A 144179-nucleotide genomic window follows, 5' to 3' on the forward strand; every position below is an offset into this window, starting at 1 on the left:
ACTTTATCACAGCATGTGTATGTAACGTTAGTTTTAGTTTTAGTGTGTGTTGCTCCTCCATACTTGCAAAGAGGACGCGATTACAACTCTGTAAGTACATAAATGTATCAAATAACCATACCGAGACGTACTGGTCCATTCTCATTTGTGTTTATTCTGCCGGAGTCTCTTTGTGTTATTTATATATTCCGATTCAAACGTACGCTGAATGACAGACAAAATAGCGCGTCTCTCACTCTCCCCTTCTGCTTAGACCGACTGCAATAGCCATAGGTTTCAAGTTACGCCCTCATCCAAAGGCAGGGCGGGGATATGCAGCTCATTTGCATTAAAGTGGCATGCCTCAAAACAGCTCATTTTCAAACAGGCCCCAAAATGCCATTTTCAAATGGTTATAATAAATTAACTGTGGGGTATTTTGAGCTGAAACTTCACAAATACATTCTGGGGACATCAGAGACCAATATTACATCTTGTAAAAAGGGGCATAATAGAGCATCACAGTCCCGCCCACAGCCCGAGAGAGCGCTGGTGCTGGAAGTAAATTTCCCATTCATTTCTCCCATTGACATTTTGTAAAATCCATATCTAAAGAGTATTAGAGCATGTCTGAGGATAATCAGCTACGGTTGAACTCATAAGCATACAACACATCATTTCGAGTGAAAAAACGAAGAGAAAACACAAAAAAAGTCGAGGGTACAAGCCTGTGTACATGTTTTCATTTCTAAGCAAAGGAACTACTCCTCCCATAAACCACCGCGCCTCACTGAAGTCGTCTGAAAACCACCATGAAAGAGCCTTTTGAGCGACTTCCAAATCTGACGACGGGCACGTGAACTTTTTCCTCCAGTAAATTTTATATAGTGAATGTACAGGGAAACCCCTTATCCTCGAATTACTGAAGCAAACGCATTTGCAGCTCGACATGCAAAAACATTGAGTTTCTGGCTCGCTCATCAGCTAAGCTGTGGCAACTGCACATCCAATGGCGCGCGGGCGTCTCAGAAGTGCGACCAATGAACTTAGCCCTACGTCATCACGCGATCTTCAGTCTTCACGTACCTTCGCGGGGTTTCAGACACGTGACACGACTTCCACCAATCAGATGCATCACTGTTGGATTGTGGGATTGTTCAGGATTTTGGGTAATGAAGTACTTATGCAATACATCGCGAATAAAAGGGATTTATCTTAAAACAAGGTAAGTGCCCCATGAACTTTTGGCGTTTATATGAGCATATACAATCGCTTAGTACAGCCGTAGCTGGTTTTAAGTCTACCATGTATGGTTACGTTTTTATGGCTTATATCTCAAATGTCAATGGAGAAATTGTATTGAATTTTTACTTCCGGCACCGGCTGTGGGCGGGACTGTGATGCTCTATAGGTGCCCTTTAAGATTTTACATTCAGGAATGTCATGCATTATTTTATTTTTTAGGGGACACCAGTTAAGGGGGTGTTAATTTTCTTTAGGCTGTGAGTCGTACACTCTTAGAAGAAATGGTTCCATCCCCCGCTTCATATATGGAACTCTTTTTTTTTGGTAAAAGGTTCTATTGGCCAAGTATGGAACCCCAGTGTTCTATATAGAACCCAGAGGAACCCTTTTTTTAAGAGTGTATAGAACCTTTTGGGTTCCAAATATGTAGCGCTGATAGAACCTTTTAAGGTTCTATATAGAACCTTTTCTTCTAAGAGTGTAGTCAAGTGGTGTACTTTATAGTATGCATGCATGGATCTGTGTTCAAATCCTGATATAGTATTAATGATTATAAACCGAGGAAAATTGCAACTGATCTCAACTGTCAGCGATCGTCCTCTAAAAGCGGAAATTGACCTTTTGTTAACTCCTTTTGCATTTCTTGCCCTACCACAAATAAAAAAAATTACAATTAAAAAAATAATTGGGCTTTTTAGTATTTGAAGTGCTTTAAATGGCTCTGCACGTTCCCAGCTGAGGAACAGTGTCTTATATAGCGAGATTTTACTTTTTAAACAATTGTTTGTCTTGTGCTGGTTGGTGACGTGCCAGGCATTAGGCATCACCTAGGAAACAACACATTTTTTTTTATAATAATAATGAATTAAAACGATTTCGAAGTTGAGAAATTGAGATAGAATTTTTCGCCCTTCCCTGCAATTGTTGAACCGGAGACAAATACACAGACAAATAACTTAGATGATGCGACGTGTGACGTTTCCAGCGTGAAGATGTAATGCCTGGCGCAACAATTGTGGTTAAAATGTATATACATTTTTTTTAAGATAAGACCCTATTCCTCAGTTTGGAACATGCAGAGCCATTTGAAGCACATATTGTATAATATAATATAACACATCAATTTTTTTTTTGTCTTTTGGAAGTTATCCGAGAGAACAAGTGCCTCCTCACTGGGATAATCACTGACAGATTCAAAAAAACAAAGGGCATTTGTTTGAATGTTTTTTTTTTTAATAGCAATAAAGAAAAGCTTGCATATGAATGTGTAGAAAACAAAATTGTAAATCAAGGTCACAGGCACATTAAGGACATGTTTACACAACATCGATGTACTAAAAACAAAGTTTTTCTTTCACGTTTTTCAAAAACATGCACTTTGAAACCCCCTAAAGGTCCCTCGTCTCATTTATGTAAATAAACGGCCAAAACGTATAAACAGTATTTCGTTTTTAGTTTAAAAACTGTTTCGTGTAAACAGCCCCTTAGAGAACTCTTTGGGCTACTCAATACCAATACCATGCAGTGTGCATCTATTTAATAGAAGTGTAGTGTACTACTAAGAGGTTATGTTACCCTACTGTCTGCTTTAGCTCAAACAGTAGAGCATGGCAAGATCAGGGGTTGATTTCCACGAGATGGATGAACTTATAAAACATAAATCGCTTTAAGCATCTGTCAAATGTGTAGTTTCACAGATATATATTTTCAAAATTATAATTTCTTTTTTTTTTTTAAATGATACTTTCATAAAGACACCAACACAGGCTTGGATAGAATTCGCAAAGGATGCTTGCTTTGCGTGTAAAAGTATGGCAATAACCTTTCTGCAAAGACCTGTTTGAAAGTGTAAATAATTTCCTGACATGAAGGCTTTGAAAAAATCACCTCCCCTCGGTCCCAGTTCAGCTGAACCAAGACCCTCTGCAGTTTGTCCTCCACTTTTAGAGATGTTGGTGGTGATGCCATAGCCCTGTACTGCCCATCACGAAGGCAGATGGTCCAGAAGCCATTCTCTGGTCTCGCAGGTACTTCCTGATCTCTCTTCACATGCTCGCTGGCCAAGCCCAGGATCCAGTCCTCGTTGTCCCCAACCTCGACCTCCCAGCTGTGGCTTGCTGAGTTAAAGCCAGTGCAACCCAGCACCTCTGCACTGATGTGAAAACGCTCAGGGTTATTGGGGAGCCCTTGGTTTGGGGTGCTATAGTGGAGACTGGTGAGGTCATCGGAGAGCGTCAAGCAAGGGTGGGCTGTGTTTGGGTCCAGAATTATTGGGCCTGACGAAAGAAAACAGAAGTTGAAAACATACATTGAGCATGTTTACATATACACTGATATGCTTATAACTCCCCAAAATTTCCTTGATTGAATTAACTAATTGTCCAGGCAATGCAACTAAAGTGCGTTTACAAAAACCCAATCATTCATGTATGACTCAGAGTATTCCATTTGTTATGTGAAAATTGATGTTAATTGATCTTCACACACACACACGCACAATTTGATTTTGCACAGGTTTTACACCGGATGTTCTTCTTGACACAACCCAGACAAATACACGTTCACACTCAGTGTCACACACTTCCATGACAGTTTGGCATATCCAAACCATTTTGTTTTAGCATTTTCAAAACCATGATTTGGATTTGGTAAAATTGCCATTGTGAAACTTGACTGGATTTTATTCGGCAGAATAATTTACCCTACTAATACATCAACACTTGGCTTTTAATTTGTCATTTACAGGTTCTTTAGTGTTTTTTGTGTGTGTGTCATTATATACTTTTCAATGATGAACCGATTCGTGAACACACATAAACTCTACATTTGGTTCTGTTCAAATCATGTAGGCTAAATAACATATATTGGCTTTAAAACAGAGTAATTCAATAAAAGGGGAGACTATATTTTGCACATTTTTCCTTTACAAACTTTACTAGTTTGGATTTTAATACTTTGATTGAACGTTTTGAGTCCAAGTTTATTTTTTTATATTGTTTTATCATGATTCAAACCATTCTTTCTTTGACTAATTGCATTGTAATTTGATTAAAATATAGCTAATATGACATCACAAAATTCCAATATGCAGTATGTGGTCCTATCAGCCATGATATGATTAACCTATAGCTTTAAATACTTAGAACTACGCAGCAAAATAAATTAACTACATTAACCCTTCAAAATGAACCAACACATGGCCTTTACTTTAAAGAGGTACTTACTGTAAGGGGCAACTGCCTGCATGTTCTCCCAGACCTTGTACTTAAGATTCCCAAGATACTTAGATTCATCCAACAAAGATCCAGACATGCATTCTGGATCCTGCAATGTGCTCCATGTTCTGCAAAAAATGCTAATATCGTACATTTACTGTGTATATACTTTAAAGAGTACTGGACTCTTGCTTTGACAATAGAAGATCTTGACCAAAAATTGATGGACCTCTTGATGAAAGTAGCCTCACAACATTTATTTTCCTCAAGATGTTCATCAATTTTTAGCCAAGATCTTGTATTGTCAATGCAAGAGTCCAGTACTGTAAAGCAGGGGTCTCCAACCAAGCTACTTTTTAAAAATGAAAGTGGCCGAGAGCTACTCATGTGTAATACAATACTTAAATCTCTTAAATAATGTCTCATAACTCTCATATTAACAGCTATCCTAATTGTTTTAGACCTAAAAGAGTTTTTGCAAGCCTACATATGTCGCCCTTAAATGACAGAGATGTATTTTTTATAGAAAATTGTACTTTGCATATTATACTGTAATTATAGTCAATTATTAAATCAATTATAAAACCAATTATAGTTGATTTTATAGTACATAATAACTAGAGATCATAATGATCACGGTTATCACAGAATCTAATTCAAAAAGTACTACTACTACACAAAAAAATAAAGGTTTTATGTCCAAAACCAGCAAATAACAAATAAAATTAGCATCATTATGTACTTTTTGTTTACATAAACATTAAAATAATAGTATTAAAAATGATGGCCAGATTTTAAAGGAGTGTCTTGCAACATGTTATCTACCAACATGTACACGTTAAAATTGAATTTTGACCAAAAAAAGGTTTTATAGTAGCCTGACACATTTCAGCCTCTAAATCATTTTTATAAAAAGAATAATACAAAAAAAGATATTTTACTGACATTTTACAATGCACATTAGCTTATCTTTTATTATTAATAGTAAAAGTCGGTCCGATTTTGCCGTGGCGTCTGTCGTTGCTATGCAACCATGCACTATTCTTTCACAATCTGAGCCTGATGAATCTTGACATTGTCATTCTGAAACATGGGCATGATGCATCATCATAAACGTGGTTGTTTAAGAAATTAAAAGCTACACACTCCATCAATTAGGGTTAGAAGAACTGATTTCAAACATCACATGCTAGAAACATAATAATCTCAGCAATAATGATCTAATCATAAACTCTTAGGCCTGTATTGCTTAGCAACTTTAGCGACCAGTCTAATAGGTCAAGAACAACACATAGAACATATTTTGTACTGTACATGGTTCCCCCGTAAACATTTTTAGGCTGCGACCCACATGTTTCGCAGAGCCACTGAATTAGAAACAATAGTACACAAAAAAGGAGAAAGCAAAGGAAAAAAGTAACAAAAAGAAAGTCATCGTTATACTTACCCCTCTATTGTAGCTTTGAAGTTCTGTAAAAGATAAAGGTGAATGAGTGAATGAACGAGAATGAGTGCCCTTTCGCGCTGCGTCGAGAATCGACACATTGGGGAATGCCTTCGGCCTGAAGCGTCTGAAGTCAACTATTGCAGACTGATCTCATGAAGTAGCGTGTGTATGACACGCCAATTCGTATTTCCATTTTTGGCGTGCTATCAATCGCTTTTCAGCGTGTTTATGAACGCCGTTGACTTAACGTTATTACTGCATATATAAATATATGACTTACCTCAACCCCGTCCCTAAACCTAACCGTCACTGGGGTTAATGGCGTTTATGACCGTTCCCTTGCCATCCTAGGAAAAAAAATATCGCTCCCCAGATGTAGATCTACATTTTGCTTCGTTTCGCGCGGACATTTGACGACGTGTACAGACACGCGGAATCACTCGGACGTTAATGGCGTACACACACACACATACACGCGGATAGCTCAAAATGCGTCGAGATAAAACGCCATTTGACTCGAAAGTGGCGTGTATGTTTACGCAAAAGTCATGATGTCATGTTGACTATTCAATCTCGATTGGCATAGCCTAATCATTATCACGTCACTCATGACGTCCCATGTAACGGCGATCATAACAGCGTTAGCTTCTGGTCTTCAGCAAGCTTTATCAACCTGTTAGTCTTTGGTGTTGTCAGTCACTCATGGCGAACATTAAGGAGAAACTATTCAGTGTGCCTCCCCTTTGTTAGGCCTCGGGCTGGTAGGAGTTAGATCTATCTAGATATGTATCAAGGGCAAGGAGTTATCGCCCTTGTTTCAATTAGACAGTTGGTTATCTACGGAAACCTCATAACTGATGTACGAGGTTCACTCTTGCCTTCACCTCTCATCTAACATTTCTTTTCGCGCTCCTGAGAACGACGTGCTTTGACCAGTCAGAAGCTGACGCTGTTATGATCCGGCGTCCTTTTGTAGCTTCCGTATCACCGTCACATGCGACGTCACGAGTGATGTGATTAGGCTACGCCAATCGAGATTGAATAGTTGACTTCGGACGCTTCATGCCCGAAGGCATTCCCCAATGTTTCGATTCTCGACGCAGCGTTTCGGTTACAGTCGTAAAACAACCCGGTCTCATCCCAAGACGTCATATAACTGACGTTTTGGGACGTCTTTTTACCATACGTCAATATTCGCCTTTTTAGGGCCCCCTTAAACGTCGGTAGATGAGGTTATGGGATCCTAACTCTACCCCATACCTAAACCTAACCCTAAACCTAACCCGTCACCTTACTGACGTTAAAGGTAAAGCGTCAGTTGTATGACGGCCCGGGATCGCCATCTACCGACGTTTAAGGGGGCCCTAAAAAGGCGGATATTGACGTATGGTCAAAAGACGTCCCAAAACGTCAGTTATATGACTTTTTGGGATGAGACTGTGTTGCGTGAAATGAGACGAACATGTTATTCAAAAAGATGTAAAAATTCTCACCTGCAGTAATGTTAAATCTTCAGCGTTCATGGTTTGCTCCATTGTCCTGACCATGTCTGTAAGAGACGCTATCCTCATTCCATTATCGTCGTCTCTGTTCTTCATTGCCGCGACCCGCCGCTCTTCCTCCTCCTTCAGTTCTGATAACCTGCGCTCTTCCTCCTCATACAGAAACTGATGAAGCTTGAGAAACTCATCCTTCATCTGTCTCTCAACCCGCTGAGCCTGATTCTAAGACAAATAAGTGACATTGAAGGAATATACCGACTGACCTCCTGACAAAAATCTGCTCAAACAAAATATTTACCTTAATGTGCTCCAAAGTAAAGGCTGAAGATTGTCTTGCTTTATTGAATAATTCCAGCTTATGTTGCAGTATCTTCATGGCAGCACACATTTCGTCCTGCAATGGATAATATTTTTTTTAAAGTAAAATAAGGATATATTTCTCAATGTAATGTGCGCAAAACAGTGCTTCAGGAACAAGATTTTGCTCTGGGCATCAAAATTAAAAGTTAATATGTTTGTTTATTTCGCTGCCATGCCTTACTATTGCCCAGTTTCACAGACAAGGCAGGGTTAGTTCACCCAAAAATGAAAACGATCTCATAATTTACTCATCCTCAAGACTTTCAGCCAAACACATTCAGAGTTATATTAACATGCGTCAGGTCAGAGGTCACTCTTCTTCCTGAACTAGACTTGTATATGGACTGTAAAAAAATATTGATGGTTTAACTTAAAAAAGTAAGTAACCTGGTTGCCTTCAAATTTTAAGTTCATTGAACTGGAAAAAGTGAGTTAATACAATGAGTGAGAAAGATTTAATCATCAGAAACTCAAAATGATATGTTATCTGAACTAAATAAATTATTTAAGTTGATTTGACAAAAGAAAAAATGTTGTGATTACTACACTGTAAAAAAATAGTGTTGGTTTAACTTAAAAAAGTAAGTAACCTGGGTTGCCTTCAAATTTTAAGTTGATTGAACTGGAAAAAGTGAGTTAACACAATGAAGGAGATTAATTTAATCAGAAACTCAAAATAATACGTTATCTCAACTAAATAAATTATTATAAAGTTGATTTGACAAAAGAAAATATGTTGTGATAACAAATCTTGAAAATATTTTTTTACAGTGAAGAAACCAGTGATTATAGTTAATAAAGTTTTGAATATAGATAATCATATAGATGAATATAGATTACTTTTATGATGGATGGATGCACTTTTTAGGTCAAAATATCAGGCTTCATTTTACTCCATTATACAGATTTATTTTTTTTTCTTTTAAATATAGTCATATACGCCTTGAATGGCTTGAGAGAGAGTAAATAATGGGATAATTTACATTTTTGGGTGAACTGACCATTCTAGTCCCAGGTTAAAATGGATGTTGGAGCTGAAAGTTAACAGTTAACTAAAAGTGAATTGCAATGGAATATTTTATTGAGTCAGTTTGTTTTGTCTCATGATGCACACCAGTAATGTTTTTTTTTCTAAAGCAAGTTTATAAAAGCTACTTAAATGTCATAATTTAAGTTAACTAAGGCCTAATTCTGACTCCATCTAAGCCCTGTCTGTGAAACTAGGCCTATATGCATTTAGCATTGTGTATTTTTTCAGAACAGACCTACAACTCACTAGATGAGAACAACCAGTGCAGAAAAACGATATGAACAACTCATTCCAGTACACTTTGAAAGATTTATGTCACATTTTGGATAGAGTTGATCCCATTTTCCCAGAATACAATGGGGCGCATATGCCACAATGGGAGCTCGAACAAGGGGAATGAAGAAGGTGTTGTTTGAAAGCCTGCCATGATCTTTTTGGCCGAACACTGTGATAATGTCAAAGCAAACTTGATAAACAGCATTCTTATGCCCTGCTGCTGCAAATCTTGAGAAGAGCAACACAATGTTACACAGTGTGTCGAAACAATGTGTCTCTGTCAAACTCTACCTTGCAGTCCAGAGCCGCCTCTTCCGTGGGAGAGCAGTCGTGACCTTTGTGCATTTTTGAGGCTTGGCACACCACGCAGATGGGCTCCTGGTCCACCAGACAGAAGAGTTTGAGCTTTTCCCCATGTCTCCAGCACAGGGTGTTTGATCCAGGCACACCGCCCTGGCCTTTCCCCAGCTGAAAAGCTTCACACAGGTTTTTGAGGGCCCGGTTTGAAAGAGGGCTTTTCTTGGAGGCTTTTCTCCTGCAGACGGGGCAGCTGCGAACGACTGCGCTCTCCCAGAAGTGCTCCAGACAGCTCCGGCAGAAACTGTGGCTACATGGCAAAAGCACCGGATCCTTGAAGATGTCGCAGCACACGGGACAGGAGAGGTCCTCTTCGGGAAGGTTTGCAGACATGTCCTGTAGCAGGTACTGCTTTCTTCGGGGTTTAAGAGGAGGGCTTGTTGTCTGCGTTAGACATCTACAGGTGTTCTGGTTTCATGGCGCACAGTGCTGATAATGTGTCTGTCTTGACATGCAACAGTAGAGAGGGAGGGGTCTGAGCACACTGAACTAGTAAAACTAGAAGTGATTGTTGAAGGATAGAGAGATGGTGGTTGTTGATCCCCTTCAAATAGTAGGTGTGGTTTCACCATTTAAGTTCTGCTACCCATACATCGCAATAAATCCATTATTAATATATACACAATAAGTTTCCAAAAGGAGGTTTTCACGGCGATGCCACGGAAGTACCCCAAAAAAAAAACTTTTATTGAAAAGAATTGTTGGTGTAAAAAGTCCTTCACTATGTAATACAACTTTTTTCGATTATAAGAATATTTTGTGGAAAGGTTGTTAAAGGCTCTTCATGGAACTTTTATTTGATTATTGTGTATCCACAAGTTTCCGAGGGGCGCTCCTGTAAAAAATACAGTGGGTGAAACTTCCGGTGACGCGGCGGAAGTAGCATTCCAATGGTATTTTGTGTGTTAGTTAGCGAAGAGGCTAGCTGTTTTTCGGAGAATTATTTTACTATTTAAAGACGCAAATCTTTATGAGAGATGTCGTTACGGAGCTCAGGGACAACATGTGCTGTTCGCGGTTGTATGTATAACCGGACTAAACTAATTTAGTGGCTTAAACGGGATTGTTTTGAACATAAGCTGAAAACGAAATCACAGTGATCCTGCCAACGACTGTAGTTTCCATCAACCTCCCAAAAGACGACGAATCTTCCTGTGTACATTTGTTTAAATTCTTAATATTCTATAAACTCTATCAGCATGTGTTTGGCTGTTCTCTACTGATGTTACACCTAAACTCAGGATCAAAGCCTGTGTTGACAGAATACCAAATGTGCCAGTTAATGTATTCAAGCAGCACATTCATTTATAATTTTGAATAAACTCCAAAGCACAATGACTAAGTGTGTATTTTTTATTTTAATTGTTTGTCAGCTCGCACAACTGTCTGTCACCATGCCTTGATGAGTATTGATTATTAATAATGTTATTATAATACTCCCAATCAACTACTGCGGAGGGTAGAAGTACTGTTATTTCACCCTTTTGAATTTCGTTGAGGTTGTGTTCCCACATCGTTAGCTAGTTTGGATCGCTATAACTTGAATGACTGTCAACTGTTGAATGAACGAGTGTCAAGCATGTCAAATCGCGCTTTGTTTACTTCCAACCGGAAGTCGCGCCCACTTTTGACGCAAGGCCTCATGGGGCGTAGAAACTTGTGGATATGAATATAAGTTTATATTTATGCATTGTGACACGCATGCAAATCTCATTAATCCAAAGTAATACAAAACAACAATTCTAATTATTTAAATGTAATTGTATAATTTATACATCAAATTATGCAATTGCTTTACAATTTTGGAAAAATCTGGAAAAAATGGCACTCAAACCAAACAATTAATCTTAACTTGAGTTTTCTGAGTAAGCAAGGGATAGTATGTGAATAGTACAGATTATTAGATTTTTATAATTAGGTTTAGACTAAGTTAAATAGTAATAGAAGACTGTTTGTTTGTTTGTTTGTTTGTTTAGGTGTTAGTATTCTAGAAAAGCTAAATTAATCTGTGGGGTTCCTCGGGGGTCCATTCTTGGACCCTCATTATTTCTGATTTGTAGCCTATATAAATGATTTGTCAAATGTTTTATTATTCTTACTCCAATAGGCTACCTTAAGACATAACCTTAGTAGGCTATCTCTCCCTCAAAATTTTTATTTATTGATTAAGAATGTAAATTATGGCCTAATCACATCTGCTATGGAATGCCAAAGCTGACTTGATTAAAAATAAATAAATAAATACTTAAATAAATAAATATACAAATAAATGTAAAAAAAAGCAAAAATATATAAATAAATAAATATACAAAAAAAAAGAAAAAAAAGTATTTTTAAAATTAGTATTTATACTTTCATTTCCTTATTTGTGTATAATTGTGTATAATTCACGCCATGCATTGGAGCACAGAAGCATCATCATGCCCATTTAAACAGCACCGGTCGTGCCCACGGTCGAGCTGATATTTCAACCTATAAATTGATTTCATACCTACCCAAACCTTATTAAATAGGTAGCCTATAGCCTACATATGTCAAGTTCTTAATATGAATCGATAAACTGCTGTTATTATAAGGCAATGCTGTTAACAGTAAAATACAATTATCAAAACCCATAGTGCCTTATAATTATAATAACTGAGTAGTTTATCGATTAATATAAACTAGTGGTTAGTATAATATAATATGGGGTGTTAAATTCATATTTAGTGGTTTATCGGATGTGTTTTCGCTTATAATATATTTAAGTAAAGGTATCATTGCAGAGAAGTTAATTCGCAGGTTAACGTAAATTAACATGTTCTGTAACTTAAGATGCCATTCTCTATTTCCCCTTTCCTATATTTTTCAGACGTCTTTTATAGTTAGTGGTCCTTACAGGGAGTCGCCTCTCCTCTCAGCATCCTACCCGGAGTCTCCACGAGTTTAAGCTCCTCCTCCTCCTCCTCTCTCCTCCAGCCTCTGTTGCCACAGCGATGACGTTATCTTGCACCACACGTTCAGCCCAGTAACGGAGTCCAGAGGCGGGCGTTATTAGAGAACGAGCAGAAAAAAAGCAGCTCAATCCGTGAGTGTGCAGAAGACAGCTAACCCCTCGGTTCCGTCTCGACCCTCCTGCTGCATCATGCGCGAGATTGTGCACCTGCAAGCCGGCCAGTGCGGCAACCAGATTGGAGCCAAGGTAAAAAGACAAATATCTTGTTAGAGAACGGACGGCTCAGATTGGAAAAATGCACGCGATGCTCTCCGAGGCGACTCATCCGCCCTTAAAGAATCTACCAGAATCATTCGGCCGCATTCATCAGCTGCATGCAGGATTTAAAGACGCATTTGCCCAATCTGAACACATTGCGAAGAGACTGGGAGAGGAAACAACTCATTCATTGTCGCTACGATTGGGAGTCGAACATTCCTTCTGTTTCCCCTTTTTATAATAGCGATAATCGATTATTACAGTTAACTACCCTTCAGGGTATTTGATGAACAATGAGGTTGAATTGTTGCATTGGTTCCTCTTATCGACAATAATGTCGCTTTAATAGCATATGGGAATAAAATATTCTACTTTAGTATTTAATATTTCGCAAATATAGGCTATTACATATTCATATAATATAGTTACATAAGCATTCGAAACCTACATCGCTGAAAGAAAATAACATCACATTGTTATAGCAACTATTTATTTTTCGGATTTATTTTTTTCCAAACGTTCGAAACACAAATTGGAGATACTCCTTTAAAAATACACACACAATAGGCCCATATATGCATTCTTGGTTTTATATTTCTAACCAGATAAATATGATGCTTTACTCAGTTTCTCTATCTTCCTCTGCCTCTCGCTCTCTGGCCTCCGCCCTGTTGTTTGTCCCCCCCCCCCCCCCCCCCTCTCTCTCTCTCTCTCTCTCTCTCTCAGTTCTGGGAGGTTATCAGTGATGAGCATGGCATTGATCCAACAGGAACATATCATGGAGACAGTGACCTGCAGCTAGACAGGATCAGTGTTTACTACAATGAGGCCTCAGGTATTTATTTTATTTTTGTTAATATCTTAAAGATTACATTCTGCACCTTTCTGAAATATTTAAATAAATATTGTGATATTTTTATGACAGCATAAATAAAGTGAGATCCAAAAGCCTGAGACAGCATTGAATATATTATTGTTGTCGTTAAATATCTTTTAAAACCAAATTGTTAAATGAAACGATAAATATCTGATGAAAAAACCTTAAACTAAATAAAATGTAAATAAATGCTGCATACTGTAGCTTGTCAACTGGTGAAGGACTAAAATTACTGAAATAAAATTAAACTAAAACTGAAATAAAACCTGAAATAATAAATTAAAAATTTAGAAATATCAATCCAAATATAAAAATACAGGCTAATTCAAAATATTAATATTAAATAAGTGTTCCTTAGTATACAGTTATATTTAAAAAATACTATGTAAACATGGAAATAAAGTGTTCAGTTTTAAATTTGTATGAAATTAAATTAAACAAGAGACAATTTTTCACTATTTTTAACTCCTTTGCATTAAAGAATGACAAAAACCAAGCTGATGCTCTTTGGATTGTTCTCAAATCACAGTGTGTAACATGAGGGGCTTTCACACCATATTAACGTTTCCATAGTTTCTGTAGCTATTTGGTGTCTATGTACCGCAGGAACTGGGAAAGATTTTAGTTATACGAACACCTTTTGTGAGAACCAATTTAGCTCCTACTTCAGAGTGTGGGGACAAACCCAGCATAATAGGAACTACCAGTGACGTAAGTGTACGCTGATTGGCTAAATGCATGCGAAACAACAGCACCCGCCATTTTTACACAGTTTACATTTACGTGCTCCATGAACATGGAAAACAGCAATAAGGCATAAACATACATAAAGATAATGTTAACATCATGTACCTGTCTTCTTTGTCAGCGGTGTTCTTTCCTCAGCCTCAATGATATGCAGCACTCTTAAAGGGTTAGTTCACCCAAAAATGAAAATTAAGTCATTAATTACTCACCCCCATGCTGTTCCAACCCCGTAAGACCTTCGTTCATCTTCGGAACACAAATAAAGATATTTTTGATTGAATCTGAGAGCTGGATCAGTCCTACATAGACTGCCAAAGGGACTGGCTCTTGACGGCCCATAAAGTCATTAAAGAAAAGGTTTAAATATTCCATGTGCCTACAGCGGCTCAATTATAAGTTTATCAAGCGACGAGACTACTTTTTGTGCGAAAAAAACATAAATAACGACTTTATTCCACTATTCCATTACTTCCTTATGGGCGCATGCGCGAGAACTGAGACGAGGACGTTCTCATTCGTCTACTTTTTGTTACCGGCTGCTCGCCGCTTAGGAGTTTTACCGCCACCTACCGTATAAAATGATGATCCATATATAAGGCGCTCCGGATTATAAGGAACACTGTCGTTTTTTGAGAAGATTAAAGGCTTTTAAGTGCACAGCGTGCATCTTCCTCTGCTTGTAAACAGAAAGTTTTGCGCTTCCAGCTATATCAGCACATCATCTTATACGGTAGGTGGCGGTAAAACTCCTAAGCGGTGAGCAGCCGGTAACAAGAAGTAGACGAATGAGAACGTCCTCGTCTCAGTTCTCGCGCATGCGCCCATAAGGAAGTAATGGAATAGTGGAATAAAGTCGTTATTTATGTTTTTTTCGCACAAAAAGTAGTCTCGTCGCTTGATAAACTTATAATTGAGCCGCTGTAGGCACATGGAATATTTAAACCTTTTCTTTAATGACTTTATGGGCCGTCAAGAGCCAGTCCCTTAGGCCGTCTATGTAGGACTGATCTAGCTCTCAGATTCAATCAAAAATATCTTTATTTGTGTTCCGAAGATGAACGAAGGTCTTACGGGGTTGGAACAGCATGGGGGTGAGTAATTAATGACTTAATTTTCATTTTTGGGTGAACTAACCCTTTAAGTTGTCACAGGAAATTTTGTCTCTCAGCCCTCCTTTTTGCTCTTTCAATCGCATATCTATATGTCTGTTCCATATTAGTTATCACAAAACCCATGACACACAACAAAAACACAGCTCCGATCATGGCGTCCTCTATTCTCCAGTTGTTGATATTGTTAAATACCATGCTATGACATCGTTGTCGGCCAGCTTACGTCACTTCCTACTGGCGGCGCGAATGCAATGCCCCAGGGGAACATTGTGTTCTCAGGGAACCACCCTAGTGGCTAGTTCCTATAACTGAGTTCCTATACCCGGTGCGAAAGCCTCTATGATCATGAGGCTTTACACTTGAGCTTGAGTTCTGCTATCATTCTGAAGGCCTGAATCATTGCAGAAAAAGGAAGATAGAAAGACCAGTTGACCAAGTTTTCAATTGTCTGGTCCGTCTGACCTACTCTTTCTGTCTCTCTGTTTAGGTGGGAAGTATGTTCCCCGGGCCATCTTGGTGGACCTGGAGCCTGGCACGATGGATTCGGTTCGTTCGGGACCCTTTGGTCAGATATTTAGACCTGACAACTTTGTGTTTGGTAAGCATTTATCAAATACCAGCACAATGATGGATATAACAAAAGTAGGGTATGAACTCACATTGTAATGAGTGCAATTAGTAGGTATGAATCCACACCGACAAAAATGAAGTTTTTCTTTTAGATGCTAGTAGGAGTTCAGATTTGACTTGATGAATGCCTGAAAAATTTGTGTCAGAATGAACACCCCAAAGACTATAGATATACCAGGACAAGGACAGTGCACTTGTATTACTACGAATGGTAGAAGTGCAATGTGGAATATGGCAGAATAAGCCCCGCCTTCTAAATAAAAGAACCAATAGAGAGCCATAGAAGCTTCAGTTCCCTTAGAAACCTGGCATGGGGCATGAGTATGGACATCAGCAGGTTAAGGGATTTCACGATTCCCCCATTCAAGGAGAAAGGACACGGTCTAGGATACCCAAAATAGCTGCCAAGAGTCCTGATTTTTCAGAGTTAGACGAATTCCTGGGTCAAGACATTCCGTCTGAAAATTTTATCCCGGCCATATCCCTAAACCTAATCCTATACCCATTTTTTATCCCTTAAACCAGAGGAAAATGATATGTGAATCACACTGATGTTGAAGCACCTAACCCAGGCTATGAGCCTAAACCTGGTTGGTTGATTGGTTCCAGGATCAACAATGATTGATGCACTTGGTAATCAGGTTCTACCCAGGAAGCATTGCAAATATGGCCAAAGAGTAAACTGACTTTCCTCGAAAGGGATTGTCAATGCTCAATTTGTATTTTAATAATTGTAGGTCAGAGTGGTGCTGGAAACAACTGGGCCAAAGGTCACTACACAGAAGGAGCAGAGCTGGTGGACTCAGTACTGGATGTTGTCCGTAAGGAAGCAGAAAGCTGCGACTGCCTGCAAGGCTTCCAGCTCACTCACTCTCTCGGCGGAGGCACCGGCTCCGGCATGGGAACTCTCCTTATCAGCAAGATCCGCGAGGAGTATCCCGACCGCATCATGAACACCTTCAGCGTGGTGCCCTCACCCAAGGTGTCCGACACCGTGGTGGAGCCCTACAACGCCACGCTGTCCGTCCACCAGCTGGTGGAGAACACTGACGAGACCTACTGCATCGACAACGAGGCTCTTTATGACATCTGCTTCCGCACGCTCAAGCTCACCACACCAACCTACGGTGACCTCAACCATCTCGTCTCCGCCACCATGAGCGGCGTGACAACCTGCCTCCGCTTCCCCGGCCAGCTCAACGCAGACCTTCGCAAACTGGCAGTCAACATGGTGCCCTTCCCGCGTCTCCACTTCTTCATGCCAGGCTTCGCTCCACTCACCAGCCGAGGCAGCCAGCAGTACCGCTCTCTCTCAGTTCCCGAGCTCACACAGCAGATGTTCGACGCCAAGAACATGATGGCCGCCTGTGACCCGCGTCACGGCCGCTACCTGACCGTGGCCGCCGTCTTCCGCGGACGCATGTCCATGAAGGAGGTGGACGAGCAGATGCTGAACGTCCAAAACAAGAACAGCAGCTACTTCGTCGAGTGGATTCCCAACAATGTCAAGACCGCTGTTTGCGACATCCCACCACGCGGGCTCAAAATGGCAGCCACTTTCATCGGCAACAGCACGGCCATCCAGGAGCTCTTCAAACGCATTTCTGAGCAGTTCACCGCTATGTTCCGCCGCAAAGCTTTCTTGCACTGGTACACCGGCGAGGGCATGGACGAGATGGAGTTCACCGAGGCAGAGAGCAACATGAACGACCTGGTGTCTGAGTACCAGCAGTACCAGGACGCCACCGCCGAAGAGGGTGAGTTCGAGGAGGGCGAGGAGGAGATTGCCTAAATCGCAACCACCAGACGAAATAGTGTTCTACTCCATCGCCATCATTTCATCCTTATCACCACAAACCGATGCTCTCCATAACTATGAATGGGTTTTTACATTCACTATCCATGAACTACAGCCCTACCGGTGACATTGAGGAATTGTGTAGTTTGGTTTTGTGTTTCTGAGTGTTTGTGAATCCAACAACGCAAGCGATTTTTACTGTGAAGCCTTCAGATTCCATAACGATGAAAATATTGTCCATGTCGATCTGAATAAAGGCAAATTCTGAATCTGAACTGCTTTTGTTGTTGTTGTTTATTTCTAACGTCACAGAGGTTTACATTACATGAACGTCTAATTTACATCAGTGGTCCTCAACTAGGGGGCCTGGATCAAAAATAAAACAAAATAAGCTTTAAAATCAGATTAAAACAGCTAAAAATCATGTTTTTTTTTTGTTTTAATTCGTTCCTTCAACAACTGTCATTTTTATGGTTCCCATGGTCAGCGCACTTGGATCGGCGTTCGTAGATCGACTGGTAGAGACTATTTTTCAAAGATGGCTTCTTCCTGTATTCGCGAAGTTGACTGTGTGTATAAAAACATCTTCTTATTAAACTGTATGGACACTGACAAAGTTATCAATGCTTCGGTTTGAATGTAGGGACACTTATTATGCTACCGTGTTAGTGTGGGGCTATTTTGAGCCTTGTTAGTGGTAATAACAAGCGATTTTATTTGCCATTACTCTATGCCCTATATACAAGCGTTATACTAGCGTTATAGGCTAAACTGTTTTTAGAGATAAAACTATTTACATTCGGCAATCATGAAAACAAATCTCAGATAACGGTTGACTAGGTAACAATGTGTAATTAGACCAAAGGTTCATTTTGCACCGGAGTTCTCCTTTAATACAACAGCTTCGAATGGTTATCAGGCCTTGAGTGCAGAGATGCTTTGCGTGAATGGTATTTCACGACAGTAACGTTAACAGTACTCCACAGCAACTCTAGGGGTCACTGTTTGACAAAATCAGAATTCCTGCATATTGTGACTTTAAAAGTGTACAGCCTTGAAGTTTAAAAGGTTGAGGACCACTGAGAGTTTCCCTATATTATCATTCAAATATATATATATGATTTTTTTTTTTTTTTTTGCCATTTTACTAGAGCAAATGAAATCAAAAGCAAAAGACTGAAAATCTTAGCAACCACTAGAGAGCAGTGTTCCTGAAAACAACCTACTGAACAGGTCTTTCTTACATCTAGTCCACATAATAAATCTTGCTTTGTTCTTGGCAAGCAAATCTGAAGCATTGCTGTCTAATTGCAATACGTTTCCTAGACAGACACTCCTCCATGCACACACAGATATTATTGGACATGTGTCAGCAATCATATGACATTATGTAATGTTATAAAACCTCAAAGTAGCTACACCTTTCCAGCTATTAATTCAGAGACCTTTACTATATCTTTAAGTACATCTTGTTATCCTATCCACCTTATTTATTTATTTTTTAATTATGAATTAATTGGAATTAAAGCTGCAGTATAGGTAATTTGTAAAAAAAAAAATATATATATATATTTTACATATTCGTTAAAACTGCCGTTATGTCCTGACAGTAGACTATGAGATAGATGATCTGCGAAATAAATCAAGCTCCTTCCCAGTGGTCATATTGCCATTTGCAGAAATACACCGCTCCCGTCAGAAACAACCAGCCAGGAGGAGTGTCTTAGCAGTGTCAATCATGCTTGTGTACACGTGGATAACAAGAGAGCGCTCGCCTCTTACACACAGCGCGCCTTCATTCAAACCAAACTCGGTGATTGCTGTGCTAATGGCGGAGAAACAACCTAAACTGCCAATTTCTCGAGTGGAACCTGCTCATAAAACAAAGAAGCGTAAAAGGAAGAAAATGATGACGATAAACAAGCGAAAAAGAAAGAAGTAGACAGAGCCCATTGACTCAGTGTCAAAGCTTTAGCCGCATTACATGTAGATAAAATGTCACGCACTGTGGAACAAAGGAACAATTGAAACCTGTTAATTCACTGGCTTGTCATGTTGCTGAAATAATATTGTGGCGATATATTGAGGCCGAGGGACAGGGACAAGAGAGTGGCGCAAGGCCGGTGGAGTGAGTGATAATGAACGACACCTGTGAGACGCACCGGTCTGTCACGTCGGGGTCACGCATCTCTCACGGAGGAGCGAAAGCAAAGGAGGCGCGACGACAGCGGAGAGAGGAACAGGTCTGATTTTATGTTGTGATTTTTATGTTCTGTTTTGTGTGTTGTCCGTTAGGGGCTGCTGGCTTATACTTTAATTTTGTATTTTATTAAACTTGTTGAACGTTTGCCGGTTCCCGGCTTCTTTTTCCAAAAACAACTGAACTCGTTACAAATGTAGGCCTACTAGCAAACCTTATCTAGCATTAGGCGTAGCCTACATCACTAGAATAATTACTTGAATTATATTACATAAGTTACGTTATCGTTATATTATCTTACTAGCTATTTATAACTTATAGAAATGGTGCAACCTTATAAATTTCCATTACATGTAGCAGCTATTGCAAATACGTAATGATTTGAGGACCAAGTTTGTAGTCAAAGTATGGGCAGGCCTTTGTCAATGTAAAGCATATTGTTGATGTTGTGCCATGTAACATATCCGCAAGGGGGTAAGTTATTTCCTGTGAATTTTAATCTGATGCTTATGATTTATTAGCCACTATAGGTAATTATCAGGAGGAATAACAGGCAAACAGTAAAACTGTGTACACTACACCAACCAATGTTTATGATAACGAGAACCAATTAAAATATTATGATGATCACAAACACCAGTTTGCAGTGTAATGGACTATGTACAGCTCAAACAGGCTGACACTGGAAACATTGCACATTCAAGTTAAAATTGGCTGTTGATAAAACATATAATTCCGGTTCTGTCTTCTGATGCGGCAATACAGCATTGCGCGGAAACAGCCACAACATTATATCATGGCACAACTCCCATAAAGAATCAGGACTACATATTCAGCACAAGAATAACACTTAAATTAATAAGCTCAATCAACATGTTTTATTGAAAATGTGTGAAGTGTCCTCAATATTTTAATGTGGAGCAACAGCAAAGCCACCCAAGGACATTTTGAATTGTAAATATAGTAACTCTGCTGAGCGTTGTGCCTTACAACACCCTTAGCCATGATTATAGTATAACCTCTTATGCCTTTTTGCTTAAATATAAACTGCACAACTTAGCAAATTCTAAAAATCTGAAATTTGAAAAGGCATTCAAGTTAAATAGAACACATGAAATATTTGAGTGTAAACATTCATGCTGTCATAAAAAGAATCAAAAACGATTCCAAGCAGAATTCATTGTTGCGCTGATCAAATTTCTGGACACTTAGTATTAGTTAAAATAGAGTATAACTATAATATAGTTATAGAAATGTAACTGAGGTAAATCAAGACAAATGAAATAATTTCTGAAATGATCAAAGGGGTTTTAACCAACCAGATATGAAAGTAAAAATATCCAATTTGTGGGCAAATGGATCTCAGTATATATTTAAAGGTGTAGTGTGCAAAATCTAGTGTCAGGAAACAGGCGCACACCCCCAGCTTCTATTATTCAGTCTCACAGAAGTCCTGCCTCCAAACTCACACCATTGGTTGAGCTGATACTGTTAAGTTAACCAAAGACTTTAGATTTATAAAGACGGTCCACTCATATTTCTATGAATAGGAGAGAGTGAAACGCACAATATGGCGGAGTAAGTCCCGCCTTCCTAATAAATGAGCCAATTGGTAAAAAAACAGTCAGTGTTTCTTTACCAAGAGGTGCGTTTATGACTACTCATGTGCATTGGCGGGTCGGCCAGGTTTTTTTTTTTTTTTTTTTCATGATTTGAGTGTTTCTAAACAATTTATAAGATCAGATTTCATTGGTAATTTGAAAAATGTTATATGAATATTAATCGTAAGCTTGTTGAACAGCTTTTGGAGAGTTTGATGTTTCCCCATTCAATGATATTGCATGAAATAGTTGCCCAAGAGAACTTTCAAAGATGGCCGCCGAGTGACATGACTAGCCTTAAAGGGACTTAAAGGGTCTGGTCCTTTTCTGAATGCAAAAACAAACAGATTGCACTTTTGTTTTGTGCCACTAAGAGTGGAAAAATTGCAAACTTCACCTTTAAACATATCTTAACATTACATACAAAAATCTGCATTTGAATGTGTAAAGGAACAATTAAAACACAAAATGAAATGACCAGTCTAAACTAAGAATACGAATGCTAGAGAACAGCACAAGCAGATCTATACTGTGAAATGTTTTTCCTTTTGGAGAGAGTAGCTTTCCTTCAAGTTTCTTCCAAGTAGTCAGACTCGCTTTGTTTAGCCAAAACATATGGCCAGTGCTCAGAAACAGTGCCTAGTTAATGTTTATCCATTTAACCAGTTTGGAATTGATTCACCATCATCATGTGCAGCTGGTTAGTTATAAACCGGTGTGTCAAATCAGTCTCTCCTCCTTGGGTAGTTTGAGGGCGTCAGGCGTCTCTACGCTACGGGTTCCTGTTTGCTCCTCTGAGCTGGGGCGATACGTCCCCTCCGTCTGTCTCTTTTTCTTAACCACACAGAACAGGAACACCAGAATCGCTGTTAAAATAGCCACCAGTCCCAGGACCACAGTTGGTACAACAATGGCCACGATATTAGGGCCCTGGACAAAGAAAAGTAGGAATGTTAATCATCTGAACGGAAGAAGTACTACAGGACTGCATTAAGCACTGACTTATTAAGATATTGTGGCATTAACTACGTATACATGCACCCTTATAATGTAATATGATGACCAGATTTAAATTTTCAAAAAGCTTTTATGGCCCACAGAATATTTAGTCATATGAAATATTCGGTAACATAATTAAGGGATACTTCAGGATTTAGCATTAAGTTTTGTATTAGTAGAAAACTCTGTGTACACATGACATGCAGACAAAAATATATTTGTGGTCACAAAATTAAAAATTCATTTTTTTTTTTTCATTTTACTAAATTGTGCGCACTATAAAATAATTTTTTCCCTCGATTTAGTAAATCGTGGCCACGTTGTACTTATTTTCTCCCTCATTTTGATTAACTACAATTAAAAATGTAACAGATTATAATATCGTACGCACAATTTATTTAAAACAAGGAAACGAAATATGCTGACATATTCATAAATCGTGGGAACAATTAGTTAATTTGTGGCCACGATATACATTTTTTTTCCTGCATTTCATGTGCGAGGCTCCATACAAAGGGAGCCAATTCTGAATTTTGGGCAATTCTGATTCTCATTGAGCAAATGATGAGGACATTCTCCAAGTTAGTCAGATACTATAAGAGAAATTATTTTGACAGTTAAGAAACACCTCAAAGAATTTCTACTTACTGGACTGGGAGTTGTACTGGGCGTTGTACTGGGCATTGTGCCGTTTTCCGCTGCAAATAGAAAACATTACAATGAGATGACATTTAATTGTACATATATGAATTTCGGTCTGCAGACTCCGGTGTGACTTTAGCACTCATCCTAGCTAAGGGTGGCTCACAAATCACAAAATGGTTTCTCAGTGACAGTGTTGCAGCTCAAAGTGTTTTCTTTGCGTTTATATATATATACAGTATTTGATCTGAGGTGTGTTTCAGGATCATTTCACAGTCACAGTGCTCGCCACTAACACTAATTTGTTAACAATTAGGAAAAAGCAAAGATATGAGGATGAGAACTAAACATTAATAAAAAAGGGAACACTTGAGAGTGTTTTTTTTTCATGTCAAATGGTGTGAACTGTGATACGTGCGCTCTGTGATGGCGTAATCTCACAATTTAAATGATTTATAGCAACATTATGAAACACAGCACCCATCATTTAGCACAGAGAGCTGGACATCTGGACCTAAACACAAAATTAAAAATTTGAAATAAAAAATATATAGCTAAAGTTGAGAGGTGCTGATTTATAGCTCATTGTGTGTGATTATACTGTATATTGATGCACATCTGAGCATAGCGGCCACTGCTATGTTTCACTTGAAACATGGCTCGCAACAGAAAGGGACCTTGGCTTGAGCTCGAAAAAAGCCCCGTCCCCCGCTATTACGCAATGCACACACACAACAGGGTCAGAAATGAACGAGGACTTGGGGCAAAAATGTCACCATAACATTTAGAATTTTCAACATGTATATCTGTTATTTGGCAATTAGTTTTTTTAAGTACTGTCTAATATGGTGATCCATACAATGGTAGTTGCTGTTAGTAAGTTAAATTGATTTGTGTGAATTATAATTCAAATTCAGTTATTATTTTTTCCATCATGTAATGTTTAGAAAAGTCTATGTCATTTTTCATTGGTGAACGTTCAGTATAAAATTTATGCCACTAAACACTGCAGTTTATAAATATGCACTTTTATATTGTTGTACATGAGACACTTTTTTTTTTTTTGTTGCCATTATCAATCCCTATAATGGTAAGCTCTATCACAGCCTCAGAATTTGTATATATTACCTCATACTTTATCATAGTTGTCTCCTTGTTTAAAATTAAAGAAAGACCAGCAAAGTATCAACTGGTGCGTTGGTGCCCCATAATTCACCTCAATTCTCTAAGCAATAACAAATCCCTCGCATAACAATAACTTCAAATAATTTTAAAGTTTGGCAACTTTGTAAAATCTCACATTTGTGATTGTTGCACTTTGACAAACCATAGTGTGCTTTTGAAGGTCAGAGAACAAGTAATGATACAAAAACTATTGACTTGACTGAAAATAAATGTTACACTTGCAGAGTGGCGATTTAGGGCATGTTTACACAACAACAATACTAAAAATGAAAAAGTTCCTTCCTTTATGTTTTTCGCGTATAGACGACAGAGGTGTCAAAACGATCCCCGTTCACACAGATCTGCAAAAACGACTAAACTATTATTCTATTCTATACTACTATTATAAAAACTTGTATTATTCATGCCAGGCCTGTAGATGCCACTTTGTAAAGAAACACTACGCTATAGTAATATGACATCACCATTTTCACAAATCTGCATTTGAGACGATAACAGTATCTTTTTCAAAAACTTGCACTTTGAAACCTGTTTTCAAAAGTTTGCATTTTCAAGCTCACAAAACTTTGCTGTCGTGTAAATGAACAACCAAAAAGCTGAAAATGGTGTTGTGTAAGCGGCCCCTAAAATAATATTTAAATGCTATAAAGGCACAAAAACACAAATACATAGAAGAAAGAGAGAAGAAGAGAAAGAGAGAGAGTGGGAGAATACATATGAAAAAGCTAAAATGTTAATCATTTACAAGAGTAAATAATCCCTCAAGGACAAAGATAACTTAAAAGAAGGAAAGGAACTTGTTGCAGGACTAATCATGAAGCGCGTGAATGCAGTTTAAGTATGTAGTGGGGTATTTATTGATTAAAAGTTTTGTGGCAAAGAAAAAGTGTTTTAGGAAGATGGAAACTTTTAATTCATTAAAGGGGTGATGAACTGAGAAATCAAATTTTCCTTGAGCTTTTGACATCTAAGAGATCATCATATTATAAGAATATCCTGTAAGTTTTAGAACTGAAAACGTCCTTGTTAGCCCCGCCCACCGATTCGTGCATTACATGCATTGCTAAATACCATAGGCCTACCTCGTGATAACAAACCGGATCGAGCTATCGAGCAATAAAAAATGCCGTTTACAAAATATTGTGCAGTGCCTGGTTATGGAAGAAGACAGTCGCCGCATAAGCGAGTGAGTTGAAACTCATTATAATTTGCAAAACTGTAATCCACTCACAGCATTGGGCGTTTACTTCCAAGTCTTCAGTGCGAGACGCCCATAAAAAGAGTGTTTTTGAGCTAGGCTCAAAGCTAGGGTAGAAAGTAGCCTATTACTTATGCATTTTGATGTTTTTGAATGTAAAAACCAAGTGAACGTCATAAGTTGACCTCCGACAACAATATAAAAGAATTTAAAAAGCCAGTTCATGACCCCTTTAATTAGTTTTACTTAGTTGAGTTTGTTTTGAAAAAATGTGCTTATGTAGCAATAAAGAAATGATGTAATGGCCCGTACATGTTCAAGAAAGGGTAAAAAGCAAAATAGTAAATAGCAAGGAAACTGAGATGAGCAAAAAAAATGCACATCCCAATTCCTAGCTCAAGCACACCTTGTGCAACTAATGAAGCCCTTGATTAGTTGCATCAGCTGTGCTTGAGAACACCTGTTTTGCAGATTTGTGCTGTTTTGAGGGAGTCTATGGGCTCTATGCGGTATTTCCGTTGAAGGTGTAAGGATGCTCGATAACTTCCGCCGATCGTAGAGTCCAAAGCAATACCGAGAATTTATATTGAATTTTATACTCTATGGTTACACTAAAGAAACGTTAGTCACTAAAACAGATAAAACAGACACCCCTCGTTGTGTTTATGGTTCTTTTTCAAATTATATTAAATAAACATAACTATATATAAAATTACATCTAAACGTATGTACGTTTCATTTCAAAGACGGGAGGACAGTAAATTTTGAAGACTCTGCCATAATCCCGTTTTCCTCAGTGTTCCTCCACTTTAATCTCCACAACCGTAAATGGACGAGCATCCTTGCGGCAAATGCGGAACTTATGCGCGCATATAGCCCATTCAGGGGGTTGAATCATTTTGAGACTGCGGAAGTCATTAGGGCCCAAGCCCTGAAAGGGCGAAGGCCCTATTGTTTTCCTTGGGATTATTAGGGCCCAAGCCCTGAAAGGGCGAAGGCCCTATTGTTTTCCTAAGGATTATTTTTCTTTACTATTATTATTATAATTATTATTATTTTACTACCTTTTGGGCACTTTTGGGGCCCTTAACGTGCTCGAAAACTCTTGAAACTTTGCACACGGGTCAGAACCCGCGGCCATCAGAGCCGGGCTGAAGCTGGTACCCGGGCGTGGCAGGGCGGCTCGTCAGCGCCCCCTGGAACGGGGTCCGAACACTTGGTCCATAACTCAAACACGCTTGTATGTAATAATATGAAACTCGGTACACATGTTGATCTCATCGTTTCATCTATACCTCGCGCTCTTACTTTTTACCCCAGCCCAACAGGAAGTCGGCTATTGAGGTTTGTTTGTAAAACGATCGCAATGGAATGTCAAATACTCCTCCTAGAGCTTTGATCCAAATTCGACGAAACTCGGTCAGCATGAAGTCAAGACATTGAGGATGAAAGTTTGCGAGGGGATTTTTTATATCTCGAACGGTTTGTCCGTGGCGGGGAAACGAAATCATGGCGAGAAACGTGAAACAGGAAGTGTGTTATAACTTCAGCATACATTAACTGATCTTGATGAAACTTCAGCAGTGTGTTCGCTGTAAGAGGACGATCACATGGATGTGACTATTGTGAGTCAAAGTTATAGCGCCACCAACTGGCAGCAGGAAGTGTGTCACTTTCAAAATGCTTAGATATCACCCTTTTATTTTTACCCGATTTGCTTCAAACTTCATATGTATAATGGAAACATACGGCAGATGAAGACCTGTGAATGGATTCTTGATATCTTTGAAACTGTTGCCGTGGCGACGCATCAAACTTTACCCTTCTTTTAGGATGCTTTTAGGATGCTTTTGAGACCCTTAGCATGCTTCAAATTGCATGAAACTCGACAGACACATCACATTTATTAGCCAGTAGACATGTGCAAAGTTGCAGAAACGGGCGTGGTGAGGGCTCAGTAGCGCCACCTTTTGACAAAAGTGGGGTGGTTAGTTTTAACTAGAGTTACAAAAATTGGTATGTATATTGTACTCCTCGAGCCGGACAACTTTCTAATTGACACTTATTAGCTAGGACCCACGGAAAGTCAGATATTTTTGTTTGAATATGGCCACTCTGAGCCTACATGTGTCTTTGGCTGGCTGGCTGGCTGGCTGTCTGTGTGTGTGTGCAGGGGGAGGGGGCTTAACCATTTCACTGCTGTGTGTATGACCTGCATAAAGAAAATACATTTCTCAAGCCTGGTATTTTTTAAATAAGTTTTTATTTTTATTTTTTATAAGTAAAGGCATATAACTAGTTTAATTGTAGTGAATTGACAATAGTTTTATATAATTAGTTTATTAATCAGATTAACTTGGTCAATAAACTTGGTCTGAAAATTTGGTCCATAAATCAAACACACTTGCATGTAATAATATGAAACTTGGTACACATATAGATCTCATCGTTTCATATATAGCCTACTTCACACTCTTACTTTTTACCCCAGCCCAACAGGAAGTTGGCTATTTAGGGTTGTGTTTAAAACACATGCAATGGAATTTAAATTATTGCTCCTAGAGCACTGAACCAAATTCGACGAAACTCGATCCGCGTGAAGTCAAGACATTAAGGATGAAAAAGTGCCACGGGATTTTTGATATCTCGAACGGTTTGGCCGTGGCGAGGAAACGAAATTATGGCGAGAAACATGAAACAGGATGTCTGTTATAACTTCAGCATACATTAACTGATCTTGATGAAACTTCAGCAGTGTTTTCGCTGTAAGAGACCGATCACATGGATGTGACTATTGTGAGTCAAAGTTATAGCGCCACCAACTGGCAGCAGGAAGTGTGTCACTTTCAAAATGCTTTGAAATCACTCTCTTATTTTTAACCGATTTGCTTCAAACTTCATCTGTATAATGTAAATACACGGCAGATGTAGACCTGTGAATGAATTTTTGATATCTTTGATACTGTTGCCGTGGCAACGAAACAAACTTTAACATTCTTTTTTGATGCTTTTGGGACTCTTAGCATGCTTGAAATTGCTTGAAACTCAACAGATACATCACATTTATTAGCCAGTAGACATGTGCAACTATGGCAAAAGATTAAAGTAATGTCAAAAAAGTAAACACTAAAAGCCTCATATCTTCTAAAAATGTAATTATACATCATTTGTTTCTAAATTAAATTATACAAATATTATAACGTCCCCAATTTTTCCTTTTTTTCATTTAAGAATTATGTTTACGTTCAAAAACAGCCAGAATTGTTGTAAAATTCAGAAAAAAATAATAATCTGAGTCATACGTAGTGCTATACTGCCCTCTTGTGTTCAATATCAGGTAGGCCTATTGTGTATATTCCCACCGGTTAATCAACGTGTGACTCTGCTGGGACTTGGGAGCTTTTAAATCGCTTACTTAAAACCGAAAGTCAAAATACGGATGTCCGCACAAGACATTAATGGTGTGGAGTAGAGCGAGCATTTTAAATAAATTCCTATTAAGTAGGATTGAACTAAACAGAAAGAATGTTCACTCTGGTCTGCTGGTTCCTCGCTGGTGGATCATATGATTACTTTGTCATAATCTATGACAAAAATGCTATTATAAACTATATTAATAATAGATAATACACATTGCTCTTATTTTTAAAAAATACATTCATGAAAAACAAGATAACAAAAATCATAAAAAGATAAAGCCATGGCTGCTATAAATGTTTGAAATGCATAGGACAGATGTTTAATGACGCAGCAACATATAATTGAAAGGCAATTAATAATCTGTCATTACGTCACTGCATTATGATATTACGGCTCTAATACGGTGCAGCACAAAGCACTTATGTGCATCCCGAGCGGAGAATGTTGTGCTTGAAGCCACATGAAGTTACAGCGCATTGAGTCCGTATTGAAAAGTTCAAAGCACAAAGGAAATACATATTTATGAACAGTGTATTATACATTATCTATCTATGCAATAGTTTATTGAGCCTTTTCTTTTAAAGGTTTTAAATTTCAGTTACTGTGTGCGTGAAGAACAATTATAGTGCTCTGACTCTAGTGTTGTGATCTAACCGACAGCGTCTGACACCCGGTAGAAAGTAACACGATTAAGTTACAGCAATAAAGTCCAGCAAGAAAAAGTTTCTTCATTCGAAAATATAGACCTTTAGACCTTTATCTTAAAGACCCAGTATAATAGGATTAACATTGAATCATCTTGAAGATCGTTTCATCATTGACTGTAACCGAATGCGACGTGCTGTTTGAATGCTGAATGGAGAATGACTGACAGGCGCAGAGAGGGAAAAGTTTACGTGTTCTTGAATTTAATGACTTAAATATTAATTTCTATATCACATAATAGCTTCAGAACACTTATAATACAGTACACAAAAACTTTATGGTACTTTAGAAAGTTTTTGTGCCTTTGTGCCTTACATAGAATAGTATATGCACAATATGAATCAGCCTCGTCAAAGATGGCAGTGTCAGAGCCGATACCGATCCTGAGTATCTAATCGGCGCACTTCTTTTCAACAGTCAAATTGAAATTGAAATTGCTTGAAACTCAACAGATACATCACATTTATTAGCCAGTAGACGTGCAAAGTTTCAGAAACGGGCATGGTGCAAGGACTAAATAGCGCCACCTTTTGACAAAAGTGGGGTTGTTAGTTTTATCTACAGTTACAAAAATCGGTATATACATTGTACTCCTCAAGCCGGACAACTTTCTATTACATAGTCATTAGCTCGGACCAAGAGGAAGTCAGATATTTTGGTTTGAATATGGTGAGCCTCTCTCTGAGCCTACGTCCCTGTATGGCAAGCCCTTTTAACATTTAAAAGCTAAGTTTGCCTATCCGGAATTAACATTGTAGATATCAACAACGTCTTTCTGTCTAGTCGTAATTACATTTTGGATAGTTTGTATTATCATTTAAGATATCTGTAACATAATTTTGACTAGTCGAAATGACAGAGTATGGCAAGCCGTTTTAACATTTAATCATGAAAGGGCCAAAGCCTTCGGCACCGCCACCCGGGTGCCTTTAGGTAACTAAAGGAACCGGGGTTGCGGTGCCACCGGCTTGGGCCCGCCATCGCTGCTCGCAGCTATATTTAGGGCCCAAGCCCTGAAAGGGCGAAGGCCCTATTGTTTTCCTTGGGATTATTTTTCTTTACTATTATTATTATTATAATAATTATTATTTTACTACCTTTTGGGCACTTTTGGGGCCCTTAACATGCTCGAAAACTCTTGAAACTTTGCACACGGGTCAGAACCCGCGGCCATCAGAGCCGGGCTGAAGCTGGTACCCGGGCGTGGTAGGGCGGCTCGTCAGCGCCCCCTGGAACGGGGTCCGAACACTTGGTCCATAACTCAAACACGCTTGTATGTAATAATATGAAACTCGGTACACATGTTGATCTCATCGTTTCATCTATACCTCACACTCTTACTTTTTACCCCAGCCCAACAGGAAGTCGGCTATTGAGGTTTGTTTGTAAAACGCTCGCAATGGAATGTCATATACTCCTCCTAGAGCTTTGATCGAAATTCGACGAAACTCGGTCAGCGTGAAGTCAAGACATTGAGGATGAAAGTTTGCGAGGGGATTTTTTATATCTCGAACGGTTTGTCCGTGGCGAGGAAACGAAATCATGGCGAGAAACGTGAAACAGGAAGTGTGTTATAACTTCAGCATACATTAACTGATCTTGATGAAACTTCAGCAGTTTGTTCGCTGTAAGAGGACGATCACATGGATGTGACTATTGTGAGTCAAAGTTATAGCGCCACCAACTGGCAGCAGGAAGTGTGTCACTTTCAAAATGCTTTGATATCACCCTTTTATTTTTACCCGATTTGCTTCAAACTTCATATGTATAATGTAAACATACGGCAGATGTAGACCTGTGAATGGATTCTTGATATCTTTGAAACTGTTGCCGTGGCGACGCATCAAACTTTACCCTTCTTTTAGGATGCTTTTTGGATGCTTTTGAGACCCTTAGCATGCTTCAAATTGCATGAAACTCGACAGACACATCACATTTATTAGCCAGTAGACATGTGCAAAGTTTCAGAAACGGGCGTGGTGAGGGCTCAGTAGCGCCACCTTTTGACAAAAGTGGGGTTGTTAGTTTTAACTAGAGTTACAAAAATTGGTATGTATATTGTACTCCTCGAGCCGGACAACTTTCTAATTGACACTTATTAGCTAGGACCCACAGAAAGTCAGATATTTTTGTTTGAATATGGCCACTCTGAGCCTACATGTGTCTGTGTCTCTGTGTCTTTGGCTGGCTGGCTGACTGACTGGCTGGCTGTCTGTGTGTGTGTGTGTGTGTGTGTGCAGGGGGAGGGGGCTTAACCATTTCACTGCTGTGTGTATGACCTGCATAAAGAAAATACATTTCTCAAGCCTGGTATTTTTTAAATAAGTTTTTATTTTTATTTTTTATAAGTAAAGGCATATAACTAGTTTAATTGTAGTGAATTGACAATAGTTTTATATAATTAGTTTATTAATCAGATTAACTTGGTCAATAAACTTGGTCTGAAAATTTGGTCCATAAATCAAACACACTTGCATGTAATAATATGAAACTTGGTACACATATAGATCTCATCGTTTCATATATACTTCACACTCTTACTTTTTACCCCGGCCCAACAGGAAGTCGGCTATTTAGGGTTGTGTTTAAAACACATGCAATGGAATTTAAATTATTGCTCCTAGAGCACTGAACCAAATTCGACGAAACTCGATCAGCGTGAAGTCAAGACATTAAGGATGAAAAAGTGCCACAGGATTTTTGATACCTCGAACGGTTTGGCCGTGGCGAGGAAACGAAATCATGGCGAGAAACATAAAACAGGATGTGTGTTATAACTTCAGCATACATTAACTGATCTTGATGAAACTTCAGCAGTGTTTTCGCTGTAAGAGACCGATCACATGGATGTGACTATTGTGAGTCAAAGTTATAGCGCCACCAACTGGCAGCAGGAAGTGTGTCACTTTCAAAATGCTCTCTGAAATCACTCTCTTATTTTTAACCGATTTGCTTCAAACTTCATCTGTATAATGTAAATACACGGCAGATGTAGACCTGTGAATGAATTTTTGATATCTTTGATATTGTTGCCGTGGCAACGAAACAAACTTTAACATTCTTTTTTGATGCTTTTTGGACTCTTAGCATGCTTGAAATTGCTTGAAACTCAACAGATACATCACATTTATTAGCCAGTAGACATGTGCAACTATGGCAAAAGATTAAAGTAATGTGAAAAAAGTAAACACTAAAAGCCTCATATCTTCTAAAAATGTAATTATACATCATTTGTTTCTAAATTAAATTATACAAATATTATAACTTCCCCAATTTTTCCCTTTTTTCATTTAAGAATTATGTTTACGTTCAAAAACAGCCAGAATTGTTGTAAAATTCAGAAAAAAATAATAATCTGAGTCATACGTAGTGCTATACTGCCCTCTTGTGTTCAATATCAGGTAGGCCTATTGTGTATATTCCCACCGGTTAATCAACGTGTGACTCCGCTGGGACTTGGGAGCTTTTAAATCGCTTACTTAAAACCGAAAGTCAAAATACGGATGTCCGCACAAGACATTAATGGTGTGGAGTAGAGCGAGCATTTTAAATAAATTCCTATTAAGTAGGATTGAACTAAACAGAAAGAATGTTCACTCTGTTCTGCTGGTTCCTCGCTGGTGGATCATATGATTACTTTGTCATAATCTATGACAAAAATGCTATTATAAACTATATTAATAATAGATAATACACATTGCTCTTATTTTTAAAAAATACATTCATGAAAAACAAGATAACAAAAATCATAAAAAGATATAGCCATGGCTGCTATAAATGTTTGAAATGCATAGGACAGATGTTTAATGACGCAGCAACATATAATTGAAAGGCAATTAATAATCTGTCATTACGTCACTGCATTATGATATTACGGCTCTAATACGGTGCAGCACAAAGCACTTATGTGCATCCCGAGCGGAGAATGATGTGCTTGAAGCCACATGAAGTTACAGCGCATTGAGTCCGTATTGAAAAGTTCAAAGCACAAAGGAAATACATATTTATGAACAGTGTATTATACATTATATATCTATGCAATAGTTTATTGAGCCTTTTCTTTTAAAGGTTTTAAATTTCAGTTACTGTGTGCGTGAAGAACAATTATAGTGCTCTGACTCTAGTGTTGTGATCTAACCGACAGCGTCTGACACCCGGTAGAAAGTAACACGATTAAGTTACAGCAATAAAGTCCAGCAAGAAAAAAATTCTTCATTCGAAAATATAGACCTTTAGACCTTTATCTTAAAGATAGTGGGGCGGCTAAGCGCAGATTTTCATCAGAATCGATCACTTTGCGATAAAAGCATGAAATTTGGTACGAAGGCTCACAAAGGGGGTCTGATCAGATTTAGGACCGTAGGCGCTCAAAATTTGGCCCCTGGGGGCCATGTCGGGCATTTTTCAAAATGGCCGCCAAATATGGATTTCTTAATGCGAAAATGAATTTAAAGCTGCCAGAAACCTAAAATGCAATTACACAATTCACCATAAATACATGTAAATATGACCACACTTTCACATAGAAGGTCTTTATACTTTCAAATATAAGATATGTTTAAAAAAAATTGAAAATGGCTGTCAAATATGGATTTCAGAATGTCATAATGGATAGACGACAGAAATTAACAATTAAAAAAGTTGCACATTTGATTATTAAACAATCTAGTTCATTTTTAAACAAAAGGAAAAGAGGTTATGATATCTATCCGAAATTATGTACTTTTTAAATGTACATTTAAATATTTAATATTAAATTGTGAGCATATACTATCATTTTTACTGTTTGTCAGGGACTCCTTTTTATTCAGTCAGTAGGTTTCATCTTGTGGTGGCCACATTTAAATATTATTCTCTTTAAAATCTAGGGAACTGGTGAGATGTTTTACTCTTGACTACAAGTGAGATAAAGGCAAAGTCAGTTTGTGTTTCTCACTGTTACTCAGTAAAAATAGTGTAGGCTAATACTGCAAGTAAGCAAACATAACTCAGACAGGCAAATATAACATTCAATAGATTTTAGTCTGCATGAATTTAGAGTTGGGATTCTGTGAAATAAAGTAGGTGTACATTTCCACAGAATTTCATTTAGGCTGGTTGTCTAAACTAGCTGCAATTCATCTCATTTATTTCATTGTAACTCTGTGCTCTTGTACGACTTCTTTGCTCTCCAAATGCTCTAAACTTGACTATAAATATTAATTGTAAGAACTGTTGAGTCCTGCTGGATTATTTGCAAGTGGTTTAGTAGGTAGGCCTACAAATCACATTGTAGACCGAGTTTTCCTCACAAGAAAAACATAAATTAGCACGATTAGCATGATTACGACAATTAGACCACTACACAAGAACTACTTTGATCCAATGCAATGACTAAAACCTTCAAATTATTTAATCCTGGATATACTGATCCCCCAACACAAATAACTGACTGGGAACTGTGTTTCATTTGTCAGAATAATACTCAAGAGCCACTCAGATGCCCATCAAATTGCCAATGGCAGGTCAATACTGAACATTACAAAAATCTGGCAGAGAATCTATTAAAATTTGATTAACTTAAACAACGATATCTTTACAGATTGCACAGTTAGATAAAGGGCAAGGTATGGAGGCCACATTTATTAGGAACAATGCAAAATATCACAAATTATACATGTCGCCTTAGATTCAACAATCAAATGCTACAAAGAGCTGAGAAGAGAGCTTCTACAACTGATGAGCATGACACTAGAAAATGAATAAAATTAGTTTTAAAAACCTCATTCAGTGATGACATCGATAAGACTTAATGTGGAGAGAACCTGCAGGTAGTGAGAGACTTCATAAGGCTGCTACATTTCAAATTGATGAAAAAGTTCGAAAGTGTGCCGTTGTCCTCAATGACATCAAGCTTCTGGCACAGCTCAGTGGAGGTGACATGTTGGCTTTAGAGGCCAAGTATCATTCCAAATGTTTGGCCTCTTTGTAAAATAGAGCTAGATCCCAAATGACACCTCACCAGGTGAAGAGCAGGTAGGACCAGATGTGACTAGTCCTTTGCATAACTTAATTAATAATACTAATTCATTACATTTATATAGCGCTTTTTTCAGCACTCAAAGCGCTTTAAATAGAGAGGGGAATCTCTATCATGGCCTCCTAATCATCTCCATATATATATATATATATATGGAGATGATTAGGAGGCCATGATGGACAAAGGCCACTGGGCAAATTTGATTTGGGCAGGATGCCGGGGTTACACCCCTACTCTTTCGAAAGACATCCTGGGATTTTTAATGACCACAGAGAGTCAGGGCCTCGGTTTAACGTCTCATCACGACAGTATAGTGTCCTCATCACTTTACTGGGGTGTTAGGACCCACACAGACCACAGGGTGAGTGCCCCTTGCTGGCCTCACGAACACCTCTTCCAGCAGCAACCTGGCTTTCTCAGAAGGTCTCCCATCTGGGTACTAACCAAGCTCAGCCCTGCTTAGCTTCAGTGGGCAACCAGTCTTGGGCTACAGGGTGATGTGGCTGCTGGCTATATCATGTTGTAGTCTTTACAGAGATGAAAACTGTCCACATGTGGTCTGTCCTGTCATGTGGTAATCTATTCACAACTGCAGCTATTGATAATGTTGATCATGATCCATCTTCAACAACAGCTAAGAATTCTTTTCACGGAACCTCCATCTCCCTCTTTCAACATCCGTCTTCAGAGAGGAAAGGAGAGCGTCGAAACATTGTTTCATCTCATAAGCCACGATGCTTCAAAAACAATCTACCTTTTGCCTCAAAACTATACAGATGTCTTCCCTGTCAACTACAACATTAAGACCTCATCTGTACCATCATCCCATGTTCAGTCCTTGAGCAGGCACAATGCTGGGTATATTAAGCAGGAGTTTGAATGGACAGAATATGTCAGATCAACAAGTGACAAAGCTGGAGATCTCAGTGATTTGTCACGGCTGCATACCATGCAACTCAGCAGTCACTGGACATTGATGCCACCTGCATTACATCATGCACACAGTTGCAATGATCAGGCACTCAATGGATGTCATCAGAAATGAAATTAATCATTAGCATCCAGAGCAAACCCCTGTGAACCCCTTTGACCAGCCACTATTTGCCTTGGCCAAGCAAATACAGTGGAAGTGGCCAAATAGATATGGTGAAATTGGAAGTGGCCAAATAGATATGGTGAAATTGTGATTCTTTTTGGGGGTCTCCACATTGAGATGGCATTCTTGAGGACCAAGGAAGTGGTTGGGTAGAGGCTCTTGTTCAAGCAGACATTACCACAACAGGCACAGCTGACTCTTTCTTAAAAGTGGCCCATGTTGCTCATACGAAAAGAAGTAACAGAGGCTGCATTGTACATTTTGCAACGTGCTGCATATGACAATTACATGAATATGCATTCCTCCAGTGATGTGCTGAGCTTTGATGAATGGTGCAAGAGGCAAAAAGATAAAAGATCAGCTCTTAATCACTTGTCACTATGATGTCTAATTTTGATCACATAACATGAATTTACAGATGATTCATGAACCCATGTATAGTAATATTTAGTATTACAGGAGCAAATTTTCAAACATATCTTATATTTTAAAGTTTAAAGATCTTCTATGTGAAAGTGTGCTCATATTTACATGTATTTATGGTGAAATGTGTTATTTTATTTTATGTTTCTGGCAGCTTTTAATCCATTTTCCCATTACGAAATCCATATTTGGCGGCCATTTTGAAAAATGCCCACCATGACCCCCAGGGGTCAAATTTCAAGCGCCTACGGTCCTAAATCTGATCAGACCCCCTTTGTGAGCCTTCCTACCAAATTTGATGCTTTTATCGCAAAGTGATCGATTTTTGCGCTTAACTGCCCCACTAAGACCCAGTATAATAGGATTAACATTGAATCATCTTGAAGATCGTTTCATCATTGACTGTAACCGAATGCGACGTGCTGTTTGAATGTTGAATGGAGAATGACTGACAGGCGCAGAGAGGGAAAAGTTTACGTGTTCTTGAATTTAATGACTTAAATATTAATTTCTATATCACATAATAGCTTCAGAACACTTATAATACAGTACACAAAAACTTTATGGTACTTTAGAAAGTTTTTGTGCCTTTGTGCCTTACATAGAATAGTATATGCACAATATAGAATTTGAATCAGCCTCGTCAAAGATGGCAGTGTCAGAGCCGATACCGATCCTGAGTATCTAATCGGCGCACTTCTTTTCAACAGTCAAATTGAAATTGAAATTGCTTGAAACTCAACAGATACATCACATTTATTAGCCAGTAGACGTGCAAAGTTTCAGAAACGGGCATGGTGCAAGGACTAAATAGCGCCACCTTTTGACAAAAGTGGGGTTGTTAGTTTTATCTACAGTTACAAAAATCGGTATATACATTTTACTCCTCAAACCGGACAACTTTCTATTACATAGTCATTAGCTCGGACCAAGAGGAAGTCAGATATTTTGGTTTGAATATGGTGAGCCTCTCTCTGAGCCTACGTCCCTGTATGGCAAGCCCTTTTAACATTTAAAAGCTAAGTTTGCCTATCCGGAATTAACATTGTAGATATCAACAACGTCTTTCTGTCTATTCGTAATTACATTTTGGATAGTTTGTATTATCATTTAAGATATCTGTAACATAATTTTGACTAGTCGAAATGACAGAGTATGGCAAGCCGTTTTAACATTTAATCATGAAAGGGCCAAAGCCTTCGGCACCGCCACCCGGGTGCCTTTAGGTAACTAAAGGAACCGGGGTTGCGGTGCCACCGGCTTGGGCCCGCCATCGCTGCTCGCAGCTATATTTATTCTTTAGTATTATTATTATTTTGCTACCTTTTGGGCACTTTTGGGGCCCTTAACGTGCTCGAAAACTCTTGAAACTTTGCACACGGGTCAGAACCCGCGGCCATCAGAGCCGGGCTGAAGATGGTACCCGGGCGTGGCAGGGCAGCTCGTCAGCGCCCCCTGGAACGGGGTCCGAACACTTGGTCCATAACTCAAACACGCTTGTATGTAATAATATGAAACTCGGTACACACGTTGATCTCATCGTTTCATCTATACCTCGCGCTCTTACTTTTTACCCCAGCCCAACAGGAATTTGGCTATTGAGGTTTGTTTGTAAAACGCTCGCAATGGAATGTCAAATACTCCTCCTAGAGCTTTGATCCACATTCGACGAAACTCGGTCAGCGTGAAGTCAAGACATTGAGGATGAAAGTTTGCGAGGGGATTTTTTATATCTCCAACGGTTTGTCCGTGGCGAGGAAACGAAATCATGGCGAGAAACGTGAAACAGGAAGTGTGTTATAACTTCAGCATACATTAACTGATCTTGATGAAACTTCAGCAGTGTGTTCACTGTAAGAGGACGATCACATGGATGTGACTATTGCGAGTCAAAGTTATAGCGCCACCAACTGGCAGCAGGAAGTGTGTCACTTTCAAAATGCTTAGATATCACCCTTTTATTTTTACCCGATTTGCTTCAAACTTCATATGTATAATGTAAACATACGGCAGATGTAGACCTGTGAATGGATTCTTGATATCTTTGAAACTGTTGCCGTGGCGACGCATCAAACTTTACCCTTCTTTTAGGATGCTTTTAGGATGCTTTTGAGACCCTTAGCATGCTTCAAATTGCATGAAACTCGACAGACACATCACATTTATTAGCCAGTAGACATGTGCAAAGTTTCAGAAACGGGCGTGGTGAGGGCTCAGTAGCGCCACCTTTTGACAAAAGTGGGGTGGTTAGTTTTAACTAGAGTTACAAAAATTGGTATGTATATTGTACTCCTCGAGCCGGACAACTTTCTAATTGACACTTATTAGCTAGGACCCACAGAAACTCAGATATTTTTGTTTGAATATGGCCACTCTGAGCCTTTGGCTGGCTGGCTGGCTGGCTGTGTGTGTGTGTGTGTGTGTGCAGGGGGAGGGGGCTTAACCATTTCACTGCTGTGTGTATGACCTGCATAAAGAAAATACATTTCTCAAGCCTGGTATTTTTTAAATAAGTTTTTATTTTTATTTTTTATAAGTAAAGGCATATAACTAGTTTAATTGTAGTGAATTGACAATAGTTTTATATAATTAGTTTATTAATCAGATTAACTTGGTCAATAAACTTGTTCTGAAAATTTGGTCCATAAATCAAACACACTTGCATGTAATAATATGAAACTTGGTACACATATAGATCTCATCGTTTCATATATACCTCACACTCTTACTTTTTACCCCAGCCCAACAGGAAGTCGGCTATTTAGGGTTGTGTTTAAAACACATGCAATGGAATTTAAATTATTGCTCCTAGAGCACTGAACCAAATTCGACGAAACTCGATCAGCGTGAAGTCAAGACATTAAGGATGAAAAAGTGCCACGGGATTTTTGATATCTCGAACGGTTTGGCCGTGGCGAGGAAACGAAATTATGGCGAGAAACATGGAACAGGATGTGTGTTATAATTTCAGCATACATTAACTGATCTTGATGAAACTTCAGCAGTGTTTTCGCTGTAAGAGACCGATCACATGGATGTGACTATTGTGAGTCAAAGTTATAGCGCCACCAACTGGCAGCAGGAAGTGTGTCACTTTCAAAATGCCGTGGCAACGAAACAAACTTTAACATTATTTTTTGATGCTTTTGGGACTCTTAGCTTGCTTGAAATTGCTTGAAACTCAACAGATACATCACATTTATTAGCCAATAGACATGTGCAACTATGGCAAAAGATTAAAGTAATGTCAAAAAAGTAAACACTAAAAGCCTCATATCTTCTAAAAATGTAATTATACATCATTTGTTTCTAAATTAAATTATACAAATATTATAACTTCCCCAATTTTTCCTTTTTTTTCATTTAAGAATTGTGTTTACGTTCAAAAACAGCCAGAATTGTTGTAAAATTCATAAAAAAATAATAATCTGAGTCATACGTAGTGCTATACTGCCCTCTTGTGTTCAATATCAGGTAGGCCTATTGTGTATATTCCCACCGGTTAATCAACGTGTGAGTCCGCTGGGACTTGGGAGCTTTTAAATCGCTTACTTAAAACCGAAAGTCAAAATACGGATGTCCGCACAAGACATTAATGGTGTGGAGTAGAGCGAGCATTTTAAATAAATTCCTATTAAGTAGGATTGAACTAAACAGAAAGAATGTTCACTCTGTTCTGCTGGTTCCTCGCTGGTGGATCATATGATTACTTTGTCATAATCTATGACAAAAATGCTATTATAAACCATATTAATAATAGATAATACACATTGCTCTTATTTTTGAAAAATACATTCATGAAAAACAAGATAACAAAAATCATTAAAAAAAAATATAGCCATGGCTGCTATAAAGCAACATATAATTGAAAGGCAATTAATAATCTGTCATTACGTCACTGCATTATGATATTACGGCTCCAATACGGTGCAGCACAAAGCACTTATGTGCATCCCGAGCGGAGAATGATGTGCTTGAAGCCACATGAAGTTACAGCGCATTGAGTCCGTATTGAAAAGTTCAAAGCACAAAGGAAATACATATTTATGAACAGTGTATTATACATTATCTATCTATGCAATAGTTTATTGAGCCTTTTCTTTTAAAGGTTTTAAATTTCAGTTACTGTGTGCGTGAAGAACAATTATAGTGCTCTGACTCTAGTGTTGTGATCTAACCGACAGCGTCCGACACCCGGTAGAAAGTAACACGATTAAGTTACAGCAATAAAGTCCAGCAAGAAAAAGTTTCTTCATTCGAAAATATAGACCTTTAGACCTTTATCTTAAAGATCCAGTATAATAGGATTAACATTGAATCATTGAAGATCGTTTCATCATTGACTGTAACCGAATGTGACGTGCTGTTTGAATGCTGAATGGAGAATGACTGACAGGCGCAGAGAGGGAAAAGTTTGTGTTCTTGAATTTAATGACTTAAATATTAATTTCTATATCACATAATAGCTTCAGAACACTAATAATACAGTACACAAAAACTTTATGGTACTTTAGAAAGTTTTTGTGCCTTTGTGCCTTACATAGAATAGTATATGCACAATATAGAATTTGAATCAGCCTCGTCAAAGATGGCAGTGTCAGAGCCGATACCGATCCTGAGTATCTAATCGGCGCACTTCTTTTCAACAGTCAAATTGAAATTGAAATTGCTTGAAACTCAACAGATACATCACATTTATTAGCCAGTAGACGTGCAAAGTTTCAGAAACGGGCAATGTGCAAGGACTAAATAGCGCCACCTTTTGACAAAAGTGGGGTTGTTAGTTTTATCTACAGTTACAAAAATCGGTATATACATTGTACTCCTCAAGCCGGACAACTTTCTAATACATAGTCATTAGCTCGGACCAAGAGGAAGTCAGATATTTTGGTTTGAATATGGTGAGCCTCTCTCTGAGCCTACGTCCCTGTATGGCAAGCCCTTTTAACATTTAAAAGCTAAGTTTGCCTGTCCGGAATTAACATTGTAGATATCAACAACGTCTTTCTGTCTATTCGTAATTACATTTTGGATAGTTTGTATTATCATTTAAGACATCTGTAACATAATTGTGACTAGTCGAAATGACAGAGTATGGCAAGCCGTTTTAACATTTAATCATAAAAGGGCCAAAGCCTTCGGCACCGCTACCCGGGTGCCTTTAGGTAACTAAAGGAACCGGGGTTGCGGTGCCACCGGCTTGGGCCCGCCATCGCTGCTCGCAGCTATATTTAAAAGTTGCATTTTCAGGTGAATTTGGGGAAACCACTCGAAACATTTGTTGTATTGAGCTATTTCAATTACTTTTGTTTGATTTGTTCATTGCAAACAGCTAAAAGTCTACACTTTGCCAATAAACCTGATTTGCAAAGGGGGTTGAATACTTATGATAACAACTGTATGTATGAATCTCCCAAAAAAAAAAGTTCCCCAAAATGAGAATGAAAATAAATTATATGTAGTCTATTTTGAAGCATTGTAACATTGTTGACAATTATGCACAATTCTGTACCAAATTCTTAAATCAGCATCAAAGTATACAACAAATACTACAATAATGCATTTAAATAATATAAAAGATTTTCACAATAATGTAATGAGACCTAGATATGTTGTATTACAGTGAATAAGTGCAGTTTGTGTGGGAAATGTACCTACACATCTAAAAAATAATGTCCCAATACAGAAAAAATAATAATCATATGTCATCTATATGGAAAATATAATTTATTGTGATGGGGGTAAAATGTGATCTGGGCGGGTTCATAGTTTATGGTTACACAGTTCTCATGCCTTTTTTTTTTATATCTTAATTGCGAGTACAATTTTATGGCCTGACCTCCCAACAATACCTTCGATGCTTCTGCTGAAAACTGACATGCTTGAGCTTGTTTCTGCGGCACTTCAGGCAAACTAGTGCTAACTTAGTACAAGTTAGAGGAGTGCTACTCGGCTTGTGTACAGATTAATCTGACGCAACTCAATTGAGCTGTTTAAACGCAGTGAGCTTTAACAGTGATTAATAATCCGGATACTCTCAAAGTTCAGTTTCGGACAGAGGTGGAGCGAGTGACTCACCCTGGGCCGAAACATTCCTGAGAAGCAGCAGCATAAAACTCCCAGCCAAAAGCCCAACCTGCCGGATCATCTCCAGGATGGAGTCAATCTGCACCCCTACCCCCGACCAGAAGGGGCTGACGCTCCGGCTAGGGGCGGAGGTGATCAATAAATCATGTCCGAGATCAAAGATTAAAAAAATCTAGTGAGCTGCAAAAGAAGAGTAGAAACGTCTGTTAGGATCTGAAGTTGGTTAGCAGATTTGATCATTCCTATTGTTTAAAACAGTGAGTTTCTTCATAGAAGCATTGATGCAAATAAAGAACCTTAGAAAGGATTTGTTTTATAAGTGACTTAGAAGAAATTAGCTCGCTAATCTTTTTGGCTATGATCTCCTAAATTAAGAAATATCCAAATGCACTGATTCATTCCAGTCTGCCTTATTTTTTTTATCTGTGCAAACTTGGATTTTAAACAAGGTTACCATGTGTAAATTCTGTTCTGGAAATAAATATATAAACATTTACTAATACATTATTACAATCAAATGTCATATTTGTTAGCTAATGCACTGAAAAGAAACATGAACAAACAATAACCAGCTGTATTTTTGTACTATTGTTAACAAAGATTAACAAATTAGTAGCAGATGTATTGCTCATGGTTATGTTGGTTAATATATTACCAAATGAGATCTTATTGTAAAGTGTTAGCAGATATTTAAGAGTGTCCAGATGTATTGAATGTGTTTAATACTTGGCAGGTAGCTGCTACTTATTTTTCATTTCGGTTCATGTAACCTTTATCCAGTTCACGACATAAAAATTCCTTCCACCTTATCTGTGTTGCTAAGGAAACATTCATACATTCGATACGACACAAACAGAAACATACTCATACCTGTGTGTCCACATTCATAATCCACGAAGTTTCCTGGCGAGTTTTTGTGAATGTATGTTTTGGACTATATGTCCGCAGGTCTCTTCCGCCTCTCACCTTACCGGCCAAATTAAGGATTTAAACCGAAACTAGCTCGTCACTCCGGCGTCCTGCTCATAATAAAACATTGTCCTTCGGGGTCCTGTCCTGCTTTCAATGGTGGTCTTGTATTTACTAGAGTGTTGAGTGAATGCTCGAGCTGGGTATGTCTTCTTTCTAAATTCTCATCGCTGATCACATGGTTCAGTGTCGAGTTACAACACCTGAATCCAGCAGCTACTACCTGTGGCGCGAGACAGGCGCGCTATTGTGCGCTGAGATCCACCTGCGCACTAGAGCGATGCGCGCGCTCGCGTCCTCTCTCTGACGCACGTCATCATCTCTGTTTCGATCTTTGCGCCCTTTACTAATTTGAATGTTTTACGAACTTCAAAAGGTTTCCATCTGTAATGAACCCGACTGATATGGGGTTTTCAGTCGAAGCTATTTTTAGCTTTTATTTTTAGCTTTCATTACCTAACCTAAATAACAAATAAGAGAAAATAAATGAAATAACAAACTAGCCTTCTCTCTCCCACACACACACGTTATCAATAATACATGTCTCTCAGTGTTGCGACCTCCAGTGGTAGGAAATGAACTTTTAATCTCATAAGAACGAAATTCTTGACATACCACACTTCTGTTAATCCTTTCCTCCTTTTAGGAAAATTAACCACTTCGTGTCTGTTGTTTCGTTGATGGTACTACACACACAAAAAAGCACAGAAAAAAAGGAAATTGGCATAAAACTCACAGTAAAAAGTACGACGGCAACAACAATGAAATAATAATATTATAATAATAAACAAATATAGCCTACAACAGTATAGGCTAGCAGTAATAATAATCATAATTCATCTACAGGCATAAAATGCAGAATGTACGTGTTTCACAAGCTCAAATACATCCACATCCACAATACATCAACATCCAATAATTATTCTGATATCCTAAGTTAATATCAATGGTGGAAAATTAATTTTTGAATATTGAATATTTTTTTAATAACCTGTAATACGTTTTTTTTTTTCAGGATTCATTAAAATAGAAATCTTTTTTTAGAAAGAAATTAATGTCTTGTATTAATGCATTTGCAAGGAGGCATCAATTCTGTTTATTGTAGAGCTGCATGGGACAACTGTATTCAGCTTGTTTACATAAGAGACCCACGTTACTCTCTTGTCTATAGAACTATATCCTTCCCTACTCATTGAGTCCCCCTAGTGGGCTGAATAGTAGGCTACATCACAAATAGATAATACTTTTATTTTTTCATCACAAACAATTAATACTTTTATTCAGCAAGGATGTTTTAAATTTCTAAATTAAAAATGATTTGAACATCACACAGCTTTAAATACAAAAACTGTTTTGAAACACAACATAATTTCATTTTTAAATACAGGACTATACGAGGTGGGGAAAACCCTACCTGCACATGTGTTGAAATCATCAAAAATCCACATCTTTTTATAGCAATGTACCACTTCGAATAGCTGAGAGTTTGACTTAAACTGGTAGCACGGTAGATAAAAAAAAAATGGATTGAGGCAAAAGTTTATGTTGCATTTCTCCATATCTCCAGCTGCCGGTAGGGGCACCAATTTAGGGAACACTCTTATGTGTCGTATTTGAAAGTAGTCACAAACTACCTAAATATTCATACGAGTTGGAGGACTTGTTGGTCTTAAAACATTTTAAATTCCTCCTCGACTTATACACAGACATCAACTAGTCAGCATATGAATCTCAACAATGGTGACAATCAAAGGTTTCATGTCGCAATGCATGCTGGGTTCCAGGTTAATATGAAACCCCCAGCATGCACTGCAGTATGAATAAGAAAAATAAAAATGTAGCCTCCATTGTTGAGAGACATGCTGATTTTTGACATCTCTGTGTTTCTGCAAGACAGTTTAGCTCTGTTTCTTTGGTTAGGCATGACGTTTTTAAAAATCATTATTGTAACATTGGATTGTTTCACAGTGGTGGTAATGTAATACTTTTAATACAGAATTAAACTTTGATTGTTTCTCGTGGCAAAGTAATTACTTTGTTTACCTCATTACTCCATAAATGAAAAGGTTTTAATGATATCTGTGCATCATTAAATGTGAGTGAATGTTTGATTATTCTTTTTAAATTTTTACTGAAAATAATGTCAGAGTCAATTAGAATAATATCAAAGGTTTACTTTAATGTCAGGTAATTATTATGTCAGGTAAATGTATCATGACAATTTCATAATCAGTTCAAAGATAATAGATACAAAACATCAAATGCTCTGGAATAAACAGTCAAGATACAATACCTTGCCATTATAAAATACATGATGCCAAGTGTTTTGCTTGCACTTTCGCATCACAGGCTGGTCTGGGTTACAAAATCAGCAGAAACCTCTTTTCACATGCAAACATTTGGGGATTTACTTTAATCACAATCCCAGACTTACTTAAGGAAGAAGTTGATTTACATGGAAACATTTGCTACCAATGGGAATTTACATTGAGTATACACCTTTGAGAACAGAGTGCCATTTGCCTGGAAGACACACCCTCCTTTTTGTACCCTAAAACTCATAATAACTTTATTACCTTTGGGAATGAGAATGGAATTTTAAATATCAAACGTGTAATACTGGAAAGTGGTAAAATTACTCAAAAGTTATACTTGAGTAAAAGTATATACCTAAATAAAAAAGTCCTCCATTCAAACATCACCTGAGTAAAAGTACAAAAGTGTCACTGGAAAGATGAATGTTTATTTAAATAGGTAATTTATGTAGCTGAAATGTGAATTTTTTTTTTGAATTTGGAGCTTTCTAGACTGAGAAAAGCCAGAAAATGTAATTTTGGATTATGTGGATGAAAGACAACAACTCCCAGAATGCATTTGTTTCGCTGCCCTAGAAGAAAATGTCCACCGGTAACACAGCGCAGTAGTTAAACAACAAATCTAGGCTACTCGTGACGTGAGTCTCCGTGATTCGGTTAGAAAGAGACCGCTGCAGATTTGTTTTTTTCTAATCAGCATTTTAGCTTTATTTTAAAAGAAGAAACATGAACAGTTAAAAATGCTGTTGTCACTAAAACACAGTTTCAAAGCACATACTGCCCAAGCTTGTGAATGAGATATTGAGTGATTCCAGGAAGTATGGAAGTTTTCTTGGTTTAATATCAGATAGAAGTTTCTTCTTCTTCAACAGATATAACTATTAAATAAACACAAAACGTTTTTACTTAGGATTGTCCATCATCTTTCACTGTATTCATTTCTTAGCAAAGGTATCCTTGTCAAGGCTGAGAGAGAGGGCCCAAAAGCAAAATCCGGTATAATGCCTTCAATAGAAATTAGGCAATTGGCCGCATAGGCTGGCAAACAGAAAGTCTCTCAATAATAATAAACATAAGCTGGCAATGGTTCGTAGATGAGAACAGCGTAGGCAAACAGCAGTGGCCGTAGACCGGTGTACTCACAGAACCGACCTCAGCGTTCAGTAGCAGGAGAGCTGGGCAGAGCACAAGTTTAGCACAAACACTCAAACTAAGACTGTAGACGAGTAGGTAATGAAGACCAGACTAGGCATGACAAGACTAGGAGATAGAGAACGGTCACAAACATGTACAAAGTTAATAATCTGGCAGAGAACAAAGGAGAGAAGGGAACTAGAAGTAGAGATGCTGATCAGAGAGAAAGAGAGGACAGGCGTGGAAACGAAGGTACTGATTTCATAGGGAACAGCTCAGTATGAAAGAGCGCATGTAAGTGTGTGCATGTGTGTATGAGTCTGTGTGTGTGTGTGTGTGTGTGTGTGTGTGTGTGTGTGTGTGTGTGTGTGTGTGTGTGTGTGTGTGTGTGTATGCAGGGGAAGAAAGAGAGAGGAAAATACCAGAATCATGACAATGCTCAAGGACAGATTCAATTAAATTCATTTGTACACTGTAAAAAAAATATTGATGTTTTAACTTAAAAAAGTAAGTAACCTGTTTGCCTTAAAATTTTAAGTTCATTGAACTGGAAAAAGTGAGTTAATACAATGAAGGAGATTAATTTAACCACCAGAAACTCCAAATTATATGTTATCTGAACTAAATAAATTATTTAAGTTGATTTGACAAAAGAAAAAATGTTGTGATTACTACACTGTAAAAAAATATTGTTGGTTTAACTTAAAAAAGTAAGTAACCTGGGTTGCCTTAAAATTTTAAGTTGATTGAACTGGAAAAAGTGAGTTAATACCATGAAGTAGATTAATTTAACGATCAGAAACTCAAAATAATAAGTTATCTCAACTAAATAAATTATTAGAAAGTTGATTTGACAGAAGAAAATATGTTGTGATAACAAATCTTAAATATTTTTTTACAGTGTATAGTGATTGTCACAGTTCCTCCAGCGAGCAAGCAAAAGACAGCAGTCACAATTCGCCAATTGAAAATAATCTTGATTATTATTTCTAATAAATCAGTCAAATGTTTTACCTCTCATTCTGCAGCATTTGTAAATCAGCACGACTGTCACTAGCAGATATGGACAAGCTGCCAGTACAGAACTGAGTATGTGGAGGACAGAGATCTTAGACCCTGAAAAAGAGACACACACACACTTTATCATGAACTATAATGAGGACATTTGAAGAAATAAATCAACTCACAGTTTCAGTGACTACGTTTACATGTGAACTATGGGATTATTTATAATAATCAGAGTAAGAATGCGGATATTCACATGACACGAGCAGAATTCTTCACTTCAGTTTACATGCAATTTTAATTATTCTAATCATTCACTAATAAGTATTCATGTTACTGGCCATTGTTTTAATCTACTCACATTAAATTTAAAATAAATGAACATTAATGAATGAACATTACACTGCCGGGTTTGCATGCGCTGCCGTTGAGTTCTTCGTGCCGTCGGAAGATATAGAGACCTAGTTTCACAGTACTTATGTGATTTGAGCAACCTGTGCCATGTGATTGTTGTGAATAGGGTGTTTTTACGACAAGTCATCAGTCCGGAAATCGAACGCACTGAACGCACTGCACGTAAACAATGCCCGAACAGAACTCGCAAATTTTGTTGATTGTTGCTGCCGAAAATGGTCAGTTAATGTCGTGTTTTTGGCTTTACTAATCAGTCGGACCACAAAAAAAAAAAAAACATTTGGAGTACTATTGTCAGGTTTATGCAGGATGCCAAAGACGAGGACAAAGGAACCTCGTTGTAGTTGTTTTATTTACAAACTCAACTTTCAGGAAAAAAGAGAAAACACTCCAGGACTTTAAAACACACAACCATACATTAACAGCGACCAACCAACACTGAGGGAAAATACAGGGCTTGAACTGGGAATAATGGGATAATTAACAGAACTGAATTAAACACATTGAAAACGTGACAACTTTAGATTGCCGAAAGTTTTAACAAATCAAGTCAAGTCAAAGTCAAGCCAAAATTGATTATAGCACCATTTATACAGACACGCTGACCAATGTGCTTTACACAGCAATATAATATCACACAACAGACTGAACAAGAAAAAATTATAATAGGTTACAGGTTACATGTTATTAAAAGCAATTGAATAGAAGTGTGTTTTCAAGCGTGATTTGAAAACTGACAGGTCATTTGCAGAACGAACATGAATAGGCAAGCTATTCCATAATGTCGGGCCTTAATGGCAAAGGCACAATGGCTTCTGTGTTTTAACCTGTACCTAAAAGTTTCTGTGTACCTGACCTAAAATAATCCAGTTTGATGCTTTTTATTTAGAGTATTTGGTTTAGCTTAGTTCATTTGGCCGTTAAATGACATCTATTAGATACTGACTTTATTATTCCCATCATAAAGGGCAATTTATTTTAGAAGCTTGCACACACACACACAAATCTATCTTATCTGGGGTCCAATTTGATTTTTTTTTGTCATGGGGCCCAAAATTCCTGTTGGCGCCCCTGCCTCCTCGTATCCTTTTTTTTTTTTTTTTGGTAATTAAAACCAAAGGTGTTTCCTCAGTGATTGTATATCAACAGCAGGGATTTTGTTTGTTTTGCATTTTGTTTAATGATTTCCCATTTCAAACAGAGAGTCTCCACAACAGATTGACGTGCTCAATTGTGTGAAGACTGTGCAGTATGCACAATCCCCAAGAGAGAAATGATGCACGCGATTTCAAAAACAAAACATTCCAGCGCTAGATTGCCTCTTATATAACAAAAAACGAATTAGATGTTTCTTTCTAAGGTAGGCTACATCCGTGCTGCGAGACGTTTAAAAGTTTTACGCCTATGTTTCACAGTACAGTTCTGGTCAATTAACCCTTCCTTATTCTTCTGATTTGTAAAATTCTCTCAGTACAGTTTTGATGTTAACCCTTCATTGAATCCTTCACTTCCTCTTCTGATTTGTGAAATAGTCACAGTACAGCTTTGTTGCGTTTCCCGAAACCTTCTTAACGCTACTTCGTTCTTAGCTGTACCTTATCGTTTATACGTTTTTCCCGAAACGTTCTTTGTTAATTACACCTTCTGTAAGTCATACGGTCGGAAGGTCTGGACCACCCTTAGCTTCACCACTACAAAAAAAAAGTCTTTACATCTCTGAATAAACGTATAATTCTGAAGTCAATAATAAGGGGTTAATTATTGATTCTTGAGCCATCGATAACAAATTCAGCACTGTCGCACTTAAGAAGGTATATTTTAAGTAAGGTATGGTACGGGGAAGATGCCTAGAAATGGTACACCTTAGTTAAGTTATATGTTTAGCGTCTTTGTAGCGCGCTAAGAGGCGCCGTTATTGGGAAATGCAGCCCTGGTCTTTTAAGTTTTCTTTAAATTCTTAACTTCATGATTTGGATTTATGAAATCTTTCACAGTAACGTCTAGGTTACTAATGTAATGTCGGTGACTGAATAACATGGGGGTGAGTAAATTATCTTTAATGTTGATGTTAGATAAACTAGCACTATTTTTTCTGACCATTGCTGTCACCAAACCAATGAGGAGGACTACAATCCACCTCATTCCTTTAAAAGTGCCACAATTAGATGACCTTAATCTACTCACCCTTCAACCATCGAACATTAAAAGTAAATTTAAAAGTATAAAAGCATTAACAAGGTACTTTCAACAGCCCAAATGACCAATAAAATGGCTTAAATCTTACAGTTTATGTGTAACTTTACTATACACTATATTAAACCTAAATTACAGAACTGTTGATAACTTGGTTATGTTTTACCTGATGTTTTTCTTCTTGCACACTATTTCATGTATACAGGTCTATTGAAATCACTGTACGTTGTGGTGTATACAAACCCGATCTCACCGCAATTCTTACAGATTTTTATGAGGTGACCTCACTCATACAAATTTGTCCATTTTTTGCTAAATAGTATTTATTTACATATTTTACGAATTGCCCAATTCGTATGAATTTGTACGAATGACACACTTGCCCCCGCCTCTAAACCTACCCATCGCACAGGTTTAGACAAATCGTGCAACTGTGGTCCTACAAATTTGTACGAATAAGCAACCTTTTACTCACTCGGACGAATTGGCTGTGAGATAGCGTTGGTTATACATTAAACAGTCCACCAAAGTTTAGAATTAAGTTGAGCTTTGTAGTTATAACATTGGAAAAGCAAGCGAAGGCAAGGATCTAAACATAGGGTTTTTAATAATGTAACACATTAAACAGATAACACAGAACTTAAGGAGCAAAGGAACAAAACCAAGAGGATCACAGAAACAGAGGGCAATAAATACACAGGGGCAAACAAGCTTCACAAAGTAATGAGGAAACAAGAAAAACTACAACGAACTACAAAACATGGCACAAGACAGGAAATAACAAAAGTACTATTAAAAAAAGGTGTCTTAAAACATGTAATGTGAAATCCACTGACATACAGCAAAAGAATTCATACAGCGCACAAGAGGAAGTTGCCTGATCTCCATACCAAATAATGATAGATGGGTGAAGACACAGAACATAAAGACTTGATCTACAATATGAAACGCCAAATGAGTTTCCAGAATTGACGTTCATCTGAAACGTCATCTGAACATCCAAAAACTTGTTGCACAATAGATGGCCAGACAATGTCTATAGTTCTAATACTCTGAACTCCTTGTCCTGCAAGACCAGGTTCGGAAACCAAAAGGATCAGATCTTAACAGAACACTAACTTGTGCATTTCATTTGTTTGTGTCCATAGTTGGTGAATCCTGACTTACACACACACTCATGGCCGTCTTTACTGTTTGTGCAGGTTCCTTCTCCGCAGATAGATTTATCAATGTCACATACACCTTTAACAACATGAAAACAACATGTTGGAGAAGGATCTGACATTTCTCAAAATACTCTAAAATTTCTTTTAGATTACTTTACAGTTTTAAAGGACCTACTCTTGCAGAGTTCATCTGAATCAGTGAAGTTAGTTTCTCCTGACGTCAGTGTGAAGCCCGCAGCACACGTGCAGTAATGTGAACCGATGGTGTTGTGACATGTTACATTTATTCCACAAACACCGGGATCGTCGCATTCATTTCTGTCTTTAATTCAAGTACAGACGATAAACAACATGTTACATGAAAACTCTCACATTAGACTAAAAGCAGTGTTGAACAATAGATGGCCAGACAATGTCTATAGCTCTAACACTTTCTTACCAATACACTGAACTCCGTCTTCTGTAATAAACATCTCTTTCCCATTGCTGGAAATGTAGCCATTTTTACATGTGCATGAATAACCTCCAGGAGAATTGACACATTCTGCATTGGGACCGCACACAGCACTTCCATCCGCACATTCATTGATGTCTGAAATGAGATGAACAGAGATTCAGATGTTGTTTGTGCTACACAGAGGTCATATGAGAAGATGCGTCATATCAAGTTATCTTTACCTTCGCATTTGGTGCCATCCGTTAATGTGAAATTGTGAGTTGGTTCGAACCCTCCGTTACAATGACAGTAGAAACTTCCATATGTATTGGAGCATATTGCATTTTCTCCACAGACGGGCGGCTGAATATACTCACACTCATCTTCATCTATAATGACAGAAAATGTATGAATAACCACAGAAGTTCTTCTTTATTTTTGGTTACAGTTTATTAATGAGTGCATGCAGATTCAGTTCATAAATGTGACAATATTAGTTGTATCTTTTTTAATTATAGCTGTTTTTTAAATGATATAAAACTATATCAACAAAACTTGATTATCATTTTTTTGTGGGGCCAGTATAAATGTAGATGTATAATCCAAGTAAAATCATGTTGAGCCCTGATATTGCTTAAAGCTTTTGAAAAAGAGTTTTATATCATGTTAGTCTTTTTATCCATACCTCTGCATTTTCCCCTACTCGTTGTAAATCCAATGTCGCAGGTCGTCACCTTCATGATGTTCTCTGTCAGTGCCAATAGAAGACCTATAAACACAAATAAAAAGTGTTTAATGACTGTTGAATAGCTTGATGCACATACAGAGACCCAAATGTCTGAGACCACATTACAACATTTTTTTTTCATATGTATATGAAGAGTTCAGATGCAAAAGCCTCTAAATGCCATTTGAAATTTTCTTCAAGAATGTTAATTTTTATCAAGCTTGTATATTTAAGTTCAGTAATTTCACTTAAATGGCAATGAAGATTACCTATGAATTGCCATTTAAGTGAAATTACTGAATTTAAATATACAAGCTTGATAAAAATGGTCATTTTAGAAGAAATTTTCAAATGGCACTTAGAGGCTTTTGCATCTGAAGTCTTCATATGTACCTATATATATACCTGCAAATAAACAACACAATACTAAGTCATTCTGATTTTCATGTTAATTTCCATTTCAACTTTTTACTCTTCAAGTTATGTAAAATTCTCTCAGTACAGTTTTGATGTTAACCCTTCCTTGAGTCCTTCACTTCCTCTTTTGATTTGTGAAATAGTCACAGTACAGCTTTGTTGCGTTTCCCGAAACCTTCTTAACGCTACTTCGTTCGTAGCTGTACCTTATCGTTTATAAGTTTTTCCCGAAACGTTCTTTGTTAATTACACCTTCTGTAAGTCATACGGTCGGAAGGTCTGGACCACCCTTAGCTTCACCTTATTACTGTTGACAGGTGGCCACCACTACAAAAAAAAAGTCTTTACATCTCTGTATAAACATATAATTCTGAAGTTAATAATAAGGGGTTAATTATTGATTCTCGAGCCATCGATATCAACAAATTCAGCACTGTCGCACTTAAGAAGGTATATTTTAAGTAAGGTATGGTACGGGGAAGATGCCTAGAAATGGTACACCTTAGTTAAGTTATATGTTTAGCGTCTTTGTAGCGCGCTAAGAGGCGCCGTTATTGGGAAATGCAGCCCTGGTCTTAACTTTTCTTTAAATTCTTAACTTCATGATTTGGATTTGTGAAATCTTTCACAGTAACGTCTACGTCTAGGTTACTAATGTAATGTCGGTGACTGAATAACATGGGGGTGAGTAAATTATCAGCAAGAGTTTTTTTCAAAAATGAACTACTCCTTTAATGTTGATGTTAGATAAACTAGCACTATTTTTTTCTGACCATTGGGTCTTGCTGTCACCAAACCAATGAAGAGGACTACAATCCACTTCATTCCTACGCCCCATGATGCTTTGCACGAATTATGGGTGTAACTTATTACATTAAGCTGTAAATCAGTGAGATGCTCGTTCTATCAACGCAATGCATTAAAAGTGCCACAATTAGATATCCTTAATCTACTCACCCTTCAACCATCGAACATTAAAAGGAAATTTAAAAGTATAAAAGCATTAACAAGGTACTTTCAACAGCCCAAATGACCAATAAAATGGCTTAAATCTTACACTTTATGTGTAACTTTACTATACACTATATTAAACCTAAATTACAGAACACCATTTCTTGTACAAATCGTACAAGTGTGGTCCTACAAATTTTGTATGAATAAGCAACCTTTTACTCACTCGTACGAATTGGCTGTGAGATAGCGTTTTTTATACATTAAACAACCCACCAAAGTTTAGAATTCAGTTGAGCTTTGTAGTTATAACATTGGAAAAGCAAGCGAAGGCAAGGATCTAAACATAGGGTTTTTAATAATGTAACACATTAAACAGATAACACAGAACTTAAGGAACAAAACCAAGAGGATAACAGAAACAGAGGGAAATAAATACACAGGGGCAAACAAGCTTCACAAGGTAATGAGGAAACAAGAAAAACTACAACGAACTACAAAACATGGCACAAGACAGGAAATAACAAAAGTACTATAAAAAAGGTGTCTATCATATGCTTAAAACATGTAATGTGAAATCCACTGACATACAGTAAAATAATTCATACAGCGCACAAGAGGAAGTTGCCTGATCTCCATACCAAATAATGATAGATGTAAAGACACAGACTGTTAGAACATAAAGACTTAATCTACAATATGAAACGCCAAATGAGTTTCATCTGAAACGTCATCTGAACATCCAAAAACGTGTTGCACAATAGATGGCCAGACAATGTCTATAGTTCTAATACTCTGAACTCCTTGTCCTGCAAGACCAGGTTCGGAAACCAAAAGGATCAGATCTTAACAGAACACTAACTTGTGCATTTCATTTGTTTGTGTCCATAGTTGGTGAATCCTGACTTACACACACACTCATGGCCGTCTTTGCTGTTTGTGCAGGTTCCTTCTCCGCAGATAGATTCATCAATGTCACACACACCTTTAACAACATGAAAACAACATGTTGGAGAAGGATCAAACATTTCTCAGAATCTAAAATTTCAATGTGTCGAGACTTGGACAGTTTTAAAGGACCTACTCTTGCAGCGTTCATCTGAATCAGTGAAGTTAGTTTCTCCTGACGTCAGTGTGAAGCCCGCAGCACACGTGCAGTAATGTGAACCGAGGGTGTTGTGACACGTTGCATTTATTCCACAAACACCGGGATCGTCGCATTCATTTCTGTCTGTAATTCAGGGACAGACAATAAACATGTTACATGAAAACTCTCACATTAGACCAAAAGCAGTGTTGAACAATAGATGGCCAGACAATGTCTATAGCTCTAATACTTTCTTACCAATACACTGAACTCTGTCTTCTGCAATAAACAGCTCTTTCCCATTGCTGGAAATGTAGCCATATTTACATTTGCATGATAAACCTCCTTCAGAATTGGCACATTCTGCATTGGGACCGCACACAGCACTTCCATCCAAACATTCATTTCTGTCTGTAATTCAGGTACAGACAATAAACAACATGTTACATGAAAACTCTCACATTAGACCAAAAGTAATGTTGCACAATAGATGGCCAGACAATGTCTATAGCTCTAATACTTTCTTACCAATACACTGAACTCCGTCTTCTGCAATAAACATCTCTTTCCCATTGCTGAAAATGTAGCCATTTTTACATGTGCATGAATAACCTCCAGGAGAATTGGCACATTCTGCATTAGGACCGCACACAGCACTTATATCCATACATTCATTGATGTCTGTAATGAGATGAACAGAAATTCAGGTGTTGTTTGTGCTACACAGAGGTCATATGAGAAGATGCGTCATATCAAGTTATCTTTACCTTTGCATTTGGTGCCATCCGTTAATGTGAAATTGTGAGTTGGTTCGAACCCTCCGTTACAATGACAGTAGTAACTTCCATATGTATTGGAGCATATTGCATTTTCTCCACAGACGGGCGGCTGAATATACTCACACTCATCTTCATCTATAATGACAGGAAATGTATGAATAACCACAGAAGTTCTTCTTTATTTTTGGTTACAGTTTATTAATGAGTGCATACAGATTCAGTTCATAAATGTCTTAAATCCTCAATATAATTTGTAGCTTTTTTAATTATAGCTATTTTTTAAATGATATAAAACTATATCAACAAAACTTGATTATCATTTTTTTTGTGGGGTCAGTATAAATGTAGATGTTTAATCCAAGTAAAATCATGTTGAGCCCTGATATTGCTTAAAGCTTTTGAATAAGAGTTTTATATCATGTTAGTCTTTGTATCCATACCTATGCATTTTCCCCTACTCGTTGTAAATCCAATGTCGCAGGTCGTCACCTTCATGATGTTCTCTGTCAGTGCCAATAGAAGACCTATAAACACAAATAAAAAGTGTTTAATGACTGTTGAATAGCTTGATGCACATACAGAGATCCAAATGTCTGAGACCACATTAAAACATTTTTTTTTTCATATGTATATATACACCTGCAAATATATATACCTCCAAGTAAACACAATACTAAGACATTCTGATTTTCATGTTAATTTCCACTTCAACTTTTCAACTTTTTTTAATAGAAAACAGAAGTATTTTCATAATTGGCCTTGAATACTGTAAATGAACTGTGTTTGTAAACATTGGTGCCATTTAGCATTAACAGTCGTGCATGTCAAACTAAGCCATGATCTAATCTTATATATACTGTAAGTCACGCTGCCAAAATCAGCCTTTATTTATCGCCCATAATCGCTAAATTGTTATTCACAAGGAAAAACAGTCTGAGAAGACAAAGTTGAAAGAAGCATAACAAGATTCATCTATTCATGTAATGCTATTTCCACTCATTGTTCATGACGGTTGCGTTGAGATGATGGCGATTCAGGAAGTGTGAGGTTCTGTGCAGGACTGGAGCAAACAGATTTAACACAACCAGCCCTCAGACGGACACACTATCACATGCTCTGACCACAGGCAGGGTCACACAGAAGACTCTTAAAAACAGTGTAGGACTTTTTACAACCCACAGTGGTGACTCCACCATTTCAGCCTAACAGAAAGGTTTAAGTAACATTTCCCCCTCTTATAGTTTTTCATTGGTTTAATGCCACCTCCCTATTATCCTGGGCATCTCAACTGTGTGGACAGACCTAAAACACCTCGGCTTTCCTGTCCTGATTCGGTTTCCGCTAATATTTTGTCAGAATCAAAGCCAAGCGGGATAGTTCACCCAAAGATGACTTCTTTTCTGAGGAACACAAGAAAGATAGTTTGAGAAACATTTCAGTTTTCTTTTTCTTTTCTTTTTTTCTTTTTTTGTTTGTCCAAATAGCAGTCATTGCTCATGAAAACAGTTTGATTACCAACATTCTTCAAAATATATTATTTTGTGTTCAACAGAAAAAAAGTCATACAGGTTAAAAAGACATCTCTAGAAGAAATGTTCTATATAGAACTTTAAAGGATTCTGATTCTATAGAACTTTAAAGGACTTTAAAGGAACATTATAGGGGTTACATCATGGGGTAATTTTACTTTTTAATAAATTAAAAAAAAAAAATATATATATATATATATATATATATATAATTAAATTTTATGAATTAATCTGCTCGTAAACAAACTTTAGTAATAGAAAAAATTAATAACCTGTTAAACATAAAAGTATTATGCAAATATTTCTCCTTATATTGAACCTTTTTAGCATAAAGGGTTCTTTAAAATTTAGTCAAGAACCCATAAGAGTGAAGGTGCGTAAATAATGACAGAATTGTCATATTTGGCTGAACTAACCCAGCTAAACAACACCCAGTTTCACGTATTGTCCCACAACATCCCATACTGAACGCACACTATTGTGATTTTATGTCAGTGTCTTTACATTTTCATGGCAGTGTTTGCATATATCAGTCCTTGTTTCAATCTCTCCAAAATCATGTGCTAATAACCAGACCTTCTGATCCTTCTTTTATTTCAATTCACAGTTGTTTTCCAAAGACTACGGGAACCGGAGCAGAACCCTCTGCTTGTTCTCTATTCATCTCTCACATTTATCTGGTGCTTTCCAGATAACCAGCGCTCATGGACCCTGATTCACACAAATACTACCCCATTGTGACATCAGTTTTTCCTATCTGTGGCAGTTTCCTCTCATGGCCATTTGCTGTTTCTCTATTTTTAAAACAGTAAATTACGCAGTTGTCGGCAGGGCAACGTTTGAGTTAGCAAAACCACACAGTGGCTCCACACAAACATCTGTCTCTACATTGATTTGTGGAAACTTCAATCCTACAAAGATCTGAAGTGTGACTCACCCAGACTCAGCAGATACATGTTCCTCATGGTCAAAGAGTCAACGAGAAATGAAAAATCCGATAAAAAGAAAAATAAATGAAAACAGCTTATGATTTGATCCTGATCAATCCCGTGCAAGAAATGTCTTGAGACTCTTCAACAGTCGTTCCTCACCAACTGTCTTCTGTTTCCATGCAGGACTAGACTCTTCACTTTCCTCTCACTATCTAGAAAAAAAAAATAAGTTGTGAGCCTTTTTTATTTGAATGCCTCCTTTACTCAATCTTGCTTCCCGAAGTAGGTCTTGTGTCTTTCTCACTGACTCTAAATGTTGAAGAAGCCTGAAGTGCCAGTGAGAGTTTAGTGAGTGCAGTCCAGCCCCTGCTCTTGCTGACACTGAGAGGGAGGGAGGGAGGCGGGGAAAGGTTGCCAACTAATGTAGCAATAGACCCTTTTACAGTTGGTAAACATGGTGACGTTTTTTTGTGGGCGGAGCTTAGGTGGAGGCAGAAAGATCCATTTGGCCGCTTCACTAACGCTAGTTAGCAAGGATTGTTAGCTTGTTTTTTAACAATGAGTGGAGAAAATCCGATATTATCTTAATGTGTAAGGTCACTCAGTGTCCAGGACCGCGATTGTTATTTCCAAAAGTTATTTTTAACGGACGGAACCAAATTGGCCGACCCGTAGCCGCCTACACGCTCACTCATGGACGATCTGACAGGATTAACGTACGTTACCTCGGTTGAGTGGCCTGACTTCTACACCTACCTTATAGAGAAACCGATCGTAAAGAGAAACTGAGGGCATATAAATCTTTAGTTGCCTATATGGTCCTGTGCAAGACTTGTGTGCACGATCCGCAGTTCTGCCGAGCCAGCGCCGAGACCACGACAATGTAAAGAGTGTCATTACAGTGAAATTTTAATGATGTGAATATTTTCTAGAAATAAAAGTTCCAGATACAGCATATTAATTTTTCATCAATTCTTGCACCAAACAACACAACAAGATGACATTTAATAATAATAACAATTATTAAAGCTCCTTATTATGTAGCCGAATCTGTGCTGTTTTGCATTGGCCGCCTGCAGTTTTCACTTTTTTTTTTTTTTTTTTTTTTTTGCCTGCAGTTTTCACTTTGTTTTGCCTCCAGCTAGCGTCGTGACGTAACTGTGACGTCGGCGCGGGGTCTATAAAATGAAAATAGGCTTCATCATGGTGTCAGTTTGGTGTTGAGTAAAGTTCCTTGGATGCTAATCTGTTCTCAGAATCTTTACTATTTAATTAAAATCCAAAAATAAAGAAATAATACTGTTAATATTACATATACAGCATTACAGGTAATTAAATTAGGAGGTTCTAAATTAATTGTCTTGTATATGTATATGGATAAAGACAGCGTAGATTATCTCCTGACTGCGTTGGGAATTGTCTTAAATATTGACAAAATGCTTACGTTTAATTGGTTACTTTTATTTAATTTTTTTGTGATAAAAGTGTTTACAGGGTTTTTAATTCATACAATTTAATAATAAAAAATAATACTTAATTAAACCAAATACATAATGCCGTGATGATAATCCTAAAAAATAATCCCCTTCATGAAGCGCCTAAAAGAAACCTTTTAAGGTTTTATATATAGAAACCTTTCTTCTGACGTATATGTACATTAATTCTTACAGATGTCCAAACAAATAATGGGCTCAATAAATGTGGCTTATTTGAAACATTTATTATAAATTTGTGATATTATACATTTAAGTACCGACTAAAATGAATTAACATGTACTTACTAAAGTGTTATTTTTTCAAATCGATGTGCTGATTAACACTGATGTGTGCATTTGTATGCGTCACTTCCTGTTTTCGGGTTGCTATGAAGGTGACGTTATTCAAGAACGTTCTACTGTTTCATCTCCCATGCAGTTTCTAATGCATTAATGTTTTTGGTATTGTATGTAACAATCGTCTTATGTTCAGAGGTGCCTATGGGAATGATTGGGTGACAGATTTAAAGCCACATTGTGCTGACATTGACCGAAGTTAAACAATGTCTTTGGGCTAGATTAATGAATTGGACAGGTCAACAAGCAATGTCCCAGACCCCTTTGTGTTGGTGTTGCTGTGATGTGGAGATTGATTCTTTCATGTCGCAGCTTTACAGGAATTGTGGGACAGAAATGGCTTTATTTTTACATCATATTTCAAATTTGATTTGGGAGATATCTCTACCCTGATGATGAATAGATAACAAGACATGTTGTTTTGAAAAATGTTTGATTAACTTTCTCATACAGCCCACAGAACTCAAACCAAACACATACAGAGTGATTAGCCACTTTTTTTGTGTTTCCATCCTGTGGTTAGTTACCCTGAAGACACACTTTTTACGCCCATAGAAGTGTCAAACAGATCATGTTGTGTGTGCAGTATGTTAAATATATTAAGTACATATACAACATAATAATTTACAAATTAACCTACAGGATGTTACTCTATGGAAGTAAAATAATGACAAATGTTTTTGAAACAGACAAAAAAATATGCATTGCATTAACCCTGCTTGCATTTTAATGCATTGTATTTTTAGGGCTTGTATTTTTACTGGCTGAAATTCATTATGTTTAAGCTGTGAATATATCAATTAAAAAAATTCACACTCGTTTTCATTATTTAAAAAAAATCCATATTCACCTTTCATATTTCACTTTTCAATTTTCGGTCTACAAACCGAATTCCATAAAAGTTGGGACACTGTACAAATTGTGAATAAAAACAGAATGCAATGATGTGGAAGTTTCAAATTTCAATATTATATTTAGAATACAACATAGATGACATATCAATTGTTTAAACTGAGAAAATGGATAATTTTAAGGAAAAAATAAGTTGATTTTAAATTTCATGGCATCAACACATCTCAAAAAAGTTGGGACAAGGCCATTTTTACCACTGTGTGGCATCCCCTCTTCTTTTAATAACAGTCTGCAAACGTCTGGGGACTGAGGAGACAAGTTGCTCAAGTTTAGGAATAGGAATGTTGTCCCATTCTTGTCTAATAAAGGCTTCTAGCTGCTCAACTGTCTTAGGTCTTCTTTGTTGCATCTTCCTCTTTATGATGCGCCAAATGTTTTCTATGGGTGAAAGATCTGGACTGCAGGCTGGCCATTTCAGTACCCGGATCCTTCTTCTACGCAGCCATGATGTTGTAATTGATGCAGTATGTGGTTTGGCATTGTCTTGTTGGAAAATACAAGGTCTTCCCTGAAAGAGACGATGTCTGGATGGGAGCATATGTTGTTCTAGAACTATATACCTTTCAGCATTGACGGTGCCTTTCCAGATGTGTAAGCTGCCCATGCCACACGCACTCATGCAACCCCATACCATCAGAGATGCAGGCTTCTGAACTGAGCGCTGATAACAACTTGAGTTTTCCAAAAAGAACTTCAAATTTTGATTCGTCTGACCACAGAACAGTTTTCCACTTTGCTAGAGTCCACTTTAAATGAGCCTTGGCCCAGAGAAAACGCCTGCGCTTCTGGTTCCCGTTTAGATATGGCTTCTTTATTGACCTATCGAGTTTTAGCCGGCAACGGTGAATGGCACGGTGGATTGTGTTCACTGACAATGTTTTCTGGAAGTATTCTTGAGCCCATGTTGTGATTTCCATTACAGTAGCATTCCTGTGTGTGATGCAGTGCCGTCTAAGGGCCCGAAGATCACGGGCATTCAGTATGGTTTTCCGGCCTTGACCCTTATGCACAGAGATTGTTCCAGATTCTCTAAATCTTTGGATAATATTATGCACTGTAGATGATGATAACTTCAAACTCTTTGCAATTTTTCTCTGAGAAACTCCTTTCTGATATTGCTCCACTATTTTTTGCCTCAGCATTGGGGGAATTTGTGATCCTCTGCCCATCTTGACTTCTGAGAGACACTGCCACTCTGAGAGGCTCTTTTTATACCCAATCATGTTGCCAATTGACCTAATAAGTTGCAAATTGGTCCTCCAGCAATTCCTTATATGTACATTTAACTTTTCTGGCCTCTTATTGCTACCTGTCCCAACTTTTTTGGAATTTGTAGCTCTCATGAAATCCAAAAGGAGCCAATATTTGGCATGGCAATTCAAAATGTCTCACTTTCAACATTTGATGTGTCATCTATGTTGTATTCTAAATATAATATTGAAATTTGAAACTTCCACATCATTGCATTCTGTTTTTATTCACAATTTGTACAGTGTCCCAACTTTTATGGAATTGGGTTTGTATTTTATTTCGCTTAAGTTCCACAAATCCAGGTTCAAATTCGACAGATAATTCAACATTTGACATCCGGGAACTACAGCAATTTCAGTAGATGAAGAAGAAAACTGTAGAGCAACGGGTGAAAGAGTGATTCATTCATATAAACGGATTTACAGAAATGGAGCAAACGGTAGTATTCGTGATGATTATCAGGGCCAGTATATAGATATGGAAAAGCTGATGAAGACACAATAGCTGTGTTTACAGTTAAGTCTTCACGGTTACTTTTGCACATGTAGCTTTCACTACCGTGAATGAGATTATAATTTTATTCCCCGAATATACTGATGTACAGATCAAAGGTTAAATCTGAGACATATATTTCTCTAGGTTATTTAGTTTTCTTAATTAAATTTAAAACAAATACACCCACAGTAGATTCAGCAGTGTGTCGATTTGACATTGGGTCACACAAATTTGAGACTCAGCCCGGTACACATTGTACGATTTTAGGCTGTCCCTAATGAAAGATGACCAATCATGGCGATTTCTGCTAAATTGGCCTTCTGGCCCCCTTAAATACATATTATGTATATTATTAATGTCGATACGCTACATAGTATTACACAGGTGAGCAAATGTACATAAAACAAATGTGCTTGAAGGAGAACTCCTGCGCGAAATGAACCGTTGGTCTAATAAAACTTTGGTAACTAGTTAACCGTTCTCTGAGATTTTTTGTTCAGGAATTGATTAAAATGTGAGTATTATTTTTATCTGCATATTGTAATTGATTTAGATTACATTGGTCATAGTTATTTTGATCTGACAGTACAAGTAACAATGCAAGAATTACCAACAGTTCCAATTTTGTTTTTTGAATCAGGATTAGTTCTTTATTTGTAAAAGAAGAATCATGAACAGTTAAAATGCTGTTGTCACTAAAACACAGTTTCAAAGCACATACTGCCCAAGCTTGTGAATGAGATATTGAGTGATTCCAGGAAGTATGGAAGTTTTCTTGGTTTAATATCAGATAGACGTTTCTTCTTCTTCAACAGATATAACTATTAAATAAACACAAAACATTTTTACTTAGGATTGTCCATCATCTTTCACTGTATTCATTTCTTAGCAGAGGTATGCTCAAGGACAGATTCAATGTTCCTCCAGCGAGCAAGCAAAAGACAGGAGTCAAAATTCGCCAATTGAAAATAATGTTGATTATTATTTCTAATAAATCAGTCATATGTTTTACCTCTCATTCTGCAGCATTTGTAAATCAGCACGACTGTCACTAGCAGATATGGACAAGCTGCCAGTACAGAACTGAGTATGTGGAGGACAGAGATCTTAGACCCTGAAAAAGACACACACACTTTATCATGCGCTATAATGAGGGCATTTGAAGAAATAAATCAGCTCACAGTTTCAGTGACTACGTTTACATGTGCACTAATAATGGGATTATTTATAATAATGAGTAAGGTCTTAATCATGGTACGATATTTACATGACATGAGCAATTTTCATTATTCTGATTCATTATTCGCTAATAAGTAGGCCTATTGTTATACCACAACCAGATATAAAGACATACAACGTGCATGTAACTGGCCATTGTTTTAATCTACTCACATTAAATTATGAGCTTAATCACATCAGTTTGATTAAACTATTTAAAGTTTATTCACAATATTGCCAAAATCTCGTTGTAATTGACCTCCGGGGGTTTTCCGGTTTTGACCACTAGAGGCCCCATGGTGCCTTTTGTCTGATCCAATTATTGTTGTATCCCTTGTATGAATTTACAGCTGTGAATGTGTTTGACTCCAGTTTGATTCTTGTGAGATACTCATTTACTTCCTGAGATTTTTTTTAGGCTTTTTTTCTGCTGTACCTTCTTACCTTGTGGATTTACCCTTTGACTTGGTGATACCTTTTTTTCTTTGAATACCTTTTGACATTGTGGATTTATATTTTTTGCCTGAAGATTTTTACTTTTTACATTATTAAAATACCATCTCTACTGCTGTGTCTACCTCATCTTCTGGGTTCTGCCGACGACTAGTGGCTCAGTTTGCTTAGTGACTGTTTCTCACACCGAGTCATTGACCGGGTCCATAGCATTATGATTCACCTCTGACTCTGACTCTGACTGAGATCCAGCTTTTTGGAGACTCTCCACTCTCTGGGTGTTTGCAGTAGTAGAAACCCTCATGAGACTTTGAGACAGTAGGGATGATCATCTCTGTAGTTTGTTTCTGGATGAGTGATCCATCTTTATAGAAATCAGCTCTGAGTTTTGGTGGGCTTGTATATGGATAAAGACAGCGTAGAGTCAGATTATCTCCTTCAGTCACAGGATGAACAGGACTCTCCAGAATCACACCAACTACAGAAACACAGAAGACATGCAATATTTGCAAATAGTCAGCTGACTGTTTTGCTGACGACACTCATATTTCCTCATAGATTTATTGGACCAAATGATTTGTCTTCTAAAGTTAAAAACTTGGTGTTATTGATAGCAACCTTTCTTTTGATAATCCCAATTGTCATTTTTTTCGCCAAACTGTGACATATGGGGCTCTATCTTGCACCCGGCGCAAATGATTTTATACACTGACGCATTTATTATTCCTATTTTGCACGCGCGCAAAGCGGGCTTTTTTTCCTCCACAGTAGCACGTCGGTAAACTAGGAAATGAACTTGCGCTCCCTGGGTGCAAAAAGGAGGCGTGTGTCGCCGCAAAAAAATCCCTAGTGCTATTTTGCAATTCCAGAAAACAATTGCGCCAATGACCAGAAAAAACCTGGTCTAAATTCAGTGGCGGGTTGCGCGTACATTCAGATGCTATTTTAAGCGCGCCTGCTTGGCCATAATACAGAGAGTGAACAACGCATACACTAGATGATTCTCTCATCTACACAGATGCATTTTACTTTTCGCAGATGATACATTATTATAAGGAAAAATATATAAACATGAGGGAAATCATTGTTGTGTCCGTGACGATGGGAAAAATAAAACTTACACATTTACCCAAATTATTATAGGCTATGCATGTTTAAGCGAAGCTAATTTGGGTGGGTTTGTCCCCCCAATGTCCCTTCTCTTTCCTAATACGGCCCTGACGAGAACATCGATCTCCTCGGCTTTGAACCGATGCTGAAGCGCGCCTGGTAAATGCGCCGTTAAAATAGCCTGTATTGTGCCATGGAACAAGCGCGCCTAGTTCATCACGCTCTTAGGGAATGTGATTGGTTTATTTCCGTTACACCCAAACCACACCTATGAATAATGACGCTACTTCAGACCAACCCCTTTAAGCCTTGTTTATACTCGACGCGTCCGCAAGAGCGCGAAGGGCGCGCGGCAAAATTGACGTCATTGCGGTGTGGGCGGTCGTGCGCGTAGGGTCCGCAAGACCCCATTGCGCCTGGCGGTGTGCACGGCACTTTTTGTAACTTTGCGCGCGGCGCCGCATCCGAAGATGGACGACTACAAGCCGAATTTGGCCGAACTGTTACGATCTGTACCAGCATGCTTATGATCCTTCTATACACAGAGACATTTGCATTGATAGGCGACCATAACATCTCATTTTGTGAACAGGAACACATTTGCATTAAGCACCTAGTTTACACTTGTCTAAAGTAATTGGTTACATCTACAAAATAAGCCTACAATAGCAGAATTAAGCCCTGCTGGTAAAATTAAGTTTAAACACTCTCCAATAATGCAGTGAAAGTAGGCTACAATAAACCTACTGCATTTACTCTTTTATGAATTAGCAATTAATAAACTACTAATAAACGGCAAACTACTTCTTCACTGCTGATTCCTGGTGGTTTAGAGGAGAATTACTCCGAGTTCGCCCCCTGTCGTTTCACAGAATAGCACAACGGCGAGTGCGTCAAGTATAAATGCCTCGTCCGTTTGGAGAGGTGCGCGCACAGGGTATAAACGAGGCTTTAGATTTGCGCCAGGCGCAAGAGCATTTATCCCACCGGGAAAATAGCAACAGCGCCGGGATCCGCCCACAAAGTTACTTGCGCTTTGACACTTGCGTTTCAGATCATTAAAATAGGGCCCTTGCTGTCTAATGGTGAAAAACAAATGAATTAGTTCATGTAGGTTATCATAATGCTTTGTTAGATAGATGTCACACAGGCTTTAGGAGCTCCCTTACTAGATCCTAGAAATATGACCATATCAGCCCCATTTAAACATCTCTAATTTGATTTAGACTAAAATTGACCAATTTTATTAAATCTTTGGTTTATTTTTTTCAGTTTTTCAGACTCAAACTCAAGACTCATATTGGTCACTGGGTGGTGGAATATATAGTGCACATATAAAGCTTTCCGCAAAGCACTGGCAAAATGTGTCAGGAAAATATAGCAAGGACAAGGACACATTTAATTATTTAATCATAATAATATTTATTAATAAAGTAGTGAGTGTTGGCTGCAAAGATGAAGTTGACATTGCTGACTCGTAATCTCCGCAGTTTAGTGAACATGTGCATGCCTATAGATAGAAATGCACCTTACATTTGATTACATGATCAGAGTATTTGTTTTTGATTCAAATTGGTTCATTTAAAAGTAGATGTTTCAAGCTTTCTATATACCTAGTCTCATGTCTGTGAGGCAAGTAGCCCATATGCCGAGTTTCGGTTAATTTGTGACGTGCTCCAGTTCTATATTTGTAGTCGAAGACAATGCAACTTTGTGCTCTGTTTATTCTGTTCACTGTTAAGTGCTTCATTTGTCACTTTGTTAGTCTTGGCAGCAATTGTCTTGTCGCAAATATTTCACCGCGCTGTTGGCATCGAGTCACTGTTGGCAACACTTTTGATCTTTTCCAAATCTTTTACATGGGGGTTGGGACGCTTATACACACCACAGCCACATGTGCGAGCCACATCTCTGAGCGTATCCGGCGAAAAATAGTGTTTTTCCTTAATGCCACACAATGGCTCTGGCCACAGCCAATCACCAAATAGGCTCACTAACTTACCCCTTAGATATTGAAATTTGGTACTGAATGACTCGATGGTTTTTGATACTCAATGGTTTCGAGGCAATTTGGTCGGTGCCTAAAAAGTATCAAACTCAATACCCAGCTAATATTGACTGTATAACAACATTTGTTATTATTATAATAGATTTTCAGTGTAATTGTAATAAATTACACAGTTATTTTTACATATAGTTATTTTAGACAAAACTTCAAAAGGTTGAAGATCCCTGATCTAATGCTTCCTGCAACAATCTGCTTTTGCATTGTCTGTAACATGCCAGTGAAATGAATAAATACATAAAGACTCACTGTGTACAGTGATATTAACATGGTGATAGTTCTCTCCAGATTCAGACTGACACCAGTAAACTCCAGTGTCTAGTGGGTCAGTGGGTCTGATTGTACATGTAGACCCTGTTTGTGATCCCCACACTGATGATGAACAATCTTCCAGCCGCCCTCTGTCTGTGTATCTTCTCACTGTCCATCCGTCAGAGTTACTCTGGCGCTCACAGCTCAGAGAGAGAGAGACAGATGTGAAGTGTTGAGTTCTGCTGGGACTGATGATCAGAGACACTGGAGGAGAAACACCTGACAAGACAATTAATGCCTATAATTTGGAAGTGTTCAGTTTGAGCTTCAAAACTCTCTTTTTCAAAAATGAAAATGCTCACCAGTGACCCACAGTGGTTGTGTGTTGCTGTGTTGTGTTGTGTATTTGGGTGGGTTGTCTCTCTCTGCTTTGCACACATAAACTCCAGTGTGTTTTAGATCAGCAGAACCGACAGTGTATTTTCCTCCAGCTCCTCTGCTGCTGTCTGAGAGGAGCTCATAATCATTCCTGCTCCCTGGATAAAGTGAGAATGTTAGGATGTCATCTTAAAGATGTATTTCTACCTAATCTGACCTTTTAAAAGCTAATATGACTTCTGTAAATGTCACAGTTCTGTCTCCTAGCATATGAGTCATTTGTTGGTTGATTTCCAATGGAAGTGTAAACATTGGCTCTAATTGCAAGAGTTTGGGGTACAATATCATTGATGTAATCCTTAGTCAGGTAGATTAAGTCATAATGACTTGAATAAACCCAGTTAATTTAGATGTTATCAGATGAAGCACATTATAACTGACCTGAGACAGTTTTAGTGAACCAGCTGAATGTCCAGCCTGTAGAGGAGCCGTTAACCTCACAGATCAGAGTCACTGGATCTCCTTCAGTCAACCACTTCTGAGGAGAAACACTTAAAACTGCTCTGGGAGCTGAAATAGTGACTTCGCTCATTAATAACATGTCAAACAGGTGTGTGTTTATGAAGATATGCTCAAACTCACCTGATACTGCCAATGTAACTTCATCGCTGAGTTGTGATCTGCGTGGTCCTTCAGTCTCTGTCCCATAACAGGAGTATTTTCCTGCGTCAGACTCCGTAACAGAACTGAACGTGTGTTCTTGCCGTTCATTGAAAACACTGGTTGAACCGTCTTTATACCAGTTGTACCGCCAACTAGTGACTCCTTCATCATGAATGTCACATCTGAGAGTGACTGTCTCTCCTCTGAATACAGGATGATCAGGTATAATGGTCACTTTGGGTTTTAGTATTTCTGCAAAATGATTACAATTCACAATGAACACAATGCACTGTTTTTGAATATGGTTTCTTGATTGCAAAACATACTTGCTAAACCAGGTTAGACTAATGTTGTTCCCTTTCGAGGGAACTCGCGGTGCGTCAATGACGCTGTGGGAACCCCCCTGCGTAAATGCGTCTGAGCACTTGTGTCAACTAGTCCAATGGCGAGAAAGAGCGTCACGGGTGGGCCTCTCGTGACCTCAAGATAGTAACTCGTGACCTCAAGATAGTAACTCGTGGCCTCGAGATACTAACTCGTGGCCTCTAGATACCAACTCGTGGCCTCAAGATACCAACTCGTGGCCTCAAGATACCAACTCGTGGCCTCAAGATACTAACTCGTGGCCTCAAGATACCAACTCGTGGCCTCAAGATACCAACTCGTGGCCTCTAGATACCAACTCGTGGCCTCAAGATACCAACTCGTGGCCACAAGATACCAACTCGTGGCCTCAAGATAGTAACTCGTGGCCTCAAGATACCAACTCGTGGCCTCAAGATAGTAACTCGTGGCCTCAAGATACCAACTCGTGGCCACAAGATACCAACTCGTGGCCTCAAGATACCAACTCGTGACCTCAAGATACCAACTCGTGGCCTCAAGATACTAACTCGTGGCCTCGAGATACCAACTCGTGGCCTCGAGATACCAACTCGTGGCCTCAAGATACCAACTCGTGGCCTCGAGATACCAACTCGTGGCCTCGAGATACCAACTCGTGGCCTCGAGATACCAACTCGTGGCCTCGAGATTCCAACTCGTGGCCTCGAGATACCAACTCGTGGCCTCGAGATACCAACTCGTGGCCTCGAGATTCCAACTCGTGGCCTCGAGATACCAACTCGTGGCCTCAAGATACCAACTCGTGGCCTCTAGATACCAACTCGTGGCCTCAAGATACCAACTCGTGGCCACAAGATACCAACTCGTGGCCTCAAGATAGTAACTCGTGGCCTCAAGATACCAACTCGTGGCCTCAAGATAGTAACTCGTGGCCTCAAGATACCAACTCGTGGCCACAAGATACCAACTCGTGGCCTCAAGATACCAACTCGTGACCTCAAGATACCAACTCGTGGCCTCGAGATACCAACTCGTGGCCTCGAGATACCAACTCGTGGCCTCGAGATACCAACTCGTGGCCTCGAGATACCAACTCGTGGCCTCGAGATACCAACTCGTGGCCTCGAGATTCCAACTCGTGGCCTCGAGATACCAACTCGTGGCCTCGAGATTCCAACTCGTGGCCTCGAGATTCCAACTCGTGGCCTCGAGATACCAACTCGTGACCTCGAGATACCAACTCGTGGCCTCGAGATACCAACTCGTGGCCTCGAGATACCAACTCGTGGCCTCGAGATACCAACTCGTGGCCTCGAGATACCAACTCGTGGCCTCGAGATACCAACTCGTGGCCTCGAGATACCAACTCGTGGCCTCGAGATACCAACTCGTGGCCTCGAGATACCAACTCGTGGCCTCGAGATACCAACTCGTGGCCTCGAGATACCAACTCGTGGCCTCGAGATACCAACTCGTGGCCTCGAGATACCAACTCGTGGCCTCGAGATTCCAACTCGTGGCCTCGAGATACCAACTCGTGGCCTCGAGATACCAACTCGTGGCCTCGAGATACCAACTCCTGGCCTCGAGATACCAACTCGTGGCCTCGAGATAGTAACTCGTGGCCTCGAGATACCAACTCGTGGCCACGAGATACCAACTCGTGGCCACGAGATACCAACTCGTGGCCTCGAGATACCAACTCGTGGCCTCGAGATACCAACTCGTGGCCTCGAGATACCAACTCGTGACCTCGAGATACCAACTCGTGGCCTCGAGATACCAACTCGTGGCCTCGAGATACCAACTCGTGGCCTCGAGATACCAACTCGTGGCCTCGAGATACCAACTCGTGGCCTCGAGATACCAACTCGTGGCCTCGAGATACCAACTCGTGGCCTCGAGATACCAACTCGTGGCCTCGAGATACCAACTCGTGGCCTCGAGATTCCAACTCGTGGCCTCGAGATACCAACTCGTGGCCTCGAGATTCCAACTCGTGGCCTCGAGATTCCAACTCGTGGCCTCGAGATACCAACTCGTGGCCTCGAGATACCAACTCGTGGCCTCGAGATACCAACTCGTGGCCTCGAGATACCAACTCGTGGCCTCGAGATACCAACTCGTGGCCTCGAGATACCAACTCGTGGCCTCGAGATACCAACTCGTGGCCTCGAGATACCAACTCGTGGCCTCGAGATACCAACTCGTGGCCTCGAGATACCAACTCGTGGCCTCGAGATACCAACTCGTGGCCTCGAGATACCAACTCGTGGCCTCGAGATACCAACTCGTGGCCTCGAGATACCAACTCGTGGCCTCGAGATACCAACTCGTGGCCTCGAGATACCAACTCGTGGCCTCGAGATACCAACTCGTGGCCTCGAGATACCAACTCGTGGCCTCGAGATACCAACTCGTGGCCTCGAGATTCCAACTCGTGGCCTCGAGATACCAACTCGTGGCCTCGAGATACCAACTCGTGGCCTCGAGATACCAACTCCTGGCCTCGAGATACCAACTCGTGGCCTCGAGATACCAACTCGTGGCCTCGAGATACCAACTCGTGGCCTCGAGATACCAACTCCTGGCCTCGAGATACCAACTCCTGGCCTCGAGATACCAACTCCTGGCCTCGAGATACCAACTCGTGGCCTCGAGATACCAACTCGTGGCCTCGAGATACCAACTCGTGGCCTCGAGATACCAACTCGTGGCCTCGAGATACCAACTCGTGGCCTCGAGATACCAACTCGTGGCCTCGAGATACCAACTCGTGGCCTCGAGATACCAACTCGTGGCCTCGAGATTCCAACTCGTGGCCTCGAGATTCCAACTCGTGGCCTCGAGATTCCAACTCGTGGCCTCGAGATACCAACTCGTGGCCTCGAGATACCAACTCGTGGCCTCGAGATACCAACTCGTGGCCTCGAGATACCAACTCGTGGCCTCGAGATACCAACTCCTGGCCTCGAGATTCCAACTCGTGGCCTCGAGATTCCAACTCGTGGCCTCGAGATACCAACTCGTGGCCTCGAGATACCAACTCCTGGCCTCGAGATACCAACTCGTGGCCTCGAGATACCAACTCGTGGCCTCGAGATACCAACTCGTGGCCTCGAGATTCCGACTCGTGGCCTCGAGATTCCGACTCGTGGCCTCGAGATTCCGACTCGTGGCCTCGAGATACCGACTCGTGGCCTCGAGATACCGACTCGTGGCCTCGAGATACCGACTCGTGGCCTCGAGATACCGACTCGTGGCCTCGAGATACCGACTCGTGGCCTCGAGATACCGACTCGTGGCCTCGAGATACCGACTCGTGGCCTCGAGATACCGACTCGTGGCCTCGAGATAGTAATTTGTGGCCTCAAGATAGTATCGAGATCTTGAGGTAGTCACCAAATCATTGAGCACTATCAATTCATTGAAATCATCTGTTCGATCTCAAGACTCCAACAATAAACACAATATTTGTGAAAAATAGACTGACGATGTTAAAAAGGCAAGATTTTTAAATAGGCAATTGTATTTAGTCCTACAAATGTAAAACTAATTTTTTTTCAGCTGGCTTGAAACAGTTAGTGTTGATGAAATATAAATCAAATATAATCACCTTCAGTGTGTTCAGAGTGGATGTTTGAAAGCAGCACTAAAAACATAAAGAGAAAAACTCATTGTGTGTGCTGATCTTTTTTATATACATCAGACATATTATAACAGCCTATGTGCCAATGCTTGTGCAACACACTCAAATGTTCTTATTTCTGGTGAGGTTTGTCTACTTTGTAGAACTAAAGTTAACTAAAGTGCAGATGATGATTTTATTTGACAGATTTTGCCATTGCAGAGAAAACTGTTTAGGGAACTTCATGGCAACATCCTGATCTACGGAGGCGTATTGTACGGAGGCGTATTGCATTCACTTGAAGAAAAAAAATCTACTCTGTTTTTCTGAATTAACGAGTTAATTTTTCATGAGAAAAAAATTGCTCTGTTTTTCTGAATTAATGAGTTAATTTTTCATGAGAAAAAAAGTTTTTGCTCTGTTTTTCTGAATTAATGAGTTAATTTTTCATAAGAAAAAAAGGTTTTGCTCTGTTTTTCTGAATTAATGAGTTAATTTTTCATGAGAAAAAAAATTTGCTCTGTTTTTCTGAATTAATGAGTTAGTTTTTCTTGAGAAAAAAGAGCAAAAAAAATTTTTCTCATGAAAAATTAACTCCTTAATTCAGAAAAACAGAGTAGATTTTTTTTCTTCAAGTGAATGCAATACACCTCCGTAGTACGATGAGTCCGTTTTTCTGAATTAACGAGTTAATTTTTCATGAGAAATTTTTTTGCTCTGTTTTTCTGAATTAATGAGTTAATTTTTAATGGAATTTTTTTTTTTTGCTCTGTTTTTCTTAATTAATGAGTTAATTAATTCAAGTGAATGCAATACGCCTCCGTAACCAATGTATAAGCAACTGAATGTTGACATCACTGCCGAGATAAATGCATTTGCAGTTACTTTCAATCACAGGACCAAACTGAAAGTAAATTAATTAAATTTGAACATTGAAAAGATGCACAAAAAATTCAACATGAGAAAAATAAAATAAATGTGTTTCATTGTGTCTAAATGGCCTCAGTCCATTTAATCTGGAAGATTTTTTTTATAATCCAGTGCCTTAGTGAAGTTTCATGTGTCTGTCATAATAAATTTAATAATGTGTCTGTCATTATTAAATTTTAGAATAATAAATTTCATGTGTCTGTCATAATAAACAAAGAAAAAGAAAAAATACTCACAGAGCAGAAGAGGAAGTTGACAGAGCTGCATACTGACTGAATGATGACAGATGTAAAAACAAAAGCAGAAAGTAGTGAAACTGCTTGGTTAACAGAAACGACACCAGGAGTATTGCATAACCTGCGGCAACAGGGGTAAAAGTTAAAAGTTGCCCAATTCTGCGGCGAAACAATGGACGTGCACCTGAACTCATCTCATCTGAAGAGTTCAGATGCAAAAGCCTCTAAATGCCATTTGAAATTTTCTTCTTTAAGGATGATTTTGATCAAACTTGTATATTTAAGTTCAGTAATTTCACTTAAATAACAATTAATAGGTAATTATCATTGCCATTTAAGTGAAATCACTGAACTTAAATATACAAGTTTGATAAAAATGATCATTCTAGAAGAAAATTTCAAATGGCATTTAGAGGCTTTTGCATCTGAACTCTTCATCTTTACCAGATCTCTGACAGTGTGTGATTTACAAAATGTACCTGTGAGCTGTTTAATATTCATATTCACCAGAACCATAGTGTGCGAATTTAGAATAATAATTAAAGTTAGAATATTATTATGCCCACTTGTCTGAGGTAAAAGGGACGGAGGCGGTGGACCAACGCACTGTGAGGCAAGGGAGGGGGGTCTCAAAATGTTTAGAACGCTTTTTTCGTAATTGCCCCGTTTGCATTTGTGTTATTTTATTTCTTAATTATTTTAAGAATATATCATTACATTATTTACAATACACATATTTTAATGTTTTTTTTTGGGGGGGACAACCCTCAGATAGGGGGGGGTCCTGACGATGCGATTTCCGCCTATGCTTGTATGGTGTCGTGAATTTTCCCTAAATCTAACTACCTACCAATCTTATACCCTAGCGCGTCCACTCGTCGACGTCGGCTGTGTACCCATACTCTAACTTACTTGCTTCCCTAAACTGACCTGCTGCGCAACAGTAATAACAGACGGACATCAGCAAACGTCCTGCTTTAATTACGTCTGGGAGATGTTGAGCAGTTCTCAGGAAACCGTTTCTGAGCAGTTCTCAGGATCAGGGGCGTCGCAACCGTTGGGGATGTGGGTGTTTTAACACCCACACTTTTCTCGGTGAGAGTGTTCAACACCCGCACTTTTTCTGCCATTTTTCCACAGTTTTACACAAACGCCTTCCTACAGTCGCTCCTCCGTTTCTCTGGCGCTCAGTGTGTGTGTGTGTGTGCTCGCTGCGGCTGTCTCCTCTCAAACATGACACCGGCTTTGAGTGTGTCCGGCTGATGATTGGCTGTTCTGCCTTAAGTCCCGCCTCTCTTGATGTGTTAGATGTATCGGTCAGCTCGTGCTGAGGAGGCGGGAACTTATGGTTGTTTACATCTCCCTTTTCCAGGTACTTTGAATGAGTGTTTATGCTTTCGAGGTTTTTAAATAAGCTTGATATGTGTTTGGGAAGATGTTATGTTTATGTTTTATTGACATGTCCAGTGTTTTCATTATTATATTTCGTATTTTTGGATAAACAGTACAAGACTTGCGTTAGGCATTCTGTTTGTAATGCTGCGTGATTTGAAAAAAAAAAAAAAAAAAAACGCGCTCTTTGCTCACACGATCAGCATGGTGTTCTGTGTTTTCTCCTAAATAAAAGCTCAAGGGTTTATTTCTTACAAGTGAATAAATTAGGACAAAAGTATTGTAATTTTGATAGCGTAATATAGAATATAATGACAGACTCTATATCATAACTATAAAGATGTTTGAGCCCTCTTTAGGTAAGCAACAAGTCAATGCTTTTTCGTTGTTCAATGTGCACAGGCCTGGGTCGAATCCAGTTGAAGCTCTTAATTTTGAGCTCTCAATGTGCTCCAAATTGATGCATTTAACCTTAAAATGTACCAAATTTTCTTGCGGGGGAGCATGCCCCCGAACAGGGGTCTACGTAACATGCCCAAATTTAAATGACACATCCATCCCCCACACTTTCACTTTTTTTAGAGAAGTATAGTTTAAGCTCGAACTAGTTCATCAAAATGAGCGAAATGACTCAAAAAAAGATTTGTTGAATGAACCAAATGACTCGGAAAAGATTCATTCACTTTGTTGAACGAGTTCGAACAGGAGAGTCACGAACACGCATCACAGAACAGAGCAAGGCGACAGGCGAGCATGTGTGCTGTATTAACACAGGCAAAGGGATCTGGATAACTGAAAAAGACAAAAAATGTCTTTAAGAAAGATGCTACTGTAACAAGTATCAGCTCTTACTGGCAGCTGGGTGCCTGTAGGAGGCGCTGTTGCCATGTATGAATGACTGAAACGTTTTTTTTAATGTTAACATGCATAAATATATATATATATATTTAAAAATAAATAATAAGAGACCACTGCAAAATTAGCAGTTTTTCTGGATGTATTATTTATCTGTATCTGTTTGTGTGGGAAAAGAACCGGTATTGTTTTTTTTTTTTTTTTATTCTACAAACTACTGACAACATTTCTTTAGAAGGCCTTATTTGCAGAAAATGACAACTGGTCAAAATAATGAAAAAAAGATGCAATGTTTTTTATACCTCGAATAATGCAAAGACAAAGTTTTATGCTCATTTTTAAACAACACAATACTAATGTTTTAACTTAGGAAGAGTTCAGTAATCATGCATTTCATGCGTCTTGGCATGCTCCCTATCAGTCGGTCACATTGCTGTTGGGCAATGTTATGCCACTCCTGGCGAAAAAATTCAAGCAGTTCGACTTTGTTTAATGGTTTGTGACCATCCATCTTACTCTTGATCATTCCAGAGGTTTTCAGTGGGGTTCAGGTCTGGATGTTGTGATGGCCGTGACTGGGTCTTGACCTCGGTTGGCATGGCTGTGTGGATTGGAGCATTGTCCTGCGGGATAAAAACAATGCTTCGAGCTGGGGAATATTATCAGAGCATAAGCATTTTCAGAGATAAAGGAAAGTCTTATGGGTTTGCAATGACATGAGGGTGAGTAAATTATTTTGGGTAAACTGTCACTTTAACTATAGGCCTCTCGCAGAGGATGTGCGAAAGGTCAATAACCTGAATGAAAACAGGAAGCAGTATATATACACAACCATATTGTATTATAACTGTGCGAATGTCCAGTCTTGTCAAATGGATACAGTCAGTGCAGTGGTCATAAATAATGCAAGCATCATTGTAACTATTGCTCTTAGTAAAATAGTAGTATTAACTTTGGCCCACATCATTTGTGCTATATTGACATGAATGATATCTCAAATAATGAAGCTTGTTAGGGGAAGATGTATTGATCTAATCTAGACTTACAAACTGCACCTGATGGATGATAAAGCAGGCCCAAAATATCACCAAAGATTACAAGTGGCCCAATCATATTCACAGACCAGAACATCAGATAGCAACCACCTAGAAAACCAAGACATAACCAAAAACACACTGAAAACCACTCACCACATAGAAGAAACATAATTTATAACCTCAAGTACCACTCATTTTATTCATAAGATGTACTCTGGTGATTGTGGTTACTATGGATGTTTACACCAGCAACTGTGATAATGTGAAAACATCATAATCTGGGATCACTACACAGTCAGAGAGCGGCATCATGTTTAGTGTGTTCGTCATGCACTCATCTGCTTTCAGACATAACTCCTCCACACAGTCAGTGTGAAACTGTAACACATGCCCTGTTTGGTCTTGTGGTTTTCTTGGCGGAAGAGGTGGCTGTTGGGGAGTTCCTGGTTTAAATTAAGCCCTATATAAGCTCTCAAGATGAACGTAGAGATGAAAGTGCACGAGGAGTTGCTAAGGAAGAGCTCACCAACAAAACACTGTGTACTTTATCACCATTAACAAGAAACCATTATTGCATAGCATTTTGTTGAAAGGGGCCGATATTTATTCAAACCAATTCACATTAAAGTCTCACCAACTTTATAAGTGTTGATTCAGAAACAATAACTACAGAATAGGGAAGTGTACGTTTTATTTGCTACTAATAATATTTAGCTATTAATATTAAAGGGATACTCCACTTTTTTTGTAAATAGGCTCATTTTACCACTCCCCCAGAGGTTTTACCGTAATGTATTCAGCCGATTTTCTGATATTTAGAAGAATTTCAGTAAACCGACAGTTTCTGGTCTCATTGACTTCCATAGTATACTTTTTTCCTACTACTGTCTGGTTATTGATATTCTTCTAAATATCAGAAAATCACCTGAATGGATTCGAAAACGGTAAAACTCAACTGTTTAACTCTGGGGGGAGTTGTAAAATAAGCCTGTGTCCAAAAAAATAAGTGGAGTATCCCTTTAATACACAACTGTTCTCATATACTCAATCTGCTGTAAACAAAGTAGGTTTCATAAACATCACATGGAATTCCGTTTAAAATCAGCCAATCACAGCGATGTATGCACTGTCTCCGCTTACATGACTTTTCAGTGTTTTACCATTACAGGTTTCATTTGTATCTGTCCTTTAAAAATTACAAAGTATGCATATATCTGTCACAGTCATGTTCAGTTTGCTTTACTATTCATGGACTTTTAGTTTGTATTCCCTAGTTTTCTGTCTTCCTTTGTTCATTCCCCCTCTCCTCCTTTTTTTCCATGCCCACCATCATTATGAGTGTGTTTGGTTTAGCTGTGTTGTTTGGACGTTTGTACTTAAGTTCCTCCTTTTCCTCAGATCAGTGTTTAGTGTTTATTTTGTGAACCCTTATTACCGGTAAATGACGTGTTTTAACTTTCTTCCTTTGCCTGTCTTCAGTCTGTTACACCCTTGTAACAACATCTTTTGCTTTTTATAATAATATATTATACTCGTAGCACTACAACACAAGAAGAAAATATAACAGACTGTATGTCAAATATGATTTATGACCCAGTGGTGTCTCCTTTGACCCCTGCCCTGCTTCTGTATTGTGTGATAAGGAAGTGATTGTGCTGGATTATTTTTTCATGCTTCCTTTCGTCTCTATTGGTTCACACCTACATGCCTTTGAGCAGAAGAGAAAGCTTTAAGAAAACTTGCTTTAAAATGCACTTCAAAGAGCATACCTGAAAGACAGGATGGAGACAGTTAAAGATTTTAGCTTTCATCACATGATAATGAACCTTTAGAGTAGTCATATCTATCCTGCCTAACTTTAAATATATGTTTGATAATTCCAGTAAGGGTAATGCATTGCAAACCCAACACACAACAACAACACCCCTCCACAGACAGGAAGGCAAGGCCCAGTGAACCTGGAAACAAACTTATATTTTCAATTTGGCAATTCTTAATTTATCATCAATGCTTCTTACTGCTTAAACTCTGATTTGTGATGTATTGTCATGGTTGGTGTGCATGCTGAAAAAAGATCCCTGATATAACATCTCTTCTGCTCAGAAATCCTGGCCTGTAGGTGTGAACCAACAAGAGCAAAAAAAGAACATGGAAAACCAATCCAGCACAAACAAATCCTGATCACACAACAAATGGTTTTATACGTGTACAACAACACAAACAGTCCAGAAGCAGAGGTTAAAGACTAAAAAGACAAAACTGCAAGAGTTCACCAAGTTAAATACTGGAAAAATGTTGCCTGGTTTAATGAGTCTTGATTTCTGTTGAGACATTCAGATGGTAGAGTCAGAATTTGGCGTAAACCGAATGAGAACGTGGACCCATCATGCCTTGTTACCACTGTGCAGGCTGATGGTGGTGGTGTAATGGTGTGGGGGATGTTTTCTTGGGACACTTTAGGCCCCTTAGTGCCAATTGGGAATCGTTTAAATGCCACGGCCTACTTGAGCATTGTTTCTGACCATGTCCATCCCTTTATGGCCACCATGTCCCCATCCTCTGATGGCTACTTCCAGCAGGATAATGCACCATGTCACAAAGCTCGAATCATTTCAAATTGGTTTCTTGAACATGACAATGAGTTCACTGTACTAAAATGGCCGCCACAGTCACCAGATCTCAACCCAATAGAGCATCTTTGGGATGTGGTGGAACGGGAGCTTCGTGCCCTGGATGTGCATCCCACAAATCTCCATCAGCTGCAAGATGCTATACTATCAATATGGGCCAACATTTCTAAAGAATGCTTTCAGCACCTTGTTGAGCAACTCATTTAACTTGCACAAACCTTTAATGGTCGTTTTATTTGAGCAAAATCTTGCTATTTCATGAATATTTTTATGAAATCAGCAAAAGCTAATGTCATTTTCCACAGTTCACGTTTCACGTACTTCAGGGTCAACTTCCTGTTCGATGCCTGCCCCGCCCACCTACAGGATGTCACACCAATAAGGGCATCCTATGTCAATTATGTGGTTTCACAGCTATACTGCTCAGCAAAGAAAAGAAATGATTTTCACCCATTAGGTGAGAAAATAAACTCTGTATATTTATACGGTCCCATTCGACCGTATGTCCGTATCACCCTTAATTCACGCAATGTGTTATAGACAGGGGTGGAGGAAGTACTGAATCTCAGTACTTAAGTAAAAGTACAAATAACCACATAAATGTTTACTTTAGTAAAAGTAGAAGTAACACAATGACAACCATACTTAAGTAAAAAGTAAAAAGTACCTGATTTTAAATGTACTTTAAGTATTAAAAGTAAAAGTACTTGCATAATAATTGATTCTCTTAATGTCTATTTTCTAATGATTAATAAAACATTTAATTCTAACTCATTCAACCTAATAGTCCTATAATGATGTTCAATAATTATGGAAAAAAAATGTTGACAATATTTCTGAAACAAGCTTGCAATTAGGCAAATGGTTATCCTTACTATATATTAATAACTATGTTTGGCAGTAAACGCAATTAATTTTTGGTGTAATTCTGAACCTCTTGGCTTGCCATAATCCTAACCAAACGTATATTACACACGGTGCGTTTCCTATGCACGTAAAAACAAATAACACACTGCGTGCGAGACCCATTTAGTGTGACCGGGTTGATATATCTATGGCAACCAAACCGTCCAAACGTCACTGGTGAGACAAACGTGCAACAGAAGGACGGTCAGATTACGTTTTGACGGGAAAAACTGTTTAGAAAATGTAATGAAAAAGTAACAGAAGTTGTAGAAATGTAGTGGAGTAGAAAGTATAATAATTGCTGCAAAATGTGACGAAGTAAAAGTAAAAAGTATGCACTATTTATTCTACTTAAGTAAAGTAAAAATAGGTGAAAAATGTACTTAAGTAAAGTAACAAAGTATTTGTACTTCGTTACATTCCACCACTGGTTATAGAATATAAAATAAAACAAACACACCCAAATGAAAGACTATGTTACAGAAAGTAAGAAGCATGTTATATAGAAAAACTGTTTGAATATATTTGTTTCTGTATAAAAAATCATGTGGCTTCCATCACATCTGCAATCACACTCTTTACTCGACATTCATGTTCTCTTATGCTAGAGTGTTTCCCAAGTGTGGGGTTGGTTTATAAATACTGTGCACCAAAATCCCAGTTCTACCAAACATCATACCATGGGAATAAAGCATTTCTCAGCACTCATTCTCTTGCTGTCAGCAGTGTGTAGGACAAGAGTAGAATGAGAGGAAGAGCTGTGGGTTTCAGTAGCACAAGATAAACTTTGGTAGACAACGCTGAGCAGAACTAGATTGATGTAGGATACTTAAAATGGCAACAATACAGTATGGGCTCAGAAGCTTTTTTTATATTTAATATTTAAGAAAAATAATGCCTTTATTCAGCAAGGACAGATTGAATTGATCTTGAAGACTTAAAAAAAATGAATTTAAAAGAAATGCTGTTCTTTTGAACTTTAATATTCATAAAAAAAATTACAACTTTTAAAAATCAGTTTTCAACATTTGCTACTTCCTTATTCAGATTCTTATTCTTCTCCCATATTCAGATGATCGTCTGAAATCTGAGTTTTCTGAGAATAATAGCAGTACTTATTAATAACAGTTGGTCTGTGAGAAAACAAGAACAATACTGTAACACTACGCAAAATCTCACCGCTCGCTTGTCTCTTGACTATTTTCCCCACAACCATTGTTTTGACACAATGTGAGGAGAACCCTATTTTGTATTATTTCATATTCTAACAGTGATGAAAACTACAACACTACTGCAGAGTCTCTCTCATTGTTCACTGCAGAACAATGAGAGAGGTATGTGTTTATTCTGAAATGTTTCAGACCTGCTCCATCTGTTGTAATTTCCTATTCATATCCTGTTCTGACCATCTACCCTATGAACCATAAAAGAGAAAGCAGAACAGAATAGAGATATAATTAAACTGAACATTTCCTCATTCATATTCTAGATCGATCATGAAATTAAAAAAACACAATCCATCAACAAAGCAGCATGATGTTCAAATGAAATAACATTTAAAATTTCTGGAATTGAAGAAAATGAAAACAATGCGTGCTGCTGTCACGATGCTAGATTTATTTTTGTATGATTATTTTGTGTTTATGGAAATTGGGTGATTTGGTAATTTACTGTCCATCGGTGTACTTCTCTGACTTTATTGAAAAGGACTGGGAATTGGCGTAGTAGTGGTATGTGCGGGATAAGATGAAGCAAGCTGTAACTCAAGCTGCTCTTAACAGCATGAGTTCTGACTAAAGTCTGTAAAGCTTCATCTTTCAGTGTATGCCTGCATTATTATTTCAAACTCATCTACAGCTCCTTCGTTCTGCATCCCCTCTTAAAGGGTTAGTTCACCCAAAAATGAAAATTAAGTCATTAATTACTCACCCCCATGCTGTACCAACCCCGTAAGACCTTCGTTCATCTTCGGAACACAAATAAAGATATTTTTGATTGAATCTGAGAGCTGGATCAGTCCTATAGACTGCCTAAGGGACTGGCTCTTGACGGCCCATAAAGTCATTAAAGAAAAGGTTTAAATATTTCATGTGCCTACAGCGGCTCAATTATAAGTTTATCAAGCGACGAGACTATTTTTAGTGCGAAAAAAACATAAATAACGACTTTATTCGACTATTCTATTACTTCCTTATGGGCGCATGCGCGAGAACTGAGACGAGGACGTTCTCATTCGACTACTTTTTGTTACGGGCTGCTCTGCTTAGGAGTTTTACCGCCACCTACCGTATAAAATGATGATCCATATATAAGGCGCTCCGGATTATAAGGAACACTGTCGTTTTTTGAGAAGATTAAAGGCTTTTAAGTGCACCTTATAGTGCGGAAAATACGCAAATTGAAAAGCGTATGTACAGCGTGCATCTTCCTCTGCTTGTAAACAGAAAGTTTTGCGCTTCCAGCTATATCAGCACATCATCTTATACGGTAGGTGGCGGTAAAACTCCTAAGCGGAGCAGCCGGTAACAAGAAGTAGACGAAGGAGAAGAACGTCCTCGTCTCAGTTCTCGCGCATGCGCCCATAAGGAAGTAATAGAATAGTCGAATTAAGTCGTTATTTATGTTTTTTTCGCACAAAAAGTAGTCTCGTCGCTTGATAAACTTATAATTGAGCCGCTGTAGGCACATGGAATATTTAAACCTTTTCTTTAATGACTTTATGGGCCGTCAAGAGCCAGTCCCTTAGGCCGTCTATGTAGGACTGATCCAGCTCTCAGATTCAATCAAAAATATCTTTATTTGTGTTCCGAAGATGAACGAAGGTCTTACGGGGTTGGTACAGCATGGGGGTGAGTAATTAATGACTTATTTTTTTATTTTTGGGTGAACTAACCCTTTAAAGGCCTGTTCCCACCGGGACGAATTTCGCGTACGCTATTCGGCAACGTTTAACGCCTCGTGACTAAACAAAGGGCACCAATATGAGTGTTCACACCGACGCGTAAAGCCTTGTTCACACTACATGATTTTAAAACGTCGGGCTGAACTGTGCGGTTCACACTACATGACTTGCTCTTAGTCAAATCAGGAGTGTTCAAGTTTTTAGCTGTTCACACCATACAACACAACGTGATTGATCCACAACAGGAGGTTGACAACGCACTACATAGAGATACAACCACGATCGGATGATAATGCAAATCGTTTTTTTTTTTTTACTCTAATGAGAGCTGTTTCAGTACTATGGTACGGTCTAAATCCTGAAAATAATCAAATAAATAACGAGTTGACAACAACTCTGTCACCCAACGATTCTATCTTGTCTACAAACCACGTTTTGTCATGAAAATCCACGCAATAAAACGAACCAGAAATGACGCGAAACACACGTGAATATGGACGTCAGACAGAAACTAGTACTGCACACTGTTTGCGCGACAATCTGCTCTGAGAAAAAATGCAAAAAATAAAAATAAAAACAAAGATTTACCTGGTGTCCTCAACCCATGCGTTGCTATGATTGGCTGTACTCATGACATCACTGAGGTTGAGTCGTGCGACGGCTCTGGATATCTAGCAGCTAGATATTTTTCTGGGCTCGGCGACGCGTCTGCGAGCGTTTTCGCTGCGTTGTTGGCTCTTTCATACTAACAGATTGGCAAGCCTTCATTGTCCACTAATCCCCCGCGATTTGCACGCGATAACACCCTGACCTGTCGGCGAGCTCAACAATTTGCAAATCGGGCTTAAAATCCTGTAGTGTGAACTTGGCTTAAAACGCCATGCGTAAAAGCATCATTTTTAAAAAAATGCCTCGGGTTCGTTTATTTAGTTTGATGCGCCGCGTCAAAAACTAACCGACCAATGAGATTGGCGCTTTTGCTCACGTGTTTGGAGCTTCTGAAGATACAGTAAAACACAACTTGGGGGCGCTCAAACACAAAACGGTCTTGCCGAGCACACATATGCAACGGTGAAGAAGTTATACGCATCGCCGTCTACACAGCCAGGAAGAAATAAGACGAGGAAGATGCGAGGCGAGTGTAGAGCTGCTGTTCTCGTTGGTGCTAGAAAATAAAGAACTATATGACAAACGCGACTGGGACTACAAACATCTTGATAAAAGAGAACTGTTATGGAGTGGTATTGCAGAGCAAATTGGCGCCATCTAATGTCAGGGAAAGAATTTGCATGTTCACTTAGCTCATCGTCAGTGAAAATCACTTGGGTGTGAACACAATAAAAAGGCGTTGAAAAACGCTGACGAATAAAGGCCAATTTATACTTCTGCGTAGGGTGCACGCAGTAGGTACGGCGTAGCATACGCACAGACGCGTCCCATATCGCATACCCTTCGCCGTAGCCTGACGTGCACCTCCTCAAAATGTAACTACACGTCGCGACGACGCGGACCGCAAGATCGGTGATTGGCTTGGTAGCATCGTATTTCCTCCTACGCATTTCCGCACGTACCTTCTCACGCATTTCCACACGTACCATCTCCTCCGACGTCTTCTCTCGTTTCTGCCTTTCAGTTTTAGTAATTTCACTAAAATTAACTGTTTTTCCACCTCAATAAGCTCCAACTCCAACATGATCCGCTCTCTTTCTGTCACTATTGCTTGTAGTAACCTAGCCGCGAGGAATCTAAACACAGTGGAACATTAAAACCCTCTGCCGCCAACTAGCTTTTCGGTGCAGTACTGCAGAGCAACCAAGACCTGAACGCAGAAGTACAAAAGCTCACAACGGCGTCGCCTACGTGCGTAGCCAACGCCGTACACTACGGCGTACCCTCGACACAGAAGTATAAATTGGCCTTAACGCGTGCTGATTCGTCCCGGTGTGTACAGGCTGATTTATACTTCTGCGTCGGACATACGCCGGAGCCTCTACGCTATAGACTACGCTTTGGACTATGCTTTTCCGCTTTGATACGCTTTTTGGTATTTATACTTCTGCGTCGTTGTCCGCGTTGACGTGCAATTACACATGCAGACGGAGCATGTGAAACCCGGGGAGCTGTTCTAACAGACCAATCACGACGCTTGTGTCCGCGTAGAATTGCCGCTTTGTTACATTTTTGGAAAGGTGCGCGTCAGGGTACGGCGAATGGTACGCACGCTACACGCGTAGCTACGGCGTGAGTTCGACGCAGAAGTATAAATTGGGCTTTTCATGTTTGTTGGCAGTGGGTTTGGACGACATGCATGGCGCGTGAGTGAACTTTCTCTTCGGCAGGTATTAAATCCGATGAATGTAGCGTCACGGCAGTGGACACCAATATGGTAGGGGTGTAACGATATCCTCATATCACAATTCGATACATATCACGATACTGAACTCACAATACGAAATTATTGCGATACTCCAAGACATATGGTAAAAGGTTAACAAAAAACGTACTGTTGATGTTGGGGAGACTTAAAAGGACTGTATTATACTTCTACTGCTGGAACTACTTTTTGTGTGGTAATCACTCTCGAGTGTCGGTCAGAACACAAGAACTAGACCAATAACTGACTAGATGGTGTTTAATAAACTGTTGCAGTAGGCATGGGCATACAATGAGGAAATTCAGAAACCGACCCAAATTATTATGTTGTATATGTACTTCATATATTTGACATACTGCACACAACATGATCCGTTTGACACTTCTATGGGCGTAAAAAGTGTGTCGTCACGGTAACTAACCACAAGACGGAAACATGAAAGTGGTTTATCACTCTGTATGTGTTTGGTTTGAGTTCTGTGGGCTGTATGAGAAAGTTCATTTATCAAACATTTTTCAAAACAACATGTCTTGTTATCTATTCATAATCAGGGTAGAGATATCTCCCAAATCAATTTTGAAATATGATGTAAAAATAAAGCCATTTCTGTCCCACAATTCCTGTAAAGCTGCGACATGAAAGAATCAATCTCCACATCACAGCAACACCAACACTACACAAAGGGGTCTGGGACATTACTTGTTGACCTGTCCAATTCATTAATCTAGCCCAAAGACATTGTTTAACTTCGGTCAATGTCAGCACAATGTGGCTTTAAATCTGTCACCCAATCATTCCCATAGGCACCTCTGGTATGAATACAGGCTAAAGGTTATTTTGGTTAAAGCATTTTTAGGGAGGAACATAAGACGATTGTTACAAATACCCATTAGAAACTGCATGGGAGATGAAACAGTAGAACGTTCTTGAATAACGTCACCTTCATAGCAACTCGAAAACAGGAAGTAACACGTACAAATGCACACATCATGTGTTAAACAGCATATTGATTCAGCGATAATTCAGGGTTTTCTAAGTATTTATTTAAAAATAAATAATTAATAACACTTTAGTAAGTACATGTTAATTCAGTTTACACGGTACTTAAATGTATAATAACACAAATTTATGATAAATGTTTCAAATAAGCCACATTTTGTGAGCCAATTATTGTTTTGGACATCTGTAAGCATTAATGTACATGCGTCAGAAGAAAAGTTTCCATATATAAAACCTTAAAGGTTTCTATTCATGTAGGGGTTCCCATCATGGGATTATTTTATGTATTTAGTTTAATGAATTTTGTTTTAATTCATTTTTTAAATTTGATTAAATTGAATGAATTAAAAACCTTGTAAACACTTTTTAAAAAAAAATTATAATAATAAATAAACAATTAAACGTAAGTATTTTGTCAATATTTAAGACAATTCCTAATTTAGAAGCTCATTGGTCTTCCCTAAAATTCAGTCAAGATCCTCAGACGGTTCTAGAATCCCATTTAAACTTTTTTTTTTTAACTTTTTTTTTTCAAAGAGTGTTGATTTGCCTCAAAGAGTGTTGATTTGTTTGACTTTAACTGTAATGCTGTATATGTAATATTAACAATATTATTTATTTATTTATTTTTGGGTTTTAATGAAATAGTAAAGATTCTGAGAACAAAATTAACATCCAAGGAACTTTACTCAACACCAAACTGACACTATGATGAAGCCTATTTTCATTTTATTGTTATATTAGTTGGCAACCTTTCCCCGCCTCCCTCCCTCCCTCTCAGTGTCAGCAAGAGCAGGGGCTGGACTGCACTCACTAAACTCTCACTGGCACTTCAGGCTTCTTCAACATTTAGAGTCAGCGAGAAAGACACAAGACCTACTTCGGGAAGCAAGATTGAGTAAAGGAGGCATTCAAATAAAAAAGCCTCACAACTTTTTTTTTTTTTTCCTAGATAGTGAGAGGAAAGTGAAGAGTCTAGTCCTGCATGGAAACAGAAGACAGTTGGTGAGGAACGACTGTTGAAGAGTCTCAAGACATTTCTTGCATGGGATTGATCAGGATCAAATCATAAGCTGTTTTCATTTATTTTTCTTTTTATCGGATTTTTCATTTCTCGTTGACTCTTTGACCATGAGGAACATGTATCTGCTGAGTCTGGGTGAGTCACACTTCAGATCTTTGTAGGATTGAAGTTTCCACAGATCAATGTAGAGACAGATGTTTGTGTGGAGCCACTGTGTGGTTTTGCTAACTCAAACGTTGCCCTGCTGACAACTGCGTAATTTACTGTTTTAAAAATAGAGAAACAGCAAATGGCCATGAGAGGAAACTGCCACAGATAGGAAAAACTGATGTCACAATGGGGTAGTTTTTCTGTGAATCAGGGTCCATGAGCGCTGGTTATCTGGAAAGCACCAGATAAATGTGAGAAATGAATAGAGAATAAGCAGAGGGTTCTGCTCCGGTTCTTGTAGTCTTTGGAAAACAACTGTGAAGTGAAATAAAAGAAGGTTTGGTTATTAGCACATGATTTTGGGTAAGAGATTGTTGTGAAACAAGGACTGATATATACAAACACTGTCATGAACCTTCAAAATCACAATAGTGTGCGTTCAGTATGGGATGTTGTGGGACAATAAGTGAAACTGGGTGTTGTTTAGCTGGGTTAGTTTAGCCAAATATGACAATTCTGTCATTATTTACGCACCTTCACTCTTATGGGTTCTTGGCTAAATTTTAAAGAACCCTTTATGCTAAAAAGGTTCAATATAAGGAGAAATATTTGCATAATACTTTTATGTTTAACAGGTTATTAATTTTTTTTATTTCTATTAATAAAGTTTGTTTACGAGCTGATTAATTCATAAAATGTAATTAAAAAGATATATATTTAAACAATTTATTAAAAACTAAAATAACCTCATGAAGTAACCCCTAAAATGTTAAATCCTTTAAAGTTCTATATAGAACATTTCTTCTAGAGATGTCTTTTTAACCTGTATGACTTTTTTTTCTGTTGAACACAAAATAATATATTTTGAAGAATGTTGGTAATCAAAACTGTTTTCATAACCAATGACTGCTATTTGGACAAAAAAAGAAAAAAAGAAAAAGAAAAAAAGAAAACTGAAATGTTTCTCAAAATATCTTTCTTGTGTTCCTCAGAAAAGAATAGTCATCTTTGGGTGAACTATCTAACTATTTTGGCTTTGATTTTGACAAAATATTAGCGGAAACCGAATCAGGACAGGAAATCCAAGGTGTTTTAGGTCTGTCCACACAGTTGAGATGCCCAGAATAATGGGAAGGTGGCATTAAACCAATGAAAAACTATAAAAGGGGAAATGTTACATAAACCTTTCTGTTAGGCTGAAAAGAATAAGAACAAATTCATGAAACAATTGTTTGTCTGGTTGCACAACACTGAGCAAGACCACACCTTCGGTTATGGTGGAGTCACCACTGTGGGTTGTAAAAAGTCCTACACTGTTTTTAAGAGTCTCCTGTGTGACCCTGCCTGTGGTCAGAGCATGTGACAGTGTGTCCGTCTGAGGGCTGGTTGTGTTAAATCTGTTTGCTCCAGTCCTGCACAGAACCTCACACTTCCTGAATCGCCATCATCTCAACGCAACTGTCATGAACAATGAGTGGAAATAGCATTACATGAATAGATGAATCTTGTTATGCTTCTTTCAACTTTGTCTTCTCAGACTGTTTTCCCTTGTGAATAACAATTTAGCGATTATGGGCGATAAATAAAGGCTGATTTTGGCAGCGTGACTTGCAGTATATATAAGATTAGATCATGGCTTAGTGTGACATGCACGACTGTTAATGCTCAATGGCACCAATGTTTAAAAACACAGTTCATTTACAGTATTCAAGGCCAATTATGAAAATGCTTCTATTTTCTATTAAATGCAAACATTTTAATTACATAACATGAAGAGTAAAAAGTTGAAGTGGAAATTAACATGAAAATCAGAATGTCTTAGTATTGTGTTGTTTATTTGCAGGTTTTAATGTGGTCTCTGACATTTGGATCTTTGTATGTGCATCAAGCTATTCACCAAAGACACTAAACATGCAGTAACAGACACTTTTTATTTGTGTTTATAGGTCTTCTATTGGCACTGACAGAGAACATCATGATGATGACCTGCGGCGTTGGATTAAAAATAAGTAGGGGAAAATGCATAGGTATGGATAAAAAGACTAACATAATATACAACTCTTATTCAAAAGCTTTAAGCAATATCAGGGCTCAACAGGATTTTACTTGGATTATATGTCTACATTTATACTGGCCCCACAAAAACATGATAATCAAGTTTGTTGATAGTTTTATATTATTTAAAAAATAGCTATAATTAAAAAAGTTACAAATAATATTGTCACATTTATGAACTGAATCTGCATGCACTCATTAATAAACTGTAGCCAAAAATAAAGAAGAACTTCTGTGGTTATTCATATATTTCCTGTCATTACAGATGAAGATGAGTGTAAGTCTATTCAGCCGCCCGTCTGTGGAGAAAATGCAATATGCAACAATACACTTGGAAGTTACTACTGTCATTGTAACGGAGGGTTCACACCAACTCACAATTTCACAGGAGCGGATGGCATTAAATGCGAAGGTAAAGAGAACTTGATATGACGCATCTTCTCATATGACCTCTGTGTAGCACAAACAACATCTGAATCTCTGTTCATCTCATTTCAGACATCAATGAATGTATAGATGGAAGTGATGTGTGTGGTCCCAATGCAGTGTGTGTCAATTCTGAAGGAGGTTATTTATGCACATGTAAATATGGCTACATTTCCAGCAATGGGAAAGAGACGTTTATTGCAGAAGACGGAGTTCAGTGTATTGGTAAGAAAGTGTTAGAGCTATAGACATTGTCTGGCCATCTATTGTTCAACATTACTTTTAGTCTAATGTGAGAGTTTTCATGTAACATGTTGTTTATTGTCTGTCCCTGAATTACAGACAGAAATGAATGCGACAATCCCAGTATTTGTGGAATAAATGCAACATGTCACAACACCCTCGGTTCACATTACTGCACGTGTGCTGCGGGCTTCACACTGACGTCAGGAGAAACTAACTTCACTGATTCAGATGAACTCTGCATGAGTAGGTCCTTTAAAACTGTAAAGTAATCTAAAAGAAATTTTAGATTATTCTGAGAAATGTTTGATCCTTCTCCAACATGTTGTTTTCATGTTGTTAAAGGTGTATGTAAGATTGATAAATCTATCTGTGGAGAAGGAACCTGCACAAACAGCAAAGACGGCCATGAGTGTGTGTGTAAGTCAGGATTCACCAACTATGGACACAAACAAATGAAATGCACAGGTTAGTGTTCTGTTAAGATCTGATCCTTTTTCTGAACCTGGGGCCTCATATAGGTTATTCATGCACATGTAAAAATGGCTACATTTCCAGCAATGGTTCAGTTCAGTGTATTGGTAAGAAAACATTAGAGCTATAGACATTGTCTGGCCATCTATTGTGCAACACTGCTTTTGGTCTAATGTGAGTTTTCATGTAACATTTTGTTGTACTTGAATTATAGACAGAAATGAATGCGACAATTCCAGTGTTTGTGGAATAAATGCAACGTGTCACAACACCCTCGGTTCACATTACTGCACGTGTGCTGTGGGCTTCACACTGACGTCAGGAGAAACTAACTTCACTGATTCAGATGAACTCTGCAAGAGTAGGTCCTTTAAAACTGTCCAAGTCTCGACACATTGAAATTTCACATTCTTTTCCAACATGTTGTTTTCATGTTGTTAAAGGTGTATGTAAGATTGATAAATCTATCTGTGGAGAAGGAACCTGCACAAACAGTAAAGACGGCCATGAGTGTGTGTGTAAGTCAGGATTCACCAACTATGGACACAAACAAATGAAATGCACAGGTTAGTGTTCTGTTAAGATCTGATCCTTTTGGTTTCCAAAATACCTCTAAATGTCATGTTTCCAAACATTCATTGCACACAATGGCTGAGTTTGCACCACAAAATATTCACCATTAATCCAAAAAATGTTACTGTAAAAAGTAGTAAACTGCAATTGATGCATTAAAAAGCTATTTCCTCCTGATTTAACTCTAATTTAACTAGTTTTGCTGGTATATATTGGGTTGATTCAGTGATATTAAATAACATTTGTGACTTTTTTGACTGTTGGTCTGGATATCAGTTGTTTCTTTTGTGATGCTGCTTTTCAGAGCTTAATTGCAACACATCTATAAGCGAGAGCAAAGGATCCCAGGTAATTTGACTAGATTACTGATACAGAATATTACAGTCATTCATAGTCAGCTAGAGTGCTAATCTCTCTTTTTCTTTGTGTTGTGTGTGTGTGTGTGTGTGTAGGCATCTCCAAAGCTAACAGAACTCGTCTCTCTGATGACCAACACCTGTATGGGACTGAGCGGGAGTGAGTCTGTCAGGAAGGAGCGTTTTACACAAATGGATGGAGAAAGACATCTGGAGGTGACACCTTGTAAAATACAATACTTATGTATACCCTTGTGAAAAATAAGTGACTGATGTGCACTTGTAGTGTTAGTGTAAAAAGCCACGTAAGTGTACTTTAAGCAAATCCACTTTCATGACTGTTTCTTAACACACTTAAAAAGTGCACTGTAATAATTACAAAGTAAAAATGTTTACTTCAAAGTACACTATACATCATTTTCATCTTTAATAATCTTTAAAAAGTCATGTTTAAAAAAAAAATGCATTTATTTTGATGTGCAAATGTCTGTTTTTCGGTATTACATTTACTTTTAATAGATTTTTAAATCTACAAAATATTTACAAATGTATAATTACAAATATATTAAACAAATATATGACATACAAGTTTCAATAGAAATGTTGTCAAATCGATTAATAGCATTTAACATAACAGTTTGTGTTTACATATGTGTGTATACTATATGTACACAATATTTAGTATGTACAATAAAATGTATACACACACAGACGTATACACATTTACTGTGTATATATACACACACATATATATATATATATATATATATATATATATATATATATATATATGTGTGTGTGTATTTGTGTGTGTATAGACGCGGCGCACACAGACATATTTGAAATACAGTATGTAAATATATATACAAACACATGTGTAAACACTAACTTTTATGTTAGCAGTGATTAATTGCGATTAATTGATTTGACATCACTAATTAAAGTATATTTTAGTTTTTTTTTTTTTAAATGCATGTCATATTTTATCCATATTTCAAAGACAACAGAAGTAATTATGAAATTGCGTATAAAGATAGAATTAAGTCTTACTTAAAGGGTTAGTTCACCCAAAAATGAAAATTAAGTCATTAATTACTCACCCCCATGCTGTTCCAACCCCGTAAGACCTTCGTTCGTCTTCGGAACACAAATGAAGATATTTTTGATTAAATTTGAGAGCTGTATAACTACCACATTGGCTCCTAAGGGACTGCCTCTTGACGGCCCAGAAAGTCAATGAAGAAAATGTTTAAATATCCCAAGTGACTACCGTGGCTCAACTATATGTTTATCAAGCGACGAGAATACTTTTTGTGCGAAAAAACAAACAAAAATAACGAGTTTATTCGACTATTTCTTTTCTTCCTTGTAGGCCAGAAACGAGACTTCCTTAGATTTCCACGACGCATGCGCGAGAATTGCGATCTGCTTACACCAGCTTACACTACTTCAGATCGCAATTCTCACGCATGCGTCGTGGAAATCTAAGGAAGTCTCGTTTCTGGCCTACAAGGAAGAAAAGAAATAGTCGAATAAACTCGTTATTTTTGTTTGTTTTTTCGCACAAAAAGTATTCGCGTCGCTTGATAAACATATAGTTGAGCCACTGTAGTCACTTGGGATATTTAAACATTTTCTTCATTGACTTTCTGGGCCGTCAAGAGGCAGTCCCTTAGGCAGCCAATGTGGTAGTTATACAGCTCTCAAATTTAATCAAAAATATCTTCATTTGTGTTCCGAAGACGAACGAAGGTCTTACGGGGTTGGAACAGCATGGGGGTGAGTAATTAATGACTTAATTTTCATTTTTGGGTGAAATAACCCTTTAAGTGGGTCAAAATAGCTCTCTAAATTTCAGCTAATTGCATCTAGCATAAACTTAAACTACATGTTCATTTACTTGTAATAAACATGAAATGAATGAAGCGTCTAAAAACATTTAGTTCCCACTCAAGTATACCATTTTAAAGCATATTATGTCCACAGTGAGTACTCTTTTAAATGTTTGCTAAGTATACTTCTTTTTCACATATATGCTAAAACCATGTGCTAAAGAGCCTTGCATACATTAAGTAGAGTATCTCAGCTCAAATAAGTGCTTATACTCAAACATTATCTTAATACACAAATCTGTCCCATTTCACCCATACAGGCTTTCCTGAAAGCTTTAGATGATCTACTTCGCGGTGGCTTCCAAGGTAATAACCATGAAGTGTCGGCGTTGTTTAATATTGTGGAAAACATGCTAAAACTGATAGGACCTCTGCTGTCAGAAAGCCAGACTAAGAGATCCGCCACTGAAACTGGTAAGAACAGTAGCACACACACACACACACATCTTCAGTCTGTTCTTACATTATTAATGTGGGGTTTCGTCCTTCAGAGGTGGAGCTGTTGGTAAAAAGAGGCAGTTCTCCACCCGACGGTGATTTCAATATATCCACCAGCAGTACACGGTTTGCATCCCACTGGGACACAGCAACAGGAAAAACGTACCACGGTATATATTCTTGATCACATTTACAGAGTTAAGTAATAAACTGTCTATGACCATACCATTTTAAACACAAATTTGTCTTTGTGCATCAACCAGGCTTTACGACTGCAGCTCTCCTCACCTACAAAAGTCTGGGGAATTATCTCAACCAATTTTTTAACCGTTTAGAGACACCAAAGCAGAAGTTCAAGATCAATTCAAAAGTGTTAACCGCCACCGTTAGCAATACAAAGACTGCCAATCTGGAGAAATCAGTAACACTCACGTTTTCTCACTTGGAGGTATGGGACAGTTTAGTTTGCTCTCAATGTGCCACATGCAATGTGTTCCACCAGTGTGATGAATATTTCTCTCCAGAGATCAGACAAGGATCATACCTGTGTGTTTTGGGATCCTGAGCTGGAAGGGGGCGCGTGGTCAAAGGAAGGCTGCACTACTATGAGCTTAAGTGATGCCCAGACCGTCTGCTCCTGTAATCATCTCAGCAGCTTCGCTGTGTTGATGGCTCTCTATGATATTGGGGTTGGTACCCTCAACTGTTGTCAAACAGAACATGAAGAGTTCAGATGCAAAAGCCTCTAAGTGCCATTTGAAATTTTCTTCTAGAATGATCATTTTTATCAAGCTTGTATATTTAAGTTCAGTGATTTCACTTCAATTGCAATGAGGATTACCTATTAATTGTCATTTAAGTGAAATTACAGAACTTGAATATACAAGCTTGATAAAAATGACCATTTTAGAAGAAAATTTCAAATGGCACTTAGAGGCTTTTGCATCTGAACTCTTCACATATTAAAAAAGTAACTTTTTATCTCACAATATTGACACTTTTTTCTTGCAATATATTTTGAAATTCTGACTGTCTGAAGTAATCGCACAATATAATCTGAATTCACCTTTGGCTAAGCCCCGCCCCCCCTTAGTTATTGTTGCTAGGTCCGTCAAACTTCATCTGGGCGCTGGTTTGGTATCAACATGGCTTATGCTGTGACAGCTTTTCCTGCTGAAATGTTATCAAACTTTTATAAAGCAGCAAATAAAGTGTCCGATAGAAGTAGGCAAAGGGGGCGTTCGAAGGCTATATTCAAGACATACAGGTAAAACGCAAGAAACAAGGCATCCAAAATGAGGCAAAAGCATAACGTTACCGCTCACAGTCAAAAAATGAACCACCGCATATCCTACTAATGGAGACGGAGGCTGGGACTAACAATATCAGGGAGCAACACTGTTCATGCAAAGCTGGTAGGTCTCTATTCACTTCTATAATCGTTATTACAAAGCAAACGGACTACATTTATTAGCAGCGTGTGCTAGCGTATCAACAACCGGTATGAGAACCGAAATAATAACCTAAAACATTATAAAACGGTCTAACTAGTATAACTTTACACTCACAGTAAGGTTAGAAGCAAAAAAGATGTGCTTGTTGATCTTTGCGGGGTTTAGCTGACTGAGGACGTCCATTCAGTTTAATCCAAAAACGACACTTGTCAGGATTTGACTTCGGTTTTGGGAAGGGAAAAAACGGACACCCCCCTCCAACTTCTCTGGGAAACGCGTATCTGTGTTACAAATGCCCGAGGCACAACGTTTAACCATATTTTGGATAAAACTACGACGGTAATAGCCTGCCGAGACCAAAAATATGAGACGCCTGTGTTGAAAGTCAATGGAGCGCTGTGAAAAAGTGTGGGACCTCTGCGCTCGCTGTGATTGGTCAGTCTACATTCTAGGGCGTGGCTTATCCAAAGGCGAATTGTACGGAGCCCCTAAAAGGAAATGGTGATGGGGGTGGGTATAAGGTCATAAGGTATAAAGTATAAGGTCAAATTATATGTCAAGGCTTTTGTGTTCCCCCAAGAAACACAACTCAAAAAGCATCGAAATATATTTTTCCCTCCTATCTCATATTTTTTTAAACACCATATGTCCCTTTGGGGGCTCCGTAGAATTGCAGAACTTGCAGAAAAAAAGTCAGTACTGTTAGATAAAAAGTCACAATTACCTTTTTTATTTATTTGATTCCGTGGCGGAGATCAGCCTCTAAATATCACACATTAATCGTAAGGTGAAATCTTGTTTTACTTTCTTAACCAGGATGTATACCAGCTGAGCCTGATCACATGGGTGGGCCTGCCGCTGTCTCTGGTCTGCCTCCTCATCTGCATTGCCACATTTTACTTGGTGCGATCTATCCAGAGCACTCGCAACACCATCCACCTGCACCTCTGCGTCAGCCTCTTCATCGCCTACTTCGTGTTCCTCGTGGGCATCGCCCGCACCGAGAATAAGGTACGTGATCTTCGTGGTGTGGCTTCGCACGCGAGTTCACAGTTCTGATCATAAACGTCCCGTGTGTGGTTCAGGTGGGCTGTGCTGTTGTTGCGGGTGTTCTGCACTATTTCTTCCTGGCTTCGTTCTGCTGGATGTGTCTGGAAGGAGTGCAGCTCTTCCGTATGGTGGTGCTGGTCTTCAACACAACGCTGAGACCCATCTATATGTTTGCCGCTGGTTATGGAGTTCCCGCTGTTATCGTTGCAATTTCAGCCTCGGCGCATGCAAGTGGATACGGCACTGATGGCTAGTGGGTTTTCCGAATTTCATAAATATTTTTTAGATGTTATTTAGATGTTATTTAGATGTTATTAAGATGTTTTCGCTTATCTTTAGCTGCTGGCTCAAAGTTGAAGACGGCTTCATTTGGAGCTTTTACGGGCCAGTTTGTGCCATAATTATTGTAAGTAGCTACCGTTGCACTTTCCACAAATAGATTAGAAAACAGGATCTGAAAGGCGATGACAGGACTGAGTGACATGTCACAAGAGTCACAATGACATTTTATTTCATTTATTTGAAAATAAACAGTAATAGATAAATAATTAAAGAATTAAAGAATATAAATAATTAAATTGGTAAATGGCTTTTCACAATGACATTTTTTGCAATGGGAGACAATTGTAATTTTTATGCGCAAAATTTGGGACACAGCCGACACACTGTAAAAAATGGTAACATGGAATCTACTTTAAGCACAAAAAAGTGCTAATTGTTATAACTTAATGTATAAGTTGATTAAATAATGTAGTAGAACTAAAACCATAATTTAGATATATGCATTTTTCAGCTTGCAGGTAAACTTCTATATATATATATATATATATATATATATATATATATTAGGACTGTCAAACGATTAATCGCGACTAATAGCATCCAAAATAAAAGTTTGTGTTTACATAATATATGTGGGTGCACTGTGTATAATTATTCTATAGATGTAAATACACACACATGCTTGTATATATTTAAGAAATATTTTCATGTATATACTGTCTCTAGATTTATATATAATTTATATTATATATAAATATAAATATTTTATAGATAAACAATATATTTTTCTTAAATATGCATGCATGTCTGTGTATTTATATGTATACAAAATAATTATACACACAGGACCCACATATATTATGTAAACACAAACTTTTATTTTGGATGCGATTAATCGCGACAGCCCTAATAAATATATATATATATATATACTGTTGATCAAATATACTGTATATAGTAGTTCTCACAAAAAAAGCCATGGGATTTGAACTTCAAATGTTTTATAAAGTGATAGGACATCAAAGTTTATGCTATTACTGAAAAGTGCCACATGCCAGCAGTATTTAAAACTGACTTTGAAAGAAATTGAAAGGATTAAATCAATTGTTTAAACACAGTTTTTTCCTGTTTGTTTCAGGTTAATGTATTCTTCTTCCTCATAACAATATGGAAGCTGGCTGAAAAATTTTCCTCCCTCAACCCAGACTTAAACAATCTACGCAAAATCAAGTGAGAAATCTTTTTAAACCCTATATGTGCACTGCCGGTCAAAAGCTTGACTTGTGTTTTGTTTTTTTAAGTCTCTTATGCTCATCAAGACTGCATCAATTATAATTGTTTCTATGTGAACATGTTATAAAATGTAAAATATTCCTGTGATGTCAAAGCTGAATTTTCAGCATCATTACTTCAGTGTCACATGATCCTTCAGAAACCAGTCTAATAAGCATTTAGATATGCTTTCAGTGAGCTTTAACATTTTTATCTCCGCCTACAGGGCATTTACGGTCACTGCGATTGCTCAGCTGTGTGTCCTCGGCATCATGTGGGTGTTTGGCTGTTTTCAGTTTAATAAGGACACTCTGGCAATGTCATACATCTTCACTATACTAAGCAGCCTCCAGGGGGTGCTGATGTTCATCATGCATTGCTGGCTCTCAAAACAAGTGAGTCCTGTTTCTCCACTAACTGAGATACATAAATTAGCATCAAATATGGAATGATAGATCAATCATGGCTTTGTCAATAAATATAAAGCCTGACGCCTGTTTCACGCAGTGCGTATGCGGTGCGTGTTGCGGTATGTGGTAAAGGAGTGCTTTCACATATGCTGCATTTGCAGTGCGTAACTGATCCGCGGCTGTACCACAAACACGTAGCCTACCCACTATTTTTATTTTAAATCCAGAAGTTATGGAGCAACTTTAATTAAAAAAAAGGGTAACACTTTACAATACGTGTGCACTAATAAGCATTAATTCATGCTTAACTAATGCAAAGATAATTAATGTGTAACTAATGATTATCTAAGCTATTCATTACTGATTATCACATTAGGAACTAATTAAGAGTCTGTAAGGTTAATGTATTAGTTCATACATTAATTGCTATTAATTAAATATGTAATTGTGGATTAATTCCATAATAACTCTTTTTTTTTAACTAATAGTATTAATTAATATGTTAATTACCAGAATGAGCCAAAGCCTTGTATTTCAACTTCCAGATAATATGACAGGTACACTAATATGCATTAATACATGATTAATTACTTCATTGTTTGTGCAAATTCATGTGCAAATTACTACAGTTACTAAATGACTAGTTAATAATGATGTGCCCCAACAAGTAAAGTCATAACATAATGATACCTTTGCGAATCATTAGCTAATAATTAATTAAAGCAGACAACTGGAAGTTGAAGTGCATAGCTTTGACTAATTGTGGTAATTAACACATTAATTTACACTATTACTTAATAAAATATGTCATTAAGGAATTAATACACAATGACACAATGAATTAATAACAATTCATGTATTACTTCATCTATTAAATCATATAGACTCTTTATTAGTTGCTGATGCAGTAATCATTAATTAATGGTTTAGTTCTTCATGAGTTATACATTAACTCATGATTATCTGTGCATTAGTTAAGCATGAATTAATGCATATTAGTGCACCCTTATTGTAAAGTGTTACCAAAAAACAGTTTTGTCAGCATAGGTTTTGTCGGATAGGAACCATCCATAGCTTTTCGCAAGAGTTACATTTTTTTGAACACATCCGGACGACCAACTGACACGATTTTCTTCGGAACCGCACTCGGTCGAACTCGTTTCGGACCCATTCGCATGCGATCTGCGAATCTCCATTGGAAATAAATGACGTCTGGTCATTTCTGAGCCGTATCGGAGCTGATTTAAACTGCCAGTGTGACGTCGGCGTAACCTTTTAACACGAGTACGGAAAAAAATACGTAAAAATGAACATAAAGTGAACATTAGAATGAATTGCAGTTCATTTACAATAGGAGATTGTTTAGTGAGTGGTGACCAGGTTTAATAAATATTAAATAATTCGTCAAATTATTATTATATTTGTAAGTTTGATTTCATGTCGACTGTAAAAATACCCCATGACAATCGCTGTCCCTAAAAAAAAGTAGTCAATAGAATTTAGTTCATTCATAGCACATATGTGATGTCTTTTTCATTTCCCCACAGGTGAGAGAAGAGTACGCCAAAGTCCTGTCATGTATCTGTACACCACAGAAGAGGAAATATTCAGAGTTCGGCTCAAACCAAACAAGCAAATCCCAGGTAAACTCGCTCTCAGTTAGGGACCGTTTAACTCTCGTTAAATCTATTTCAAGGTTGAGTTGCGTATCCGCTTTTGGATTCATGTCACAGCGTGGAGTTTCCAAATGCCACAGCAGTACCGGCGTGTGCACATTATCATTTTGATTGCGTGAAATATGTTTACTTGTTGCTTTAAAATCCTTGTCTATCAGGGCTTGAGTTGAAGTGCCCTCATCACAACCATTACAAGGACATCAGAGATCACTCACATGCTAATTGCTCGTTCAGATAGCAACCTTTAGCTACTCAGGGGAGGCGATGATCACTGGAGCATTTTAATCCGGAAATAACTTGTTGTGACTGTGAATGTATATGAGCTTGAGTTTGACAAAATACCCAATTGCCTGCACTGTTTTACAGGCCTCCAGGAGTGTTCAGCACACTGGCGAATCCCACATTTAAGAGGCCATGTCAACAGATCATCGACTTTATTATTCATTTGCAAGTTGAAGTGCCAAATTATCTGCTTTCTATGGACACCACATCCATTTTCTATGGATCTCACATGTCAGCTAGGGGCGGGCGATGTACCAGTAGACACAATTAACCCGTCTCTATCGCGGTTACGCACACGGGCCTTTCTGTACAGTCTCGAAAGCTTATCGTCTGCATACATTTTTAAGCACTTAACACTTCAAGCGCTATAAGCAAGTTTACTTTATTTATACAGCACATTTTTACCACAGGCGCTGGCTGGCCAGAACAGCAGAAATTAAAATAAAAAAATTAAAACGAAGTAGTACCTACGTAACAACACAAATGAGCGCAACGTTAAAACGGGCGAAGCAAAGCAGGATCAGACTTGAATATAAAATGGTCAAACAGAAGTGATAAAACAGTATCAGACTCGAATTTAAAATGGAAAGAATCACGAGTGGCAAAAACAGTATCAGACTCAATGGAAAATCGGAAAACCAACCAACCAACCAACCAACCTTAAAAATGGCAATGGAAAACATGTTAGAAGTGACTTTACAGCATTCTGGTAAGACTGTCTTTAAAACAACTGGAGTGAAGCATGTAGCTCGTCCTTTTTCCATTTGCGCTCGGCTTTTCTACTCAATTGTCTTAGTTGACGTATATCCGTGTTCGGATTTGGGTTTGGGTGTGTGAGGCTTAAGCCGAGCAGTTTCATTTAGGGCATTCAGCCGAGCAGAGTTTAATAGACTGAGATGTTCGTCGGCAATCGGCATCAAGGTCCAATAGCGGTGATGAATCCAAAAACTAATGTGTGCAGGATTTCATGAAGTGCTCTGTAAAAACCGAGCCATTAGACCGAGACAATGTTAAAACTACAGCGGTGGAATGAGAAAGGCAGGGAAGAGAAGTAGAAAATAACATTGGCTTATGGTCCGAAAGCATAAAATCAGATATAACAATGTCACTAATTTAGATTAGATTTAGATTTATTTGACCACTTAAATATAAAAATATGAAGAACAGTAAGAAACTGTTGCATACATTAAAAACAAATACAAAAGTAGTCAGGGATAAACACAATAAAGCCCGAAGACTTATTTCCATTGTGGTCCCTTATAAAGGCAGCGGAAGAAGTCAAGTGGCAACACATCACACATCAAACATTCACATACATAAACCAAATTCATACATATTATACCACAAAAAAAACAAACAAAAAAAAACCTTAGTATTATAAAAACTACATTTGGCCCCTAAACCATAATTTCCACCCCATAGGAAAGTACAAGATCCAGAATGTGACCCTGAATGTAAGTAGTCAACTATCCACTAGACTCAATGAGGCTGAGGAACTCTTTTGATTGAGTGTTCGATTGACAGCAAACGTGAATATTAAAATCACCCACCAAGACTTAAAAAGCGTACACATAAAGCCGCTGCCATATATGTCAAATATGCACACTTATATGTCAAAAGGCCCGTCTTTGCGAGTATCCTCTTAAACACAGTCGTTTATGACTTAGGTTATCAGAGTATTAGACCAGTCTGTTCACTCTTAAAGTGACAGCAGCCTAATAAACCTGATTCGTTTTATTGTAGTTTTTCTAGTGTTTGAAGTTTTTCAGATGGGTTTATTTCATTTGTGTTTTCAATTTCAATTACATTTTTATATCATAAAAAACTTTATTTAGCGTGATATATATCATTATTGTGAAATTAAATTATTCATATCATAAGACTTTGGTCATATCACGCACACCTATTGTCAACAAACCATCGACTTTATAATTCATTTGCAAGCTGAAGTATCTCTATATCTGCTTTCTATGGAAATGATAATGTATTTGGGTGATTCTTCATTTAGGGAAACATTTCTTTCCCTTAGGGTCATTTGAAAAAAAGAAAAAAAAAACATGCCTTTAAAGATTGTCATCATAATGTTGTCTTTTGCACTTTTTAAGTTATCAAATTACTTTTACCAGAATTTGTCTTCTATTTATTTAAGTTAAAAACAATACAATTCTACATACTGTATATTACCATTTCACCAAAGCTGCATTTTTTTTTTAAATACAATGAAAACGGTAATATTTTGAAATAGTTTCACAATTTCAAATAACATGTATTCTATTGGAATGTAATTTTTATTATTATCAATGTTGAAAACATTGTGTTGCTTGAGATGTTAGTTTTTGGGATTCTTTGGTGAAAACAATGTTCAAAAGAACAGCATTTATTTGGAATATCATCGTTTGTAACATTATAAATGTCTTTACTCTCACTTTTGATCAGTTTAATGTGTCCTTTCTGAATAAATGTGTCTCACCCCAAACATTTAAATGGTAGTGTAAATAATTTTCCGATGTATTTTTTATTTTATTATATCTATGTATCATTTCTTTTGTCTGCTTGATACCATATCACAACACATTATGCTTAATAAATTATTCTTATAATTGGCTCATGATATTGGTTGTGAAGCTTTAATTATGGAGATGATTGCACATTAATCCTACTTTTCTGCACTTTGTCAGCACATCTGTCTGCCAGTATTGTTACCTACTGTGGCTGCCTCTCTGAGCAAACGCCAAAAGATAAAAATAGTCAAATTAAAATAACCAGAGAGAAACAGGATGATCATCAACAACACATCCAACAATTCAAAATTAACTTTTAATTGGTCACAAATGATAATGACAGTCATACGAATAATAAATAGCAATAATAGGGAAAAAATAACTTCAGGAAGAGCATGGCCAAAAAACAAACAAATCACACATAACTAACCCAGGAGTCCTTTAACTTACCTAAGAAACAGAGGATACTAACATAACTCTTCTCTCATTCCCTATCTACTCATAAAACCAGAATACAAACAAACTGGCTCCCCTTATGTTCCCAACAGGAACAAAATCATGTCTGTCAAGAAAAACTTCATTACATTATCATGAGACCCCATACCGTTACTTGTTGGATAATAAGTCTCCCACTACAACTAACATGGCGATAAGCCTATGTGTGAACTGAAATAGGTTCATATTGTAGATCTAGCATTGTGTTTTTGCTCAATATGATTAAGTGGAAGATCAGTTGGCTTGCTGCAGTGCAATATCTAAGTAATAGATGTCCTCTGTCCCAGACGAAACTATGTGGAGGACAGAGGATCATTTATTAATTATAATATAACTGCATGGTGAACCTAAGCACAATTTTATCTGTATTATTTATATCCCCTTCAAAAATTGTTCCTGAGAATTGTTTTGTTTACCGTCCCCAGCTGTTAAATGAAATTTACGCCTCGCATCCCTTTGCTTCGTAGACAGAATCTGGAATGGCATAATAGAAAAGTGTTTTGTGTGAAGTATAAAATCATTGGTTACCCGTAAGCCAATCACATAACATTTGGTTATGACGTGTTATTCGCTCAGCCGAATCGAACTTCCACTATAAAACCATCAAGTGAAATACCGGAGTGAACATGGCTGACTGAGTTTTGCTGCCTCCTTAACCTGATCCTCCATGAGTGCAACCAAGGGGGACACAATCACAACTATCGCCTTGCCGGCCTCTGGCCTGCCCAGTTTCTCGCTGACGATCACTAATAGCTGATAAATTAACCTTTTCATGCATGAATTATGATATCCTCAGTCAGGATTTTTTTCCTTTGTGTTTTTTTTTTTGCTCTTAGGGCATGAAAAACAAGATTAGATTTTTTTTTTTTAAACAAATTTTTCAAAGAGATTTTCAGATGTCCACTTGAGTGGACAGCATGCATTTATAGTTTAAACTGGAGAGATACTGTATTAAACATAATACAATAATCAAACAGATAAATTGTGTGTATTTAACAAACTAATCAATACAATTACATCAAATCATGCGAAAGCTATAAAATATATGAAAAAATACACTCACCGGCCACTTTATTAGGTACCCCATGCTAGTAACGGGTTGGACCCCCTTTTGCCTTCAGAACTGCCTCAATTCTTCGTGGCATAGCTTCAACAAGGTGCTGGAAGCATTCCTCAGGGAGTTTGGTCCATATTGGCATGATGGCATCACACAGTTGCCGCAGATTTGTCGGCTGCACATCCATGATGCGAATCTCCCGTTCCACCACATCCCAAAGATGCTCAATTGGATTGAGATCTGGTGACTGTGGAGGCCATTTGAGTACAGCGAACTCATTGTCATGTTCAAGAAACCAGTCTGAGATGATTCCAGCTTTATGACATGGCGCATTATCCTGCTGAAAGTAGCCATCAGAAGTTGGGTACATTGTGGTCATAAAGGGATGGACATGGTCCGCAACAATACTCAGGTAGGCTGTGGCATTGCAACGATGCTCAATTGGTGCCAAGGGGCCCAAAGAGTACCAAGAAAATATTCCCCACACCATGACACCACCACCACCAGCCTGAACCGTTGATACAAGGCAGGATGGATCCATGCTTTCATGTTGTAGACGCCAAATTCTGACCCTACCATCCGAATGTCGCAGCAGAAATCGAGACTCATCAGACCAGGCAACGTTTTTCCAATCTTCTATTGTCCAATTTCGATGAGCTTGTGCAAATTGTAGCCTCAGTTTCCTGTTCTTAGCTGAAAGGAGTGGCACCCGGTGTGGTCTTCTGCTGCTGTAGCCCATCTGCCTCAAAGTTCGACATACTGTGCGTTCAGAGATGCTCTTCTGCCCACCTTGGTTGTAACGGGTGGTTATTTGAGTCACTGTTGCCCTTCTATCAGCTCGAACCAGTCTGGCCATTCTCCTCTGACCTCTGGCATCAACAAGGCATTTCCGCCCACAGAACTGCCGCTCACTGGATGTTTTTTCTTTATCGGACCATTCTCTGTAAACCCTAGAGATGGTTGTGCGTGAAAATCCCAGTAGATTAGCAGTTTCTGAAATACTCAGACCAGCCCTTCTGGCACCAACAATCATGCCACGTTCAAAGTCACTCAAATCACCTTTCTTCCCCATACTGATGCTCGGTTTGAACTGCAGGAGATTGTCTTGACCATGTCTACATGCCTAAATGCACTGAGTTGCCGCCATGTGATTGGCTGCTTAGAAATTAAGTGTTAACGAGCAGTTGGACAGGTGTACCTAATAAAGTGGCCGGTGAGTGTATATATAAATCCGAAATATTGCAAAGGCAATTGACCTGCATACAAGTTGCACTTCGTGTATCTTGGATATCAGAACATGATGATGTGATTCCATCAGAAATGTCTACAGCCTGTCAATGTACAACTGTGGAAACACTCAGATGCTCCCTCCAGTGTGCCAGAGTATGTCAATTTACCCTTATTAGCTGATAATTCTGATTATGTTAGAGATGGACCCATTTCTAGCATAGCCCCTCTTCTGAGAAAACCTAGTGATACATTTTTTTAAATCTCATCTAAAATGAGCAGTGTTGGGCCAGGCATAACGCTTTCAGATTACTTGGTTGATGTTACAAGTAAAGTAATGTGTTAGAAGTAACATGCATTACATAATCAGATTTGTTTTAATGTTTCGAGTAAAGTAATGTATTACAAGTATCATGCATTACATAATCAGATTACTTTTTGATGTTACGAGTAAAGAAACATAGGTAAACAGATATTTTTTGAAGAAGTAATGCATTACGTAATTAGATTACTTTTTGATGAAATGAAATAATCACAAATTATGTAATTACATAACTTTTTTAGACGTCAATGAAAATTACATTCTAATAATACAACTACATTTCTTTACAGTCAAAAAAAGTTACTGCAGATTAAGTATTTTCAAAAACAATATTCACAGTATAAGTATAAATTGTAGCTAAAATATAGCCGTTGATGCATGAGGTCCACTATAGTGGACAGGTGATTTATCAGATTTTTCTCCCAATCTAAAATCAAAACTTGGAAAATTTTACTGTGATATGACTCATTAGATACTGCTTGATGCTGCAATATTTTTTTTACCTACAAAAGTGTCCTAGCATAGAAGGAATGGGTGGATATTCCGGAGCACCTTGGCATGTCTGACTGGCCATTGGCCATCTTGGTTTGGAGGGGGGAAAAATCAAAACTCAATGGCTTATAACTTTGTTGCAATGCATAGGATGATGCACCAGGGTCCACTGAAGAGATTGATGTGCAACTTTCCCATCAAAACCCTTGCAAATTCAAGAAAATGCGTTTTAAATAGCTGTCCACTGTAGTGACCACTATGCATGAAAGGGTTAAACTTTTACCAAAACCTGTCGGGAGAAGGGCCACAACATCACCTCCATTTAAAATGTTTAACAAACACTCTTGTTCAGGCTTCAGTTTGCAAATGCCGGGAATATTCTCCACCATATACAGTCGTTTTCGATTTCCCTAACTTAAAATACAATCTTACTTACATCACGGCTCTCAGCCCGCCCTCTGTTTGTTGATTGGCCGGCTGTTTTCAGGCCGGAGGAAAACTGAGAGACATGTCGATGTCTCAGACTGAGTACAGAAGCGAACTGAAAGTATGACGTCTGATGTAGTCAGGCTATGCTCAAACCTTACAATCGAATTTCTAACTACTGAAGAGGTCTTACCGTTGCTAAGCTATAACAAATAACTCCTGATATTATCCTGCCATTCCCAAAAATATTCAAAGCACTCGCTCATTTATGGGAGTGAGAAAAAAAAAATCAAGAATCACGCTCAGTTTAGCCATCACAGGCTTCACGTGACCTAGCTGTTTACCTGTTAAGTATGTGATAACTGCCTTTGCAAACTGACGCTTTGAAAGGTTTAAAAGTCAAGGAAGCATTAGCCAAATGGCTGAACACCGCTTCCAGACTACTTACATTATTATCCCAGCTTATCCGACTCCATCAGCAAATCATCTAAATATGACTCTCAATTTGTCACTCCTGACAAAAAGTGCTAGAAAGTTGCTGGAGCATTTTGCATGCTGAACAAAAACCATTACCTTATATTGCAGACTGCTATCAGGAGTGACATGCAAAATCTCATAGCTCGAGTCTGTCTGAATCATTCGGGGTAGATCGAAGTTATTACAAAACTTCAACTATTTCACCACTAGAGTGATGGCCACTTTAACCATGGGCAGTGGAATAGCCTTTGGATAGTAAATCGGGCAACACATAATTGGCAAAACATACCGATACCCAGATTTGGTTTTAGATTTGGCCAGCCAACCTACACAGTCAACAATCAATCTTTCAAAAGGTTCACTTAAAGGATTAATTAACTTAAGAATCACATTGACTCTGAAGTTAACATAACATAATCACATTGAAATGTCAAAGTAAAAAAAAGGAAAAACAAAGGTGTCGGATGATTTTGAAGTTGGAGGAGAAATTGAGATTTTTGCCTACCCTACATTTTCCACCTATGTCAAGTTACCACCTGACATTTCCAAAGTGATTATGTTACGCATGTAATCGTGGATGTGCAACACAAGCATTTGTAGTTAAAAAAAAGTATATAAGTGTATATATACAGTATTTCATCAATTCTACATCAATTTCATCAATTCTACAACTTCCTAAAGCTAAGGGAGGCCTTACACTTAATAATAATAATAATACATTTTTTTTGTATTGCACTTTACATTTTAGCAATCTCAAAGTGCTACAGACCATATAATAATATAATTAAAAACTATATTATTATGTTTCTGTGCTATGGCCAGGGCGGAAACCAGACTGAAACTTTTCAAACAAGTTATTGTGTTTAAGATGAACATGGAGTTGAGCTGCAACTGTTTTTTTCCAGAACCTTTGATTGGAATGGAAGATTGGAAATGGGCCTGTAGTTGGAGAGAACTTCTGGATCCAGAGTGGGTTTTTTCAGTAGAGGTCTAATGACAGCAGTCTTTAATGTTGATGGGATATGACCAACCTGGAGGGAGTGGTTTATGATCTTTGTGATAAATGGAGAAATGGAAGAGATGTTGGCCTTCAGCAGGGCTGAAGGGAAAGGGTCCAGAGCACAGGTGGACGGCTTAATTTTTTTTAATAACATCCTCCGCTTCTTCCTGTGTGGCATCAGAGAAAGAACAGAGGAGCTGGACAATCTCAAACGGTGGGTCGGCCGTTGGGAGGGGCAGGACAGCAGTGCCGGAGAGTTGTGAGCGAATGTTATTAACTTTTTATTTGGAAAAAAGTGATGTGCATATTACACCTCTCCTCAGTGGTCTCAGGGTGGGAGAGTAAGGGGGGTTTAAGAAGGTGGTTTATTGTTGAAAAAAGTAGTTTGGAGTTACCAGGGCTGTTATTGATGATAGTGGAGTAAAACCTGGACCGTGCGTCCCTCAGAGCTTCTGCATATACCCTCTTTTGCTCCCTGTATGCCTGTTTGTGAACAGTCAGTCCAGAGGCCATTAGCCGCCGCTCAAGGAAACGCCCAGTAACTGAGTAACTAATTTAGTTACTTTTTGGAAGAAGTAACTTGTAACTTTAACTAATTACTTGTTAAAAGTAACTTGCCCAACACTGGTTATCTAATGGCTTTCTCAAGGTGAGAGGAGAGAGTGTTTGTCTCTTTCTCCTTCTTATCTAAAAAGTACAACATACTGTGTCATCACTTATTTCGGTTCTTTCAAAATGAGACACTTTCTACAGGAGCAGTTTCCTCACTTTCCTACTCATCCATCTGAAACACAAATTGATCACTTTCTCGCTTTAAATGTCAGCCACGGGCATTTGATCTCAATCTTTTAAAATTGAATCTGTTCGATTAACTTCCGTGTAAGGGATTTATATTGGAGTTTGTTTTATGCTGTACTGTTTTTTTACGATGTCCTGTTCTGTACCATCACTGAAAACCAATAAAAGTAGAAAATGCCAGATCGTTTGGATATCAACCCGTTAATAACCGTTGAAGTCCACTTTTTTAATTTCTTTTCGACTGAAGAGTTTTTATTCAGTCGATTTTTTTTTTTATTTTATTATGAAGTGAACTAATCCTTTAACACATGGATTGGGCACAAGGATGCTGAGGGGATCTTTTGACTCAGCATGACACAGTACCATTCAAACCATACAGTCCATAAGACATGATCAAAAGCCATGTTTTTAGTCTTAGCAGCTGTTTTCTGCTTCCAAGGCTCTACAGTCAGATATGAAATGGCAAACTTTTCTCAGATGCTCTTTCGGGATTAGACTGATGGATTGTCTTTGCTCTCCTGTCCTGTCTTGGGGACAGGACAAAATTCTGTGCTCTTCATAAATCATTCACTACCGGAAACATAATTCTCACAGAAGGTGAAGTAGTACCACGGTGTGTCAAAAATATTGTCCACTAGTACAACAGCATCAGAAAGAGAACATCCATTTTGATCATTCAAATACAAGTTTTGAAGTCCTCCACAAACTCCTAACTCCTTTTAGTAACCCTACACGCTAAACTTACTCTAGCGAATTCCACACAAGTTTGTTGGGAAGACTTTGAATGAGACCTAATCTTTTGACTAGGACTATACAAGCTTAATATACCTACTCACTAGAGCCAGGCCGATATTATCGGACGATATTAGGCATTTTCCAAACTATCGGTATCGGCAGTTATAATGGTCGATAAATTAATATTTCAGAAATAAAATAAAAATGGACGAAACACGCTTTAAACATGTCATGAGTGTTGGAGTTGTATAGTTTGTCCACCAGAGGGCAATGTTCTGTTGCGACAATAAAGAAACAAGTCTCTTTTTAAAATGCATTTTCATATTATTTTAGTTAAAACTTATACATAACTACAAATAACTAATGTTAGGGAAATCTGTTAATGTTTTGTTGCGCGTTTCTGAAAAAAAAAAACGGCCGATATATCGGAATATCGGATTTGAAAACCAACAAATATTTGTATCGGTATCGGCCTTCAAAATCCTTTAAGGTCGGGCTCTACTACTCGCATTAAAGTCGGAGCATACGGCAGGACTTGATTGAATTACCAGCGTCGTCACATCCGAAGGAAGTTTAAAATGAGGAAATGGAATTGAATTTCTCATTCTATTATTCACTTGTAATTCCAGTTGATTCAGGTTAACAGCACAATCTGTTTCTGCTTCAACAGCTATAATTACCAAAAGCAGCTCTAACTCTTTAAGTTTGACTGCCAATATATATTGAATTCATTGAGTAATTCAGAAGCATCTGCATTGAGGAAAACTTCCAGTCTCCAAAGGCTTCCGACTCCTCATCAACAGCTGCCTGTCTTTGAGTAAGCAAAATGCCAGCAGAAACCACTTCTCATTATCAATGAGAAAGAAATCAGATGTAAGATTTAAATCTGTCTTCCTACAGTGATTATAAACCTGTTGTAGGATTAAGGTACGGACGTAAATTAGCAATACTGCTATAATCCGGCTTGTTTACATCTTGTACTTTGTACAAATGTTCATTAACATGCTTTGTCCCTATTAAATAAAAAAATAAACCAAAGGAAGAATTCTATCAAATCAAAATCCATTCCCTTATCATGAATGCTTCTCACCCTCCGACAAAAGACCTAAATATTTCCCAAGAAAATGAGATGGTCTCCACCAGACATAGTGGATTATCCAACAAGAGACACATCTCCACATCATCAAATCAGTTTTCAAAATCACAGAATAAGTAAATGAACAAATAAGCAGACAAGCCTACTCGGGTTCAAAGGAAGTGCAAAAGAATAGTAAACAAAAATTCAATTACTATTGAGAGAAACAGGATAATCCAATCTCCTGTCCCAGAATCAACAACGCAGCCACCAATTCAACTAAAGTAACTTTGAAATTTTTGTCATATAATAGTAATATTAATAATATTGAACAAAAACTTTCATAAGGATGGCCAAAAAAACAAATCTTACATAACTAACCCTGCATGGGGTCCTTTAACTTACCAAATAAAAGGAACAGAGGATAAGAAAAACTAACTTCTCTCTTTCTGTCTTCTCATAAAAAGGAGAAAACCAGTCTCCCACCCTTTATGTTCCCAACTGCATCAAAAACACATCAGAACAAAAGAGCTACTTACAATATAAACTAAACTTCACAGCACACAAGTTTGGCTCTCTTTCTGTCGAAAAACACTTCATCACATTATCCTGAGATCACAACACAAAAATGTAATCAACAAAATTGAAAGGCAGGAGAAAGAATCCATCCTGGTGAAAGGAAATCTCTCTCTCTCTCTCTAACTCGATAGCTTATATCTCTGCTCCTCACTTTCACCATCCAATCTTCACAGACACAAACTTATAATCAACACATTAAAACAATCAAAGTCTGCATTACAGTGGAAAAAAGAGACAAAGCCAAACACAAAATAACGTTACTGAATCAAGCTAATATTAGGTTACACCAACAACAACAAAAAATGTATGGGGTTGTCAGGTTTCTGGTAATGAAGGACAAAAGCAGAATACATATTTATGAATAAAAGAGCCCCTATATCATATCATTTTAAAAGTTCCTATTTTTGTTTTGGGAGTTCCCAAAAACAGTTTAACGTGCATGCAAGGATAAAAATCTCTTTATTTGTCTTATAATATGCATTTATTTTTACCCGATTTGCTCAACGACTCCCAAATGATTCGTTCGACGATTCATTTTCCCAAACACCTCCTTTGAGTGACGCGAATCTGCGGCGTTTGATCAAATGACCCAGTCCGTTGTTATTGGTAAACCGTAGGCAGAGACTGTCGGCAACAGAACGCCCATAACCAGGATTATAGCTTGTCAAGTGTTGAAAATTGTATATAGTGTTTGAACAGTGCACTTTCCACACGGTCCCTTACTCGCGTCTCCGTCAAGAGCGAGCTTTCCCGGCGAAACTCACATTGCGGCGGCTTTTGAGGGGCAGTGCTTATTATATAGAGCGAAGTCATATTTGGCTAAGTCGTTTAGGAGGTAATTGCCATTTTTCAATGAATGTCTGGTGAATATCAAAAACAAAATTAACTTTACCCTGCTTAGCTGCGCGGAGTGTACACAACACAATACAACTAACATGCTACAGAAAACATAACAGCAAACATTATTAATATTACTTACAGATTGTGATTCGGAGGAGGACGAACCTGATCCATATTGGATACTGAGCCCACAACCGGCTTGCGAATCCACATTTTAATTCATTTATGTTTTTGAACGATTCGTCATTAAAATGATGAGAACACAAGGTTTGGGCTATACTGTTGTGGTATCGTTGCAAATATGAACTCTAACCACTGATTCTTCACATGCGCATCCCTGGGCAATGAAAACAAGTGGCTGAACTGTCTTTGCAATGTAGAACACAGCGTCTTCTCGACATGACGCTATTCAGCTTAAGTTTTTGAATGTGTTCTGGACTTCAAGTTTACACTCCCGTCTGCGCGCACAGTTGTTGGGAGCGGCCAATGAGCTAATTTTTGTATCTACGTCACGGCGTAACAGCTAATGACTCGTTTCAAAAACAATTCATTTCATAGACTCAGAGTCGACTCTCACTTTTGAAAGACAATAACTTTATATACGGTGCACTTTCAGATATAAATCTTTGCAGAATGTTTTCATTCCCTTAGAGCTATATTCCACTCTACATGAACAGTCATTTTCAAAAATCCATGATTGGTGCTCTTTAAGCTCAACCCAATAGAAGAGACAGTAAATCACAGGCCAGCCGATAGTCAGAAACCAGATAGTCAATATCTGGTCCAAGGGGAAAGTAAAAAGGAGAATCAGACAGGCGAGAAGTGAAAACGAGCAGACAGAGAATTAATCAAGGTCTGTGATCATGTGCGACAGTCAGCGGTCATTAACAAACATCAGTCCAGACAACCAAAGCAGGGGGAATTCATGACGAATGAGCCACTAATCCATGTTTAAGATGCCTTTCAGGTGTCTCACACAAAACAGCATAAAACAAAGGTAACCTTTGAGGAAAAATTAATACATTGAAGGCCAATTCTGGCAGGCCAAGTAGTCAAGATGCTGCTAACGCTATCGGCCGTCAACACGGTCTGCATCTGCTGTTGTTCTCCCCTCGCTGCTAATGCCTATGCTCAAATCAGGGCACCCTATTTAAGCAGATTCAGTTGGCTATAACTGCTCACTGCTTGCTGCTCGCCCTCTGCAGTATTGAAACAGGACTTGATGTATTCACTCTCCATTCATCTTTGAAGTTGTCACAAAGCTAAGCTAAGTTTATTTTTAATGCTCACTGTTAAAAAGTTATTGGGATATGGGCACCTTGCTGTTACCAATGCTATCTGTGTTCTTGGACTTATCTCGTTTTCATTTTAAATGCTCTTGCGATCATTTTGGCAATGTGTGTTACTTATCTGTTGTCATTAGCAACTGCTCACGTTGCCTTTAGCATATGCAGTTGTAACGGCGGCCATCTTGTAGTTGCTGTGCAAGTAAACCTCACTCCTCTGATCTCAATAGGCGCTCTAGCGACAGATGCTAGAGGCTGCAGTCTTTAGCCTACTTGTTAGAGCGCCCGACTCTCATGCCGGAGACCTGGGTTCGAAGCCCGCTCGGAGCGGGTCGAGTAGGATCCGGGTGGAGGGGTTACACAGCGATTTAGCACTGTGCAGCACAGATCAAGCTGCTTGCAGTTATAGATAGTTAGTAAATAACCATTCATGGTGCAAACTGAAATATTTCTGCTGCGGCACAGCTCTAAAAAGACAATTAAATTAAATTTCTTTCAATTAAAAGAAAGTCTCATCTACTAAATCTTACGTGTCTTTCTTCTGCTTAGTTACATTGATCCTGGATGCGCTTACTGGGTCCTTAATTCATCTTCATTTATTTTTATTACATGAGGTTGCTTTATGGTCTGTTTGGGGGAAATATTTCAGCTCTCCTAGTTCTAATTCATGCGTGTCCCCTAAAGCTGCTGCTGTCCCCTGACTCTCTGCTAAATTCATGGTGCTCATGACTGGTCAGGAGACTCATCTGAACTTAAAGGAGAACTTCGGCGAACAATGAACCTTTGGTCTAATAAAACATCGGTACCTAGTCAATCGTTCTCTGAGATTTGTTTTCATGATAATCGAATGTAAAGAGTTTTATCTCTTACAACTGTTTAGCGTATAATGCTTGCAATGGGGGCATTGACTAAGTAAAAAGAAATCGCTAGTTAATACCAATAACAAGGCTCAAAATAGCCCCACACTAACGCAGTAACATAATGAGGGTGCATACATGCAAAACGAAGCATTGATAACTTTTTAAGTGTACAGACCGTTTAATAAGAAGATACTTTATGAAGACAGAACTTCGTGTACAGACAGGAGCCATCTTGGAAAATAGTCCCTAAGACGATCGCCGAACGCCGTTCATACAGTTCAGAAGTTCGCTGAACTTCACAGGTCAGATCACTCAGCACGCCGTTCGTGGTTTGACTTATCGAGACTATTTTCTAAGATGGCTCCCGTCTGTATACGCGAAGTGAACTGTCTTCATAAATTATCTTCTTAATTAAACGGTCTGTACACTTACAAAGTTTTCAATGCTTCGTTTTGCATGTTATGTTACTGTGTTAGTGTGGGGCTAATTTGAGCCTTGTTAGTGGTATAAACTAGAGATTTCTTTTTCCTTAGTCAATGCCCCCATTGCTAGCATTATACGCTAAATAGTTTTTAGAGATAAAACTCTTTACATTCGATTATCATGAAGACAAATCTCAGAGAACGATTGACTAGGTACCGATGTTTTATTAGACCAAAGGTTCATTGTTCACCGGAGTTCTCCTTTAAACAAGTTGCCAACTAATTTGTATTTATTCATAAAGATTCTAAACATTTTAATTGTCTAATTCCATCTCTTGTTTTATTCACAAGAGGTTGCCAGGTATTGTCATTTTGGGGGGAATAGTTCTGCCCTCCCAGTCCTATACTGTGAGCGTTCCCTAATTCTGCTGTTGGACTCCATGAACATGAGCCATGCCACCAAATTTTAATTATCACTTGAATTGCAATCTATTCAATACAGTTTCCTTATCATTTTTATTGTCATATGTGTTCTTAATGGACCTGACTGAAATGGTTTTATCACCACAGAGCTGGGTTATTACTTAATTCGGGAATGAGTCATTCTTCCATAAATCGCCTTCAGACAGTTCAGGATGCTGCTGCCAGAGCTTTGACAGGAGTTCGTAAACGGGAACATATTACTCCTGTCCTTCAGTCACTTGTTGGACTGCTGGTGCATTAAAGGATCAATTTTAAAGTTCTGCTATTAGTTTTCAAGTCTTTAAATGGGTTAGCACCGTCTTACCTTTCCAATCTGCTGACAGTCCATCAACCTGCAAGAGCTCTTAGGTCAGCAAACTTAGGTCTGTTAGTAGCTTCTAGATCCATGCTTAAGACTTGGCGACTGAGCATTTTCCATCGCTGCCCAAGACTTTGGAATAATCTACCAACTGAATTTAAAACTGCACTCTGTCCATTTTTAAATGAGAACCATCTAAACTTTTCTCGTCACAGACTCAAATGTAAGGCTGCTAATCATCCACAACGGCTCCGTTCTCCTTCATTATGTGAATAGAACAGTTCAAAGGTGAACTGTGAACTGTTCACCGTCTGGAATCGTTTAAAGCCCTTTGTACAGTTTTCACTGAAACTGTCTTTTGGACCTTGAACCGTTTGGTTACCAGTAAAGTCCATTATATGGAGAAAAATGCTGGAATGTTTTCATCAAAAACCTTAATTTCTTTTCGACTGAAGAAAGAAAGACATTGACATCTTGGATGACATGGGGGTGAGTAAATTATCAGCAAAAGTTTTTTTTTAAAGTGAACTACTCCTTTAACAAAAACTTCTGAGATGGTTAGGTTGTTCTAAACCAATGTAGGGGTGCGTTTCCCAAAAGTTATCAGTAGCGTTTCCATCGTTATCAGCATATAGTTCAACGAGTCGGTGTTTCCCAAAACCATTGTTCTAACGAAAATTCGCAAAGTTGTGTGGTTGAAACGACACTCTCGGGCTGTGGTTAGAAGCAGAGTTTATTGTTTGCATGACATGTGGACTCAATAAATCCTTATCTTGAGCAAAATAAGCAGGCTGACATTCAGTACAACCATTCGTTTTTTGAAGACTGCGCATGTGCAAACGTGCTCTAGGCTACTATAAGAACGAGTCTATGATTGAATCTGTTAATTAAGCAAAATAAGTATGAAAAATGAGAAATAGTCCATATAGCATGTCCGTAATTTATAGCAAAAAGTCTATTAATTCGATCTCAAACAGATTCATTAAAATAAGGTGTGACATCATTAACCAACCAATTTGTGACAATATGGTTTCGAGAAACAGTCGTGACTAGCTATTTGATTTCTTCAACAATGTATCGTAGCCTATACTATGGTAGTTAACCAGCGAGTTATATCGTTGTACAGGAAACACACCCCTGAATGAGTCAGCTAAATAGTATGTTTACACTAGGATTTATATATTGCTATTTACACCACATTGCTACAATAAAAAAATCATAGCAGCTACCCATAGTATGTAGATGCAAATTTTCATTGTATAATTTTGTATAATTGTATAATGTATATAATTATGAATCAAAGAAGCATCTTCTCTGTAAAAACTTAAGTTAAGCTTGCGAACACACTGTTGATGGCAGAAATCTTAGTGTTTGGGTCACTTTGACTTTCTACCACCAACTCAGAGGAAGCAAGTCATTTATCATGCATTTAATTGTCATTCAAGAACATATTCTCTACAGAAAGAAACAAGATAGGGTTCAAGATCTTCTTCAATAGTCATTGGGCATCAACACTTCAGCGGCAGGGGATCACAAAGCCGAACGTGACATTATTATAATGCATGAGAGACACTGAGCAGTGAAAAATAAATAACAGTGAATAGAATTGGACGAAATGGATGAACAGAGAAACAGAGACAGATAAACTGGAGAAGGCTTATCTTAATTATATTTGTTCTCTCTGTCTTCCATTATGAACTTTATAATTGCCTAAAAGGACTATAAGCAGACTATCTGTGGTGGATAATAGCTTACTCAGACAAAAAAGTTAAAAGCTCCCAAGGTTAAAAAGTTCAAGACATGAATAGATTCAAAAAGATAAGAAAAAAAAAATACCCCGTAAGACCTTCGTTCATCTTCGGAACACGAATTAAGATATTTTTGATGAAATCTGCGAGCTGGATCACTCCTCCATACCCATCCATAGGCTTCTTGAGGGATTGAAACTTGCCAGCCTCGAAAAGTTGTTAAAGACATTGTTAAAATAGTCCAAGTGACTTCAGTGGCTCAATCTTAACTTTATCAAGCGACGAGAACACTTTTTGTATGCAAAAAAACAAACAAAAATAATGACTGTATTTCAACTTTTTTATAAGGAGACGAGTGGAAGACCGCGTTCATAACACCAGCGGGCCACTACGAATATCTTGTCATCCCCTTCGGTCTGTCCATCTCACCCGCTGTCTTTCGAGGCTTCATGAATGAGATCTTCCGTGACTACCTGAACCAGTTCGTCATCATCTATATTGACATCCTCATTTACTCTGCCAACCTGTCTGAGCACATCCGTCATGTTCAACTAGTCCTCCAGCGCCTGAGAGAACATCACCTCTATTTGAAGCTGGAGAAGTGCGAGTTCCATCAGACAACCATTCAGTTCCTGGGCTATGTCATCCCCCCCCCCAAGGTATCACCATTGACCAGAGGAAGGTGGACGCCGTCACCAACTGGCCTCGACCCACCAACCTCAAAGAACTGCAACGTTTCCTGGGATTCGCTAATTTCTATCGCCGTTTCATCAAAGGTTTCAGTCAGATCAGCGCACCCATCACATCACTACTCAAACATGGTCTCTGTCCTGGACCACAGACGCCATCAACGCCTTCGAAGATTTAAAGAAGACCTTTAGTTCAGCCAAGTCTCTGTACTGGACCACAGATGCCATCAACGCCTTCGAAGATTTGAAGAAGACCTTTAGTTCAGCTCCTACCCTCATCCTTCCTGATCCGGATCTCCCCTTCCTTGTGGAAGTTGATGCCTCCACCTCTGGGGTAGGAACTGTCCTATCCCAGAGGCAGGGGAACCCACTCCGACTCCATCCATGTGCCTTCTTCACTAAGAAACTGTCCCCGGCGGAGCAGAATTATAATATCGGCAACTGGAACTGCTGGCTATCAAACTCGCCTTGGAGGAATGGAGACACTGGCTGAAGGGAGCACAACACCCCTTCATTGTCATCACCGATCATCATAACCTGGAATACCTCTGTGAAGCTCGCAGACTCAACCCTCGCCAAGCCCGCTGGGCACTCTTCTTCACTCGCTTCAACTTCACTTACCGCCCAGGTCATAAGAATATAAAGGCTGATGCTCTATCCCGCCAGTTCCAACCGGATTCCAGTCCGTCTGTTTCTGAAACCATCCTCCCTCCAGCCATAGTGGTCAGTCCCATTCAGTGGAGCCTGGACGACCACATCGCCGAGGCCACCCAAGCTGAACCTGCTCCGCCGGGAGGTCCTGAGGGACGGGTTTATGTACCCTCACGATTACGTCTGTCCCTCATGGACTCAATTCATACATCTCCGGGCTCTGGACACCCAGGCAGCCACCAAACCCTCTCGCTCATACAACAACGCTAACGGTGGCCTAATATGACCCAGGATGTCTCCCGATATGTAAAGAGCTGCTCAGTCTGCGCCATTGCCAAAGTTCCCCACCGACTCCCGGAGGGGAACCTCGTGCCGCTCCCAGTACCCACATGACCCTGTTCTCACTTAGGGGTTGACTTCGTCACCGACCTGCCCGTTTCTGACTCCCATACCTGCATCCTTGTAGTAGTAGAAAGCCTGCAAACTCATTCCCCTGCCAGTGTTACCCACCGCCTTTGAAACTGCTGAGACCCTGTTCCATCAAATATTCCGTCACTTCGGCATCCCTGAGGATATTGTATTTGACCGTGGACCCCAGTTCATTTCTCGCGTCTGGAAAGCCTTCTTCAATCTCTTGGGTGTTACAGTCAGCCTCAATTCCGGATACCATCTGCAGTCCAATGGCCAGACTGAGCGGAAGATCCAGGAGATCGGGAGATACCTGCGGTCATACTGCCATGACCACCAGGACTGCTGCACTCTAAAAAATGCTGGGTTGTTTTAACCCAACTTTGGGTCAAATATGGACTAACCCAGCCGTTGGGTTAAATTTTTACATTACATTTTTAACCCAACATTTCGGGTTTGTCCATATTTGACCCAAAATTGGGTTAAAACAACCCAGCATTTTTTAGAGTGTGGAGTCACTATCTGCCGTGGGCCGAGTATGCGCAGAATTCGCTCCGCCAATCCACCACCGGTCAGTATGCAGCCAAGCCGATTCCAAACGTTCCGCAACACCCCAATATCAACCAGGGCAATTGGTATGCCTCTCGACTCGGGACATCCATCTGGCCGTGGAGGGGGGGTACTGTCACGGATACACCAACACCAGCTTCAGCGCCAGACACCTTCACTCCGCCCACTCGATCTGCTTCACCGGATTTCTAATCATCATCACCTGCCTGCAATCCCCGTCCCATTCAGCCTCACTACTTAAGACACATCAGTTCACTCACTCATTGTCTGGTCTCGTCGATACACACGACAAACAGACTCCCGCTTACCTGAGAATCCCTTACCTGCTACTTACTGTACTTCTCGAAGTCTTCATCCAGTTGACCACCCGTCTGCGGTCCTGATCCAGTCCTCCTGATTCCTGTCTTCAGTCTGCCTTCAGTTCTGTTCCACCTGCATAAGATAAGAGACTCTGTTTACCAGCCTGTTCATCCTGATCTGCATAACTCTGCTACCAGTTACTCACCTGCTATTCCTGCCGTTACCTGTATCAATAAACTCATTTAACTTACCCATCTGTGTCTTCCGGCTTTGTGACACTTACGAGGTTGAAACAACATGAGGGTGAGTAATTACTGACAGAATTTTTGGGTGAACTATCCCTTTAAATAAACATTTAACGGTTACAAATGCCGAAGTAAATGTTACTTCAAACTTGTAATAAAATTGTAAATTTAACTTACTTCAAAGTTAATTTACTTCAAAATCAAATCAATTTATTTTTAAACACATTGTTTGAATTCATCAATATGATTTATTTTATTCAAATATTTTATTTATTTTATTCAAATATTTTAATAAATATAATTTTATTCATATATATATATATATATATATATATATATATATATATATAGTGTGTGTGTGTGTGTGTGTGTGTGTGTGTGTGTGTGTGTGTGTGTGTGTGTGGTTTGAATTGCTGTTTTTTGCAATTACACAACCGGTAGAATATTATGCCATTTGCCAGTTTGGCTAGTTTTTTCCAAATGACAGCTGGCGAATTAAATCTTTTCTTTTATAACTTGGCAATCCTGTGTTCTTTTTTATTATGGATATTTAGAATTGTTCATCCCAGATGGAGTGCCCCAATCAGAACAAACATGTCCAGCTCATGTTTCCCAGGGGAGAACCAATGCCATTTGAATCATCTTGTTTTTAACCAACCATTCATATTTTAATCCGTTTTAACATCTGACGGTTGAGGAGTGGCTATTATGTTATTACGGTTGAGGAGTTATTATGTTATTAAACATTATGTTTTTAAATATGAAACTTAAAAAAGAATAGAAAATGTGTGCATTTTTTGTGAAAAGTAGCAATGCACCATTTACCTCAGAAGGGAATACATAATCGAATAAGCAAGGGAAATCACTGTCATTATGAGTTTCTCCATATTGGCAATTTAGACCCACAGGTGCTCCATGACGTGGGCGAAGACTTAACATCTTGCTCTCTCGAGAGCAAAATTGGATTGCAGCTCAGTTATTGACGACAGATGTTTAGATTATTAATTTGCTCAAAAGTATACAATAGAACAGAGCGTTGCACACCTGATATCTAAACTCTGACTCAAAAAAATGATGTGCAACCTCAGCAATGAACAGCTTGGAACAACAAAGAAAATTTGGATGCTTTTCAAGGTTAAGATTGAATATGGAGAAAGGAGAGAGAGAAAGAGGGATGAGGGTGTGGGAGAGAGAGAGGGCTGTTTTGCTCCACGGCTGTATGGTGATAAGAGGTAGAGAGCTGCCTGAAGCACATGGGAGAAGGGCTACTGTCGCTGATATATACAGGACACACAGACGCTGGGGCACTGGGTGAGTCAAGCATACATCTCTTCTTCTGTTTTAGCCCTTCATTTTATTCACACACAGCATCTTGGTGAGGCTTTTTGAATGTAAATGTGGAATGCAATTTTTACCATTTATGATGTGATTTAATGACTATGCCTAATTACCATCAACACCCATCATGCATATATCATGAGAGCTTCATTTGTCGATTCGAAGTTGATTTATTTTCTTCTCATAATTGGGAATCTAACAGGATTGAAAATAGTCCCCATTTAAATGTTGTATTATATTGTAAATTAAAGTGTGTTTAAAAAATAACAATTGTTTGGACCCTCCAGCAATTCCGAAACATATCAAAATGGTCATAAAATACAACTTTAAAATGTGACGGCACTGAGTGAAATGTTCTTGAAATTCCTCCCAGACGGACTGGGCTCTCGGTGACCTGATATGGTCATACTGGCTTCCTGCGGCGGCTCTTTAACACAGTCCTCGCACTTTCTCACAAAGGAAAGAGAAAGACCTGAGTTTTGTCAGTCTTCTGCTAACAATAAGCTCACATTGAATTCAAGCCCATGTTGCCCAAGAAAAGCAGAATAAAGATTTAAAAAGAAAAGTAAAATTTAAAGGCTAAATGTGTGAATGCACAAAGGGAGAACAAAGGGTAAAAAAAAAAAAAACAATTTGCCGAGTTTCGTGAGGCGCACTGATTACTCCATTACAGCCTTTCATTTTGGAGCATTGTGGGGCAGCTTGGCATAGTTGTAAAGAAGAAAGACTGAAAGACAGACAATGTCTGCCTTTTTTTAAGTCCCTCAAGTCCATTTTCTGAGAGTGAAAAGTACACCTCAACACCATGAGATATATCTGAAAGAAAAATAAAACATCATTTTTGAGTTTCTGATGGAGAACCCATGGCAGTCAGAGTGCACAGCATTTAAGGAAAATACTGTGACGCAAGTGATTTTGTCATTGTAAAGGTGTGGTAAATTACATGCCACCTGAGTCTAGCGTAGAAAATCTTTTATGGTTTATTGGCTTTGACGCTGTGGAAATAAGTCAAAACAGAAAGAAAAAACTGCACTCAGCGAGATGTTTCAAGAGCTCTTTGTGCATGTAATATTGTTTGTGCAATGAAAAATGCACTTTAATGGTTTCAAAATGATAACCTTGTAAAAGATTTATAAGTATATTTGTAACTCGCTTTTGATAAAAGTCTCTGCTAGTTGGTACATAAATGGACATTGTCATTTTAAAGTATATAGGCCTATTTTGGAAGTCGATTTTATGGGTCAGAACAGCTATTTAAAAACAACACATTTGCATAGTGTGAACACAACAGAAACTTTAAAAAAAAAATACCTCACAGAACAAATCTAATGCTAGCAAACAGATTCAGGAGCGAGGACAACACAGGCCTAAATCAAGTAAGCAGTGGGTGAAAGTGTGCTGGAGGGAGAGAAGATAAATGAAGGGATTTTTTTGGTAGGCCTACAGCACAAGTGGGAAAACTAGAAGATCATTTCTCCTCCTTTCAAATGGGCTTAATTCAAGTCAAGTCATGTCCCCTTCGTTTATATATAGCGCTTTTAACAAGATTGTTTCAAAGCAGATTTACAGAGCTGGCATCCCTAGTTTGAACCACGAGTGATTCATAGCCTCAAAAATAGTGCTTTAACATTGCCACCATTTTAACTGTCAATGCTTTATTATTCGTTTACTTACCCTAAATTCACAACGAGACATTTTCTTCACACAAAGTAAACGGAGTTACTGTCTGAAGACGTTTTGCCGCCTCCTTTTGATTGACAGGATATAATCGCCCCTCATCTTCGGCTGTTTTTATTGGCTGATACATCGGTGCATTTCTAAAAGATAGATTTTTATTAGGCCTACTTGAAATACAATAAACATGAACTTAAATGTTATCTTCAGTTTCCAAAACAACATTTCTCATTTTCATTTAGTTTAAGAACATTTTTTAAAACTAAATAAAATATAATAGGCTATAATACGAGTATTTAAAATATAATCAAATGTACAGACATATAAAAAAAACATTCAAACAAAAACACAACAAAATTACTAAAAATTTTACTCCAATGTAATTGAATTGTATGATAAAAACTAAATAAAATAAAATATAATAAGAGTATTTAAAATATAATCAAATGTACAGACATATAAATAAAACATTCAAACAAAAGCACAACAAAATTACTAAAAATTTTACTCCAATGTAAATGAATTGTATGATACTAAAATAACTCTGGAGTCAAAGTAAATCATCTGGCAATGGGTTGAATGTAAGTGTTTTCCAAATAACTTGACATCTTTCCAATGTCACATTTATATTGAAAATGATTAAATTCTCTAATTGTTCAATTATTATTCAATTGTTATGCCAAGCAAGCGGCTTGTGTCTTCCTGTCAGCAATATTTATTTCTACTGAGCCAGCCTCATTTTGCTTTGCAAGGATGCCAGAGTTTTCCTCAAGCAAGATTCCAGTCTTAAATTTGAATGTAGACTTTAGAAGTGAAAATATATTTCACTCATATTATATTATATATTAAATTGCTCTCTCTGGATGATTTTGCTTTCAGCAATAGTAGATGAATCCATTCTGATAACAATCAAGCTCCCAGCAGGAGCATCCCAGGAGAGAAACATTCATTACTGACCCTCACCTTTAAGGATTTACGGTGTCCGTCAGCCACAACATGGATATTCTGTTCACCTCTTCCTTCCCCGTTTTATGCCAGCACTCTGAATATAATCTCACAACTCTCTGTCCTGACAACCAAAAAGTAAACTCAACTCCTGCTCTGGCTAACCCACCAGCGTTTGGTATGTCCTACTTCACCATGGCCCTCGGTGCCTTCTCAAACCTAACCGCTCTAGCAATCCTAGCCCATTCCTATGCCTGCCTCCGCCGACGGGCCAAAGCGCCGTTCCTCCTGCTGGCTTCAGCCCTGCTTCTGAGCGACCTGGCAGGTCACCTGATTACAGGGTCTTTCGCACTTCACCTCCATCTTGAAAGAGTGAAGCATCACGGGGCGGCAGTAGTGGAGCCTCCTCAGTTATACTGCAAACTATTTGGAGCTTGCATGGTGTTTTTCGGCCTTTGCCCGCTCCTGCTGGGCAGTGCGATGGCAGTGGAGCGCTGCATAGGCATCACAAAACCTCTCCTGCACCCGGCGGTTGTCACCATGACACGCGTCCGCCTCACCGTGCTCCTGATCGCCTCCACGGCTCTCACTTTGGCGGGACTCCCTCTGCTAAAAGTGGGCGACTACAAACCACAGTTTCCCGGCACCTGGTGTTTCTTACCTGTGAACGGTCCGCTTTCAATCGCTGACGCCAACCTTGCTTTGGCTTTTTCCATCCTGGGGCTTGTAACTTTGAGCATCTCAGTTGTGTCTAATACTATAAGTGGACTGAAATTGCTCCAGGCAAGGTTTAAGGACCGATGTGTTAAGTTAAACTCTGCTCGGAAGCACAGATCCTTCTCATTTTCGTCTCTGCATTCCCTGGATGTGGAAATGATGACTCAGCTGGCTGGGATAACAGTGGTCTCTTGCATCTGCTGGAGTCCCTTTCTGGTAAGTGAGGCGTTGTGCATTTGATTGTGTTTCTCTGCATTTGTGTTTTCTGGACGTTTTGACTGTTTTCCTCTTCATTTCACAGATTTACATCCTCATATCCGTTGGCAGGTTCTATAAAGGAATCAGCAGACCGGTGCGTCAGTGTGAAAAGATGCTCCTCTTGGCTCTGCGCTTGGCTAGCTGGAACCAGATTCTGGATCCATGGGTTTACATCCTCCTGCGGCGATCGGTTCTGCGCAGAGTTCTTCGGCTTCTGCAGCCAGACAGAGCTGTGTTTACACAGATCACTCCTCAGAGCACTACAGTGACTCGCACAGAAAGCAAATGAGTTGATTTACACATTTGCTTATATTGTTTACATGGGGTCAAAAATGTATTAAATCAATATTTATAAAGAATTTGTGTGATTAAGAAGTGAAAAGAAGTGCGCTTGACTGATTGAATGTGTACATAGCCTACTTCAAGTCTCAAAAGTAGGCCTATAAAAGCTAAATAAAGGTGTAAATGGAGTCTAAACCGTTTTGAGCTTGTCCACTTTCAACCACATCCAGAAACGGTAGTCGGAAACGCATTTGACCGGATTGCTTTCGTAAACGCTCATGTGGTCGAATGTGTTTGAACGGACACAAAAAGATGCCCGCTCTCTGCATACTGACCTGATGTGGGAACATTAGTGGACAAAAGAGATGGATTAAAACACCAGACGTAAACGAGTATGTGTCTGCCTCGTCTTCTTGCGACCCGTTCGACCAAAACAAAATCTTAATACCAGGTGTAAACAGGGCCGATGTGTATTGAAAGACAGAAAACTTTCATGACTACATGTCTTAGCACACTTAAATCCACTTAAAGTGTTTAAATTCTGGTGTTATTGCTGCAAAAGGAGTAAATTCCAAAATTATTAAAGGTAAAAATGGATAAAAACAGTACGACTCACTTCATCTGATGTTTGTTGTGCTCATAGCAACACATTATGAAACGAAATCAAAAAAAGTCAATATTTTCAGATCTGTCAGGTGTTCAGATCTGTCATCTGTCAAAATTTAATAATTTTGGCCACTACTGTGCATGTAATGACATAACAATGTTAACTTCATCATTAAAAATGCGTAGATAAATCAGTATTTAAATTCATTACATTCATGTTTCAATAGAAATTACTTTAAAGTTGGCCATATTTTGGTTTACCATAAATGCTTGTCGGTACATCCGGCGGTAGGCTACAATTTAAACATTTCAATTTTTTCTAAAGTGTATAGCCTACTTCTTTTTCACAAGGGTTGCGTAATCATAGTAACCTAGTTACAACCAAAGACCCCATGGATAAAGCAAAGATATTGACTAGGAAAAATACAAGAGTCCCACAAAAATAACGTCAGTGGTAAAACATCTACAATTAAATATACTTTTAATGGGTAGGATATGCTCTATTAAAAATATTTGAGTAGCACTTTACAATACGGGTGCACTAATAAGCATTAATTCATGCTTAACTAATGCACAGATAATACTGAATTAATGTAACTAATGATTATTTAAGCTAGTCATTAATGATTACCACATGATTATCTGTGCATGTAGTTAAGTATGTTACTATAGTACTTGCGTGGATACAGTGTTTTTGTATTTCATAATACTCTGTGTGAGTTGTTTTATATTATTTATTTATTTGGTATTTATTTATTTATGGTACTACTATGGTATACCATGGTACGTACTATAGTTTATCATGGTAAAATTTCTTATGGGTGAATTAATGTATATTGTGCACCCGTATTGTAAAGTGTTACCAATATTTGTATAGGCTACAACAGCCACTGTTTTGTGTGTGTGTGTGTGTGTGTGTGTGTGTGTGTGTGTGTGTGTGTGTGTGTGGCTACATTAATAAATAGGTATCGAAGTAGGTAACTTTAGTACTTGGTGATAAATTGTTAACAAGGTTGCGTTTTTGAGGGTTGCAAGCGTCGGTGTATTCATTCAGCAAAGTATGACAAAACAACGCGTTTGTCCATGAAAGTTACATGTCACCTGTTCATAAAAAAGTGCGAGACTTGACTTTTTATATATATATAAAGTAACAGAAATACGTGTCTGTGTTATTTGTGTACGTAATGATAAATAATAAAAAAAAAAAGAATTTAAAAAACGAACAACATCAGTGAGGAGAACACGACGATTACACTTTTATTGTGAAAAACAGCCTCTTTCAGCCATTTTGAAAAGCTTTCTCTCCAACCAACTCCAGCTTCATGACATGTTGCTGCCTGCAAAGTGCAAACAGCCAGGGGATGTTAGTAAACACACAGTTAGTCAAAAACGTGCTGCAAAGTGAAAATATTTCCCGAGTAGTGTTTACTTCTGCATATATTCTGTTTTGACTTCTGCAAGTTCCCCCCTGCTCTGTGTTCTCGGGACGCTCGTGTTAACTTTCACGGGGGTCGTCCCATGTCTTGACAGATCAGGGCTGGCTGAACTACATTTGTCTACCATAGGTAAGTATTCATGAGTGTTTTATTGTTTTATGATACCAGCATCATAAACAATCAGTAGACACTGACAGTATGTCATAATGATAAGTGATGACTTCCAATCGCTGCTGTTTAAAAAGTGTTTAAAAGTGATGTGCTGCATCATGGACCTGTTTCAGGATGCACTATGTGGCGAGTGGCTCCCTGTCCTTCGGTTCTATGGGCCTGCTCCGTCTGTTTGGGGCATCTTGGACCTGGAGCATTGCAGCAGGTCTGGGGGTTTATTTAGGAACAGGAGGCTGGCGGTACCTGTATGTGGTTGTTCGAACGGCTAAAAGGGACATCAAGTGAGTTTCTGATATTTTGGATATCATACAAAATTACTTTGTGGGTCAAAATCACTATAAAGTGCCTTTGCTGTCCTCATTAGAATCGCTCAGTCATCATGAACATAATGCAAAATAATGAAATTCTGAGGTTTTATTATAAATGGCCCACACTTACACACATACAAGTACAATAAGTCTCTTGAAATGTGTTTTTCTGATTTTATACCATTTTCTTTGATTGCATACGTGATTTTGGCATGTCCCACACGCTACTCGGCTTACTTCGTTGATTGTAAAAAGTGGTTAAATGACATAAAATTAAAATACTTTTTGAATGTTCTTATTGTCCTCAGCAAATTAATTTGGATTATTTATATTTTATTTCCATAATAATATTAAGCATTTTGCATGTGTCCCTGAAATTGCTGTCCACCCTGTCATTATTGGGTAAACGCCCCTTTAAAAAAATCAACTGATGTACTCAGTGACATCCCCTCCCCCATTTGGTCTTTCTTCAGTGGAGGTTAAAACATCTGCTGCACACACAGTTAGTATCTACACTTATATTTTCTCATTTTCGTCATTTTATGTTTGTAGTTGTGTGTGGTCAAGCTTAACATGTCCACCCTGTCATTGTGAAATATTGATTAATATAAAAACTTTTCAGAAATTCAAAATATATATTTTAAACAGTGCACAGTCATCTTCAACAGGGAATCACTTTGCTAACTGCTATACACCATGTGCTCATTAAATGCTAACTTTAGCCAAAAATGTCCACCCTGTCACAAAGCCGTCCATGACAGTGTGGACATGGTACGTGACAGGAAGGCCATTTGCAGGTTTATGTACATTTAGTTTTTTTTTTTTTCACATATTATAACAGTGTATTCTATACATGAGTGGACATGAACTTTTTTGGAAATATCACTATCAGCAGGTGTTTTGATGATTATAGTTTACAAGCCTTTTTTCCTACTCTTAGCAGAAAAGGTTCCATGGAACCTTAAAAGGTTCTATCAGCGCTACGTATTTGGAACCCCTAAAAGGTTCTATACAGAACCCTTTTAAGGGTTGATTAATAAGAACCCTTTAGGGTAAAAGGTTCTATATGGAATCTTTTGGGTTCATTCATTATCATTTGTTTCGTCCTTTCTGGATTAAATGTTTCATATTATTGACAAACATCAAGACCCTAAATGTATTTATGATTGCATGTGAATGATCACAAAATTCAAGATATGGGGGTTAGGAAATGTATATATTTATATAATTAATGCTACTGTTGTTTTCTAGTTCATGCATTGAAGCATTTGTCCACCCTGTCATGCCTATGTGATCTTGTTGTCCACCCTGTTCTTAATAAACAAATGAGACCCAGTTAGATTTGTTATAAAGTTTGACTAAATATCTTTGTTGTTAGATTTTATTTAGAAAAGAATGTGCAACTATCGCATATTTTATTGGGCAAAACGTATTTAGGCAGTAACTTAATTATTATCAAAAGACGTTTACCATTAACTGAAATGTTTTGTTGGGAAAGGGACACATTATTGTTCTGCAGATCTACATTTTATAATCACTATGCAATGAAAATGTATTTGTTCTAGTTTGAATTTGTCCATGACAGGGTGGACATTTTTTATGGTTTGCACGTACATTCTCAGCTTGCAGTTAATTTTTGAAAAGTGCTGGAGCTTGACCAATATGCATTTCTAACAGCCTACGGTCTCCTTAATACAAAACATGTAAAGTTCAATGGAAAATCTCAGATTTGTTTTTTGGAAATTGTGAAGTCTCAAAGGCACTTTATGGTGATATTGACCCTTGTAATGTTTAACCTAAATTCGTCATGAAACGGATGATGCGATTCCCTGTTATATAAATCCGAGTGAAACCGCTTTACGAGCAAGAAAAAATGTAGGGCGGGACTCGTCAGCAATTGATTGGATGGTTGTGGTGTGCTATTGTTGGATCTCATGTGAGTGACAGGTGATTTAACCCTTTCGCCAGTAAACACATCAGGAGAGAAGAGATGATGCTGCAAGAGGGATGGGGAAGTTATTTTGATTAAAGATGACACATTAAAGGAGTAGTTCACTTTAAAAAACCAAAAAAACTTTTGCTGATAATTTACTCACCCCCATGTCATCCAAGATGTCCACGTCTTTCTTTCTCCAGTCGAAAAGAAATTAAGGTTTTTGATGAAAACATTCCAGGATTTTTCTCCATATAATGCACTTTACTTGTAACCAAACAGTTCAAGATCCAAAAGACAGTTTGAAGACAAACATTGATCTCTTTTTTTCTTGGTGCGGACTTCAAAGGGTTAAAAAACAACTATCAAGCCTCGTCCTACTTTTTTTGTTCTTCAACAGCAGTTTCACTCAGAAATGCATTCCTTCTACTGTAGCTTTCCTATCTCTTTTCCGAATTTTCATTTGGTTACGAGACTTGTGAGAACGGCTGTCAAGGGGCAGTCACAGTACAAATATTTTAAGGGCAATAAAGTGTGTTTTTCTTTCTAATTTATGTAGTCTATTTTCAATAGTGTTGTGTTGTCTGAAGCACAACTCACACAGAAGTCACTTTCAAACCAATGCAGCGACTTTGTACTTGCTGCAGCATTGTCATGGGGAAAGGTTGCTGGGGATTGTTGGGTTCATTGTTGGTTATTTATGTCTGAGAGCTGTAACAAGACAAATTCCTATCAACGTTGTTGACATGGCAATAAATTATTGAAACTTGAAATATTTAGTCCTCACTAAAGTCTGATTCATGTTGATTCCTGTTGAAAATTATTGGATTTTTTCGCATGAAAATTTGCTGAACAACATTAAACGTGTCAGCAACTTCATTAAACGAAGTAGTTCACTTTTAAAAAAAACTTTTGCTGATAATTTACTCACCCCCATGTCATCCAAGATGTCCATGACATTCTTTCTTCATTCGACAAGAAATTTAGGTTTTTGATGAAAACATTCCATCATTTTTCTCCATATAATGCACTTTACTGGTAACCAAACGGTTCAAGGTCCAAATGAGAGTTTCAGTGCAAACTGCAAACTGTTCAAAGGGCTTTAAACGATTCCAAACAATGAATAAGGGTCTTATTAAGCGAAACGATCGCTCATTTAAAAAAAAAAAAAAATAAGTTTAAGTTTTATAAGCTCAAATGCTCGCCTTGCTCTGTTCTGTGATGTGCGTTCATGATTCTCCTGTTGGAACTCATTTGTCAAAATGAACGAATCTTTTTTCAAGTCATTTGGTTCATTCAACGAATGAAATGAACGAATTGATTCAGAAAAAGATTTCTTCATTTTGATGAATGACTTCGAACAGGAGAGTCACACAGAACAGAGCAAGGCGACCATTTGAGCTTATTCAACTTAAACTTTGTTATTTATCTATTAAATGAGCGATTGTTTCGCTTGATAAGACCCGTATTCATCGTCTGGAATCGTTTAAAGCCCTTTGAACTATTTGCAGTTTGCACTGAAACTGTCTTTTGGACCTTGAACCTTTTGGTTCCCAATGAAGTCCATTAAATGGAGAAAAATCCTGGAATGTTTTCATCAACAACCTTAATTTCTTTTCTACTGAAGAAAGAATGACATGGACATCTTGGATGACATGAGGGTGAGTAAATTATCAGCAAAAAAATTAAAAGTGAACCACTCTTTTAACAATGGATCTGGCATTGCACATATTAAGGAATGACTTGGAATATTTTAATGAAAGCTACTAAAAATGACCAATGCTTCACATGTAGTATTTTCAGCAGGTGTAAATAACTGATTATTCCTCATCTTGTCCGTCAGTGGGCTTTATGTGCTGCTGAGGGTCAAACTGGCGCTATGGCATCATATCCGTCACAGAAACACCATACCCTCCATCTTTGCACAAACCGTGGCTAAACACCCAGACAAGCCTGCGCTCGTGTATGAAGCCACTGGGGAAACGTGGACTTTCTGCCAGTTAGATCAGATCTCCAATGCTGTGGCCCATTGGGCACTGAGCCAGGGCTGGACCTCAGGAGATGTGGTGGCGCTCTTCATGGAGAGCCGGCCGCTCCAAGTGGCGCTCTGGCTTGGCCTGGCCAAAGTAGGTGTGGAGGCTGCGCTCATTAACTTCAACCTCCGAAAGGATTCGCTCCTGCACTGCGTGGGTGTGTCAGCATCCCGAGGGATGGTGTTTGGAGCAGAGCTAGCGGACGGTGAGGCGACTCGATAACTTTCTCTTTGACTCTTTGATCAGGACTAGACATGTGCCGGTATTCGGTAATGCGATAAATCGCGGTAATGAATATGCACGATATTGTTATCGCGGGCTCTTCAAAATACCGTGGAAAATAATAGATTCGAATTTAGACTTTTAGGCTAATTTACGCATTAGCTGCTTGTTTTCCTTCAACCGCTCAAACACTGCGTGCTGCGCAGAACACGCGCGCACTCTGATGTAAACAATCCCCACATGTATGTGTGCTTGCGACAGTGCGCACTAGTCTAATGTAAACAATCCTCACATGATGAAGACGATTTATCCCCGCAGGGCTGCCAACTCTCAGACATTCCGCTTGAGACTCAAGCTTGACTTTCAGACAGGACGCGGAATACGCGCGCGACGCGCAGGGATGTTTTGTTGCTGCGTCGACCTGCATCGACCACGCCGGTGTTAAAGTTCAAAATAGTTAAACTTTTTATTTGTAAAATAGCAAATCGCGTTGTATCTGAAGGGCAACGTTGAACCAGCGTCGCGCATTCCGCGTCCTGTCTGAAAGGCGCTTAACGCATTTGACACTTTTCACACGCTCTCCCACAGAGAAAAATCACAGAGCAAAGAGGACACTGACACCGACAGACTAGACAGAGCAGGTTACTTTTGATATGAAAGTTGTTATTAATAAATTGAAGTTGATAAATCAGCTCTTCTGATCACAGATCGTTGCTCCTCAGTTCAAGTAAACTGATCATCATGTTACTTTCGTTTTTATTTAAAGATACAGTATAACTTACCGAAAGGTATATTTACTTGTACATAATAACGATCAATCAGTGTTTTCAAACACGGAAAGAGGTCAGTAACACTGCAGGAGAACAGTTGTGTCAAAACGTTACATTTACCTCTGGAAAGCCATTTAATGACCAGCACATTAGAAAATAGCAAGGAGTAATTTGCTAAATATTATATTTAATTTCTCTCTGTATGTTTACAGCATTATGTGAGGTTTTTTTTTTCTTGAGAAACATTAACAGACTGAGGCCTGCCTAATATTTATCCAAATGAGTCAATATTGAATTAAGACTGAAATCAAATCCAAGAATTTAATTGAATAATACAAACAGTAACCTACCAGTCATTGTAACATGTTGTCACTAAACTTTAAACAATTTGGTTTAGTTTACCATATGTTTTGAAAATCACAATTACACATTGATACAAGTTGAGGTTTTTTTTTAGAGACCCACAATGCATCTGTTTTTCTTGAAATATAATTTCATTAAAATATCGTGATAATACCGTATACCGCAATAAAAGCTCAATCAATTAACCGCAGCATGAAAATTTGATACCGGCACATGCCTAATCAGGACCATCCTACTAAATGCACATGTGTGTTTGTAGCCCTGTCTGAAGTGAGCTCTTCCTTGAGTGAGACCATGGTGCGGTTCAGCACCGGAGACCTCAGTCCAGACCAGATGGCCGCTCTGAAATGTCAGCCTCTTGACCCCATTCTGGCATCTTCCCCTCGACACTCACCACCGTGCACTGTGTCCAAGGGCTTCAACGGTGAGATTCACAGTATTACAAGGGTTTACTTGTAGAGCAGAGGTATCGAACAGGTAGACCATGGGGCGGATATGGCTCGTAGAGGAGTCTAAGGCCCTGTTTACTCCTGGTATTAAAGGGATAGTTCACCCAAAAATGAAAATTCTGTCAGTATTTACTCACCCAGCCAACCCCGTAAGACCTTTGTTCATTTTCGGTACATGAATTAAGATATTTTTGATGAAATCTGAGAGCTGGATCACTCCTCCATACTAGTCCATAGGCTTCTTGAGGGATTGAAACTTGCCGGCCTCGAAAAGTTATTAAAGACATCGTTAAAATAGTCTAAGTGACGACAGTGGCTCAATCCTAAGTTTATCAAACGACGAGAACACTTTTTGTGCGCAAAAGCAGCAAAACAAAAATAACGACTTTATTTCAACTATGCATTTCCGTATCTTTGGGCCTCGGGTCAGGTTACTAGTTTAACTTGTCTACTTGTGAACCGATTGACCAAATCTTAATACCAGGTGTAAACAGGGCCAAAGTTGAAAGAATAAGAATACATTTGAAGAGTTCAGATGCAAAAGCCTCTAAATGCCATTTGAAATTTTCTTCTTTAATGATGATTTTTATCAAACTTGTATATTTAAGTTCAGTAAGTTCACTTAAATGGCAAATTACTGAACTTAAATATACAAGTTTGATAAAAATCATCATTAAAGGAGAACTCCGGCGCAAAATGAACCTTTGGTCTAATAACACATTGTTACCTATTCAACCGTTATCTCAGATTTGTTTTCATGATTGCTGAATGTAAATAGTTTTATCTCTAAAAACAGTTTAGCGTATAACGCCAGTATAATGCTAGTATATAGGGCATAGAGCAATGACAAATAAAAATCGCTTGTTATTACCACTAACAAGGCTCAAAATAGCCCCACAGTTACACGGTAGCATAATAAGGGTCCCTACATTCAAACCGAAGCATTGAGAACTTTGTCAGTGTCCATACAGTTTAATAAGAAGATATTTTATACATACAGTCAACATCGTGAATACAGGAAGAAGCCATCTTGGAAAAATAGTCCCTACCAGTCGATCTACGAACGCCGATCCAAGTGCGCTGAACTGTGCAGAATCTCATATGGTCTGTTGTTTCCGGAAGAAACACAAACACGAACCGTTTTCTTCTGTTCAATATGTACACGTAGCCTACTGTTCGCGATCACCTTATCACCTTATTCACATCTCACCAGCGCACTTGGATCAGCGCTCGTAGATCGACTGGTAGAGACTATTTTTCAAAGATGGCTTCTTCCTTTATTCGCGAAGTTTACTGTATGTATAAAATATCTTCTTATTAAACTGTATGGACACTGACAAAGTTCTTAATGCTTTGGTTTGAATGTAGGGACCCTTAATATGCTGTCGTGTTGGTTTGGGGCTATTTTGAGCCTTGTTAGTGGTAATAACAAGCAATTTTTATTTGTCATTACTCTATGCCCTATATACTAGCGTTATACTAGCGTTATAGGCTAAACTGTTTTTAGAGATAAAACTATTTACATTCGGCAATCATGAAAACAAATCTCAGATAACGGTTGACTAGGTAACAATGTGTTATACTTTGGTTATAGACCAAAGGTTCATTTTGCGCCGGAGTTGTCCTTTAAAGAATTTAGAGGCTTTTGCATCTGAACTCTTCGTTTATTTTATGGGTTTGGGTTGTTGTTATATGAGCGCTGACATCATTGAGAATATCACCAACATTGCAAAAATCAAATAAAAACTGCCTTGAGAGAGTCCATGCATTCTCTTTATGTTGAACCATTGCATGTATCCAAACAACACACAGCAGTGTTTAGTTAATGAATGACGGCAAGTTCAAGTGAGGGATTAAACGACCCATTCATTAAGTGTAACCAATTATAAAATGGCCTTCATAAGCTGAAGTTTATTGTGCAGAAGTCCAGCCCTCCAAAATTAAAATGAGTTTGACACAGCTGCTGTAGAGACTCATTTCGAAAGGTCTGATGGTTCTGATGCCTTCTTTGACTATCAGCGCACTTGAGTGTTACATTTATTTCACATCCTGTGCTTTTATTATCTCTGCTGCTGCATTTTTGTTGCAAAACTTTGTGCTGTGGGCCTTTATGGAAGTTTTTATGGAGGCGAGTTCAAAAAATCTCCTAGACGATTGGTTTTGAGTCCATCTGAGGCACAGGCTTTTGGGCAGATATTAAAATGATGTGTAAACCTTGTCTGTCTGTTTTTCCTGAGGGCTACTAGATTTGGCCAGTTATTAGTGTGTAAAGTATATTTTTGATGTCCTCCTTAGCAATAAGAGTGTATATTCCACTTCTCAGACTAGACTATTTATTACAAATATGGCCAATTGTCTGTTACACAAGTCGTTATGAGAACACTTCATGTTGTGCTGCTGGCAGTTGGATTGGTTTCTTTGTATAATGGCCCTGAATCAGCCAAAACATTGAGTCGCAAATTAATTAGAGTTCTCTCAAGAGATATATTAGCTCAAATAAATAGTTTCCGCTCTTGTGAAGTGCTCTTCACTTCTGTTAAAAGCTCTTTTGTTGATAAGAGACGGTAATCCTTCTAAAGACAAGCATGTGATTGAGAACGAGATAGAAATGGCAGAAATAAAGGTAAAGAAATATTTAGGAATGTCCGAATAACGTATTTTTACTATGTTCAGCATAAACCAACACAGAATATCCAACTACTACGTTATGTAATATTGTGCACTAGGAATGTCATCGTATCAAAATTTCAGGAGTTGATATTATTAATAATGTAATTTCACAATCGTCAATACAATTTTCAATACTACAGCAAAAGCTAAAATGCCAATATGCTTTATTTAAGGTTACTCTTCATCTAATTGCATTATAAAGGATTATAAATAAGTAACAAAATTATAAACATTAAGAAATTGAACAGGAAATACACAGTAATCAAAAGGAAAATACTATAATTATTAAATTATTTTATTTTGTTAAAAAAGTACACAAAATTCTTTCTAAACATAAACTAGCCTTCAGATGTTTTTTGTTTTTTTATTATCTCCTGCTCACAGGCTGCATTTATTTGATCAAAATAGACAGTAAAATATCATTAAAATTGAAAATGATGGGTATGCTAATTTGTGCCGCTTAATATTTTATGGTTTTATAATGGTTATTTGTAACATTATAAATGTCTTTGCTGTTGATTTTAATCAAATGAACGCATCCTTGCTGAATAATGCACTGCACACTAGACAGCTACCATTAAACTAGTAGTCCAAGCATCACCCATGTCTCATCATGTTTTCCCTTTCTCATACAGATCGTTTGTTCTATATCTACACTTCTGGCACCACTGGACTTCCTAAAGCTGCTATAGTGGTGCACAGTCGGTAACCTGCTCGTAGCCACGCCACAATCTTACGGCTGTCCTTGGAAATGAAACAAGCTTTTATTAAACTACTTCTATTTCCTAGGTATTACAGGATTGCTGCTTTCGGGTACCATTCTTTTCGTATGCGGCCAGACGACATCATCTATGACTGTTTACCCCTCTACCACTCAGCAGGTGTGTTGTGCATGTCACAGACATGTTGCTCCTGCCCTCATAGGCTCTATGTATTTCTATAAATAAGTTTTAAGCTGTTTGATATCGTTGGTTTCCAATTAAACGTACTGTTGCAGATTTCACATTTAGCTCAACATCTGTTGGATTTACTCATTAACAGGGAATATTATGGGTGTGGGCCAGTGTCTGATTCACGGTATAACCGTGGTGGTCAAGAAGAGGTTCTCTGCAAGTCGCTTCTGGGAAGACTGTATCAAACATAACTGCACTGTAAGTCACTTGCATACATTTGGGTCATTAATGGCAAATAAGGGTACATTTTAGAGCCCGACTGATAAAGGATTTTGAAGACCGATACAAATATTTCTTGGTTTTAAAGGGTTAGTTCACCCAAAAATGAAAATTCTGTCAGTATTTACTTACCCTCATGTTGTTCCAACCCCGTAAGACCTTCGTTCATCTTCGGAACACAAATTAAGATATTTAAGATATTAAGATCGCTCCTGCATACTAGTCCATAGACTTCTTGAGGGAATGACTTGCTGTCCTCGAAAAGTCATTAAAGACATCGTTAAAATAGTCCAAGTGACTACAGGGGCTCAATATTAAGTTTATCAAACGACGAGAACGCTTTTGTGCGCAAAAAAACAACAAAAATAACGACTTTATTTCAACTATTCGTTTATTTCTCCCTCTGCGCGAGTCAGGTTACTAGTTTAATAGCGTAAGCTTCTGTTATTGTACGTCACACGCATCACACACATGACCAGCGTCGGCCAATAGTGAGCCTACGTGTGACGTAGCTTTACGCTATCACACTACGTTAACTGACTACAGGCCCATGGAGAAGGAAGTGAATAGTTGAAATAAAGTCGTTATTTTTGTTTGTTTTTGCGCACAAAATGTATTCTCGTCGTTTGATAAAGTTAAAATTGAGCCACTGTAGTCACTTGGACTATTTTAACGATGTCTTTAATGACTTTTCGATGCCAGCAAGAGTCATTCCCTCAAGAAGCCTATGGACTAGCATGCAGGAGCGATCTTAATATCTTAAATATCTTAATTTGTGTTGCGAAGATGAACGAAGGTCTTACGGGGTTGGAACAACATGAGGGTGAGTAAATACTGACAGAATTTTCATTTTTGGGTGAACTAACCCTTTAAAATTCGATATTCCGATATATCGGCCGATATTTTTTATTATTATTTTTTTTTATTTCAGAAACACGCAACAAAACGTTAACAGATTTCCCTAACATTAGTTATTTGTAGTTATTTATGAGTTTTAATTAAAATAATATGATAATGCATTTTAAAAAGAAACCTGTTTCTTTTATTGTCGTTACAGAATATAGGAACCAGAGCTCATTAATGTTAACGTTAGCGGTCTTCCACTGATGATAGTGGCATTAGCTTGTTTTGTGGTTGGCTAGTCTATGATGAGCCGTAATTTAGCAATGGATAACATCATACTTCAAATTGTAAAACATTTTCAATATAACAGGCCAAGGAGATATGGTACGTCTCATTGCTATAACTGTCGCACGATTTTAAAGAAATACTTAACTTCAGTCACATTGTCAAAAGTTAAAAGGACAGTCAGTCTACACTGACTAACTACACTGTAACAACGTAACGTAATTATTACTAGCTAATTCCGCTTCACTCTCGGCTTATTAAACAGCAGCAAAACTGTGTGGCTCGTTATACACGAGTGTTGCCAACAGGGACGTTGTAGAGTGCCCTCTGGTGGACAAACTATACAACTCCAACACTCATGACATGGTTCAAGCGTGTTTCGTCCGTTTTTATTTCATTTTTGAAATATTAATTTATCGGCCATTATAACTGCCGATACCAATAGTTTGGAAAATGTCTAATATCGGCCTCCCGATAAATCGGTCTGGCTCTAGTACATTTGCTCGACAACAGTGTACTAAAAATGGAAACGTTGTTCCTTTGCGTTTTTGCACGTACAAACGACACCATAGTCAAAAACGATCACACGGATCCATGAAAATGACAAAATTTTGTATTAGTCATGCTACGCCATGTCACTTTGTAAAGAAATGCTTCGCACCTTTAGACTGAAAACATAATACGCATGCGTTGTGACGTCACCGTCACAAATTCGTAGTTTACATATTTGTTGTTTACACTGAGATGATAGTGGTAACTTGCACTTTAAAACCCATTTTTAAAGGTTTACGTTTTCAGGGAGGCAAGAGCTCTCCAAAATAGGACAGTAGATGGCTGCTTCCAGCAGGATAATGCACCATGTCCCAAAGCTCGAATCATTTCAAATTGGTTTCTTGAACATGACAATGAGTTCACTGTACTAAAATGGCACCAACAGTCACCAGATCTCAACCCAATAGAGCATCTTTGGGATGTGGTGGAACTGGAGCTTCGTGCCCTGGATGTTCATCCCACAAATCTCCATCAACTGCAAGATGCTATCCTATCAATATGGGCCAACATTTCTAAAGAATGCTTTCAGCACCTTGTTGAATCAATGCCACGTAGAATTAAGGCAATTCTGAAGGCGAGAGGGGGTCAAACACAGTATTAGTTGTTCCTAATAATCCTTTAGGTGAGTGTATCTCTCCACTTTTTTTTTTTTTATTCTTTTCTTTCATGTTTACTGACATAATACCCACTTCTCGGGTAAATCCTTTCCCTTGACTTCCCATAATTGATGTGAGTGGGCGCACAACTAATAAAATTAGATCACTCCGGACTCTGAGTCATTCCAAGTTCTGGCAAAGGGTCGGCCAGGCTCGAAAAATAATACTCTTCCTCTATCTGATATTTCCATTTACACTGTGTTTGCTTTCACAAAAGTTTCATGGCTCCCAGAATATCTTTCAGAAGATGTGACCCCCCCCCCCCCCCCATCCGTATAACAGTGAAAACATGGATTGTCTGATAATTCTGTCAATGTCGGGGAAAGAGTTAAGGCGCTTTTAAATAAATTAATAAATCCCGGGGTATGATGTCACCTACAAGCATCTTTAAAGGGTTAGTTCACCCAAAAATGAAAATTCTGTCAGTATTTACTCACCCTCATGTTGTTCCAACCCCGTAAGACTTTCGTTCATCTTCGCAACACAAATTAAGATATTAAGATCGTTCCTGCATACTAGTCCATAGGCTTCTTGAGGGAATGACTTGCTGTCCTCGAAAAGTCATTAAAGACATCGTTAAAATAGTCCAAGTGACTACAGGGGCTCAATCTTAAGTTTATCAAATGACAAGAACACTTTTGTGCGCAAAAAAACAACAAAAATAACGACTTTATTTCAACTATTCGTTTATTTCTCCCTCTGCGCGAGTCAGGTTACTTGTTTAATAGCTTAAGCTTCTGTTATTGTACGTCACACGCATCACACACACATGACTAGCGTCGGCCAATAGTGAGCCTACGTGTGACGTATCTTTACGTAATCACACTACGTTAACTGACTACAGGCCCATGGAGAAGGAAGTGAATAGTTGAAATAAAGTCGTTATTTTTGTTTGTTTTTACGCACAAAAAGTGTTCTCGTCATTTGATAAAGTTAAAATTGAGCCACTGTAGTCACTTGGACTATTTTAACGATGTCTTTAATGACTTTTCGATGCCAGCAAGAGTCATTCCCTCAAGAAGCCTATGGACTAGTATGCAGGAGCGATCTTAATATCTTAAATATCTTAATTTGTGTTGCGAAGATGAACGAAGGTCTTACGGGGTTGGAACAACATGAGGGTGAGTAAATACTGACAGAATTTTCATTTTTGGCTGAACTAACCCTTTGAGTCAGTGTTATGAGTAGGGTTGGGAACCGAGAACCGGTTCTTTTCCAGAACCGGTTGTGTTTTTGAAAAAATACCGGAACCGTGCAAAATTCATAAGTTTCGGTTCCGAAAACGGTTCTGATGCCGATGCGATATCATCATGTGGGCGAAGTGCTGGGAGTAGAAGACGCCGTCTTATTCCTAAATGACAAAAACTTCACCACTGAAGTTGCGATTTGCTCTCACACGCGCTGCATTTGTCACACAGACACACGCACGCTGCGCGCGCCGACCGCCGAGTCACTCTCTAGCCTACATTCAAATCTGTTTGCGCTGAGAGAGAGAGAGCAGTTGTCGATATGAAACTGCTTTACAATCACACAGTCTCAATATTTATTTTTTTCACATATTCAAATGATTTCCGTTACAGAATTAGTGAGATTATAGTTTGAGTAAACATTGACGGTAGTGGTCAAAACAGATGCAGTCCGTATATTTTTTGTGTTCAGAATTTACAAAATATATACAATGAGCGAGTACATCATAATGTTTTTTTTTTCAAACCGTGTTTTTGTCTTATCTTGAATCACTACGTAAAGCCTGTAATAAGCGTTAATACTCGGACTTCTTGTTTAGACTGGCCGGCGGATCGCAGCTGCTGCGGAGTAGCCCAATGCCTGCGTGACTCGTCATGGACATAAACAGAGAGAAGTAGCTCCGGCAACAATGTTCTTCCGCAAGACGCATGCAGTTCTGTTTATTAACTGCTAGAGCGCCGATTTATCCAGTAATGAAATAAGTAAAGTCTTTATAAATCAATCATTCAAACCGTTTTAAAAAAATAATCTGTTCTACACACATATGTGTGTTAAAGCATATTCTACTCCTTCTGAGAGGGTATTCTTCACTGTTGGAGATACAATAAAGGAGAGGTCTAAATTATTATAGAGAATTCAGAATTTTTTAATTTCCTTTATATATATATATATATATATTGTTGCAAAGATTGCTTAATAATATTTTAAGTTTGTTTACATTACCAGTC

At 38.4% G+C, this 144179-nt stretch overlaps 8 protein-coding genes across 10 annotated transcripts in view; 4 read left to right on the forward strand and 4 right to left on the reverse strand.

Annotated features, from left to right (window-relative positions):
* Positions 1-2460: 2460 nt before the first annotated feature.
* LOC120473167 (nuclear factor 7, brain) lies at positions 2461-12278 on the reverse strand. The gene is made up of 6 exons (XM_039662871.2): positions 9346-12278; positions 7687-7782; positions 7380-7610; positions 5887-5909; positions 4449-4567; positions 2461-3500 (listed from the first exon to the last, which is right to left on the reverse strand). The coding sequence occupies exons 1-6, from the start codon at positions 9742-9744 to the stop codon at positions 2971-2973; spliced, it is 1398 nt and encodes a 465-aa protein (XP_039518805.2). The 5' UTR covers positions 9745-12278; the 3' UTR covers positions 2461-2970.
* Positions 12279-12432: 154 nt separating this feature from the next.
* Positions 12433-18043, forward strand: tubb4bl (tubulin, beta 4B class IVb-like). The gene is made up of 4 exons (XM_039662872.2): positions 12433-12592; positions 13331-13439; positions 15828-15938; positions 16708-18043. The coding sequence occupies exons 1-4, from the start codon at positions 12536-12538 to the stop codon at positions 17760-17762; spliced, it is 1332 nt and encodes a 443-aa protein (XP_039518806.1). The 5' UTR covers positions 12433-12535; the 3' UTR covers positions 17763-18043.
* A 2780-nt stretch (positions 18044-20823) lies between these two features.
* crb3a (crumbs cell polarity complex component 3a) lies at positions 20824-44791 on the reverse strand. The gene is made up of 4 exons (XM_039662879.2): positions 44214-44791; positions 43335-43523; positions 23217-23266; positions 20824-22499 (listed from the first exon to the last, which is right to left on the reverse strand). Exons 2-4 carry the CDS (start codon positions 43402-43404, stop codon positions 22290-22292), a joined length of 330 nt encoding a protein of 109 aa, XP_039518813.2. The 5' UTR covers positions 43405-43523; positions 44214-44791; the 3' UTR covers positions 20824-22289.
* Positions 44792-46471: 1680 nt separating this feature from the next.
* On the reverse strand, positions 46472-57069 carry LOC120473157 (uncharacterized). The gene is made up of 12 exons (XM_089128222.1): positions 56925-57069; positions 56686-56838; positions 56416-56568; positions 56155-56301; positions 55933-56055; positions 53661-53744; positions 53218-53364; positions 52979-53131; positions 52715-52861; positions 52493-52615; positions 48776-48877; positions 46472-47802 (listed from the first exon to the last, which is right to left on the reverse strand). The coding sequence occupies exons 2-12, from the start codon at positions 56822-56824 to the stop codon at positions 47645-47647; spliced, it is 1476 nt and encodes a 491-aa protein (XP_088984348.1). The 5' UTR covers positions 56825-56838; positions 56925-57069; the 3' UTR covers positions 46472-47644.
* Positions 57070-64512: 7443 nt separating this feature from the next.
* Positions 64513-75237, reverse strand: LOC120473156 (Fc receptor-like protein 5). 2 transcript variants are annotated; one of them, XM_089128224.1, is made up of 9 exons: positions 75166-75237; positions 73988-74023; positions 70006-70278; positions 69805-69933; positions 69348-69521; positions 68983-69264; positions 65782-66036; positions 64900-65001; positions 64513-64708 (listed from the first exon to the last, which is right to left on the reverse strand). In XM_089128224.1, exons 1-9 carry the CDS (start codon positions 75194-75196, stop codon positions 64674-64676), a joined length of 1317 nt encoding a protein of 438 aa, XP_088984350.1. In that variant the 5' UTR covers positions 75197-75237; the 3' UTR covers positions 64513-64673. The 2 variants fall into 2 exon arrangements, with proteins under 2 accessions (XP_088984350.1, XP_088984351.1); XM_089128225.1 differs by lacking the exon at positions 64513-64708 and having other exon boundaries at positions 64733-65001.
* Positions 75238-89060: 13823 nt separating this feature from the next.
* On the forward strand, positions 89061-104399 carry LOC120473136 (adhesion G protein-coupled receptor E5). 2 transcript variants are annotated; one of them, XM_089128226.1, is made up of 21 exons: positions 89061-89419; positions 91381-91461; positions 91755-91901; positions 91988-92140; positions 92258-92404; positions 92504-92626; positions 92847-92993; positions 93076-93198; positions 93510-93553; positions 93658-93777; positions 95714-95867; positions 95945-96061; positions 96155-96339; positions 96416-96580; positions 98162-98356; positions 98431-98648; positions 98735-98801; positions 99816-99907; positions 100176-100344; positions 101907-102002; positions 102402-104399. In XM_089128226.1, exons 1-21 carry the CDS (start codon positions 89392-89394, stop codon positions 102441-102443), a joined length of 2613 nt encoding a protein of 870 aa, XP_088984352.1. In that variant the 5' UTR covers positions 89061-89391; the 3' UTR covers positions 102444-104399. The 2 variants fall into 2 exon arrangements, with proteins under 2 accessions (XP_088984352.1, XP_088984353.1); XM_089128227.1 differs by lacking the exons at positions 92847-92993; positions 93076-93198.
* Positions 104400-123514: 19115 nt separating this feature from the next.
* Positions 123515-128192, forward strand: ptger1c (prostaglandin E receptor 1c (subtype EP1)). Its single transcript, XM_039662878.2, is given in 4 exon segments — positions 123515-123612; positions 126193-127191; positions 127277-127477; positions 127480-128192. Coding segments are annotated over 3 exon segments (1131 nt in total). The 5' UTR covers positions 123515-123612; positions 126193-126309; the 3' UTR covers positions 127528-128192.
* Positions 128193-129406: 1214 nt separating this feature from the next.
* Positions 129407-144179, forward strand: part of slc27a1a (solute carrier family 27 member 1a) — a 20457-nt gene continuing 5684 nt past the window's right edge. The window contains exons 1-7 of the mRNA XM_089128228.1: positions 129407-129686; positions 129842-130009; positions 133813-134207; positions 135617-135781; positions 139112-139181; positions 139266-139357; positions 139518-139627. Of these exons, the coding sequence (XP_088984354.1) occupies positions 129843-130009; positions 133813-134207; positions 135617-135781; positions 139112-139181; positions 139266-139357; positions 139518-139627 (999 nt within the window). The 5' untranslated portion in view covers positions 129407-129686; position 129842. The remainder of the gene's footprint in view (positions 129687-129841; positions 130010-133812; positions 134208-135616; positions 135782-139111; positions 139182-139265; positions 139358-139517; positions 139628-144179) is intronic.

The sequence above is a fragment of the Pimephales promelas genome, chromosome 3, assembly GCF_988280905.1.
Source record: "Pimephales promelas chromosome 3, fPimPro1.hap1.1, whole genome shotgun sequence".
Classification (NCBI taxonomy): Eukaryota; Metazoa; Chordata; class Actinopteri; order Cypriniformes; family Leuciscidae; genus Pimephales; species Pimephales promelas.

What these genes read in the sequence shown, in the direction of transcription:
- LOC120473167 (XM_039662871.2), bottom strand. Translation starts at nt 9,744, where the DNA reads ATGTCTGCAAACCTTCCCGAAGAGGACCTCTCCTGTCCCGTGTGCTGC. An exon ending in AAGATTTAACATTACTGCAG is followed by an intron (nt 5,910 to 7,379) that starts GTGAGAATTTTT and finishes TATCTTTTACAG; the next exon opens with AACTTCAAAGCTACAATAGA. An exon ending in TTCAAAGCTACAATAGAGGG is followed by an intron (nt 4,568 to 5,886) that starts GTAAGTATAACG and finishes CATTTTTTGCAG; the next exon opens with AACATGGAGCACATTGCAGG.
- tubb4bl (XM_039662872.2), top strand. Translation starts at nt 12,536, where the DNA reads ATGCGCGAGATTGTGCACCTGCAAGCCGGCCAGTGCGGCAACCAGATT. An exon ending in GCAACCAGATTGGAGCCAAG is followed by an intron (nt 12,593 to 13,330) that starts GTAAAAAGACAA and finishes TCTCTCTCTCAG; the next exon opens with TTCTGGGAGGTTATCAGTGA. An exon ending in ACCTGACAACTTTGTGTTTG is followed by an intron (nt 15,939 to 16,707) that starts GTAAGCATTTAT and finishes TAATAATTGTAG; the next exon opens with GTCAGAGTGGTGCTGGAAAC.
- crb3a (XM_039662879.2), bottom strand. Translation starts at nt 43,404, where the DNA reads ATGATCCGGCAGGTTGGGCTTTTGGCTGGGAGTTTTATGCTGCTGCTT. An exon ending in CAGGAATGTTTCGGCCCAGG is followed by an intron (nt 23,267 to 43,334) that starts GTGAGTCACTCG and finishes TTCTATTTGCAG; the next exon opens with CGGAAAACGGCACAATGCCC. An exon ending in CCAGTACAACTCCCAGTCCA is followed by an intron (nt 22,500 to 23,216) that starts GTAAGTAGAAAT and finishes TTCTTTGTCCAG; the next exon opens with GGCCCTAATATCGTGGCCAT.
- LOC120473157 (XM_089128222.1), bottom strand. Translation starts at nt 56,824, where the DNA reads ATGGATATAAGTGCTGTGTGCGGTCCTAATGCAGAATGTGCCAATTCT. An exon ending in AGACGGAGTTCAGTGTATTG is followed by an intron (nt 56,569 to 56,685) that starts GTAAGAAAGTAT and finishes CCTGAATTACAG; the next exon opens with ACAGAAATGAATGTTTGGAT. An exon ending in TTCAGATGAACTCTGCAAGA is followed by an intron (nt 52,616 to 52,714) that starts GTAGGTCCTTTA and finishes ATGTTGTTAAAG; the next exon opens with GTGTATGTGACATTGATAAA.
- LOC120473156 (XM_089128224.1), bottom strand. Translation starts at nt 75,196, where the DNA reads ATGCAGCTCTGTCAACTTCCTCTTCTGCTCT. An exon ending in ACAACCACTGTGGGTCACTG is followed by an intron (nt 69,265 to 69,347) that starts GTGAGCATTTTC and finishes TTGTCTTGTCAG; the next exon opens with GTGTTTCTCCTCCAGTGTCT. An exon ending in CAAATGCTGCAGAATGAGAG is followed by an intron (nt 64,709 to 64,899) that starts GTAAAACATATG and finishes TTTATTTAATAG; the next exon opens with TTATATCTGTTGAAGAAGAA.
- LOC120473136 (XM_089128226.1), top strand. Translation starts at nt 89,392, where the DNA reads ATGAGGAACATGTATCTGCTGAGTCTGG. An exon ending in GAGATCCGCCACTGAAACTG is followed by an intron (nt 95,868 to 95,944) that starts GTAAGAACAGTA and finishes TTCGTCCTTCAG; the next exon opens with AGGTGGAGCTGTTGGTAAAA. An exon ending in ATTGCTGGCTCTCAAAACAA is followed by an intron (nt 100,345 to 101,906) that starts GTGAGTCCTGTT and finishes ATTTCCCCACAG; the next exon opens with GTGAGAGAAGAGTACGCCAA.